Here is a 144,179-nt window from a genome sequence, read left to right as displayed (position 1 = left end):
AAAGAAAATGTGGCCTAGAAGTTGGCAAAGCAAATTTTTAATCGTAAGTTCTGCTACTGCCTGAAACTACATATTCCATTAAAAGATATCCGGTCAATACACAGAATTTAATACAACAGTAGCGAAATCAAACGGCAATAGTTAAAGTTATATATCAATTTTACCTAAATTACACATGGGTTAAATACGTGCTCTAAACTTCTAAGTTAGACAAAGTCTTTAAAAGTTCCTAATCAGTAAGTTATTCATAACGTTCGTTTTCTAGAACCTTTATCTAGTTGGAAACTAAGCAGATAATTACACAATAAGAGCTGAGCTTCGTTAATTATGACCACAGAACATACAAAGACTGAAGAAACGGGCCACACAGCCCAGTGGTGTCATGTTGGCAGAGAAGTTTTACAAACACCATGGGATTTAAGAATTCTATACAGCATTGACAAGGATAAATAGTAGGAGGATCTATCTTGACAAATGATACGTACAGCCATGGAAAACTTTATTCACTTGCACAGGCGACACTGGGATTACCATTAGAACTGAACTTCCCAAAAATGTTATCTCCGTATTCAACATTGTTTTCCACAATTTAGTCATTCTCCTGGTGTTATAAGGCAGTATTATTCAAAGCTTCCAGGCCAGCAGTTTCCCCACATAAAAGGTATAACAGTAGTACCACGTAGTTGTGATGAGGCAATCTGGGAGTATGTGTCATTATTTGTTAATTTCACTGGTTCTTAAATGTTATCACATTAAGACATTACTAACACATCAAACTACTGACATGTAGCCCTCATCTAACAGTAGAAAATGATCTCTGATGTTTCACTGTAATGTGTGGTAAAGCAAAGTTTGGATATTACAAGTTCTCTATTCAAGAACACTAGGATTTTATCAGTGCAGCATAATTTATAAAATATAACTGTTTGCTGTACCTTGCATTTCTTCAAGACTGTTCTGTTACTGAAACTTTTTCGGGTTATGAAAGGTCTTCAATGAAGATTTAGGGTAGATGTAGGTGTCCATTTTCTGGAAATTCTAAAATATCTCGTAAAACAATAATAAACCAAAACATTTGCCCTAGCATTTAGTACATAACGCTACAAACATAGAGTGAAAAATACATGAATAGAGTTTGGTGTAAAATGTTTTCATCATAAAATTAAAAAACTAGTAATAACTTCTAACGACATACCTAAGTGTCAATAACCAAGTGGAATTTCTACAAGTTCTGAAGAAATCCATTAGAATGTATTAGCACAAGCTGATCTTTAAGCCTAGTTTTTGACGACACCGTGTGACCAAAAGATTGATTCTCAAAGATATAAATACTTGTATTCCAAAACTGCACATTTGTACAATGTTAACAGATAATTAAAAGATGTATTACTCTCCATAGAACTGAATTAAGAAAATCAAATATAAATATTTCTACACAATTCCATCCTAAGTAAAAGCAAGAAGTGACAAAAAAAACACCACAATCTTCCACTAAAACTGGCCTTTAGTTTGATGCTATAGTGATCTCAGTGCACACCATTATATTAGTTTCAGGTGAAATGTTTTTAATACTCTAACCGATTCATTAATTAAAATCCTTATTGTTCTTTGTAGCAAGGAAAGGTAAGGGCTAGCCCAGTTGTTTTTAATGTATATATACAATATCAGGTCCACCTACATAATGTAGGTTTGTTACCTAATCTTTGGGAATAGCAAAAGTTTAAAGAAGTGTATAGAAAATTATCATAACACCTGGAAATGACAACATCAGAACACCCATTCTCCAATGGCATTATTTATTAGGCCTAACAACAGAATTATTTTAACTGATGTTTGTCCAATTCTCAGAAATTACCTTTAGCCTTATTACTAATTCAACAATTGCCACATTTCTACAGCACCCAAACTCCAAGTGTTAACATAAATATCTTTTAACCTTTCATATTTATGAATTTATAGTAGTTAGCACTATTGCAAAAAAAACACCTGCAGTTGGGAAGAAGTCCTACACCATGAACTTGGTGGTAATATGTGAATTAACTGTTTAAGGGTCATATCAAACAAATTAGAGATAACGGAGGTTTTCACTTAACTGTGCACACTTACTCAAAATTACAAGGAAGTTATCAACAACAAATAATGAAATTGTGATAGAAAAATGGACATTCTTTAAAAAAAGTATAAGCACAGTTGACAAAAGATATCATGAACCAATGAAATGAAAGATGTGTGGTTTCTCTTGCCTAGTCTTTCTTTGAATAACCTTCTGGCATCGTGAAATTTGCAGCGTGTAAACGTGAGTCGTTTTCTTCATCTGTTTATGAAGTTTCCATAGTTGTTTCAAGTTCAAAAGATTCCACAAGCAAAATTTTGTATCACATGGAGTACCTTATCATTAAAACCAGCAATGTGCAACACATCAGGCTCATCAGAAGGAAAATTATCTTTGCTTGAAAATGCACACATCACAAGCCTGTAAAAGAACCAAATCAGTCACACACGAAACTATCTTCTTGTAAACTTATGAAATTGTTAGTTATAGAAGTGCGTTTTATAGGAATGATACAGTGGTGTCTCCTTTTTAAATGAAATGTTTTAGGTGGAAACAAAGTTTTTAATTTCATGTAAATGACAATAAATACTAGGAAGTTTTCTTTGGATACAAAGATGAACAAACACTGAGATCCTTACACTAATTCAACAATTAACCCTTTAATGACAGCCATCATTAACTAATGTTGCTAACTACAACCATCCTGCTCTTTTAGGGTTAAACAAATACAATATTTCTCATTAACATAAACACCAAAATGACAATTCTTAAACAAGAAAACATGTTAGTAACACAGAGTGTAGTTGAGTGGGGATATTTTGATAACATTGCACAACAAAGTTTTTGCTTCTTGAACACTGTTGGGTGTTCCTTATAGATTTTTGGCTGCTAATCACAAAAATCACATCCATATTTGCCCATCATGTACTGTTTTATTGAAATCTTCAGTTTCACCAGGATATTGTTACAGTGGAAAAACGATATCAGGGCAACTGGAATCCGTCAATGCTTGCTGACTACCATTGGACACTGCAACGTGATGCATCGGACATTGAATACAAACGAAAATCAGAAGCAAAAGACTTTTAATTATATTGAACTTAATAGCGTATTAGAAACATAAACGCAATTAAATACGTTATTGCCGGTAAACTGTTAACTGTCTATTTCTCAGAGTTCCAACGTGATGAAGCAAAACCAAAACTATATTTGTACATACCCACCAGGTACCTGTCACGATCAGCAAAAACTTTTCAGGAAGCAAAACGTTTCAAAAACATTGTTGTGCAGTGTTATTATAAATAAGATATTAAAAAGTTATACCAGACAAATTGATGTAATTAGTTAATCCCCTTTCCTGCATGAGGTGAACCTTCACAGTAGATGAGGTTCTCACTTTAAAAAATGTTGTCATTCATCGTTTTGATTCATTTCTAGAATTTATAAAACTGTGTACAAGGGTTAAAATGTGGTCACGGAAAATAACCAGCAATTTGTTTCAGGCACCGACACGTTAGAATTTATTTCTGTTAGTGCTAATATTCAACTTCACTTCAAGAAACACCAAATAGTATTCACCTGGCTTGTGGCAAATCCATGGTTTTTCTATAATCTTTGAAAGCATCTACAGGATGAGTATCTGGTTGTGTCTGGTTATCAGTGCATATTAAAATCACATCAAATGATTTTTTCTTTTCTTTAGCCCACAGTAAAGGACTGGCCTGGTCGACTGTTCCCATTGGAATCTGTGAAACAGGTATGTAACAAAAGGCTTTTTCACCCTGCAATTTTCTTATATCATGATATTTTGTTTTTAAAGAATGTCACTGGTTACACCATTAGGTGAAAAGCGAATGCAAAATAATTTAGTAATCATTACAAACGTGCTATCAGTAACAAAAGTAAGATGGACTTTAGATCTAAAGGTTTGTCTTTTGAGAATTGCATTAAAAGATGAACGAAACTTTTAGCATATACATTAAAAATGGAGCTTGATAATTTTAACTTTAGGTTTAAGTTCTTATTGCAATTCCAATTAGTAATTTTTAATATACTTTTAAAAACAGTTCACTATTGACAAAAATCTGGTAAAGCCTCTAGGTTGCATAAATTAAAACAAATTTAAATATTAATGTGATGGTTTAATATATTGAACATTCCTATCTGTATATTATCATCCCAATTTAATATCTACCTCTCTCAACTTTTTAAGAACCTCTCCATGAGACATCTCCTTAGAAACTTCTATTTCCTCAAGTCCATCTTTAGAGAATGCAAGAGCTGTCAATTTTTCACTCTCAGCTTGAGCTAATGCCATTAAAACCAAACATGAAGCATCAGCTGAGGAAAGGTAGCGACATCCGGAGGTCTTCCTACCATGGAACATAGATCCACAGATATCAACAGCCATGAGGTACCGTTTATTTGTTGGACGAACCATCTGGAAGGAGATATGGATTTGTAAAACAATAATATAAACTCACGTTTGTTTTGTTCTTTCTTTAGCTGTCTTGTATAACACAATTTTTAATTTTAAAATAACTTAAAATTTAATTATATAACACTGTTGCATTTTAACATGGCTAAGTGCTTGAACAGTTTAGTTACACGACATTGATGCAGCTAAACTGAGGAAAAGCGAGACAATTTCATAAATACGTCATTTATTCACCACCATATATTCCCCTCAATTCTGCAACAATGGAGATTCACCAAGTATCAACAGTTTCAAGTATCAATTATACTAATGTGGCATTATAATATTCTTCCCTGAACAGAAGTTTTAGTGGTAACAGATATTACACAGCGAGTGAACAAATCTCTCCCTCGTGTGCGACACACTTTCACGACATACATGGTTCTAAGTAAAACCTTGATCATTAAGTATGAACACAGCATACACAACAATCAAACCAATAATCTCCGCCCCAGTTAAATGGAATCAAACATAGTTTCTTGTTCTAACATCAACTCCTAAGTTATCAGTATTCAAACGGATTTTATTTCATACCTTGAAAGAGGAACGTTGTAGCATCTGGAGGGTGTTATTCAGCTGAAAATATTTATGGATGTGAAAAACAGTTTTATCAGCTGGACCCTTCTGTAAGATTTCTAAGTGCCTAATGATGATAAATGTCTGCAGTGGATTAAGCTTATTTACAGTCAGTGTGATCTCGGTGTTTAACCTCTCCAGTAGTGGTTTAAGAACAGGGCTTTTTTTGCTTAAGAAAACCTAGCGATGGAGTCTGGGAAGTTGTGCCACAAGCACTTGGACTGGAAGTCTTGAAATTAGGCAGAGCCAAACCTACAATGGTCAAAAACATGTCAAATTATAAAATTCACTACAAATATTGACACATATACAAGTATCAAATAACAGTTTGACTAAGAGACACCAGTTATACAAGTATTTTCTTTCCTCTGCCATGAGTAAATGTATGGAACACACAATAAAACTTTTGCTTTAGCATGAAAAAAGTGTGATATTAACCAAGTTTGGTATTCCATACCACCATAAAGAAATGGTATTGCACTCTTCAGTTTTAGGAGTTTACTAGCTTGAAATTTCATATTGAAACATGTATTTAGATGAAACTAAGCTAATGGAAAAAATTTCAATTTTTAAATAGCTGCCATCTCTTTTAATACATTAAATGAAGCTATCAAAACTAAACAAGAATGAAAATCAGAAAGAGATACCATTTAAATATTAATACAACTTCATGAATATCTATCTGTAAATAATTAATTTCTACAATACCATGATTCTGCCATTAAATATACTACGGAAATTAAAATATATTTTAATTTTAAAAGAAAATAATTTTCATTATACAACAAACCAAAGACAAAATGAGAAATCTAAATTTTCAAAAGTAGAAATTGGCTTCGTTTTATATCAAGAACTCGTGTAGAATTCTAGCAACTATGTGCACTACTGTAATATCACAGTTCAATACAATACCATAATACGAGCATTTTGTTCACGTACGATGAATTAAAGAAAGAAAAGATAATCTTCAATAATTAGCTTTTAATTATAAAACTTAAATATTTTATAATTTTAGTTTAATATTTTTTAAATTTTGAATAACATGTTTAAGATGTTAAGAAGACAAAGTAACAATTATTGACCGTTAAAACTAAAATGTTTGATGAAAGTAAGTTTTACTTCAAAGTTTTCATTTATGTGAATTGGCAGATTCTTCTGCAACTGGTGATCAAATCCTTTAATTTAAAACTATCAGATTACAAGCTTAATTTTATGACACTTCATAAGAAAAACATTCTTTGTAAAACATTTAATATGCTACATTTTGGTAATAAAAGTCAAAGTAAGAAAAGAAATTACTCTGACCAGTATGATATTAATAAATATTTTAATTCAAAGGTAAGACTATTCGGTTAGTGTTTTCCTAAGATACAGGGTACACCACAATAAAACTTGCATTTTACTAACATTAGACTTTTTAGGGTTTCTTTTACAATTTAAAATTTGCACCATAGAATAATCTAAAATAAAAAAAAAAGTTAAATGTAGTGTTTTTCTTTTAATTTGAGCTAAAAGTAAAAGATTTCAACAATGATCTGAACTATAACTCATTCTGGGACTAATTTCAGACTGATTTGAAATGATTCATTTCACCATTCAAATCAAAGAGCACTTGGTTTTTATTTAAACATAAGTTTGACCAAAATATGAACTATTTTTTGTTATATAAATTGGAATGAATCTCTTATACTGATATGTTTCTTGTATATTATTAAAGCACATCACAACAATCATTAAACAGTCCATCAGGACCAGATATGATAAAAACAAATACAAGAGAGATTCCAAAATCCAACTGTAGGAAATAAGATGTATTCTAAACATTCCATTAGAATCTCTCAAACCCAAACATTGGTTAACTTTCTAAATTTCAAGTAGTTGGTTTCAGTTTGGAGACAAACCACTGCATATTGGGTGGGTTTCAGTTTGGAGACAAACCACTGCATATTATTGGGTGGGTGGTTGCAATTTTGTGGATTGCTTACAAATACAAATGGTTGGAAACAACTTGGACCGACTATACTAAAAGTGACTACAGAAAAGAGAGATCCATTACCAGTTTTAGAAACGTGAAATAACGTAAAAAGTAAAAAACAAAACAAAACACAACTTCACTTACCTCTTCAGACTTCAGCAGTTGTGTTGGTACGTGTTCAAAACTGAGATCATGCATCTCTATCAAATGAACAGCTTTCTGTTCATCAGTGGTGTGTTTCAGTTCATGAACTGCTTTCAGGTAAGCTAGGATTTCCTTAACATCAGACGAGACATCTTCAACACTAAATTCCTTCTCAGCAGCTTCGTAACCATGAGTGATGTATTTATAAATGGCAGACAAGGCTGAAAATACAAGACAAAGATTCAACAAGGAAGAGATTTACAAAGTTGAACAATGCTAAGCATGTGGGGTTTTTTATATCACAAATTAAGAACACTACCTTTCAATAAAACATTATATCTATAACCCACAAACTGTTTCTTTTACTTACAAGTGTTATTTCTGTAATACCCCTTGCTGGGTAAGTAATTAACCAAGAATGTTTAGACCCCACCTTTTTCATATTCAATAGGAGCTGCAGAGGTTGGTATGGAAGGCTGTAATAAATACATAGGGTGGGGACCAGTTGAGAATTTTCCAGAGGTGGGCTTACACTGAGAAAGTTTTGGAACTCCCCAGTATATTTTAAACATGTTCAATGGCATACAGTAGTCGTTCAGATTATTTCTATGATCAGCTGAACATTAATCTCCTTAGGTTAAAAAGTGTTCTCTTTTCTATTAAACTTTTCTCATAGTTGTTACAAAATTTAACAAACACCTTTTTGATGCTATAATTCATTTTTTTTATTTGCACTCATTATGTATTCAATAAAGTACACAATGGACATAATTCTACAAAAATGTCTGAATTCATGTAGCAACCACATAGAAACCAAAGGTGGCATTTACAGTAGCCTGTTTTGTTCAACACTGTCAGCTTGCAGATACATACACTAATGAAATACCTGAAATATCCTTACAAAACTAAAAGGAATGTTTGGAGATTTGAGAACTGGACAGTTGATATAACTGATCATATTCAGCTAATAAACTATTCCCACACAAGACCTGGAAACAAGACAGTAAGTGGAAAGATGCTACATCAGCCTATGAAACTAGAGTTTGTAGGTAACTTATTATATTAATTAATGAGTTATTATCCCAGCTCTAATATGCACAGGCATGTACTTCAGAGTAAACATATAGACGATACATTGCAAATATTACAATAAAAACAAATTAGGCTAAAAAAAACCCATCATTCCTCACTCATCAAATCCAACCAACCTAAATACAACTCTTTATACCCATATATAATGTATCTTTACCACAAAATTTTAAATAAATTTATATTATAAATATTTACAACTGAGGTGGCTACTCTTATGAATAGTGAACTCTCATGTAATGAAAAGCCTTTGTACAATAAAAATAAAACCAAGCTTAACCCTTTTACTGGGGCTTGGATGGATTTTCACTCCCTCACACTGCAACAAATGTTTTCCCATAGTAATTCAAAACTGCTACGTATGATGTAGGCAGTCAAATGACTTGGAAAGTACTTGCTGGTGTTCCACCTAATGTTGATATATGGTTTCCCTAAAGGTCTTACACTCAGTAACCAACAAGATGCCCAAGTGGAATGTATGACAATTGTGTTAACACTACTATAATGGCAAGAAGTAACCTTAAATATGCGTGATGCACTCGACTTGCATAGCTTAGTAAATAGTGAAAGCAAGTCAAATTGTGTTCAAATTCTTGATGATGAAGAGGCAACGAGACAAGAGGATGTTATCTAGTGATGGTAGACCTACATCCATGAGAGAAAGGTAGAAACAGCACTGACAACAGGAAATGTTTGCCCAAGCGACAGTAAATGGATGGAAAGAATTTTTTTTTTCATTTAGCAGTATTACTGAAATCGTAGGTCAAGATTTACCATAAATCCAAATTAACAGCACACGACAGCATCCGAAATCATAACTTTTATAGCTAAGTTTGGCCAAACAAAATGTTTGGATTCAGGTTTTCAAAAAGTACTCATTAAAACATATTAGTTTTCATATTTCTAACTTTACTCCATCAAATGAACAAATATGCATATTAAGCAAGACCTAAAGAGTTTTGAAAACATAAATGTCATTTCATGTGGGGCTTTAAAAAACAAAACAAAAAAAATCTCCAAGTCTTTCCAACTTCCCTTAATCCGAAGAAGTTGGCTCCGAAAACAGAAACTTCGGATACTTTTCATTCAATAGGCAGATGGAATACCCATGTTCTCAAAACTACTTCAAATTATATCTAGTTCTTCTAGGTTATAAACAAAACAAACCTTGGTCTTTCAAGTCACCTTTTATAACCTCTCAACACTCTCACTAGTACATCGTTATTTATATACAATACCAAACCAAAGCTGAAGCAATCTTATTTTCAAAGTTTCACAGGCAGGCCCAAGAATTTTTTAAAAGGCTTAAAGAAATACTGGCAACTTTAACAACGTCTCAATCGTTTTCCAGAGTTTAACAATACCTTCTACACAATCCTAGAACAAAAATATGTACTTACCGTTCGATATTTGTTAGCAATGAAACTAAAGCTACTTCTTAAACTGGTTTAAAAGGTACTTAAAGCTTGAAAAAAATTTATTACTACAAATTATAACCAAAACCTCATTCTCTGGTTCGAGTATCTTACTCTTACCAGATTTCGGTTCAGCTTTCAGTATTTAAAACTATAATGCTTAAAGTTTTTAATTTAATAATTTTCTTGAAACACAATAAACTCAGTTGTTCTAATACAGAACAAAATAAGAGATTTTTCTTTTAAAACTAAAATATTTACTTATATTAATTTGCACCTTATAATTTTTTTCTCAATTTCGATAACACTGTTTGGCAACAAATTTGAGCCTGTCTATTTAAGATTACACATTACTTAACATTGATATACCATGATGGAGAAGCAAAATTACGATATGACAGCTGTTCCGTTATAAAACTGTTAGTAAATACAGTTTACAATGTGCAGTGTTTTCCCCAACTTAATAAAGATGAACAAGAAACTGTGGAACAAAGTTCCCTTGAACTTTGACATATCAACGTTCGTCGTTACATTTCAAGCAACAGTTTATAATTAAACAAGTTTTTTAAATTTCTTTTAAACAGTTGAATTATTATTTCAAAAACAAGTTTCATATAAAATTAGTTATAGGAAGCAGGTCCTCAGCTCCCACCTTTATTTTCAGTTTTTAAATGAACCAATCGAAGTAAGTCCTTGTGAGTCCAGCCACGATGAGACACGACCCGTGTCACTAGTGATGCGAGCTTTTTTGGGTCTACCTTATACCAATTGGCCACGGCAGTTCGACGACTTCTTCCCCACCCTGTGGTGGGTTTGCTGACCTCTTCCCCAAAATGAACAAAACTAAATAATCCTTCACCAGTTAAACAAACTTCCTGTAGTGCTGAATAGGCCGAATCCTTTGTTTTCGGATCTTGGGAACGTGAACAAACAGCAAGAGCAAAAAACAGAGCATCCGGACAAACCGACAAGCCTTCTTTTGCAACTCTCACGATTTCTTTTACGGCTAATTCCTGATTGCTTGTATCAATACAGTGGACGTTTTCTACAGAAAACTTCTTGTTCCCAGGAGTATAACAGTTTGCTTCTGTTCCTATATGAAGAAATCTCAGTAACCTACTGTGTTCAGAAATACCAGCTCTGTCTCCCATGGTCCAGTCAACACTAACTATACCTGTTAGAAACAGTTTTTCCATACTAAATATTATAAAAATATAAGAAATTAACACAAAACATAACACAGAGTCACAAACACAGTTTATAAACACCCAAATTCTTAAAACTGACTTTCCACTAAACACAAGTGTTTAGGTCAGTCTGAAAAAAAAAATAAAAAAAATCGATTGGTCAATTGATTTATTTATATTTTTAATACTGAGCATGTATATTGAAATTTTGAATAATTTCCATTATCCCACATATCAGTAGATTTATCACACTTTTTTAGATTAACGTGAACCAACTATACAACTTCATTAAGTTATCAATACTTCAACATGACAGTTTTACTCCATTATAAAACTGTACCAACATGACAAATGCCACAAAAACCTCATGAAATGTTGCATTTTTTAAATCAAAATAAAGTTTTTACAAACATAATTTGTTCTTTATATTACAAGTTCCTTATTTAATTAAAAATCTGGTTTAATGATGACCAAAATTTAAAACCCTAAATGTTTTCATCTTTATACTTACAGTTCATAACTGGGTTTTACTATTTCTAAACATTTTTTTTGTTATATTAACTTTATCCAAAATTCTACTTTAAAATTTCATAAACTGAGTTTACATTCAAGAATTGTACTAGAGAACTTTGAGATGTATGACCTCATATCTAAGATGAACCCAAAGTATTTTACCATCAACTTGAAAAAAAAAATGCTTGTACCGTGATGGACGAATAACATTAAGTTAAAAAAACAGGACACAATAACCAAAATAGAACTACTTGGTACCATATATAGATTCATAGAAACATGTACCTATAATAGTTCAGCATACTGAATCTATACTTTGTAATTAATTATATTAGTAATAATATAATTAATCAAGTTTTTATAATTATACTTGGAATAACTGTAGACCAAGTTTGTAAGTGTTTCTTTTGAAAAATACAAATCAATCTTAAACTCAAAACATTCAACAATCATAATGGGATTTGGAAAACTTTTAACAAGAGGGTTTGACAAAATTTTTTAAACAGTTTTAAACAAAATAAAACTGTGAAACACCAATTTCTGTCTGTAAAGACTTAAAACTTTAAATCAATCTGCACCTCTTTTTATTATACATTTGTCATTATCCTAAAATAAAATTATTTTAATTACCTCTTACTGATGTATTTATTTTCTGTGCTTCTAAATTTTAATTTCAGAATACATTGAAACCAATCTTTAAAAAATTAGTTACATTATCAATAATGTACATTTTAAATTATTTATAAATACTTATAAAGAACATTTTTAAATTTAACTTCTACTGATAAAGGTCCTTAACATTCATGAAATGTATCTTGTAACTAATAGTGGCCATTATTAATATTAACACACAAGCTTACTAGTTTTCCAATTTTTGTCACACAGCCTGAATATTTTTCTGTTTTTTTTTAATTATTAGAGTTATAAAATTTGTACATTAATATTTTTAAACAAAATATTCTGCACCAGGTTGTTTTATACAATGTCCAAGTTAACGAAACGCACACCAAATACCAGGAATACTAAACTTACATTCAAATATTTTACTAGTACTACAAATGGTAGTATTACTGTTACTATCAAACGTTCAAGTGCCTTCTGCCAAGATACTTTTTTTTTTTTTTTCAAATTAAAAATCTGAAAGTACAGTCAATGGTGCTTCGATTTAATTTAGGTTAAATCTGTATCCGACTCGTCTTACTCATAAAGTTCAATAATTACTAAAAAAATAAATAAATACACTGAAAAGAGTTTCAACAAGAATCTGAGGAAGAACAGTGAACAAGTTTCAGATCATAAGTACTGATATTACTATAGCATTCTAATTTCTAAGTCCTACGCCTAAAAAGTAAAACAATCACATTGAACCCTGCTTGCTGAATAATAATTAATAGTAGTAAAATAGAATAATAACGTTTCGCTATGATGCTAGGAAGTATATGTTGTTATAAAATAAATAGTATAGTTCACAACAAACCCTTTATATCACCGAGTGTCGAAGACTTATGACTGAGCGGTTCGGTATGCACTGACGTCATATCATAGTATATGAAGTGAAAACAAACAAAAAATCTCAACTGGTTATACAAAAAAACTCTTAATATACCAACTGAAGGTTTGTGCTGTAAGTTACGGTTTGTGTTTCAGTGTAGTGCTTCTGAAGACGCTTTAAAGCAAAACATTACGTTTCGAATTGCATAAAAAGACTAAATATGGTGCTACAAAATCGTTTATTTCTACAATAAATAAGCCTTTTATATTGTAATACGCACTTTAGAAATTAAATAATGAGTCATCGATCACGATTTTAGTAAAAATTTATATTCACGCATTTTGTTTCAAGACAATTTTAATTTACAGTTAGTAAAAAGATAAAATGTTTAAGCAGGATCGTGTCATCACTTAGCTCGTAAAAATATTACTTATAATATTTATAATTAACCAGTATTTGTATACAGTAATGCGCAAATTTGTTAGAACGCTTTAACAAATGAGGTGTTTTATTTACAATATAGTTTCATAAATACCTTCCCACCACCCGGTAACTCAGCGGTAAGTCTGACAGCTTATAATCTTGAAAGGGGCAAAACATTGATGGTCCATTGTGTCGATTTATCCAAAACAGCAAACAAGATATGTGTTATGTTGTCAGTACTGTAAATTAATTTTACACAGCTACTAAACTTGTAATTTTACTAAATTAATCTTAAGCAATTACTCCACAAACAGTGTCTAATTTTTTTTTGTTTTTTTTTTAATGCTAATATATAGTGTAGCTACCTTTAGCATCAAGAACAACTTGACATCTTTGTGGCATTTTAATTATATGTTTTCAAGTAGAGAGTCCAGCAATTCCAAATACATTCTATAGAGTTAAGATATAGACGTGATGGCGGCCATTTTTATCCGTTGGAGGCCTTTTGAGCTTTTATCCTTTGGCATATTTCGAATAACGCAAAAAAAAAAAAATCCTATTGGGTGAAGTTATTTATGACTACATATTTATTTTCTCTTACGATTTTAAATTAATTAAAAATTAGCTTTACAAAGTCATGGATAATTTGATCATTTAAAGGCTTTTGTTTCAATATTTTAAAGTAGAACGTTTTTATTCTATAGACACAACAAATAAAAAACTAAATAAATGTTGTTGTTTTTTCTGAATTTCGTGCAGAGCTAAGACTAGAGGCAAGGCAGTTAGTCATTACCACCCACCGCCAACTTTCGGGCTACCAACGAATAGTGGCATTGACCGTCACATTATACGCTCCATGGCTGAAAAAAGCGAGCATATTTGGCGTGACGGGAATTCGAACCTGCGACCCTCAGATTACAAATCGAACGCCTTAACCCACCTAGCCATGCCACCACAGAAACAATGGATTGTTTTAATAAATCTCTATACGTGTATTTATAATTCAATCAAAACCAAAACTTTTTCATCGCATTTAAAATGTCTACATATTCCTATCTGATAGCCCGACGATGTGGCTTTGCTTATGGAAAGCAAACACTTGCATTTAACAATATTGTATTAATGTGGATAAAATATTTTTTTTTTTATACTGAGTAATGTAAAACGCCATAAGTTAAGAAAGACATAAAACATTAAGTCATTTTCATACTATCTATGAACCGCGCCCCCTAACTAAAAACATAAATGTTTCTTTGTTTAGAACTAAGCACAAAGGTACACAATGGGTTATCTATGCTCTACCCATCACAAGTATCGAAATGCGGGGGAGGGAGGCAAAATAATTGAGGATTGTTGTTTGTTTTTGAATTTCTCGCAAAGCTACACGAGAGCTATCTGCGCTAGCCGTCCGTAATTTAGCAGTGTAAGACTGGAGGAAAGACAGCTACAATTCTTGGGTTACTCTTATACCAACGAATAGTGGGATTGAACGTTCCATTAAAACGCCCCCACGGCTAAAATGGCGAGCATGTTTGGTGTGATGGGAATTCGAACCCACGACCCTCAGATTACGAGTCGAACGCCTTAAACCCACCTGTCCATGCCGGGCCTATAATTGAGGAAAAAACATAAAAAACAACAACACCGAAGCAGTATACTCACAAATTTAAAAAATATCCTCTTGTCAAAATTCATCCATTGGAAACAAACAAACATCTATGATGTAAAAACCTTATTTACTCAGGTCAACACCCTGTTCCTTATCTTCTACTACTAGATGTTGGAAGATCAATTCTGTGCAAACGTATTAAATTTGTTTCTACGCATTCGTAGGTTGATGACGTCAACACTGTTACATATAGCGTAATTTTTTTATCTTTACACTTTGAATTTGATTTCAGCAACAATAATTCAGTTAACAATAAACTAAAGATAAGCCAAAATCCGTCCGACTGTAACAGTAGTGACACCTGTCCATCTTCAAACCTAAATCATTTCAGTCGTTTTAAAAGACAATAATATCTGAACACTCAAATCCAAAAAAATTTCTAGTTTTATCAGAGAATGTCTCGATGACAATAAATTTCTCTAACAAATTCATGTTTAAACATCACCTTACCATAGAAAAGTTAAAAACAGACAAAACCGAATGATTTAAAGACAGACATGACACCAAGCTCGCAGAAAATGTGGTAATATAATAATATAGCATAAGGCTTTTTTTTATATAGCCGAGAAAGAATAATAACTTTATAAGGACGAATACTATATTAAACTTTAAACAGAAAAAATCAAAGCAATGTGTAGGAGATGATAAACAGTTGAAACATATTTATTGTACAAAATTTTAGAACACCTTATCTAAGATATACAAGTCTTAAACTTTTGGAAACCTACAGTTCCTACTTGTAACTGTCCAAAGAAATAAATATTTAAGATATTAGATGAAACCTAATTTTTTTTAACTTATTACTATTCATATAATTCATTGTACGATGCCATACGCATAGCGAGACATTAGAGGCGTACAGACGTGTAAATACCTCTGTCATCCGCTTTTTGTATTTCTTACCATGGGCCCGGCATGGCCAATCGTGTTAAGGCGTTCGACTCGTAATCCGAGGGTCGCGGGTTCGAATCACGGTTGCACCAAACATGCTCGCCCTCCCAGCCATGGGGGCGTTATAATGTAACGGTCAATCCCACTATTCGTTGGTAAAAGAGTAACCCAAGAGTTGGCGGTGGGTGGTGATGACTATCTGCCTTTCCTCTAGGCTTACACTGCCAAATTAGGGACGGCTAGCGCAGATAGCCCTCGTGTAGCTTTGCGCGTAATTCAAAAACAAACAATTTCTTACCAAATTTCATTTGTCAAAGATGGAGAAATATAGGCCCGCTGTTGAATGTTTTAAAAAAGTGGTTATTACGGGTTATTACCTCCTTTTTCATTTGCTGATTCAATGTACTATAATTAGAAACCTCTATGACGTAGCTATAGATAGTTCCTTGATAGCCCGTATAAGGGTTTACTGTTTTTTTAACTTTTCAGTTGTTTGGAACAGAGGTTAACTAAGCAAGTAGCAAGCTCTCCCCACCCGTATTGCTCATGATCATTCGTTCCCCTTGTGGAAAGTATTGTTCAAAGTATTGATTGGAAATGGATTTTAAATAAAGGTTAATGGCAGGCCATAGAAATTGTGATGGAAAGTCATGAAAGAGGACCAAAAAGGCTTGCACATCTTAAGAGATCTTTCCTGATGTCCTCTTAAATGGTATGATATATTCTTCAGTGATGCATCATTCCGCCAATGAGACCAAGGTAGCGACCAAAGTAAGTAGCTTATTAAGTGAAATATCACTGATACTTGACTGATTAGAGATATTAAAAAAATGAGTTGTCTAATATTACATTGTTTAACCATTGAGACAGTATCTGTGTTTCTAAATGCAAAAATGGGAGTGGAAAGTGATAAGCGGGAGACAAACAGGTCTAATGCCCAAGTAATTTTGATGTGTAATAAAGGTTTACAACGGACATTAAGTTTCTTATATTTTGCAATACCACATAATGAGGGTCTTAAAGCTTTTGAGGTCTATTTCAACCAGCGACAAGTGATACAGATACCAACAAACATTCTTGTAAGACTAGCTGAACTTTTTTAACGTTAAATTTCTCCTTTTAACAATGATTAATTTTACAAACAAAGAATGTAGCCATGGAAACCAAGATGCGGCCGTCATTCATTAGCCAATATGTTGGCCACACATAGTACAAGTTTGAAATTTATGATGGATCTGTGCCCGTTGTGTATTAAGGATACATGAGCGACATATTGTAAATTCAACTTCAAACATAGAACTCCATAATTTTAACACTGCTGTCAAGAATTACAATCCATGTCTTCAGTACACATGAAATGTTTCAAACAATTCAATAAACTCTACAACATAACTCGAGCCTTAATTATAGAAAGTGCTATTTCAACATCCATCTTTTATAAAGCTACCAATTATCTTTCTTTCCTGGGTTAAACTTCCAGTCATTTCAGTTTCTCTATAAAAAAAGAAAGCCATCCCAAAAATAGTTTCACTGCCTCCATTGTTGGTGTAGTTCTGAATCTCATTTGACCCAGAAGGCGAAATTTATTTGCATGGTAGTTTGGAACACCTTTTGTGTTCCTCTTTGCTGGTTGTAAGTGTTCTTTTCAGCACCGAGTCATGGTGTGTTACTAATGTGACTACCTCCTGATCGCACCTTTGTTGTCCAAAATCCTTTGTTGTATCTACAGTGTTATTAAATACAGCTGCAAGGGAAAATATACTTCATTCTATAAGGTACTAGTTAGGCCATATTTGGAGTATTGCGTTCAGTCTTTGGTGCCTTTTCTTAGAAAAGACATTGAAATGATGGAGAGAGTTTAAGGGAAAGTTACTAGAGCGATAAATGGGACGAAAAATTCGTCACATTAGTTGAGTCCAAACAGGGATTTGTAGCTTGAAAAATAATGTAGACACTATTTTAAGACTAATTTCTTTACTGTTTTCAAAGTATCTAGTTGTAGGCTTAAAAATATATTCTTTGCATTTTAATAGAGATTGTTTCTGTACTTTTTGTACTATTCATATTTCCTCCTTTTTAACTTAATATTTTTTTTACTAATCTTGTATTTAAATAACAACAATGTTAATCAAAAACAAGACAAAAGTTGTTGTAAGTCCGCAGACGTATCGCTGAGCCACAAGTAGTACCACTAATTGAAATTTACATTATTTTATAATTTAAATAATAACGAAGCTATGAATTTACTAAAGGTGGTTTGCATCAGAGTCTGATGGTTTGCTAAGACTAAGTTTTTTTCACTGGAAGGAAATCTAAGAGTTTCCAATTTTTATGCTATAATTTGGGCGAAAGGAACTTAACAATTAACGTTCATACTCACAGTTTAGGCCTGCAAACTACTAGACCACGGCCAGCCCATAAGGGAATAACAGATATCTCAAAGTGATGATGCAGAATAAATATCATTGATAATTATGATTAGATATATCGATATATGGACAGAAAGACGAGCAGGTGGAAAACTGAGATACTTATATTATATTTTAGTGCGTAATTTTAAGAATACAAAAAAAATCATGTAATATATTAATATATATCAATGAATTATTTTGGGTATCGGTAGATGGCGCTATCATAAATTTCAAACAACAACTACAGCGTGAGATAGTGTTAAAATGAAGGTTTTTTGGCCGTTGGTCACGTACATTTTGTAGTACGAAATGCGGTTAGAACGAACAGATGTGAGGTACTGGGAATACTGGAGTCGTGGGTGCACTACAAGAGTTGGTTAAATCTCACTATTTAATTAGACAATAACAGCTCTAGAGTTGGTGGTGTGTACTGATCAGCTAACATTCTTATAGCCTACGAGTTTGATCAAAAGCAAAGACGACCATGTGCAAAAAATCCTTATGTAGCGAAGCGCCGGATTTCTAAAACAAAACATTATTGGAAGTGAACAATGGGTGAAGCCTTTGCACAGTGTTTTCAATTTGAAGGCCTAGGATCACACATTCCTAAAGACAGTTCCTAACGCTTCTTCCACCGTTTGTTGAGATACTGTTTTCAACAAAACAGTATTTTAATTCAGCATAATTGGTTTAAAATAAACACAAATACATAAGTTATTTTACTGAAATTTCCAATTGCTGGTCTGTGTTCGTTTGTTTTTGTATTTTGAATTTCGCGCAAAGATACTCGAGGGCTATCTGCGCTAGCCATCCTTAATTTAGCAGTGTAAGACTAGAGGGAAGGCAGCTAGTCATTACCACCCACCCCAATTCTTGGGCCACTCTGTTACCAACGAATAGTGGATTGGCCGTAACATTATAATGCCCCCACGGCTGATAGGGCGAGCATGTTTAGTGCGACGGGTATTCGAAACCGCGACCCTCAGATTACGAGTCGAGTGGCTTATCCACCTGACCATGATGGGCCCCTATAGCTAACGAGTTTAGTTTCTAGAAAGAGAAAATGCTCATTTAACAAAACCATATCAATAACTCTTTAAAATTTGTACAAAAGCTATGTTAGTAAGTACACATTTAAAATTTGTGACTATGTAAAGTCTTGTTCTTTCACTTTTAACTAACGAAAGTTCATGGCTTCGCTAAGGTTTTTAGGTTGATACTGGTTGTGTGTTCAGTACTTTTTTGGACATGACAGAAAAGCCACTGTTGGAACGGATTGTTAGCAAAACACACTGGCTTTCCTACACATTAGAACTTGTTATATAAAAAAACTAATTCTTTTCTATGTGGTTTTTCGCTAAGTTGCCTCATTAGAAGGATACGCACGTGCCTGTACGTGAATAAGTAACAACACCCACATGCGAACCCTCAGGGTTCATTTAGTATTGTTGCAAAATTTCGGGTTCTAGATTCTTGAAGCTATGGGGGTTATATTTCTTTTTTGTTTTGTTTTTTTTGCTAGGTTGCCTTATATAAGAATGCTCATGCACACGGATAAGTAATAACACCCACTTGTATACCCTCAGGGTCCACTTAGTTTGTGTGAAAATTTTCATATTTCTAGATTCTTTCCTTTTACCGCTATGGTGGTCATGCACAGACTAACAGACACGCTTTTTTCTGACTACAGCTAAGCTTAAAAGCTTAGGATTCTACTTATATCCGTATTCTAAAATTATTTTGTATGCAAATATATATTTAAGTGTGCGGCGAAGAGGTACTATTTCTTAAACGTATATGTACATATATATAATATATAAAGGCAGTTCTTGGGAAGTAAAATTACTTATATCTCTTTACTTTTGTTATATACTTCACTTCCAAGCCAATGTTCTCCACGTTTTAGAATAAAACACTTGTACCGACGAGTTAATAAGTTAACTCGTGTAAATCATTGCACAATAAAGTGAATTCCCAAGCGGCAAGACATTGCAGTTAAACGCCAACTGTCGCAGCCTCAGATGGATGACATTACGAACTGAAATTGAGGTACATATCTGAAGTCACTTGTAAAACATCTCATAAAACTCCAAACTAAGTAATCTCTTTTCATTAACCAAGTGTTAATAGACTACCTAATAGCAGTGAGCACGTGTTGCATGTCATTTCTGATACTGAAACTGACATGCCACGTGAGAAAGTTTTATCTGTAATTAAGAATACAGAACTGAGTCTCACTGCGACTAGGAGAAGTTTATTATTATAATTGTTGAACTTCGATCGATGGCTGAGTGTGAACTGGAGCGAGAAATGACGAGAAGCAAACTCGGTTCAGTCTTGGAGAATTTCCTGTTGAAAAAAGAGGTCGCTGTTTATATGCAAAAACGGCTCGTTTGGGTTGAGAAAATATTTTACATAGAAGAGCGAACAACGTTTCGACCTTCTTCGGTCATCGTCAGGTTCACAAAGAAAAAGGTCGCTGTTTATTCTGTCTTGTTATAAAGCACAAAGCTACAAAATCTGTGATAATTTAAATGTAATAATTTCCGGGAGAGCGCGCGACATCCGAGAAGGATTTGTTTGTTTGTTTATTTTGAATTTCGCGCAAAGCTACACGAGGGCTATCTGTGCTAGCCGTCCCTAATTTAGCAGCGTAAGACTAGAGGGAAGGCAGCTAGTCATCACCATCCACCGCCAACTCTTGGGCTACTCTTTTACCAACGAATAGTGGGACTGACCGTAACATTATAACGCCTCCACGGCTAAAAGGGCGAGCATGTTTGGTGCAACCGGGATTCAAACCGAAACGTCAGTTAAAATAATAGTTACCTTATAATTATTTAAAAAGTAAAGGTTTTTCTTTTCTAACCTTTCCACCAAAATGTGGAAATCTTTCGAGTATGCTCTAGAAATTTTGAAATTCTGCAAGAAGGTTTTATACTGCCACATTCGTACGAATTCAGTGCCCATCCTCAGGGTGGTAAACTTGTTGACCGAATGGATAGACTCACTGGATATGAGTCACGTTTCCGAAAATGGCTCCAGACACTATAGGTATCCTGGAAACAGATCACTGAAAGGAATGGTGGAGAATGTCTTCGGATTTTATTAAGACAGGTTTTCCAAAAGCAAATGTCTTGCTATGTAGACATTGCTGTTCGTGGTGGCCATAGTTCATAATAAAGTAAAATGTCATTAACTGTAAAAGTGCAAAGCCAAAATGAACCGATTAGGTGGCGGATGGTGGCTGACATTTTATAGCAATGGTTTTTGCTCTGTTATATCAATCACATAAATTACAATTATTATTTAATTGTTTCTTCCACTGCATATACACCAGTCAATCGCTAGGTGGCGCGTACGTCTAGAGTATCTATGAAAATAAAGCAATAAATATTACACTTTATTTTTTTGTAGCAGGCAAAGTTTACACTATTGTTTAATAAATATATTCTAAATTCTTAGATTTGATCGTTAACATATAAGTTATTGATCTAAGCGTTGGTGTTATAAATAGACTGGCGCAAACGAGACCCCGGATATCAAAATAACTAATCTGAGTGTGCGTATGTGTTTTCTTATAGTAAAACCACATCAGGCTATCTGATGAGTCCACCGACGGGAATTAATCTCATATAAATACATATGTAGTATTCTATAAGATTATGCTATGTTTTTTGATTGAGAATGATATTTGTGTTAAGCCTAGTGATTGGGCTACAATTGCTCCAGAAACTTGCCGGCCCGACATGGCCAGGTGGGTCGCAGGTTCGAATCCCGGTCGCACCAAACATGCTCGCCCTTTCAGCCGTGGGGGCGTTATAATGTGACGGTCAATCCAACTATTCGTTGATAAAAGAGTCGCCCAAGAGTTGGCGGTGGGTGATGATGACTAGTTGTCTTCCCTCTAGCCTTACACTGCTAAATTAGGGACGGCTAGAGCAGACAGCCCTCGTGTAGCTTTGCGCGAAATTCAAAAACAAACAAACAAACAAACAATCATTTTTCTCGAGCTATAGAATATACCATTTTTTTTCTGTATTGCGTCAACAACTAGAATGTTTTTGAACGCAGGGGTCGTTTTGTTTTATCGTTCGCACTTTAATTTCTCGTATGTGCTTTGCGAACCTATTTTCCGCGTTTTGAGCCTATTCAAATCCTTTGTGTGTTTGTTCGAGTGCATTATTCCAAATCTGATATTAGGCTTAGAAGTGAAAGATAATTTATAGTTAAGCGCAAAGCTGCACTATAGACTATTGTACTGGACTCGCTGCGGGGATCGAAGTCCGAACTCTCAACAGCGGTAGAAAGACTGGAAATTTACAACAGTAAACTTAAAGTATTATAACCTACGCTGTGAAAGAAAATAAACTGTTTATGTTGTAAGATGAAGGACTTATGCGAGAAGATAAACATCCATAGTCGCTGTACCGAAGATCTTAAAACAGCTTATTCGGTCGGTGTGACCAATGGAATTAATCTTAATATAACGCATCTCATAAGTTATTTGCACGTCAATCACGCACAGAGTTGAACGAGCTACGCGCACATCACATCTAAAACGTACATATATATAGGTATGAATTACATCACGAAAAACGTAAAACGAGAAGTCCTGTTCAACTCCCTCGGCAAATATCGGAAAATATAATGGATTTTTAATTATGTTTTTTTTAAGAACACGCGCTTTCTCAAACCTAAGTAACTTGTACCGATATATCTACATGACACTTTATATATATATTCGTGCTATTATAACATTTCACGTCACCAAAAACTAAGAAAATCCATTAATTAACTCGTCCAAAGTTAAATCGGTGTTCAACACGCCATCAACAGTTTCGAATAATGTTTTTACTTGTCGTTTCTTTGTTTGTTTTGAATTTCGCGCAAAGCTACTCAAGGACTTTCTGCGCTAGCCGTCCCTAATTTAGCAGCGTAAGACTAGAGGGAAGGCAGCTAGTCACCACCACTCACCGCCAACTCTTGGGCTACTATTTTTTTTATCAACGAATAGTTGGATTGACCGTAACATTATAACGCCTCCACGGCTGAAAGGGGGGAATGTTTGTTGTGATGGGGATTCGAACCAACAACCCTCAGATTACGAGTTGAGCGCCTTTAAACATAGTATTTAAAATTATTATTTTATCTGGACGGTGTTGGTCATTTTGACCGACAGAACTCAGAGGATAAATTCCACAATTGTATGTGTAGTCCACATCAGCCCATCACCAGGGAGAGGCTGGTACTGCCCCCGTAGCAATAGTAATAATGTGTTCCACTTATTCACATCATGTTGTATCATGTTAAAGGAGTGCTTTGAGAGTAGAACTGGCACCCTAATTTATAAATTTAAAGCGCATCATTTTAAGTGTTTCGATATTCCATACGAACGTTTCATCCTTTTAAAATTTATTTCATTATCGTATAAAACAATATGCATTTAGGTTTCTTTTCACTTAGCTGACGTGCAGCTCCAGGCCTATTCATATAGATCTATCTGTAATAAAACATGTTCTCAAGGCGTGTCACCTTCGATTCCCTTGGCGTTAACATTAGCACAAGCGTAACGGCACGAGTTCATGTCAGTTTCAGTTGAATCCAAATATATATATATTAAAGTTAAGTTTATACATTTTCGGTAAGCGTCAAGTTTAATTAGATTCTGGACGCGTTACAAATTGCTATGCACAGATAAGCTCTTGTTAGTCACGTGACAAATGTGCTTCTTTTCACGACGTCGAACTTCGTGTTACCACCCGCCACACGCATCAACGACGTTTTTCAAAGATCTGAAAAGGTTTGTAAATAAACTTTAATATTACACATTTTACCCCCTCTTTATTTCTGTTTTTAACTCGCGAGTGTTTGGAAATAATCGCAAAGTTAATATGCGACAAATATAAGATATGGTTATCATATTTCCATAGCGGGCCCGGCATGGCCAGGTGGTTTATGGCGTTCGACTCGTAATCTCAAGGTCGCGGGTTCGAATCCCGGTCGCACCAAACATGCTCGCCCTTTCAGCCATGGGGGCGTTATAATGTGACGGTCAATCCCACTATTCTTTGGTAAAAGAGTAGCCCAAGAGTTGGCGGTGGGTGGTGGTGACGAGCTGTCTTCCCTCTGGTCTTACACTGCTAAATTAGGGACGACTAGCACAGAGAGCCCTCAAGTAGCTTTGTGCAAAAAACAAACAAACAATTTCCAAAGTGAAAAATTGGTACATTTATTTTTTCCCGCAAGGAGCGCCACTGTAACAACTCCAAAACAGTTTGAAATAAAACAATTCACTTTTTTTTTTACATTTACTCAATAGTCTGGTGTTTAATGCATCGCGTTTTAAAATCAGACAAATAAAATTTATGAATAATTTATATAATTAAAAATATATAATAGATAAGATAAAAACCAAAGTTGTTTTAAATTTACCAAAAAGAAAAGTCTTTAAATGTTAATATCTGTTGCGGCTAAGTAACGTGTACGAAGGGAATATTGTAGTATATCATTTTTGTAACAGCAAGTATCAAGTAATCGTAATGACGTTTCTAGATTTACCTATTTAGTCTAAAAGTTATTTTTATAAAATTATTTCAACTATTTCGTAAGTAAAAATATTTATTTTTAATTACCGGTGGTGCCAGTGCATTGGATCTGCACGTGACGTAGTCATGACGTCATATCTGCACCCTGAGAATGGAGAAAAATAAAGTTTTCCGTGACGGAAAACGGAGACGAAACGGGAAAAGTGTGATCTCTATTGCATATCTACATGTAAACATGATACAAATTTTGCGAAGTTGGGAGTTACACGTGGCGTAATAAAAATTTTTTTTCAGCAAGTTCCATTATATTATAATGCACGTATTGTTTGTTTGTTTTGAATTTCGCGCAAAGCTACTCGAGGGCTATCTGCGCTAGCCGTCCCTAATTTTGTAGTGTAAGACTAGAGGGAAGGCAGCTAGTCATCACCACCCACCGCCAACTCTTGGGCTTCTCTTTTACCAACGAATAGTGGGATTGATCGTCACATTATAACGAACCCACCGCTGAAAGGGCAGGCATGTTTGGCGCTACCGGGATTCGAACTCGCGACCCTCGGATTACGAGTCGAACGCCTTAACACGCTTGGCTATGCCGGGCCCAATCACGTTTGGAGGCGCTCGGTAGCGATCCATGATGCACGAATATAATACAGATATGAATATATCTATCCATCTATCTCTGAACCAAACGTTTTGGTCCTGATGGTTTGATATACGTATTATTAAACGGACGGACACAGTTAAACAAACAAATATATAATACAGATATTTTTTTAGTTGTTTACATGAAGCAACTCAATCCGTAAACGACCCATCTTGGTTTCGTGGCTGGCGAGAACACAACGTACCGGTTTCACTATTATATACAACATTCCGACTCCAATTTACAATATCAGCATCAGATGATGCGAGCTTTCCAGCAACAGGCATGGGGCTCGTATTACAGCTTTCCTGTGATTATAGTTGTAAATACAGTCCTGATTGAACTGAAATTTGACAGCAGAAAAGGAAGGCGTAAACAGTATGAAAAAAGAAACAAAAACTATTTTATCACGTTTGCTTAGATTTATTTCTCGTGGGTCTCTAGTTATCGATAGTTTTGGAACGACTTCCTTCACTTTATCTTTCTTAAACAGAACGAACAATTTTGATGAAGGTATTTAATAATAAAAACAAAAAATATTTAAAAAAGTAAATATGCCTGAAGATTTAAATCAGATACTTAAAAAAAGAAGTAAAAAACCCAACAAATGATTTTTACGTGTATTATCATGTATTCTATAGTTAGATCACAAACATTTCTTTGCATGGGAAGAAAAATATTGACCTCACCCTAGAGGCGCGGGTTTGCATCCCCGTCACACCTAAGATGCTCACCATTTCAGCCTTAGGGGAGATATAATGTGACGATTAATTCTACTATTCGTTGGTAAAAGAGTAGCCCAGGAGTTGACGGTGGGTGTTGACTAGCTGCCTTCCCTTTAGTCTTACACTGCTAAATTAGGGAGGGCTAACGCAGATAGCCCTTGTGTAGCTTTGCGCAAAATACAAAACAAACAAACAAAGAAATCAACCTAGCTGGTACGTACTGCTAAATAATCGAAAATCACCTTAGTTAGACCTGACATGGCCAGATGGTTAGGGTGCTCGACTCATCATCTGAGAGTCGCGAGTTCGAATCCTCGTCACACCAAACATGCTCGCCTTTTCAGCTGTTGGGGCGTTATAATGAAAGGGCAAGTCACACTAAAAAAGAGTAGCCCAAGAATTGGCGGTGGGTGGTGATGACTAGCTGCCTTCCCTCTAGTCTTACACCACTAAATTAAAGAAGGCTAGAGCAGAGAGCCCTCGTGCGGCTACGTGCGAAATTCAGAAACAAACAAACAAATCTTCTTTAGTGCTTAAGAACTATTTATTTTTTATTTCTTTCATCGTAAAGGTTTATTTATTTTTTTGTCGTTCAGTGCAAAACTGTACAATTGCTTATCTTTGTCGTACCACAGCAAGGATGGAATCTTCTATTTTAAATGCTATAAGTTTACTACTAAGCCACAAGAGGGCCATTATATTGTTTGTTTCTTTGTTTTTCGCACAAAGCTACTCGAGGGCTATCTGCGCTAGCCATCCTTAATTTAGCAGTGTAAGACTAGAGGGAAGGCAGCTAGTCATCACCACCCACCGCCAACTCTTGGGCTACTCTTTTACCAACGAATAGTGGGATTGACCGTCACATTATAACGCTCCCACAGCTGAAAGGGCGAGCATATTTGGCTCGATGGGGATGCAAACCCGCGACCCTCAGATTACGAGGCGCACGCTTGGCCATGCCGGGCCAACAGGGCCATTGTAAAGGAAACTTTTACACTTTAAAAACTCTGTAGAATAATAAAAACTGATTTCCATGACACTCTCTGGATAATTACTGAGTCTGATTGAAACGTCTGACAGCTAAAATAACTTACAGAAAGATCTATTATCACTATCATTGTACCCTTTTCAAATGAATCTAAACCAAATTTGTAATCTCCAGCGGTTTTTTTCTCGTCTTTGACGAATTAGTAGTTCAGTACGTAACAAGTTTTAATCTCTAATCAATAGCTGAAAAGATGAATTTTTCCTTTGAACTGTGATTACTGAAACCCCTGTTATGATGCTCAATAACTCGCAGATTAGATTTCAACAAATCAGGATAAAATAGACATACTCAGAAAGGCTTGTCTTCTTTCATATTATGTTGTCACACTTACAATCCAACTTCCCATTCGTGCGGATTTCGTTAACTTCTTTTCAATTTTTCAGTCTTTTTGTAAAATATTTTTATTTTATTTTTAATTCTTGTTTTTCGTACAACTAGTTTTCTCCATTTAAATTTTTGTGGTTACTTTGAGAATATTTTTTTTATGATTTCACTTCTTTTCCACCCGTGTTTTCCATCGACCACTCACACTGTTCCATCTCATTGTTTCAAGTTATGAGTTCATTATTTATCACTAAATCCATACATCCATCCATCTTTTCTATATAATCTACTTTCTTTCCTTCTGTTTGTTCTGGATCCGGCATGGCCAGATGGTTAAGGTATTTGGGATTTGAATCTTCGTCACACCAAACATGCTCGCCCTTTCAGCCGTGGGGACATTACAATGTGACGGTCAATCCCACTATTCGTTGGTAAAAAAGTAGCCCAAGAGTTGGCGGTGGTTGGTGATGACTAGCCGCCTTCCCTCTAGTCTTACACTACTAAATTAGGGACAGCTAACGCAGGTAACCCTCGTGTAGCCTCGACGAAATTCAAAACAAACCAAACAAAATCTGTCTATTCTGAAGGTTATTTAATGTCAAAGGGGATAATAACTGGTGAAAAAGAAACATCAAAATTAAACGTTTGAAAATAACAAAGAAATAAATATTTGCATAACAATGTGTCGGACTACGTATTGAAAAGTTCTAGGATCGAAACGCGATATATCACTAGACATGTTGCACAATCTTAATCTTGGGTTTAAAGGACCGGACAACTTTTTTTGTTTATGGCGGCGTGTGCTTCTGCCCGAGTATCCTCCCTCTGATTATTAGTTCGAAGTGTAGCTAGTTCCTGGTCATTGATTTAGTGTGTTCATGGTTCGCGTCCCTTTGGTGCTTAAATACGCTTCGAATGAAATTTAAATTTTTTTAGTCAGAAAGTAGTCCGAGCGTTGACAGGAGATGTCGCTGACCAGCTGTTTTCCTTCTAGTCTATCAGTGCAAAATTGAGGACGGCTAGGTGTAAATAGCCCCTATGTAGCTTTGCACAAAAATCTAAGCACATTGACAAGAGTCCTGTGATGTAATCGCTCAGCCCACACCTGAATAAAGCGCTGTTCAAATCAAAACTTACAGTAACAGTTTCTGATTTTGTAAAGAACATTTTTGATAGTGCGTGTTGTCTTTCAGTAGGAGAGTCGAAAAGAGTAAAGATAAAGAGATATAATTAGATGAAAAAGTAAAAAGCTTTGGATTCGAATCTCGGTCTTTTGTAGTTTTGGAGAGTAAATTTGACATTACAAAAAGAGAAGAAATATTCCGATCTGGCCATTTATAAAGTAGAGTGCGCGCAAGGTTGAAATCTACAATTCCAATTTATATTTTCTTTACAAGTGTCTGACATTATGTATGCCGTGTTTGACTGGTTGAACCGTAAAAAAATTTCAAAGTATTGTAACAACAAGAAACTGAGAGAAGCAATCGACTCACAGCAACCGAAGTTCTTTAAACAAACAAAACTAGTTCATAAAAAAACAATCTAGTTCATAAAAACAAACTAGTTCATAAAACAATCTACTTCATAAAAACAATCTAGTTCATAAAAACAAACTAGTTCATAAAAAACAAACTAGTTCATAAAAACAAACTAGTTCATAAAACAATCTAGTTCATAAAAACAATCTAATTCATAAAAACAAACTAGTTCATAAAAAACAAACTAGTTCATAAAAAACAAACTAGTTCATAAAAACAATCTAGTTCATAAAAACAAACTAGTTCATAAAAAACAAACTAGTTCATAAAAAACAATCTAGTTCATAAAAACAAACCAGTTCATAAAAACAAACTAGTTCATAAAAAACAATATAGTTCATAAAAACAATCTAGTTCATAAAAAACAATCTAGTTCATAAAAAACAATCTAGTTCATAAAAAACAATCTAGTTCATAAAAACAATCTAGTTCATAAAAACAAACTAGTTCATAAAAAACAAACTAGTTCATAAAAAACTAGTTCATAAAAAACAATCTAGTTCATAAAAAATCTAGTTCATAAAAAAACTAGTTCATAAAAACAATCTAGTTCATAAAAACAAACTAGTTCATAAAAACAATCTAGTTCATAAAAACAAACTAGTTCATAAAAACAATCTAGTTCATAAAACAATCTAGTTCATAAAAACAAACTAGTTCATAAAAAACAATCTAGTTCATAAAAACAAACTAGTTCATGAAAAAACAAACTAGTTCATAAAAAACAAACTAGTTCATAAAAACAATCTAGTTCATAAAAACAAACTAGTTCATAAAAAACAATCTAGTTCATAAAAAACAATATAGTTCATAAAAACAATCTAGTTCATAAAAACAATCTAGTTCATAAAAAACAATATAGTTCATAAAAACAATCTAGTTCATAAAAAACAACCTAGTTCATAAAAAACAAACCAGTTCATAAAAACAAACTAGTTCATAAAAAACAATATAGTTCATAAAAACAAACTAGTTCATAAAAACAAACTAGTTCATAAAAAACAAACTAGTTCATAAAAACAAACTAGTTCATAAAAAACAAACTAGTTCATAAAAACAATCTAGTTCTTAAAAAACTAGTTCATAAAAAATAATCTAGTTCATAAAAACAAACTAGTTCATAAAAACAAACTAGTTCATAAAAACAAACTAGTTCATAAAAACAATCTAGTTCATAAAAAAACAAACTAGTTCATAAAAAACAATCTAGTTCATAAAGAAAAACTAGTTCATAAAAACAATCTAGTTCATAAAAAACAATCTAGTTCATAAAAACAAACTAGTTCATAAAAACAATCTAGTTCATAAAAACAAACTAGTTCATAAAAACAATCTAGTTCATAAAACAATCTAGTTCATAAAAACAAACTAGTTCATAAAAAACAATCTAGTTCATAAAAACAAACTAGTTCATAAAAACAATCTAGTTCATAAAAAAAACTGGTTCATAAAAAACAATCTAGTTCATAAGAACAAACAATCTAGTTCATAAAAAACAATCTAGTTCACAAAAAACAATCTAGTTCATAAAAAACAAACTAGTTCATAAAGAAAAACTAGTTCATAAAAACAATCTAGTTCATAAAAACAAGCTAGTTCATAAAAAACAAACTAGTTCATAAAGAAAAACTAGTTCATAAAAACAATCTAGTATTAAAACAAACTAGTTCATAAAAAAAAACTAGTTCATAAAAACAATCTAGTTCATAAAAACAAGCTAGTTCATAAAAAACAAACTAGTTCATAAAGAAAAACTAGTTCATAAAAACAATCTAGTATTAAAACAAACTAGTTCATAAAAACAAACTAGTTCATAAAAACAATCTAGTATTAAAACAAACTAGTTCATAAAAACAAACTAGTTCATAAAAACAATCTAGTTCATAAAAACAAACTAGTTCATAAAAAACAAACTAGTTCATAAAACAAACTAGTTCATAAAAACAAACTAGTTCATAAAAACAAACTAGTTCATAAAAAACAAACTAGTTCATAAAAACAAACTAGTCCATAAAAAACAAACTAGTTCATAAAAACAATCTAGTTCATAAAAAACAATCTAGTTCATAAAAAACAAACTAGTTCATAAAAAACAAACTAGTTCATAAAACAAACTAGTTCATAAAAACAAACTAGTTCATAAAAACAAACTAGTTCATAAAAAACAAACTAGTTCATAAAAACAAACTAGTCCATAAAAAACAAACTAGTTCATAAAGAAAAACTAGTTCATAAAAACAATCTAGTTCATAAAAAACAAACTAGTTCATAAAAAACTAGTTCATAAAAAACAATCTAGTTCATAAAAAATCTAGTTCATAAAAAAACTAGTTCATAAAAACAATCTAGTTCATAAAAACAAACTAGTTCATAAAAACAATCTAGTTCATAAAGAAAAACTAGTTCATAAAAACAATCTAGTTCATAAAAAACAAACTAGTTCATAAAAAACTAGTTCATAAAAAACAATCTAGTTCATAAAAAATCTAGTTCATAAAAAACTAGTTCATAAAAAACAAACTAGTTCATAAAAACAATCTAGTTCATAAAAACAAACTAGTTCATAAAAAACAATATAGTTCATAAAAACAATCTAGTTCATAAAAAACAATATAGTTCATAAAAACAATCTAGTTCATAAAAAACAACCTAGTTCATAAAAAACAAACCAGTTCATAAAAACAAACTAGTTCATAAAAAACAATATAGTTCATAAAAACAAACTAGTTCATAAAAACAATCTAGTTCATAAAAACAAACTAGTTCATAAAAAACAAACTAGTTCATAAAAAACAAACTAGTTCATAAAAAACAAACTAGTTCATAAAAACAATCTAGTTCTTAAAAAACTAGTTCATAAAAAATAATCTAGTTCATAAAAACAAACTAGTTCATAAAAACAATCTAGTTCATAAAAAAACAAACTAGTTCATAAAAAACAATCTAGTTCATAAAGAAAAACTAGTTCATAAAAACAAACTAATTCATAAAAAACAATCTAGTTCATAAAAACTAACTAGTTCATAAAAAAAACAAACTAGTTCATAAAAAACTAGTTCATAAAAACAATCTAGTTCATAAAAACAAACTAGTTCATAAAAACAATCTAGTTCATAAAAACAAACTAGTTCATAAAAACAATCTAGTTCATAAAAACAAACTAGTTCATAAAAAACAATCTAGTTCATAAAAACAAACTAGTTCATAAAAAACAAACTAGTTCATAAAAACAATCTAGTTCATAAAAAAACTGGTTCATAAAAAACAATCTAGTTCATAAGAACAAACAATCTAGTTCATAAAAAACAATCTAGTTCACAAAAAACAATCTAGTTCATAAAAAACAAACTAGTTCATAAAGAAAAACTAGTTCATAAAAACAATCTAGTTCATAAAAACAAGCTAGTTCATAAAAAACAAGCTAGTTCATAAAAAACAAACTAGTTCATAAAGAAAAACTAGTTCATAAAAACAATCTAGTATTAAAACAAACTAGTTCATAAAGAAAAACTAGTTCATAAAAACAATCTAGTTCATAAAAACAAGCTAGTTCATAAAGAAAAACTAGTTCATAAAAACAATCTAGTATTAAAACAAACTAGTTCATAAAAACAATCTAGTATTAAAACAAACTAGTTCATAAAAACAAACTAGTTCATAAAAACAATCTAGTTCATAAAAACAAACTAGTTCATAAAAAACAAACTAGTTCATAAAACAAACTAGTTCATAAAAACAAACTAGTTCATAAAAACAAACTAGTTCATAAAAAACAAACTAGTTCATAAAAACAAACTAGTCCATAAAAAACAAACTAGTTCATAAAAACAATCTAGTTCATAAAAAACAATCTAGTTCATAAAAAACAATCTAGTTCATAAAAACAATCTAGTTCATAAAAAACAAACTAGTTCATAAAAACAAACTAGTCCATAAAAAACAAACTAGTTCATAAAAACAATCTAGTTCATAAAAACAAACTAGTTGATAAAAAACAATCTAGTTCATAAAAAACAAACTAGTTCATAAAAAACAATCTAGTTCATAAAAACAATCTAGTTCATAAAAACAAACTAGTTCATAAAAAACAAACTAGTTCATAAAAACAATCTAGTATTAAAACAAACTAGTTCATAAAAACAAACTAGTTCATAAAAACAATATAGTTCATAAAAACAAACTAGTTCATAAAAAACAAACCAGTTCATAAAACAAACTAGTTCATAAAAACAATCTAGTTCATAAAAACTAACTAGTTCATAAAAAAACAAACTAGTCCATAAAAAAACTAGTTCATAAAAAACAATCTAGTTCATAAAAACAAACTAGTTCATAAAAACAATCTAGTTCATAAAACAATCTAGTTCATAAAAACAAACTAGTTCATAAAAAACAAACTAGTTCATAAAAACAAACTAGTTCATAAAAAACAATATAGTTCATAAAAAACAAATTAGTTCATAAAAACAAACTAGTTCATAAAAACAAACTAGTTCATAAAAACAAACTAGTTCATAAAAACAAACTAGTTCATAAAAAAACAAACTAGTTCATAAAAACAAACTAGTTCATAAAAAACAAACTAGTTCATAAAAACAAACTAATTCATAAAAACAAACTAGTTCATAAAAACAAACTAGTTCATAAAAACAAACTAGTTCACAAAAAACAAACTAGTTCATAAAAAACAATCTAGTTCATAAAAACAATCTAGTTCATAAAAACAAACTAGTTCATAAAAAACAAACTAGTTCATAAAAAAGAAACTAGTTCATAAAAACAAACTAGTTCATAAAAACAATCTAGTTCATAAAACAATATAGTTCATAAAAACAAACTAGTTCATAAAAAACAATCTAGTTCATAAAAACAAACTAGTTCATAAAAAACAATATAATTCATAAAAAACAAACTAGGTCATAAAAAAACAAACTAGTTCATAAAACAAACTAGTTCATAAAAAACGAACTAGTTCATAAAAACAAACTAGTTCATAAAAAACAAACTAGTTCATAAAAAACAAACTAGTTCGTAAAAACAATCTAGTTCATAAAAAACAAACTAATTCATAAAAACAAACTAGTTCATAAAAACAAACTAGTTCATAAAAAACAAACTAGTTCATAAAAACATACTAGTTCATAAAAAACAAACTAGTTCATAAAAACAAACTAGTCCATAAAAAACAAACTAGTTCATAAAAACAAACTAGTTCATAAAAACAATCTAGTTCATAAAAAAACAAACTAGTTCATAAAAACAAACTAGTTCATAAAAAACAAACTAGTTCATAAAAACAAACTAATTCATAAAAACTAACTAGTTCATAAAAAACAAACTAGTCCATAAAAAACTAGTTCATAAAAAACAATCTAGTTCATAAAAACAAACTAGTTCATAAAAAACAAACTAGTTCATAAAACAAACTAGTTCCTAAAAACAATCTAGTTCATAAAAACTAACTAGTTCATAAAAACTAACTAGTTCATAAAAAACAAACTACTTCATAAAAACAATCTAGTTCATAAAAACAAACTAGTTCATAAAAACAAACTAGTTCATAAAAACAATCTAGTTCATAAAAACCAAACTAGTTCATAAAAACAAACTAGTTCATAAAAAACAAACTAGTTCATAAAAACAAACTAGTTCATAAAAAACAATATAGTTCATAAAAAACAAACTAGTTCATAAAAACAAACTAGTTCATAAAAACAAACTAGTTCATAAAAAACAAACTAGTTCATAAAAAACAATATAGTTCATAAAAACAATCTAGTTCATAAAAAACAACCTAGTTCATAAAAAACAAACCAGTTCATAAAAACAAACTAGTTCATAAAAAACAATATAATTCATAAAAACAAACTAGTTCATAAAAACAATCTAGTTCATAAAAACAAACTAGTTCATAAAAAACAAACTAGTTCATAAAAAACAAACTAGTTCATAAAAAACAAACTAGTTCATAAAAACAATCTAGTTCTTAAAAAACTAGTTCATAAAAAATAATCTAGTTCATAAAAACAAACTAGTTCATAAAAACAATCTAGTTCATAAAAAAACAAACTAGTTCATAAAAAACAATCTAGTTCATAAAGAAAAACTAGTTCATAAAAACAAACTAATTCATAAAAAACAATCTAGTTCATAAAAACTAACTAGTTCATAAAAAAACAAACTAGTTCATAAAAAACTAGTTCATAAAAACAATCTAGTTCATAAAAACAAACTAGTTCATAAAAACAATCTAGTTCATAAAAACAAACTAGTTCATAAAAACAATCTAGTTCATAAAACAATCTAGTTCATAAAAACAAACTAGTTCATAAAAAACAATCTAGTTCATAAAAACAAACTAGTTCATAAAAAACAAACTAGTTCATAAAAACAATCTAGTTCATAAAAAAAACTGGTTCATAAAAAACAATCTAGTTCATAAGAACAAACAATCTAGTTCATAAAAAACAATCTAGTTCACAAAAAACAATCTAGTTCATAAAAAACAAACTAGTTCATAAAGAAAAACTAGTTCATAAAAACAATCTAGTTCATAAAAACAAGCTAGTTCATAAAAAACAAGCTAGTTCATAAAAAACAAACTAGTTCATAAAGAAAAACTAGTTCATAAAAACAATCTAGTATTAAAACAAACTAGTTCATAAAAACAATCTAGTATTAAAACAAACTAGTTCATAAAAACAAACTAGTTCATAAAAACAAACTAGTTCATAAAAAACAAACTAGTTCATAAAACAAACTAGTTCATAAAAACAAACTAGTTCATAAAAAACAAACTAGTTCATAAAAACAAACTAGTTCATAAAAAACAATATAGTTCATAAAAAACAAACTAGTTCATAAAAACAAACTAGTTCATAAAAACAAACTAGTTCATAAAAAACAAACTAGTTCATAAAAACAATCTAGTTCATAAAAAACAAACTAGTTCATAAAAACAAACTAGTTCATAAAAAACAAACTAGTTCATAAAAACAAACTAGTTCATAAAAACAATCTAGTTCATAAAAACAAACTAGTTCATAAAAACAAACTAGTTCACAAAAAACAAACTAGTTCATAAAAAACAATCTAGTTCATAAAAACAAACTAGTTCATAAAAAACAAACTAGTTCATAAAAAACAAACTAGTTCATAAAAAAGAAACTAGTTCATAAAAACAAACTAGTTCATAAAAACAATCTAGTTCATAAAACAATCTAGTTCATAAAAACAAACTAGTTCATAAAAAAACAATCTAGTTCATAAAAACAAACTAGTTCATAAAAACAAACTAGTTCATAAAAAACAATATAGTTCATAAAAACAAACTAGTTCATAAAAAAACAAACTAGTTCATAAAAACAAACTAGTTCATAAAAAACAAACTAGTTCATAAAAACAAACTAGTTCATAAAAAACAATCTAGTTCATAAATAACAAACTAGTTCATAAAAACAATCTAGTTCATAAAAACAAACTAGTTCATAAAAAACAAACTAGTTCATAAAAACAAACTAGTTCATAAAAAACAATCTAGTTCATAAAAACAATCTAGTTCATAAAAACAAACTAGTTCATAAAAACAATCTAGTTCATAAAAAGAAACTAGTTCATAAAAAACAAACTAGTTCATAAAAACAAACTAGTTCATAAAAAACAAACTAGTTCATAAAAACAAACTAGTTCATAAAAAACAAACTAGTTCATAAAAAACAAACTAGTTCATAAAAACAATCTAGTTCATAAAAACAAACTAGTTCATAAAAAACAAACTAATTCATAAAAACAAACTAGTTCATAAAAACAAACTAGTTCATAAAAAACAAACTAGTTCATAAAAACAAACTAGTTCATAAAAAACAAACTAGTTCATAAAAACAAACTAGTCCATAAAAAACAAACTAGTTCATAAAAACAATCTAGTTCATAAAAACAAACTAGTTCATAAAAACAATCTAGTATTAAAATAAACTAGTTCATAAAAACAATATAGTTCATAAAAACAAACTAGTTCATAAAAAACAAACTTGTTCATAAAACAAACTAGTTCATAAAAAACAATCTAGTTCATAAAAACTAACTAGTTCATAAAAAACAAACTAGTCCATAAAAAACTAGTTCATAAAAACAATCTAGTTCATAAAAACTAACTAGTTCATAAAAAAACAAACTAGTCCATAAAAAACTAGTTCATAAAAAAAACTAGTTCATAAAAACAAACGAGTTCATAAAAACAAACTAGTTCATAAAAATAAACTAGTTCATAAAAAACAATATAGTTCATAAAAAACAAACTACTTCATAAAAACAATCTAGTTCATAAAAACAAACTAGTTCATAAAATACAATCTAGTTCATAAAAACAAACTAGTTCATAAAAAACAATCTAGTTCATAAAAAACAAACTAGTTGATAAAAACAAACTAGTTCATAAAAAACAATCTAGTTCATAAAAACAAACCAGTCCATAAAAAACCAAGTAGTTCATAAAAAACAAACTAGTTCATAAAAAACATACAAACTAGTTCATAAAAACAAACTAGTTCATAAAAAACAAACAAACTAGTCCATAAAAACAAACAAACTAGTTCATAAAAAACAAACTAGTCCATAAAAAACAAACTAGTCCATAAAAACAAACAAACTAGTTCATAAAAAACAAACTAGTCCATAAAAACAAACAAACTAGTTCATAAAATAAGAGCACAAATTCTTCAGAACTTGAAATGAAACATTTTCTCACGTGTCTTTTTTATGTTATCTTGTCCGAATATCTGGCACGTGCATCAGATCAATTTTTCTGCGTTAGCCAGTGAGGGGGAAATACATGATGTTTGCACAAAATTATAGTTATGTGACATTTCATTTTGCTTGCTTAAGATGTAAATAATATTATTGTATATAAAACACATGTCACCACAGTTCGTGGCTTATAAAGTCCAAATTTAGTTTTGGATATATCTTTTGTTTGTTTGTTTTTATAATTTCGCGCAAAGCCACTCGAGGGCTATCTGCGCTAGCCGTCCCTAATTTAGCAGTGTAAGACTAGAGGGAAGGCAGCTAGTCATCACCACCCACCGCCAACTCTTGGGCTACTCTTTTACCAACGAATAGTGGGATTGACGTGGACATTATAACGCCCCCACGGCTGGGAGGGCGAGCATGTTTGGCGCGACGGGGATGCGAACCCGCAACCCTCAGATTACGAGTCGCACGCCTGAACACGCTTGGCCATACCGGGCCTTGGATATATCTGGTTTAGTAAACTTGAAGAATTCATAACGTGTTATGGACAAAGTAACAGATGTATTTATACCATCTGTTCGCCGAAATAGATGATTATTACAGAATTAAGTTTTGTAATATTCTAAATCTCTAACCCACCTTTTTTTTTTAATAGAACAAATATTTTTAGTACTGTAATAAAACCATTTGACATATGAATTTCGCTATTACAGTTCCTTTAAAATGAAAGTATTAAAATCACGTGACAGAAGATTACTAGCGATTATCTCTCGTACTTCTCTGGTTATCAAATTCATTTCTGGTTTCAAAACCAGGAACAGACTGGTTCGTATGAGGTCACAGTGAGAATACCAATGTTTCACACTTTCTTTCGCGAAATTCATTAAGTAGAAACACTAATGTTGCGGCTTCGAATCCCCGTCGCACCAAACATGATCGTCCTTTCAGCCATGGGGACGTTATAATGTCCACGTCAATCCCACTATTCGTGGGTTAAAGGGTAGCCCAATAGTTGGCGGTGGGTTGGTGATGACTAGCTGCCTTCCCTCTCGTCTTACACTGCTAAATTAGGGACGGCTAGCGCAGATATCCTTCGTGTAGCTTTGCGAGAAATTATAAACACAAACAAACAAGCTAGCGCAGATAGCCCTCGAGTAGCTTTGCACGAAATTCTAAAGAACCCAAAATCAATTATTTTCCACAGAAAGGTGAGAATCGTCACAAACGTTTTGTTTGACAAGAAAATGAAATAAATGTAACGAGCAATATAACATTCTAATTATTATTAATTAATGTCTGTTTTAAAACATTATTTTACTGTTTTTAAAGAAGAAACTGGTGACGAATTTGTTTTTTGCAACGTGCCAAAAACTGAATCCATATTTATATATGTGAAAACGGTTCGTTTGGGTTGAGAAAATATTTTACGTAGAGGAGCGAACAACGTTTCGGCCTTCTTCAGGCATCGTCAGGTTCACAAAGAAAGAAAGAGGTAACTGACCGGAAGCTGACCACATGTTTGAAAGGGGTTGTGTAACTGAGCGTCGGAATGTAGATGGCGATATTAAATGTTTGAATATATAATTTTATATTATTTATTTTATTAGTTTTAATAACTTTTGTGTTTGCAATAAATGAAAATTTTCGAAAATCAACATATTAAGACCAAGTTTTGATCATTGAAATTCGTGCTCTTTGGTCAGTGTGTTTATAACTATATACAGGATCAAGTGAACAATAGTTACAAACAAGTATCTCTAGATGGCAGCAGCATATTATAGCTTTTGATACATAGGAGGGGCCGTTTTACAAAAGGGGACCGTCTTACCTCACTTTTAAGAATTAGTTTGAGATATTTAGTCCAAATCTCTTTCAATTTCAATAGACTTGTGCTTATTAGCGGTAAAACTACCCTAACATGAAGCTACTTGTGCCATATCACTAACTTTTAAATGTTATTTATTGATGAAAAGCATTGCTGAATGCATTTTACTTCCAACATGCATTAACCATTAAAAATAATGAAGAAAAATAAAATATACTTAATGGATTTAATAAGTAAACTTTAGATAAAATTAATTAATTACTCTGTAATAAATACAAAAAAAATGTGTTAAATAAATACAAAGAAAATAAAATCAGAGTTAATTCTCCTAAAAATTACTAATAATTATTTTTAGTTAAAAAATAAGGTCATCTAAGAACTTGGCACTACTTTAGGCGGATGTACATCTTGAGCCGCATGTAAAACCACGAAAGTCACAGTAAACTGTCACTTTACTGATGTCGTGTTAATTAGTACCTCTACCATACTGGGGGCAGGAAAACTAATTTCAAGATATAAGTTTTATCTTACTTACCCCCAAATGATAGTACATTATTTTTTATTTTATTTATTTATTTTTCATCTTGTTATGTTTATCTTTTTCTTATTCTCATTTTAACGTTGGAGAGCAGTCACCTTCCCACAACTGTCTGCAGACAGTGAAGGGTAATATAGATGTGGGACGTTGTGGGTTTGAACACCCACATCTCGCTCTCCTAATAGTTAACGAATTTAATAAAGAAATTCTAAATTTCTAATCTTCTTATGTGAGACTAGCGAACTGAAGGTTAATATTGATAGACGGTGTATCCCCACCGTAATGTGGGCCCTTCTTCTTCAGTCACCTCCAGAACCTAGGACACATTTTATAATTCCACGTTGTAGCTTGTAACCTAGGATCTTTCTTTTTAAAAAAATATATGCAGCGTATTTTGTTTAATTTTAATGTGTTTTGTTTATGGCTTAAAAATGTATGGTTATCATATAAATATATAAGGTTAAAAAATCCTGTGCCGCTGAAACAGTCCACTTACCCGGAAAAGCTAAATTAGGCTAACCGCAGCGCTCCAAGCGGAAGATTTGATAGAAATGGGTTACGTTGCTGCTCGAGCAAGATGTCATATGCTTGCTGTTTATATAAACAAAAGCTATCAAAGCTGATAAGTGTGCCTGTTCTATATACTTCAACAAGCACTACTCAGTCTAATATTGAAAAATACACAACAGGGTTTCTTCACTGGAAACCAGTTTAAGTACTTGGATGTAGGATCTCTTCCTATAGTACATTCAATTGCTATCAAAGTATAGGGACTCATATTACAACCCGCAAACTTCTTAAACCACTTACTATTAATGTAGCCACTTATACGAACTAACATACTAAAAAAGGAACAGTTCTATATTAGGTTATCCCACCCATTGATATGATATTCTATCTGAATGAATAAAAAAGAAAAACATTCTAATTGTAAACGATAAACATTCCATCACACTTCCGGCTAGTCTATTTGTTTCTGCTGTGCCACTGGGGAGAGTATGCGATTAAATAAGTGGCTTAGTAATTGCTATTAAATCGGCCACTAGATGGCGCGTTTCAAATTCCATTACCGCTCTGTAAAGTGCGTGTGTGTTTTTCTTATAGCAAAGCCACATCGGGCTATCTGCTGAGCCCACCCTGAGGAATCGAACCCTTGATTTTAGTGTTATAAATTTGTAGACTTACCGCTAGTGGGACACTCGGTAGACACAGCGAGTTCGCCGTTTTAGACATATTAAAGTTCTCAATGATGATGTACACTATACGAATGACATTTAGGAAAACAACAACGAACTTAGTGTTCCATTCTGTCTATTAGAAATACTCCCCCCTCTTCCGTTACGCGTGAAGTTTTGATCGATCAGTTAAATAAATGTACTATAAGAAGAAACTAATGCTCATTCAAGTTTTATGATTTTACTGTCTATCACAATATTCTGTATATCTTCTTCTATTCACTCTAAATATAATAACCGTAAAATATTTTATCATTTAACAGGAGGTAAACAAGTTAAACTATATAAATACGAGCACGTAACGTCCGATTCCCGTTAACTCCAAACAAGAGCTCACACTTTGAGGTCGTATGTGCGTTATAAGTGTGACGGCCAAATCTCGCTAGTTGGACTTACAAGAGTGCTCCAAATGTTGGAGGTGGATTCTGTTGGCTAGCTGACCCCACTCCTCTAATCTATCATTTTTTTTCCAAATTAGAGGCGGCTGGTTGAGACAACACTCAAGTAGCTTTACGCGAAATAACAACGCAAATAAATATTTCCAAACGCAAAAATATATTCATTAATCCCGATACAGTTCGAACGCCTGATTGGCTATAAATCACGAAGATGTGAGTGGTACTTTGTCCTAATATTGTAAAAACATACGTTACGTCTGCTTTTGTTACAGTTGATGGCTTATCGAATTAAAAGTTTCTAACTTCGTGTATCTTGTACGATTTATAACCAATTTAAACAGCATGCAATAGCCATTATTTCCAATTTAAACCTCTGTAATATATTTTGAAACGTATGTTAGTCCAGAAACAACCCATAACTTTAGATTACTACAGTAAAAATATTAGAATAAAAACAAAGTGAAATAGACATTCATACAGCGGAGAACAGCTGATACTAGGAACATACTCGCTCTTAAAATTTTACTGTTAAAAAGTAGGAAAACTGGCTAAATCCATGTAAAGTTGTTAACAACGTACCTGATACAGAGAATGTTTGATAGAAAAGATATTTATATGATAGATCTAGCCACATATCAATCTTTAAATTATTGATTTGTTTTTAGCTATTCTTTACCAGGGGGAATCCACATATTGCAACATATATAACCGTTCTGTACCATTAGGGTTCATATGTTACATCGTATTTAACCGTTCTGTACCACTAGGGTCCACGTGTTGCAGCATATTTAACTGTTCTGTACCAGAGGGGTCCATGTATTGCATCATATTTTTCGCGCCAAACATGCTCGCCCTTTCAGCCGTGGGGGCGTTATAATGTGACGATCAATCCCACTATTAATTGGTAAAAGAGTAGCCCAAGAGTTAGCGGTGGGTGGTGATGACTCGCTGCCTTCCCTCTAGTCTTACACTGCTAAATTAGGGACGGCTAGCACAGATAGCCCTCGAGTAGCTTTGTGCGAAATTCCAAAACCAAACAAACAAACAAGCATCATATTTAACCGTTCTGTACCAGTGCGGTCCATGTATTGCATCATACTTAACTGTTCTGTACTAGTGGGGTCCAGGTGTTGCATCATATTTAATCGTTAGGTACCAGTAGGGTCCATGTATTACATCATATTTAACCGTTCCGAACCTGTGGAGTCCATGTATTGCATCATATTTAACCGTCCTGTACCAGTAGGTCCATGTATTGCATCATATTTAACTGTTCTGTACCAGTAGGGTCCATGTATTGCATCATATTTAACCGTTCTGTACCAGTGCAGTCCATGTATTGCATCATATTTAACCGTCCTGTACCAGTAGGGTCCATGTATTGCATCATATTTAACTGTTCTGTACCAGTAGGGTCCATGTATTGCATCATATTTAACCGTTCTGTACCAGTGCAGTCCATGTATTGCATCATATTTAACCGTCCTGTACCAGTAGGGTCCATGTATTGCATCATATTTAACTGTTCTGTACCAGTAGGGTCCATGTATTGCATCATATTTAACCGTTCTGTACCAGTGCAGTCCATGTATTGCATCATATTTAACCGTCCTGTACCAGTAGGGTCCATGTATTGCATCATATTTAACTGTTCTGTACCAGTAGGGGTCATGTATTGCATCATATTTAACTGTTCTGTACCAGTAGGGTCCATGTATTACATCATATTTAACTGTTGTGTACCAGTAGGGTCCATGTATTGCATCATATTTAACTGTTCTGTACCAGTAGGGTCCATGTATTGCATCATATTTAACCGTTCCGTACCTGTGGAGTCCATGTATTGCATCATATTTAACCGTCCTGTACCAGTAGGGTCCATGTATTGCATCATATTTAACTGTTCTGTACCAGTAGGGTCCATGTATTGCATCATATTTAACCGTTCTGTACCAGTGCAGTCCATGTATTGCATCATATTTAACCGTCCTGTACCAGTAGGGTCCATGTATTGCATCATATTTAACTGTTCTGTACCAGTAGGGGTCATGTATTGCATCATATTTAACTGTTCTGTACCGGTAGGGTCTATGTATTGCATCATATTTAACTGTTGTGTACCAGTAGGGTCCATGTATTGCATCATATTTAACTGTTCTGTACCAGTAGGGTCCATGTATTGCATCATATTTAACCGTTCTGTACCAGTGCGGTCCAAGTATCGCATCATATTTAACCGTTCTGTACCAGTAGAGTCCATGTATTGCATCATATTTAACTGTTCTGTACCAGTAGGCTAGCGCAGATAGCCCTCGTGTAGCTTTACGCGAAATTCATAAACAAACTGACAACCCATTCATTATCCAGTGATGTAATATCTAGTGACAAACTACACGAAGGCATCTCTGCAGTGTATTAAATCACTGTCCATCTCTTAAAGACGAAGCTAGAAAATCATTTATATAACGTATGTTGTTGTTGTTTTTCAGTCTCTACCGTATTTTTCCTTTGCACATTTAAAAAAGTGACAAACGAAACAAAAAAATTCTCTTTATAAAACAAACATTTTAAAGCGTCAATGCTCGAGGATCACCGTTTCTCTTCGAAGAAACTCCACACACTATTAGACATTTCGAGGAAAGGCCTCGCTTTTAATATAGGTTGGGGAAGAAGAACGGTCAGTTTCTCACAAATAGATGGGGTTTTCCGTGTAGTAATATTAATGGGTCATGCCTCGAGCTGCTCCACCATACACCAGTTATCATTAGTAACGTACTGATGCAACAGAGTGGGGAAACTGTGTGTTGTTTTATGTAACAACGGAAATACTTCATATTATTAACACCAGACAGGCAAAAGGAAAAAGGAAAAAAAAAGTAGGCTAGATGGATAGACTGATAGAAAGAATAATGATGATTTTGTAAGAAAACTAAATCTTTGAAAGAGAAACAAAAATGACAATATAAATTCGTGACAACAACCATTCATCATTCTAAAAAAATATCCATTAATGAAATATACACAGTAGTTAGGGCATTATTTGTCATCGTAATGTGGTGTTATTTTCTGCGCATGGTGTAATAAATGGTTGTATGACCTACAGTAAGGGGAACCATGCCTCATCTTTAAATATCAGTGAGTTACTTTCAAGTGTAACTCTCTTCTTTTCTCTATAATAACCATGATAGACAACACCTTAAGGAAGAAAATAAAAAATCAGAGATGGGACCTACTTAGGTTCGGGTTTAAAGTCCTTCAAGTATAATGGATAGATGGATGAAATATTCTTAGAGCTAGCATTCATCTGCTGAATTAGTAACATTTGTTACATGTTGTTAGAAATTTCTCGAACTATTTTTGTTTTGTTTTTTGAATTTCGCACAAAGCTACTCGAGGACTGTCTGCGCTAGTCGTCCCTAATTTTGAAGAGTAAGACTAGAGGGAAGGCAACTAGTCATCACCACCCACCGCCAACTCTTGAGCTACTCTTTTACTAATGAATAGTGGAAGTGACCGTCACATTATAACGCCCCCACGGCTTAAAGGGCGAGCATGTTTAGCGCGACTGCGATGCGAAACTCCGACCCTCAGATTATGGGTTGCACGCCTTAACATGCTTGGCCATGCCGGGCCCTGTGCGATTGTGTAACAGGATACGGACATTTTTACTGAAGTCACTTTCGGTCGTTTGCCAAGAGAGTAACATTTGTTCACGTAAAACCTGATAAAATAATCGGTATTTACAAACAGGGAAATGTTTAAAAAATTCAAAATCCTCAGGAAATATTGTGTCTAAACTAACACATCTACTGGTAAAATACGATACATAAAATGTAAAGAAGGTCTAAACATGTTTAGATAAGTAACATTCCCCGTAACTAGTAGATTAAATTGGTTTAAACTCAATCAGTTCTCTGATTTGGTGTCACCAACATCCTTATTTTTAACCAACTCACTGATGCAGAATTTACAAATGATCAGTTCATCTTGGCTGAGTTTTGTCAAAGTAACTCAGACCATATACAGTTTGGAGCTTGGATACCCAAATACATAGACAAACCTTGAGAGTACATGTTCTGACGTGACAAACTGTATGTTTATCATAACCTTTATCAAAACTTTCTTGTAAGATATTCAAAGTTTAATTGAATCACACAGTGAGGAATACAGCTCAGCACACGTTTCTTAGTGAAGTTGTGAAACAAGTCCTGCGGTAAGTAACCACAAGAGTCCCACAGTCAAACACGTTTCTTAGCAACGTATCCAAGAACGTCCTACAGTCAAACACGTTTCTTAGAAACAAACCCAAGAAAGTCCTATAGTTAAACACGTTTCTTAGCAACGTATTCAAGAAAGTCCTACAGTCAAACACGTTTCTTAGCAACGTATTCAAGAAAGTCCTATAGTTAAACACGTTTCTTAGCAACGTATTCAAGAAAGTCCTATAGTTAAACACGTTTCTTAGCAACGTATTCAAGAAAGTCCCACAGACAAATACGTTTCTTAACGACGTATCCAAGAAAGTCCCACAGACAAATACGTTTCTTAGCAACGTATTCAAGAAAGTCCTATAGTCAAACACGTTTCTTAGCAACGTATTCAAGAAAGTCCTATAGTCAAACACGTTTCTTAGCAACGTATCCAAGAACATCCTATAGTCAAACACGTTTCTTAGCAACGTATCCAAGAACGTCCTACAGTCAAACACGTTTCTTAAAAACAAAGCCAAGAAAGTCCTATAGTCAAACACGTTTCTTAGCAACGTATCCAAGAACGTCCTACAGTCAAACACGTTTCTTAAAAACAAACCCAAGAAAGTCCTATAGTCAAACATGTTTCTTAACGACGTATCCAAGAAAGTCCTACAGTCAAACACGTTTCTTAGCAACGTATCCAAGAAAGTCCTATAGTCAAACACGTTTCTTAGCAACGTATCCAAGAAAGTCCTACAGTCAAACACGTTTCTTAAAAACAAACCCAAGAAAGTCCTATAGTCAAACATGTTTCTTAACGACGTATCCAAGAAAGTCCTACAGTCAAACACGTTTCTTAGCAACGTATCCAAGAAAGTCCTATAGTCAAACACGTTTCTTAGCAACGTATCCAAGAAAGTCCTACAGTCAAACACGTTTCTTAAAAACAAACCCAAGAAAGTCCTATAGTCAAACATGTTTCTTAACGACGTATCCAAGAAAGTCCTACAGTCAAACACGTTTCTTAGCAACGTATCCAAGAAAGTCCTACAGTCAAACACGTTTCTTAACGACGTATCCAAGAAAGTCCTACAGTCAAACACGTTTCTTAGCAACGTATCCAAGAAAGTCCTACAGTCAAACACGTTTCTTAAAAACAAACACAAGCTAAATTTATGTGCCTAAATTTATTCTAGAGTCATCAATAAAAAAAGGCAAAATATATATATGTTTAAATATATTGTCAAGGTACGTATGTTTCCTCGAGCAGGTGCAGTCAAACAACAGAATTTTCGAGATACTAAAATCAGGCATCACGCCAGCCCACAAACATTCATACGTTATAAAACCTGCGCGCGCAAATCTCTGTTTGACGTCATCCAAGGACCTCTATCCCAGGACTTAAATTAGCAGAACTAAGACACGGATACAGCATTTATTTGTGTGGCAACAGTCAGTGTTAAAGGAAACGTTAAGCCTAACGTAAGGTTTAGATGGACTTGAACACTCTCAATACCAAAGTCGCTCATCTACGTTACCTCGTAAGTCCTCCCTCCTCTAATTTTTTCATTGCTTGATAGCGGCTGTGGGGATACGGTCCCCTAAGCACGTGCATCCCTGCCTTTGAGAAGATATTGTCACGAACACCGACAGGTGAGGCTGTGTTTTCCTGTTGTAGATTTAAAATTATATTGAAGTTTTTCAGTGTGTGTGTATGTGCTATACCTAGTATTACAAATTACCAAAAAAAAATAGGATTGTGACCATATAAGCAACATTATTACACCTTAAATGCAAACATTATTGAACCAAAAACTATTTAAAAATTAAAATATTGTCTGAAAAAAAAAAAACTGAAGTAGGGTAGGAAGATGACAGATGTGTACGCTATTAGTAACACATGAAAATTCTAAGATCAAAAACGTAGAATGCAGTTTAAGCTGGATCAAAACTTAAGAAACTAGGCTCGACGTGAGGCAATCAATAGAATACCTTATATGCCGTGTCTTGCAAGATAACAGCTGCTCACCCATAATAATAGTCAAGTCGTTAGATCGAAATATTCAAACATTTTTAAGATGTAGTCCTCGCCTGATTGGTGGCTCATCCTTTGATCAGATATTGAAGAGTTTTTGTTTTGGTTTTTGGTTTGTTTTGAGTTTCGCGCAAAGCTACACGAGGGCTATCTGCGCTAGCCGTCCCTAATTTAGCAGTGTAAGACTAGAGGGAAGGCAGCTGGTCATCACCACCTATCGTCAACTCTTGAACTACTCTTTTATCAACGAATAGTGGGATTGATTGTCACATTATAACGAACCCACGGCTGAAAGAAGCGAGCGTGTTTGGTGCGAGGGACTCGAGTCGAGTGCCTTAACCCACCTGGCCATGCCGGGCCATATTTTGAAGAGAGAGAGAGAAAACGAATATGTATTGAGGGAATAGTATATCCCGGATCTGGATCCGATTTGGGAGGACCGTCTAGTGGGAACATTCTATCTCCTGTTAAAATTCAAGTAAATCAATTTGTTATTTTTAGAAATTTACATAAATATATAAGGACCAAAATCCGATACAAGAAATATTTTTTACAACAATGAAAGTACAGACTTCATTCTAGAAAGTACAAAGAATGTCGTTTTGCTGTCAATCATGTAATAAGAACAGCGTGGTGTTACGTTTTCCTTCGTTTCGCAAAGACAACAACAACAACAAAAACAAACTCTCTTCAAATATCCAATTTAGTGTTTCCTTTCTTGCATAACAAGAACAGTGTCTTGTCTCCAGCACAACGAGAGTAGGTCTTTTTTATATACAGTGCGAATGGATTTCAGTTATTTGTTTAGCGCAAAACTACACAATAAACTGTTCGCGTTCATTCTAATACGGGGATCGAACTGCGAACTCTAGCGTTGAAAGTCCGTAAGTTTACCGCTGACTCGCTGAGGGACTTTACATTTATACTATTGGGAACGAAAGCTATTAATAGTGTCTGTCTCCTCGGCAACCAGCGTAAGTTTTGTTTGAAAATAGAAAATACATGCAATTTGAAGTTCTCAGGACCGAACTAGCTATCTTATAGGGAAGATGTGGGAAAATGTGTTTGTTCTGAAGTTTGCGCAAAGCTACAAGAAGCTTATTTGTTATATTCTTAAGTTAATTGTGTATAACAAACATATCTGTCAAGAGAATGACACTTTATTATATAGACTAGTACGTCACGGATCCACATGTAGATGTTGGTGGGTTTCTGAATCCAGAATGTTCTATAGTCTTCCTTTTTTCTTCTTTTTTTGTTTTGTGAAGATTATTTTTGTTTTCTCTGTTAATATCTGAGTAGGGCCTTAGCTTAGTGGTTAGCGTTTCTGGACTGCTAGTCCAAGAATTAATGATTCGCGACTTTTTACGCAAAAATCACTCACCTTATTTTTGGACCTTTGCTTTGTTATGTTTGTTTTTGAATTTAGTGCTAAGCTACACGAGGGCTATCCTCGCTAGCCATCCCTAACTTAGCAGCATAAGACTAGAAGGAAGACAGCTAGTCATCACCACCCACCGCCAGTTCTTGAGATACTCTTTTACCAAAGAATAGCGGGAGTGACTGTAATAGTATAACATCCCCACGGCTGAAAGGGCGAGTATGTCTGGCGTGATATGGATTCGAACCAACCATCCTCGAATTACGAGTCGAGTGCTCTATGTGTCCCTCACGTCTGCGGACTTACAACGCTAAAAACCGGGTTTCGATACCCGTGGTGGGCAGAACACAGATAGCCCATTGTGTAGCTTCGTGCTTAATTCAAAACAACAACAACTCACACTATGTAACTGGTGTCGAAAATAATTATTGTTCGTTTTAGCGCAAAGCTGCGAGAAAAGGCTATCTTCGTTCTGAATACCACTGGAAATCGAACCCCGGATTTTAGCTTGGTAGGTCCGTATTCTTACCGTTGACCCACTGGGAGACTGAAACAGTTATTGAAAAGTGATATACAATAGAATTAAATAATGATGTTAATTGGGTACAAAACAAAAGAAACTCCTGTCGGTTGGCTGTCCCCATATAATTGTTGGTTCAGAGTTAAAGAAGGCGAGTCCATATTTGCAGGTGCGCTGATAAATGTACTGCAATTTTGGCCACTGTTGGACTACGCGTTGAAAAACGCCCTTCGATGTGATTCCACAAGTGGGCGGTGGATAACGGTGATAAACAGTAATAAACTCCTCTTGCGTGCAAAACGAATCGATGTTCGCACAACAACCGTTGTCTGGCCATCTTCAGGAGATCGTAAATAATGAATCTGGAAGCGATCATCGTTATTACAATATATATATATTGGAATAGGTTTTCATATTTCTGTATCTCGTTGGTCTGCGAACAATTTTTGACGTTACGACGATGACCAGTTGAGAAGTCAATGTCAGCATATCTAAGACCCGTCCAGGTGAAGGAGCTGAGAAGACTAAAATTGGAAAAGCAAAACTCGTGTCGGTGGTTAAGTTAGGGAAGTATAGCTCGTGTTAGGGTTAGGTTATAGGAGTGTAACACGTTTCTGTGGTTAGGTTAGGGAAGTATAACTCATTTCGGCTGTTAGGTTAGGGAAGTATAACACATTTCTGTGGTTATGTTAGGAAGTATAACACGCTTCTGTGGTTAGGTTAGGGAAGCATAACACGCTCTGTGGTTAGGTTAGGGAAGTATAACACGCTTCTGTAGTTAGGTTAGGGAAGCATAACACGCTCTGTGGTTAGGTTAGGAAGCTATAACCCGTTTCGGCTGTTAGGTTAGGGAAGCATAACCCATCTCGGCTGTTAAGATAGGGAAGTATAAGACGCTTCTGTGGTTAGGTTAGGGAAGCATGACACGCTCTGTGGTTAGGTTAGGGAAGCATAACACGCTCTGTGGTTAGGTTAGGGAAGTATAAGACGCTCTGTGGTTAGGTTAGGACGCACAACACGCTCTGTGGTTGGGTTAGGGAAGTAAACCCGTTTCTGTGGTTAGGTTAGGAAGCATAACACGCTCTGTGGTTGGGTTAGGGAAGTATAACACGCTTCTGTGGTTAGGTTAGGGAAGCATAACACGCTTTCTGTGGTTAGGTTAGGGAAGCATGACACGCTTCTGTGGTTAGGTTAGGGAAGTATAACACGCTCTGTGGTTAGGTTAGGGAAGTATAAGACGCTCTGTGGTTAGGTTAGGGACGCACAACACGCTTCTGTGGTTGGGTTAGGGAAGTAAACCCGTTCTGTGGTTAGGGTTAGGGAAGCATAACACGCTCTGTGGTTGGGTTAGGGAAGCTATAACACGCTCTGTGGTTAGGTTAGGGAAGCTTACAACACGCTCCTGTGGTTAGGTTAGGGAAGCATAAGACGCTTCTGTGGTTAGGTTAGGGAAGCTATAACACGTTTCTGTGGTTGGGTTAGGGAAGCAAACCCGTTCTGTGGTTAGGTTAGGGAAGCATAACACGTTTCTGTGGTTGGGTTAGGGAAGCATACAACACGCTCTGTGGTTAGGTTAGGGAAGCATACAACACGCCTGGCTGTTAGATTAGGGAAGCATAATACGTTTCTGTGGTTAGGTTAGGGAAGCATAAGACGCTTCTGTGGTAAGGTTAGGGAAGCATAACACGCCTGTGGTTGGGTTAGGGAAGCAAACCCGCTCTGTGGTTAGGTTAGGGAAGCATAACACGCTCTGTGGTTGGGTTAGGGAAGCATAACACGCTTCTGTGGTTAGGTTAGGGAAGCACAAGACGCTCTGTGGTTATGTTAGGGAAGCATAACACGCTCTGTGGTTGGGTTAGGGAAGCAAACCCGTTCTGTGGTTAGGTTAGGGAAGCATAACACGCTCTGTGGTTGGGTTAGGGAAGCATAACACGCTCTGTAGTTAGGTTAGGAAGCATAACCCATTTCAGCCGTTAGCTTAGGGAAGCATAACACGCTCTGTGGTTAGGTTAGGGAAGCATCACCTGCTCCGCTGTTAGGTTAGGGAAGCATAACACGCTCTGTGGTTAGGTTAGGAAGCTATAACACGCTCTGTGGTTAGGTTAGGGAAGCATAACACGCTCTGTGGTTAGGTTAGGGAAGCATAACCCGTTTTGGCTGTTAGGTTAGGGAAGCATAACCCATTCTCGGCTGTTAGGATAGGGAAGCATAACACGCTCCAGTGGTTAGGTTAGGGAAGCATAACACGCTGTGGTTAGGTTAGGGAAGCATAACACGCTCCTGTGGTTAGGTTAGGGAAGTATAACACACTCTGTGGTTAGGTTAGGAAGCTATAACACGCTTCTGTGGTTGGGTTAGGGAAGTACAACACGTTTCTGTAGTTAGGTTAGGGAAGTATAACTCATTTCAGCTGTTAGGTTAGGGAAGTATAACACATTTCAGCTGTTAGGTTAGGGAAGTATAACACATTTCAGGTGTTAGGTTAGGGAAGTATAAAACATTTCTGTGGTTAGGTTAGGAAAGCATAACACGCTCTGTGGTTAGTTTAGGAAGCATAACACACTCTGTGGTTAGGTTAGGAAGCAAACCCGTTCTGTGGTTAGGTTAGGGAAGCATAACCCATTCGGCTGTTAGGTTAGGAAGCATAACACATTTCAGCTGTTAGGTTAGGGAAGTATAACACATTTCTGTGGTTAGGTTTGGGAAGTATAACACGTTTCTGTGGTTAGGTTAGGGAAGTATAAGACGTTTCTGTGGTTAGGTTAGGGAAGCATGACACGCCTCTGTGGTTAGGTTAGGGAAGCTTACAACACGCTCTGTGGTTAGGTTAGGGAAGCATAAGACGCTCTGTGGTTAGGTTAGGGACGCACAACACGCTCTGTGGTTGGGTTAGGGAAGCAAACCCGTTCTGTGGTTAGGTTAGGGAAGCATAACACGCTCTGTGGTTGGGTTAGGGAAGCATAACACGCTCTGTGGTTAGGGTAGGGAAGCATAACACGCTTCCTGTGGTTAGGTTAGGGAAGTATAAGACGCTTCTGTGGTTAGGTTAGGAAGCATAACACGCTCTGTGGTTGGGTTAGGGAAGCAAACCCGCTCTGTGGTTAGGTTAGGAAGCATAACACGCTCTGTGGTCATTAGGGAAGCATAACACGCTCTGTGGTTGGGTTAGGGAAGCATAACACGCTCTGTAGTTAGGTTAGGGAAGCATAACCCATTTCAGCCGTTAGGTTAGGGAAGTATAACACACTCAGCCGTTAGGTTAGGGAAGCATAACACATTTCAGCTGTTAGGTTAGGGAAGCATAAAACATTCTGTGGTTAGGTTAGGAAAGCATAATACGCTCTGTGGTTAGGTTAGGGAAGCAAACCGTTTCTGTGGTTAGGTTAGGAAGCATAACCCATTCTCGGCTGTTAGGTTAGGAAAGCATAACACATTTCAGCCGTTAGGTTAGGGAAGCATAACACATTCTGTGGTTAGGTTTGGGAAGCATAACACGCTCTGTGGTTAGGTTAGGAAGCATAACACGCTCTGTAGTTAGGTTAGGGAAGCATAACACGCTTCTGTGGTTAGGTTAGGGAAGCATAACACGCTCTGTAGTTAGGTTAGGGAAGTATAACACGTTTCTGTGGTTAGGTTAGGGAAGTATAACACGTGTCTGTGGTTAGGTTAGGGAAGTATAACACGTTTCTGTGGTTAGGTTAGGGAAGTATAACACGTTTCTGTAGTTAGGTTATGGAAGTAAAATCAGTGTGAGTGGTTAAGTTAGAAAAGTGTAATGCGTTTCTGAGGTTATTTTAATGAAGTATAACTCATTTCTGTGGTTCGGTTAGGGAAGTATCACCCGTTTCTGATGTAAGGCGAGGGAAGTATAACCCGCGTTTATCCTAAGTGATTATGTTTTTCTTTGGACAATAATAAACAAGTCACATGATCACAAGTCTGCACGTGATTACGAAAAGTATCTATGGCATGCCTTTGCCGACTGCTACCATGTAAGATAGTTCCCAGTGTAGCGGTTAGGGTTGATACTTATGTAATTAAACCATAAAAAAAAAGAAATAAACAGACCCCCACACTTTTGCCAGATGAGCGTTTTCCGGATATTTATAACTGTTTTCTGTACCAGCTTCCCGGATTCTCTTCATTGTTGTTACAAGAAACAAAACAAAAACTCTCCACTCGAAACCAGAACATTATCCTTAGCGAATCGATTGATTTTGCTCTTACGTTCTTCTAAGGTCATAACAACTGCAAGTGCTTCCGTTATTAGTCCGTTGTGTGTGTGAAATCCAGGATCCAAAAACCCCAAGGAATTTTTAATGGAACCATCTCAAAGTGGTCAATCCTCCCATATTTATTCTATTGGTTTCCCTCCTGTACAGAGAGCAGAGGTTTGTTTAATTAAAGGTTTTTATTTATTTCTACCACATGTTGAAGAGCAGGATGTCCACGTTTATCACGTGGAATGTTTAGGGAAGTAGCGATATAAGTTTCTTAATATAAACAGACTTATATTTCTATATTAACTTTTATCATAAGATCCTAATGTTTGTTTAAATTTTCTATTAATAATCTCACTAAAAGGCTAGTTCTTGCATTCGCATATTTGCACGAAATATTTGGTGATACGTACCCATACATTTACTCTGGATTAGACTACAAGTTCTCAACTGCATTACACTTCATAAATGGACTAGATCGAATCTACTGGCTAGCATGCTCGAACTGTGTATCCTGCTAATAGCAATAGGTCCGATGTGGTCAGGTGATTAAGACGCTTGGCTCGTAATCCGAGTGTTGCGGGTTCGAATCCTCGTCCCATCAGCCGTGGGGGCGTCATAATGTTACGGTCAGTCCCACTATTCGTTGGTAAAAGTTGACAGTGGATGGCGATGACCAGCTGCTTTCCCTCTAGTCTTACACTGCTAAATTAGGGACGACTAGCGCAGATAACCCTCGTGCAGCTTTGCGCGAAATTCAAAAACAAACCAAAACGAGAGAAAGCTTGCAGCGGAACAGTTTGGTTTGATGTTTGGATTTCTTTATAAAAAAAAAAAACTCCACTAAAGATGCATTCAAATTTAGTATTTGATGTTTTTATTTCAGACTAAAATAAAATTAAAGTAATGGGACAAAGCTTAAAGTTATTTACAGGAAAACTAATTAAAGTAATAACGTTTAAAAGGATATAATTAATGCAGTTCTATTATAAACAACAGTTTAACGCATTCTTTATGAACTAAGAGACTAACGGTAAACAAACCTAGAATTCAGAAGTTTTCTGATAGACTAGGGCCCGGCATGGCCAAGCGTGTTAAGGCGTTCGACTCGTAATTCAAGGATCGCGGGTTCGAATCCCGGTCGCACCAAAAATGCTCGCCCTCCCAGCCGTGGGGGTGTTCTAATGTGACGGTCAATCTCACTATTAGTTCATAAAAGAGTAGCCCAAGAGTTGGCGGTGGGTGATGATAAATAGCTGCCTTCCCTCTAGCCTTACACTGCTAAATTAGAAACGGCTAGCGTAGATAGCCCTCAAGTAGCTTTGCGCGAAATTCAAAAAACAAAACAAACAAACTGATAGACTACTAATCAGACACTCTAACCATTAGGCACCACACGCTGAACAGCAATAAATGAAGTCAAAAGTTATAAACCTGATAATACTGACTTAAACTAGACTTCCCTGAGTCTAGAATTTCAGAAATTGCTTGATTGATGTCAAGCACATAGATACACAACTTGTCATCCGTGCTCTGCCCACCACGGGTATCGAAATTCGATTTCTAGCGTTGAAAGTCCGCAGACGTGTCACTGTGCCACTGGGGGCCACTCAGACTTTTAGTATGCTGTCTAACACTGATCATGTGTTCACGTGCAAGTTATGCAAAATATGCCATGGTTACGTATTCGGGTCCCTCCTATTTAGTTTAATAAAAAAAAATAAAACCAGGTTGTCAACTGTAAAAAAAATGTTTCTTTAACTTTTAAACCTATTAAGTGCAGATAACCGAAACCCAAACTAAGATAATACATGAAACTTACATGAACCAACACTCAACGTTCGTTACTTTTCTAGATTAATTTTCTAAATTTCAGTTTCATGTGTTAACAGTTTCTCTTAACACACTTGACGAACAAATGGCGTTATCTCTTTACCTAAAAGCGACATTTTAACCCTAAATATTTCCAGTTTGGATACGGATATGGATCACACCATGTGACAAATTTTTTACTTTTTCTTGTTCCTGGACGGAAAGTGTTATTTCCCAGTTGCTTATGCCTAAAGTAAATGGAAAAGACCTATTCAAACTTTGCTTTTATAACCAGGGAGCGTATAACGAAAACATGATGGGAGACGATATTTGGGGGCTGATACGTGGAAGTGATTTACATTACAGTCGCTAATTTCGAAAAACTACTCACTTCTAAACATGTTTGTATAACTTTAGTATAAATACATGTAAATCTTGATTCATATGTTGTTTTATTCAGACCTTATGTAAATGAAAATGTAGAAATTTGCCTGTTTTTACATAGAAAATAGGTTAATTTCTAAATTTCATTATCCAAGTGACAAAAGTCGTTGTTGTTATTGTTTTTGAATTAAGCACAAAGCTACACAATGGTCTATCTGTGCTCTGCCCACCACGAGTATCGAAACCCGGATTTTAGCGTTGTAAGTCCGCAGACATACCGCTGAGCCACTGGGTGAAGGTCGCAAAACCAAAGTTTGAAGGGAATAATGGCCATTTTCTGTAATTTTACAACATAAGCAATTAAGAAATAACGCATACTATCCAGGAACAAAATTTGTGTCACATGGTGTTTGTTATTGTTTTACAAAACTTGTTCCTTCAGTTATTTGGACAAATAATTCTAGGCTAAGTAAAGCATTGACGTCATCCACAAGGTAACTACAAATACATCTCCTTAGGTGAACAAAAATCTCATATTTTGAGAATTATGAGCAAATTAAATATTCGCATTTTAAACAATATAAACTCAGACATGGTTCAGAGAGACTAAACACGTTATTCGACAAAATAACTCTGGTTTTGAGTCTACTAAGTTATTAATAATTAGTTTCTTAATTTGTGTGTAAATGAACATATCTTTCGAAAGCCAATAGAATATTAAAAAGTTTCAAGGTGGGTAAAAACCTAAGATAAGAGGAACGACAATTATGAATACATTATTAACATAATGTCAACCAGCCTGATTTAATGGCTAACTCCTTAATGAAGGTTTCTATACTTTTCTGTTCGTGTTAAATTTTCAATAACCTTTTCTTTCTGTTGATGTCTGTCTACAAGGTTTCCCTTTCTCTGTTATACACACACACGCGTTCGCATTCTAATTTCAATGTTATTGGAAAGAGTTGAACAGACGGTTGCAAATTCTATATTGATCGTGGGTTTTGCTGAGTTGAATGCTACTTTTTCGTTTTAGCATTAGATACAGAAGTTTCGTATTTGATGTTAAAGCAGTACGTGATTCTAATCAGGTCGTTAAAAACGATGCCACGCCATCCAGTCATGTTCTACCTGACGACTAAGTATCTTGACAATAGTCCTGCAGCGTAGTTTCCGTTGTAAAAAGTTCTATTCTAAAGCTGTCATGCCCAAAGCACACTGTTCCTTCCTTTACAGATTCTCACATTTTATAATAAAAGCACTTGATTTACTACAGCTGAGGGATTGTTGCAGGTCTTTCTGTAAATTTCTGGTACCCCAGAATGATCCATATTCCTTTGTTTTCCAATGCCATTAAATACAAGAAATACCTCGTGTTCTCTCTCTGATCACATCTTTATGATTCTAATATAGGGATATTTTGCTTCGCAAATGACTATTACATGACTTTTCCAAAAGCAATCAATTTCCGGCAACATCACACAGTTTACAAACGTAAAATAATTTTAAAAAATCAAGTTCTGATAAATTCCATTGTATCACGACTTTGTACCAACTACGATTATCATGTAAGTTGATTTACTTTTCCAAAATCAGTTTAATATGACGTTTGTTTGTTTGTTTGTTTTGAATTTCGCGCAAAGCTACTCGAGGGCTATCTGCGCTAGTCGTCCCTAATTTAGCAGTGTAAGACTAGAGGGAAGGCAGCTAGTCATCACCACCCACCGCCAACTCTTGGGCTACTCTTTTACCAACGAATAGTGGGATTGACCGTCACATTATAACGCCCCCATGGCTGAAAGGGCGAGCACGTTCGGTGCAACCGGGATTCGAACTCTCGACCCTCGGATTACGAGTCGAACGCCTTAACCCACTTGGCCATGCCGGGCCTTAATATAACGTTCAATCTTCTACAGCCTGTTTTCCTTTAAGTTACTACGTCAGCAAGATTGCGTGTACCAATCATCGACCTTGAGAAGAAAGTACATTGCAATGTCAGTTGTGAAACATATCAGAAAATTAAATTTATACAGACAGCTAAACAACAAAGCACGTCCACGCAAGTAGCGTGCGAAAAGGAAAGAGCGGTTCTTGAGAGGACTTACGTCAATTTATTCAACCTGCTTCACACATTTTCTAGGTAATAGAACCGCGTGACATGATATTAAACTCACTACATTACAAATAGTTCCCTTCCCTTCTCGCTGCCTTCTCCATCCCCCATAGTGGCACAAAGGTTTATCTGCAAAATTATACCACTAGAAACTGAGTTTCGATACCTGTGGTGGGCAGACAAGACATAGTCTTTTGTATATCTTCATGCTTAGCTAGGCTGAAACAAATTATATAGTTGAATATATATATATATATGTACGTACGAAAAGAAACTACTGAAACACATAATAATTCAGTGAGGCGCTTTGCTGACGTCTATTTTCTGTCTTTAATAAATTCAAATGAATGGGACAAAAATGAACTAATCGAAGCCAGTGTACCCAAAGAAGTGAGGACTGTGTTAACGCAAAGTACATGTGAAGCCTGAAGTATAATTTGATTCGTCAGTTGTCATTGAGTTATATCGATTAGTTCTTTTTAACATTTTAAATGGCTTGTCTGATGAATAATTGACAAGAAAAAGTTAATAGTACGCTCTCTAAAAATACGGTATAAATACACATTCACTGTACTGGTGCCCCCCTCAGTGGCACAGCTGTACGTGTGCGAACTTACAGCGCTAGAAACCGAGTTTCGATACCTGTGGCGAGCAGAACACAGATTGTGCAACATTGTGAAGCTTTGTGCTTAACTTAAAACAAACAAACAAACCTGTGGTGGGTAAAAGAGAACTTCGAACACCATACATAGAAAAACTGTATGCTCAATCAGCACTGTTGTTGGCTTCGTGTGATTCCATTTTAGTTACGTCACACGCATGCGCATTAAAATCAAAAGATTAAAGTTTGCGGAAGAAAGGAGCTTACCAACATATCTTCACTCTGATACCTACAAACAGATGTAGGTGAAAACACCTAGACATATCTATATACGATCAAGTGCAAGTGAAAACATTACAGATATTTACATGACCAAATGTAAGTAAAATATATCCATTTATCACCAGAATTTGTCTTAGTAAAGAAAGTAGTAGTAGTTCATCCATAATTTGATGTATAAGTTATTTATACACAGGTATTGAAACAAACACACATTATTGTTTGTTTTTTTTTTCCAATTTCGCGCAAAGCTAAACGAGGGCTATCTGCGTTAGCCGTCCCTAATTTAGCAAAGACCAGAGGGAAGGCAGCTAGTCATCACCACCAACCACCAACTCTTGGGCTACTCTTTTACCAACGAATAGGGGGATTGACTGTAACGTTATAACGCCCCCATGGCTGGAAGGGCGATCATGTTTGGCGCGATGGGGATTCGAACCCGGGACCCTCAGGTCGAACGCCTTAACCCACCTGGTCATGACGGGCCCTGTTCATGGTACGAATGTTTATTTTACAAAACAAATTACACTATATCAACAACACGGCTATTAATTCAGAGCAGTGTAACAGATACGGTTGTGTATTCTCACTATATCAACAACACGGCTATTAATTCAGTGCAGTGTAAGAGATACGGTTGTGTATTCTCACTATATCAACAACACGGCTATTAATTCAGAGCAGTGTAACAGATACGGTTGTGTATTCTCACTATATCAACAACACGGCTATTAATTCAGAGCAGTGTAACAGATACGGTTGTGTATTCTCACTATATCAACAATACGACTATTAATTCAGAGCAGTGTAACAGATACGATTGTGTATTCTCACTATATCAACAATACGACTATTAATTCAGAGCAGTGTAACAGATACGATTGTGTATTCTCACTATATCAACAATACGACTATTAATTCAGAGCAGTGTAACAGATACGGTTGTGTATTCTCACTATATCAACAATACGACTATTAATTCAGAGCAGTGTAACAGATACGGTTGTGTATTCTCACTATATCAACAACACGGCTATTAATTCAGAGCAGTGTAACAGATACGGTTGTGTATTCTCACTATATCAACAACACGGCTATTAATTCAAAGCAGTGTAACAGATACGGTTGTGTATTCTCACTATATCAACAACACGGCTATTAATTCAGAGCAGTGTAACAGATACGGTTGTGTATTCCTACTATATCAACAATACGGGTATTAATTCAGAGCAGTGTAACAGATACGGTTGTGTATTCTCACTATATCAACAACACGGCTATTAATTTAGAGCAGTGTAACAGATACGGTTGTGTATTCTCACTATATCAACAACACGGCTATTAATTCAGAGCAGTGTAACAGATACGGTTGTGTATTCTCACTATATCAACAACACGGCTATTAATTCAGAGCAGTGTAACAGATACGGTTGTGTATTCTCACTATATCAACAACACGGCTATTAATTCAGAGCAGTGTAACAGATACGGTTGTGTATTCTCACTATATCAACAACACGGCTATTAATTCAGAGCAGTGTAACAGATACGGTTGTGTATTCTCACTATATCAACAACACGGCTATTAATTCAGAGCAGTGTAACAGATACGGTTGTGTATTCTCACTATATCAACAACACGGCTATTAATTCAGAGCAGTGTAACAGATACGGTTGTGTATTCTCACTATATCAACAACACGGCTATTAATTCAGAGCAGTGTAACAGATACGGTTGTGTATTCTCACTATATCAACAACACGGCTATTAATTCAGAGCAGTGTAACAGATACGGTTGTGTATTCTCACTATATCAACAATACGACTATTAATTCAGAGCAGTGTAACAGATACGGTTGTGTATTCTCACTATATCAACAACACGGCTATTAATTCAGAGCAGTGTAACAGATACGGTTGTGTATTCTCACTATATCAACAACACGGCTATTAATTCAGAGCAGTGTAACAGATACGGTTGTGTATTCTCACTATATCAACAACACGACTATTAATTCAGAGCAGTGTAACAGATACGGTTGTGTATTCTCACTATATCAACAATACGACTATTAGTTCAGAGCAATTTTTTTTTTAAAAAGCGGGTGCATATTCATTGTTTCCACAATGCAATTATCAGTTAAGGACAATTTGAAAGGTACGGGTGTACATCTAGACTATTTCCACAGAACGACATTTACTTTAGAGGAATGTAAAAGATGGTGTATATTCAGGAATTTCCACGACGCAACAATTACAAAAAATCGAATACAAAATTACGCTATTTTTCACGAGGTGGCTGTCACTTCAGAGTTCGTAAAAAAATGCTGGTTTACGTTCACACAGTTTTCAAAATTCCTTCAAATATATCTTCGCACTTTTCCCTCAAGATTGCCTTGAGATAAAACCTTTGTTATTTTCTTGGAAAGCAGATGTAAGTTCACATAATTACCACAACGGAACGGTAACTTCGCATATTATATATGTATAACGCACGGCATGGCCAGGTGGGTCAAGTCGTTCGACTCGCAATCCGTGGGTCGCGGATTAGAATCCCCCTCGCACCAAACATGCTCGCCCTTTCAGCCGTGGGAGCGTTATAATGTGACGGTCAATCCCATTATTCGTTGGTAAAATAGTAACCCAAGAGTTGGCGATGGGTGGTGATGATGACTAGCTGCCTTCCCTCTAGTCTTATACTGCTAAATTAGGGACGGCTAGCGCAGATAGCCCTCGTGTAGCTTTGCGCGAAATTCAAAAACAAACCAAAAACGTCAGGTGTAGTGATATACTAATAAACGAGTCTGACCTACGTAGGCGTGTTTTCAATACTTCTGTTATTTCAAATATGTGGTCCTCTTTTTATCTCAAAATCTCGTGAAGCAAGAGGTACTTTGTAAACTGGTCCACTACGAAAACATGGACACACCTAGATTCCACGTGATATTTTCCTCTACTGGTGTAATAATTACAGGACACGTTAAGTCAGATTAATTATGAACGAGTTATAAAATTCTGATATAAAGATGCTGGAAATCAAAATTTAATAACTGATGAGGGTGTGTCTGGTCTTGTCACCGTCTATAAACTTTCTAGTCCTGTTTACCCTAAAACTAATGGCCTATCATGTCATGCACGCTGAGTTTCATAATGGTGGTGTCGTTTTAAATTGTCTGGATTAACAGGGTGTTGTTTTTTCGTTTGTAATTAAGCACAAATTGGTTGTCTGTGCTCTGCATACCACGGGTATTGAAACCCGGTTTCTAGCGTTGTAAATCTGCAGAATAAAATTAAGGTCATTAAGGCGTCAATTTGTTTTTCTTTGAATCTTTCAAATCCCACTAAACTTGCGCGTAACTTCCAAACGTTATTAAACTTTCACTTTAATTTGTCCATTTTCAAGTTTCTCTTGATAACTAAGTTGTCTAAGCCTTTTCTCTTGATAATTAAGTTGCCTATGCCTTTTCTCTTGATAGCTAAGTTGTCTAAGCCTTTTCTCTTAATAATTAAGTTGTCTAAGCCTTTTCTCTTGATAATTAAGTTATCTATGCCTTTTCTCTTGATAGCTAAGTTGTCTAAGCCTTTTCTCTTGATAATTAAGTTGTCTAAGCCTTTTCTCTTGATAGCTAAGTTGTCTATGCCTTTTCTCCTGATAACTAAGTTGTCTAAGCCTTTTCTTACCCATTAATTTTCGCTTTTTTTTCTATTAGGTTTTTCTTGTTTCTCTAGTGTTACTAAATTAATGATAAAGCCGTATTAATGCACCGGTTTCATACGACCGTTTTAAAGTTGAGTTCAAGCTAAAAGTATATCTACATTTTGTTATGGTATTTATTTTTAGTGCAAAGCCACACGAGGACTATCTGCATGCCATTTGCTGAGGGGAATCGATTTGTTTGTTTGATTTTGGAATTTCGCGCAAAGCTACACGAGGGCTGTATATACTAATCGTTCTTAATTTAGCAGTATAAAACTAGAAGGAAGGTAGCTAGTCATCACTACCTATTGCCAACTCTTGGGCTACTCTTTTGAGAACGAATAGTGGGATTGATCGTACCTTATAGCGCCCCCACGACTGAAATGGCGAACATGTTTGATGTGACGGGAATTCCAACCCGCGACCCTCAGTTACCTGGCCATGTTGGGCCGAGGGTAACACTGCACAACAAAGTTTTTGTTTCTTGAACACTGTTAAGTGTTCCTTATAGATTTTTGGCTGCTGATCACGAAAATCACATCCAAATATGCCCATCACGTACCGTTTCATCGAAATCTTCAGTTTCACCAGGACATTACTGCAATGGAAAAACGATATCAGGACAACTGGAATCCGTCAGTGCTTGCTGACTACTGTTGGACACTGCAACGTGATGCACCGGACATTGAATACAAACGAAAATCAGGAGCAAAACACTTTTAATTATGTTGAACTTAATAGTGTATTAGAAACATAAACGCAATTAAATACGTTATTGCCGGTAAACAGTTAACTGTCTATTTCTCAAGAGTTCCTACGTAATGAAGCAAAACCAAAACTATATTTGTGCATACCCACCAGGTACCTGTCACAATCAGCAAAAACTTTTCAAAAATATTGTTCTATAGTGTATAATCAAAGTCACTGTTCTTCCACCAGGGACAGCAAACAAAACAAAAACGACCTATTAACACAGCATTGTGAAAACCGTGTTAAAGTTTTATATATTTCTTTTACTACCACGACAGTCGGGCCTGGCACGACCGGGTGCTTAAGGCACTCGACTCGTAATCTGAGGGTCGCGGATTTGCAACTTCGTCGCACCAAACATGCTAGACCTTTCAGCCGTGGGGGCGTTATAATGTGACGGTTAATCCCACTATTCGTTGGTAAAATAGTAACCCAAGAGTTGGCGATGGATGGTGGTGATGACTAGTTGCCTTCCCTCTAGTCTTACACTGCTAAATTAGGGACGGCTAGCGCAGATAGCCCTCGTGTAGCTTTGCGCGAAATTCAAATAAAACCAAACCAAACAAATATACAACTAAAACGTTTATCGAAGAACTAGTAGGTATTAGATGATCGGGCCCGGCATAGCCAGGTGGTTAAGCGCTTGATTTCGTAATCTGAGACTCGCGAATTCGAATCCGCGTCACACCAAACATGCACGCTTATTCGGCCGTGGGGGCATTATAATGTGACGGTCAATCCCACTATTCGTTGGTAAAAAGAGTAGCCCAAGAACTGGCTGTGGGTGGTGATGACTAGCTGCCTTCCCTCTAGTCTTACACTGCTAATTAGGGACGGCAGATAGCTCTCGTGTAGCTTTGCGCGAAATTCAAAAAACAAACAAAACTCTCTTCATTGGTGCAATCTTATCAGACATTATTTCACAAGGAAAACATCATTACTAAAAGTACAGAGATATATTTTCGTTGAATTAAGATTCGGTTTTGTGGAGTATCATCTATTCAAACGTGTTTTTTTTTTTAACAGTAACGTCCAAATTCTCAGATATTGGACTTTCAGAGTTCTTTATGTGATTATAATTATATAATTTATAATGAGAATTTCTTAGTCATGTGCTTAATTTGGTCAATAGGTCAAACCGTTAGTGTAATTTTAACCTCATATCGCATTTTTGGAACGAATTGTCAGAAGCAGATGATATTTAGGTGTGTAAACTAATGGTTCCTAACCCTAAATGTAGATCCAGTTAATGTAATGTAGCTATACAACAGGGTTGAATGCAATTCCAGTTTTGGATTGTTACGCACAATTCCAACCCTAAAATTATGTCTCGTACTTATAACACAGTTAATATAATGTGGCTATACCATAGGGTTTAACGCAAGACCGTTTTTGGATTGTTACACACAATTCTTAACCTAAAAATAGGTCTTACCCACAAGACAGTTAATATAACGTAGCTATACAATAGGGTAACACAGTTAATATAATGTGGCTATACCATAGGGTTTAACGCAAGACCGTTTTTGGATTGTTACACACAATTCTTAACCTAAAAATAGGTCTTACCCACAAGACAGTTAATATAACGTAGCTATACAATAGGGTAACACAGTTAATATAATGTAGCTATACAATAGGGTTTAACTTATTACTATTTTAAATCAAAATCGATCAAGATGTAAACAACAATTTTTTCCATTTTTATGAAATCGTAAAATTTTCAACGAAAACAATAACAAAAGTTATTAAACTTGGACAAGGTAGAATTATTCTTCTCAAAGTAATTGTTATACGAATAGACAAAAAAATCGCTGAAGATTATAGTTAGCTAGGTAGACAGCTATATTAGTAACAAGCTATCATTCTGACGATCTGGGTTTCATGACAGAAATGTTCTTAAAGTTAATACATGTTCAGAGAAGGAATGTTTACAATTTAAATCTGAGCCTCACCCTAGTGGCACTGTAGCTAGTGTGGGGATTTAGAACGCTAGAAACCAGATTTTGTGTTTATTTGTTTTGAATTTCGCGAAAAGCTACACGAGTGCTATCTGTTCTTGTCGTTCCTAATTTAGCAGTGTAAGACTAGAGGGAAGGCAGCTGGTCACTCACCGCCAACTCTTGGGTTACTCTTTTTATCAACGAATAGTGGGATTGATCGTAACATTATAACGCCCACACGGCTGAAAGGGCGATCATGTTTAGTGTTACGGGGATTCGAATCCGCGACCATCAGTCGAGAGCCTTAACCACCTGGCCATGCCTGGATTTCGTTACCCGTGATGGACACAGCACAGATAGCACATTGTGCAGCTTTGTGCTTAACGGGAAACAAACAAACAATCTGAGCTAACAAGCTTTAAAAACAATAAATGCAAACAACCACGTGAGTAAACCAAGCCTACATTAAAATAAAGTAATCGGTTTTTAGGGTTACTGTTCAAAATGATTTCTTAATAAACAATATGCAATTTTTAACTATCAAATAACCAATTTGTTTACGCTACATAATATGGAATTGTTAAAACAAAATATTGGGTGAAATAACCAATTTTTGTTGAAAAATACACAGTGGCTCCAACAGTAATTAGTTGTATTAATAGTAATATTGGCATTTGTTTGTATGCGTGTTTTTTGTGACTCATATATTATCATGGATCATATAATCAGTTCATACGTGGATCCATAAAACAAAAACACTATATACAAGCAGCATAAGACATTTTTAACCCGATAAAACTAGAGCTAAAACAGCTAACGCAGGAAAAAAATCAAACAATTAAAGTTTGCAAATAAACAGTTCCATGTTTATACTTTCATTAGTCCTAGCCCGCCTTAATAACCAGCTTTTTAACAGAATGATAATAAAATATATCAGAATTCAATAGAATGTTCTAGCACATAACAGACACACAGAAGTACAACATGTAACGTTACAATGATCATTTCGATCACGACAGTACTGGTGATTGATAAGAAATTGTATATTGTAGTGTTACACACTGTCTTGAGATTTAGGCTTAGAGCCTAAAAATGTGTTTGGTTTTTTGTTCTTTCAGCAAAAATGGTCGATCTCAAGGTTTAGGCGCAAACTAAATCCTCTCATAATTCTCAAGTGATCACAGAGATTCTATTGTTGATTATTTCTAGTGGTTCTTGTACGTCAGGTCACGTGATGGCTTTTCTGTTTTAAGCCAATATTTGGGTTTCGATTCACCCCTGACCGTCTATTCTTTGAGAAACTATTAGAGACTAGGGGTAAAGAGATGATGTCTACCTAAGCTTCAGAAGATTAACACGAGTGTTGCACGTGCTGGGGAGCACGTTCTTCCAGAAATTTTCCTGAATCTACAAAGGGTTGTTATCCACGCATGGCAGTCTCAGATTTTGAAGTTAAATTATAGGAAAGGCAGCTAGTCTGTAGCATCGTCTTTCAGTTCTTGGGTTTCTCTTGCAGAAGAGCTGGATTTGACTGCCATTTTTATTGCGCACTTACAAGCCGGTGAATGGTTGTTCCGTGTGTGCGCGATAAATGGACACGAACGGCAAATTCTCAGATTAACAGCATGGATTCGCCAACCATTATCTCACATTAAGGCCAACAAGAAGGACAATGGATTTAGATACGTTACAAAAAAAAAAAAAGGAAAAAAACCTAAGTATCCTTTAAAAAGCAATTCCTCCGTTTTTATTAACAGTTTTCAAATACATCCTTCAGAGGGCGCGTATCGAAATTTCATACTAAAAATTGTTATGTTAGCACTAATCTCCTACTTACACTAATTTGTAAGATTCATAAACTCAATGATAAAATGGAACTGACTAAGTTATTACGAAAACTGAAATGTTTATATTTGCTAATTTTTGGCAAAATAAATTGAGAAATCTTAAAAAAAACAGTGGTTTTATTTTTCTTCAGATATTTGAAACGAATTCTGTTCGAATCTCCACCCCTAATTCTCTATTCTCAAAAGCTCTGCACTGAAATAAGAATATTTCTTGATTGGTTTGTTCGGAATTTCGCGCAAAGTTACACGAGGGCTATCTGTGTTAGCCGTCCCTAATATAGTAGTGTAAGACTAGAGGGAAGACAGCTAGTCATCACCACCCACCGCCAACTCTTGGACTACTGTTTTACTAACGAATATGGGGTTGACGGCAGGGGCGTAAATCCTAGGGGATGGAGGTATACATCCCCCTTCATTTTAGGTGGAGGGTATGGTGCATACAATCATCCCCCTACAGTTTGGTCTGTTGAATTGTTTTATTGCATCACAGGCCTACAAATTGTGTGTTTGTTGTTGTGATTCTCGTGTTCTTACCAATCGAATTACATAATTAGGCCTAGATGTAGGCTTTCTCAGTAGCCGAAATGTACATCTTTAATATAGGCGTGCTTCTAAGCTTTTCAATCTAAGCGATAGTTCGTAAGTATCAGTCAGTAGGCCCAAGTATACATGCAAGTATCGTAGCAACAAGATTACTCTGTGACTGCATGTTTACAGCTTTCAGGTTCACGTAATCAGATTACCAATTTGAAAATTGAACAGTTCACATAGGTGGTTGTAAAAATCATCCCCCCATCGGGTGTAAAAAATCTACGCCCCTGGTTGACGGTAACATTATAAAACCATCACGGCTGAAAGTCTGTCTCTCTAGTTTTGCGCTGCTAAATTACGGACGGCTAGCGCAGATAATCCTTGTGTAGCTTTGCGCGAAATTCACAGTAAACAAACAAACAATTCATTTCTGTATAAAATGTCCCCATTAAATTAACACAGCTGGTGTGGCAGACACATCAGTATTGCTGACAATTAACAATCCTGCACTCTGTAAACAATATATTTGTTTGTTTGTTTTTGAATTTCACGTAAAGCTAATCGAGGGCTATCTGCGCTAGCCGTCCCTAATTTAGCAGTGTAAGACTAGAGGGTAGACAGCTAGTTATCATTACCCGCCACCAACTCTTGGGCTACTCTTTTACCAACGAATAATGGAATTGACCGTCACATTATAGCTCCCCCACGATTGAAATGGCGAGCATGTTTGGTGGGATTCGAACCCGCGACCCTGAGATTACGAGTCGAGTGCCTTAACTACCTGGTCATGCCGGACCAGAATATTTCTTGAAGCAGAAAAAAAATAAAAAACTTTGAAAAAGTAAACGTTACAAGTCGATTGGTGTATCAAAACCATACGAAACTATCCAGTCAGTTTTAAATAGAACATTTATTTAGCTTGTATGTATCATATACTTTCAATTACGTAACATTTCTTGATACTTTACTTTCCGTGCGTACTATTTCAAACTTTGTTGCATCTGTAGCAACTCAAACTATTACTATTATAATAAGCAACCTATGGAGGCGGATTATCCAATAAATCCTCTTTTTCTGTCTTCAAACCACCTAAAAATGTTCAGAACAATCTCCAGGAATTCATTTCAATACAAGTTTTAATTAGAACTGATTTAATTACACGAACTACATGAAACTTGTAGGGAAACAATTCAATGAGTTAACGCCTGGCATGACCAGGTGGGTTAAGGCACTCGACTCGTAATCCGAGGGTCGTGGGTTCGAATCCCCATCACACCAAACATGCTCGCCCTTTCAGCCGTAGGGGTGTTATTACGGTTACAGTCAATCCCACTATTCGTGGGTAAAAGAGTAGCCCAAGAGTTGATGGTGGGTGGTGATAAATAGCTGCCTTCTCTCTTGTCTTAAACTTCTAAATTAGTGACGGCTAGCGCAGATAGCTCTTGTGTAGCCTTGCGCGAAAATTCAAAAACAAACAATAAGTTAAAGACCCGTGTTACTCTACTTGTTATTTAGAGGAACATGCGCAGTTCGTACATTTATTAAGTCACATTTTTTCCATTTAGTTTCGTAAATTTGGAAATATAATAAACATTTTTCTTCAACCCATAAAACTGGAGAATTCACACAATCCTTTCAAATTACCATTCTTCTGATTTATGTTTCTTCATAGCTAAGCCTTAATTCAAAGCTAAGCCTCATCTGATGTGTCCAACACCGTGAATCAAGTCTCGTATTTTCACGTGGCAACTCTGTAGACTTGCAAATTTCCCTCTAGTTTGAATGAAAATTATAAAACTGACAGTCTTTTGAAAACAGCGTTTTAAATATTCTTTATTTTCAACAAAAAGTTTGAAAACTGAAACACTAGTGAAAGGTTCTAGCGGTAAAAAACTAAATGACGTCATGTCAGTTGAGACAGCGAAGTCACAGCTCGGATGAAAAGTGAAAGTTAAAATTTAGAAAATAAAATGTATATTATAGACAATTTTGCTCCTAGCTAACGACGCCACGTAGTGAGCAAAAAGTGTACTTACTTGGGTTGGAATTGGAATAAGTGTGAGCAAGTGTTGTTACGTATTTTTGGATATCGGTTGATTTGGTGATCGTAACAATGTAATCCACCATATATATCTAAGGTAACACTTGAAACAGTGCTTGCCCAAGTGCAACAAAGGTTACTAGTGATTACTAATGGGCTTTTTTGTTTGTTTGTTGTGTTTGTTTGTTTTTTTACCAACAATACAGACACTAGCGTCATCTTACTGATTACTCGATGGCTTTCTATAGTTAGATAACACAGGCGATGCTAACCTCCCAACCGTTAACCAATCAGGGAATTACGTCTCAAGAATGGTTTGTTTGAGATAATTATATAAAAGTAACCGATTTTTAATTCTATGTTTAAGATTATAGCGACATTTTTGTTGACTACTTGGCTTCGTTAGCGGGGAAAGAAAAAAACCCATCAAGAAAACTTCCATGGTAATACAATTGTTACCATATCGATTTCTAAACTGAAACTTGCAGTTAGTCATCTTTAACAATGCCTTCCAATTCCCAAATAACAGGTCTCCATTAAGGGTGTTAAATTAAAAAAAAATAACTCTTTCCATTTTACATTTTTGCCACCGAGAATGCGCGTGTTTGTGTTTTCTTATAGCAAAGCCACATCGGGCTATCTGCTGAGTCCGCCGAGAGGAATCGAACCCCTGATTTTAGCGTTGTAAGTCTACAGATTTACCGCTGTACCAGCGGGAGAACTTCGCGAAGAATACGAACCACAAAAAATTTATGAAAGAATAAAAATGTATACAAAAGTGGATAAAAACACACCCAACGTGTTACAAAAGTGGATAAAAACGCACCCAACGTGTTTGAAGTTGCGACTGTCAATCACTTGAAATATGTTTTCACATTTTACTCTAAGAGCCGTGGGTTCGAGTCGCCGTCCCACCAAACGTGCTCGTCCTTTCAGCCGTGAGAGTGTTATAACGTTTCGATCAATCCCACTATTCGTTGATAAAAGAGTAGCCCAAGAGTTGTCGATGGGTGGTGATGACTAGCTGCCTTCCCTCTGTCGTATAGATTTTAGCGTTGTAAGTCCGTAAAATTACCGTTGTCTCGTAAGTGAAGGCACGTTTATTCATGGTATATCGAATACGATTATTTTATCTCAACTATTAAAGTCCTATTTTATTTCGGGTGGGGAAGGGGTTGTGTGTGTATATATATATTTATATATATTTGTGTGTATGTGTGTGTGTGTATCCAAACTTACTTGATACTATGAGTTTAGGTTTATAAAACTAGTACTGTGGTCAAAAACTTTACTTACTTATTTTTGAATTTTTTGCAAATTCAGTAAATTAACTGGGTTTATCTCCCCCCCCCTCATATAAGAATCCTTTTTTTCCACACTTCACTCGGACTGTTTCTATACGTTTCTATGCGCAATTTTTGTTTAATATTCTTAAAAAGTTTTTCGAGTGTCGTCATATGACTTACCTTCCTTCGCATGTTTTATCCTGTTACTCGGAAAAAAAAATAAGAAAATAGCATCGTAGTTTATTGATTTGTTCTATCAATATATATGTGATATACACTCATTGTGTTCTCTCACTGTGCAATGTATTATTATTTTGCACTCGTTGCACTCTCTTACTGTGCATCACATTACTAATTTGCACTCGTTGCACTCTCACTGTGCAATACATTACCAATGTGCATGCACTCGTTACACTCTCACTCTGCAACACTTTACTAGTTTGCACTCTCTTACTGTGCAACACTTTACTAATTTGCACTCTCTCACTCTGCAACACTTTACTAGTTTGCACTCTCTCACTCTGCAACACTTTACTAATTTGCACTCTCTCACTCTGCAACACTTTACTAGTTTGCACTCTCTTACTGTGCAACACTTTACTAATTTGCACTCGTTGCACTCTCTCACTCTGCAACACTTTACTAGTTTGCACTCTCTCACTCTGCAACACTTTACTAATTTGCACTCTCTCACTCTGCAACACTTTACTAATTTGCACTCTCTCACTCTGCAACACTTTACTAGTTGGCACTCTTTTACTGTGCAACACATTACTAATGTGCATGCACTCGTTGCACTCCCTTACTGTGCGATACATTACTAATTTACACTCGTTGCACTCTCTTACTGTACAGTATATTACTAATTTACACTTGTTGCGCTCTCTTACTGTGCAGTATGTTTCCAATATACACTCGTTGCACTATCTTCCTGAGCAGTTTATTACAAATATACACTCGTTGCACTATCTTCCTGAGCAGTTTATTACAAATATATACTCGTTGCACTTTCTAATTGTGCAGTATGTTACTAATTTACACTCGTTGCACTCTCTTACCGTGCAGTACAATATTAATATACACTCACTACACTCTCTTACTGTGCAGCATATTATTCAACACGAGTACCTTGTTTATATAACCTCAAACCGAAGAAGTTACGAACAGCGTTTCCCGATTAATCTATTATACCTCGATATTGAGTTCTATAAAAGGATACTTCTGTCGGGTTGTACGTAATCCTAATGGGAATCAATTCAGAAGTCTTTCTTGATGACGAGAAACTTGCTTGAAATAAAAATGTATCTCAGAACGGCTGGTATGGATATTAACACTTTTACTGACAAGGAGAGAACAACGTTATGACCTTCCTAGGTCATCTTCAGGTTAAGAAAGAGAGAGTTTGAAAGTGACCGTTGAAGGACACATGTCTTAGGGACGAGAGTATAAACAGGTACGGGACTGTAGGGAGCGTTGCAGGTGTATGTTAAGTTATTAATTAGTATAGGTATAAAGGTATTACATTATATTGGTTTACTTTTGGTTTTATTTTCTGTATAAGGGCGTCTTTGATTTTGTATTTATTTATATTTGTTTCCCTACTTAATATCTGGGTGTTTTCTATGGTTATGTTGCGTTTATGCAATGTTCAAAAACATGTGGTGTTTTTTGTTTTGTTTTTTAACCTAGTTTCCATTTTTCTACTTGTTTCTCCAATATAGAGGTCGTGGCAGTTATCACATTGTATTTTATAAATAATGTTGGTGTGGTGTTTGTCAATGTAGTTTTTACATAGTATAGACCTCAGTTTTGTGCCTGGTTTTTGAATAAATTTGGTATTAACTGGAATGTCATATTTTGTTACTAATTTTTGCCAAATGCTGGCTATTCTTTCTCTGATATCAGGAACATATGGTATACAGCAGTATAAGGTTTTGTAGTTTGTTGTATCTTGGTATTTACTGTTGTTTGTTTGTTGTTGGTCTAGATGTGTGTGTATATTGTTTTTAAAAGTTTTTTGAGGACATTTGTTGATGTTGATGAAGTATTGTTTTATTTTGTTGATTTCATTGTTAATTTTATCAGGTGAACATAGTTTTGTGGTTGTGTTTATTTGGTTTATTAGTATGTTGAGTTTTTGTTTTGTTTCATGTGCTGAGTCCCAGTATAATCTAGTATGGGTGATTTTTCTGTAGATTTCTGTTTTGAATTGTGCATCAGTTCTAGTTATCTTGAGGTTAAGAAATGCTGTTTGGTTAGCTTTTCCTGTTCACAGGTGAACTTAATGTTGGGGTGTATCGAGTTAACGTAACTGAAAAACCTAATTGCGTGTTCTGTAAATTTGAATCCAGCAATTGTTTCATCAACATATCTGTACCAGTATAGTGATGGGTGTAAGGTTGAATTGATCGCTTGTGACTCAATCTGTGTCATGAAAATGTTGGCCAGAACTGGTGACACGGGATTCACCATACTTAGGTCATTTATTTGTAGGTAGTTTTGGTTACTGCTATTAGTACCTTCTCACTACCACCAAAATTAGCTTTATGTTCAATAACCAGCAACGCCCCCTACAATCCGGTTCCCATTTATACTCTCGTCTCTAAGACATGTGTCCGGCAAAGGTCACTTTCAAACTCTCTCCTTCTTAACCTGAAGATGATCTAGGAAGGTCGAAACATTGTTCTCTCTTTATCAGTAAAAGTGTTAATACCCATACCAGCCGTTCTGAGATACATCAGAAATCTCTATGAGTCAACTTTCTGTGAAGTCACCAGACAAGGACGCTTACAAGGTTACTTACTGGGTTCTGATGATGACAAAACTTTGTCCATACGTTATACATTTGTTACCACGTTAAGCATGTAGTACATTTCTCTTCATTACACATTAATCCTGTCTTCAAACTTTAAGTCACTAATTATACCAAATTGTGCACTTTCTAACGAACTGCGGCTCTATTAATCTCACGAATCGCTTCCAGATGACGTCAGAACCACCTGGACTTTTGCAGAAGGATCAAGTAATTTTTGTTAGAAAACTTTTAGAATATACTGAAATATTCATATAATTGTTTGAAAAGTGTAGGGTCGCAAGAAGACAGAATTGTGTCACTCTGTGACAGGTTCTTGTCTGTCACATTGTTTGAAAAGTGTAGGGTCGCAAGAAGACAGAATTGTGTCACTCTGTGATAGGTTCTTGTCTGTCACATTGTTTGAAAAGTGTAGGGTCGCAAGAAGACAGAATTGTGTCACTCTGTGACAGGTTCTTGTCTGTCACATTGTTTGAAAAGTGTAGGGTCGCAAGAAGACAGAATTGTGTCACTCTGTGACAGGTTCTTGCCTGTCACATGAGAATTATACCTGTAAAATAGCATGGCATTGGACAAAACTCATTTATATGAGTAAATATATTATTATCCATCTATTCGGACCCATATATTGCTTGTTACAACACTTGGAAAGACCAGATACCAAAAACTGAGCAAAATAATCATTTTCTATGTAAAATACGAAGCGAACTCCACCAGCAATTAGCAGTTCTATTTACAACAGTGACGGTATTTTTATTTAAATTTCTGTGAGTTATATGTTATTGTAACGGAGAAAACAATGCAACCACAGTGTTGGGTACAATTCCATAATATATTCTGCTTAGCTATTTAAAGACTACACAGACTAAACCTGAATATTAAACATCATAACTTAAGCGCCACCTTTATACAAATAGTAATCACATTTTGTTTTCACTTTGTTCAACGTCTGTATAATCACCCATAGTGGCCCGGCATGGCCAAGCCTGTTAAGGCGTGCGACTCGTAATCTGAGGGTCGCGGGTTCGCATCCCCGTCGCGCCAAACATGCTCGCCATTTCAGCCGTAGGAGCATTATAATGTGACGGTCAATCCCACTATTCGTTGGTAAAAGAGTAGCCCAAGAGTTGGCGGTGGGTGGTGATGACTAGCTGCCTTCCCTCTAGTCTTATACTGCTAAATTAGGGACAGCTAGCACAGATAGCCCTCCAGTAGCTTTGTGCGAAATTAAAAAAACAAACAAACATCACCCATAGTTTCAAAACCTAAAAGGCTGAAGTACTTAGATTACTGACCGTTGTAAAACATTTTTAAATTGTTTTGATATCTAATGCGTATGGATTCCTCCTTTAGGTAAGAAAAATTAACACTCGATCCGCATCATAATTTATATTTTTTATTTATATTTATATTTTTTCCCCTTTTGATGTTCCTCGCCACATGAAATTAATTTTTAAAAAAATAGGGGGAGATAGGTGTGTTCTTTCTTTAACAACGCCTACTACTTTCGTTGTTGATTACTTTGTTCTCGTGCCCTGTAGCAACGCTTAACGACTAGGGATGTTGCTCTTATGGCTGTCTAATATTTGTTTCTTAGTTAAACTATTTTTATATGTTTTATGTGATACATTCACATCATTAGTTTTGGTTTATTTTGCATTTAGTTCCTAATGTAGCAGTGAAAGACTAGATGGAAGGCAGCTAGTCATCACCACCCACCGCCAACTCTTGGGTTACTCTTTTACCAACGAATAGTGGAACTGACCATAACATTATAATGACTCCACGGCTAAAAGGGTAGCATGCTTGGTTCTAAAGTGACAAAATGGATCAGATAGGAAAAAGAGATGTCCTAAGAAACATGAGTTTATACACGTAGACAGATAGAAACGAAACATTTATTACATGAACAGCAGGGTAGAAATTATACAGTGTGAAAATAAAAGAATTTATCTTGGTTGTGGAGGTATCTGAAGCATTAGGACTTGGGGATACACCGTCTATCAAACCTAGTCACTCTTTGCTTAAATCTAACCTGACTGTATCCCCTGTTCTATACGTTTTTTTTTTAAATTATATATATATATATAAATATATATAAATCTGATTGGGTTGGTAATATAAAAAACTCATATTCTAAGTAGTTCGATGTAATAAGCCGGTAAGAAATTGGAAAGTTTGTTAATATGGATTAATCCAGAGATTTTCCCTTGACTGAGTAAGTCTTCTAGAAAGTTCGAAGATCAAATTAAGAAACCAGAGTCATTGTTATATATGTAATATAATAAACAAATTACAAATTAACTAACAGTTGGATATTTACGGAAAATATATCCTGAGTCGCTGTCCATAAGTTAAAACTCTTGATCAAAGGAAAGGCAACCAGTCAGCAACACTCTACAGCTTACACTAACTGATTAACTGTCACTCTTATAACGTATCTACAGCTAAGAGACCAGGGAATATTTTGTGATATCGCAAGGACTAGAGCATGGTTCATCAGCTCTAAAATTCAGTGTTCTTCCACAGGGTCAACCCGCACCCAAAACCGGATATAAAAGAATGATTTAAATACGTCCGAGTTTTACCGGCATAGTAAAGCCTATTTTATGTCACATTACTTAATAGTGTTTTACCTTACGCTTTATCAATGTTATTATTTGCAATTAGATTCATGTGGTGATACGTAATCTACACGTTACAAGCCACAACTATTGAAAATACTAGTTTCAATTTTATTATAAGCAAGAAAAAAAACACGTTTAACTTGCACACACGCGAAACAAAAATAAGTTTAAATTGGAATAATATAAAGGTTTCCCGTTTTGAATTTAATAACCTCGAAAGTTGGGGTGGGGGGTAAATAAAAATTTATAATTAAAAATCCCGGTTTCTTATTGACAGTTTAATACAAACATACAAATAAACGTGAAGTATTTCAAACACAGTTAATTGAAAGTGTGAATGTTTACGGATTGTTCGGACAACGCTTTGGTTCTACAGATTTTGTGTTCATAGTTTGGTTCTCTGCAGTGAGCAGAACACGTGTGATCTATTTTGTAGCTGTACGCTAAAAAATAAACAACAAATTCTGCCTGCCAACGATGTGTGTGTGTGCACATTGCTTTCGTATGTTTGGAAAACTGTTCGGAAACAAACTAGGCCTGAACAATTGTCGAACCATCTTATGGCAAGGCGCTGAGGGCAGTTTGACAACAAAACTTTGTTAAACTGTCTTTACTGTTAATTAACAGGAGCTATAGATGTCAGTTTGGAGTTTTCAAAATAAACAGTAAATTTCGCTGAGCAAGATGAACGGCTAGGCCATAGCTTCTATGATTCAGGAACAACAGTTACTGATATTGAACTGTCGTCTCAAAAGAAGGGAGCTAGCCTACAGGCTAGCATACAGGTGTCATACTTATAACGCACCAACAGATAAAAGCGCAGAATGTGTTCGATAGCATCGCGTCTCGAACTTGAAACTTCTGATATGCACCCTGACCCTCCATACATGTCAAATGTTGATGATACTATAGTAGGATAAGTGAGAAATCCAATAAGGCTAGAAACTTGTTTGTTTGTTTTTGAATTTCGCAAAGCTACTCGAGGGCTATCTGTGCTAGCCGTCCCTAATTTAGTAATGTAAGACTAGAGGGAAGGCAGCTAGTCATCACCACCCACCGCCAACTCTTGGGCTACTCTTTTACAAACGAATAGTGGGATTGACCATCATATTATAACGCCTCAACGGCTGAAACTTATCAACTTCGTTAGAACCAATAGACAGGATTGTGGTTTTAGGGAAATAAATAAATAAAACCTCTAAAGTTGATCGAAATATTCAACAAAATGGACATTATATCAAATATAATAGTGTTTATAGAAGCTTTATTTATTTTTATTTTATTATGGCCCGGCATGGCCAAGCGTGTTAAGGCGTGCGACTCGTAACCTGAGGGTCGCGGGTTTGCATCCCCGTCGCGCCAAACATACTCGCCCTTTCAGCCGTGGGGGGCGTTATAATGTGACGGTCAATTTTTATTATTATAAATAAAAACTGAAACGTAGTATGTGATCGATATGCCTAGGTTTTTCAGGGTGCTGGTCCTCTTTTGAGTCCCCCCTGTCATAAGTCCTTCTCGATTCTTCGTTTCAGGATTTCGTCAATTGTTGTTCTTTTCTATTAAGCCTAAAGCTACACAAAGGCCTATCCTTGGTTTATAAAAAAGTATCACAGTGTAGTTGTTACACGTCTTACTATAATGTGTCTACTTTATCGTGGTTGTTAAAGCTACTTGATGATTACCACAACATTTCCACTTTACTGTCATTATTAAAACTAGCAGCTGAATCACTAACACGTCGTATACTCTGTTTAAAGCAATAATTTACATAAAGTTCACTAGACGGCAACACAGTAGCAAATATGTCACAGCAGTAGGTTAAGTTGTTGATCAGCGCAATAAGCTATCTGTGCTGTGTCGTAAGCCAGCAGACTAATGGCTAATCCACTGCGAGTTATGTGTATGTGTTTAGAAGTGTAATGATAAATGCTAATAAGCTAAAGCTACAAAGGAAATCTATAATATTGATGCTCTCCAGTGGCAGTTTTTTTTTCTTATAGCAAAGCCACATCAGGCTATCTCCTCATCCCACCGAGGGGAATCGAACCCCTGAATTTAGCGTTGTAAATCCGGAGACTTACCATTGTACTAGCGGGGGGCATCCAACGTCAGACTTGAAACTATTTAGCTGTTAACAGTAAAATTATTCCAACAACACAGCTTTGCATTATTGACGCAAGAGTGATTTCAACTTACGCCCTCTGTTATCACACTTTATCATCATAATTTAATATAATTTTAAAATATTGAATTAAACGTACACGTATAGTTGAAACTACAGTTTGTAGATATTTGTTTAAATCTCTGAACGTGAGCTGATTTTATGGTGGAATAAATTTATTCTGGGTAATTCTTTACAGTGAGTGGTGTAACAGTCACAAACAATATGCAACCCTCAGCGGCAGTGACGTGTATAAAACTTATGGTCTCTGTACAGTTGCTTAAGTCACCCAAATATTTGAATAGAAAAGAGAGCAAAATGGATTTGGTTTTCTACTGATATTCCTTTAACTCAGTTATTATTAGATGAAATATTTAATCTTAAAACACATAATAATAAATATAAACTTACTCTAACATGCCCGTTACCAGGATTTGTTTAGGAAATCCGTTTTTATTATTCCTGGCGGATCTTTCTCATATTCACGTCAATAAACTGGACGTGGGCCGCGGGTTCGAATCTCTATCACACCGAACATGCTCGCTTCTTTCAGCCGTGGGCTCGTTATAATGTGACGATCAATCCCACTATGCATTGGTAAAAGAGCAGCCCAATTGTTGGTAGTGGGTGGTGATGACTAGCTGCCTTCCCTCTAGTCTTACACTGCTAAATTAGGGACGGCTAACGCAGATAGCCCTCGTGTAGCTTTGCTCGAAATTAAAAGAACCAAACAAACTAGACGCGTTAAGGCAAGAACTCGTACGTTGAAACGAATATTTATTCAACTTATAACAATAAACTGGATATTATGCACTCGTTACATCAATGTTCGTTATGAATTATATGTACGTAAATCACTTTTTTAACAACAATTTTGTATTCAGCTGGGGCCTGGCATGGCCAAGCGTGTTAAGGCGTGCGACTCGTAATCTGAGGGTCGTGGGTTCGCATCCCGGTCGCGCCAAACATGCTCGCCCTTTCATCCATGGGGGCGTTATAATGTGACGGTCAATCGCACCATTCGTTGGTAAAAGAGTAGCCCAAAAGTTAGCGGTGGGTGGTGATGACTAGCTGCTTTCCCTCTAGTCTTACACTGCTAAATTAGGGACGGCTAGCACAGATAGCCCTCGAGTAGCTTTATGCAAAATTCCAAAACAAACAAAGTATTTAGCTGGACATTTCAAGTAATAAAGTTTAATAGGTATTTACTTATACTAAAATAAATTAAAATTTGGAGGAAGTTTCCTGTGTTTTGGACCAGGGGGCGTTAGGTTCAGCGTACACCTCTTCTTCCCTATGAAGAATTATTTTGTTTGCACTTACTGAATCCTTGTTGTTTCACGTTGCGGTTTTCCACTGTTTTCTAGTTCACATAACATTTTTCATTTTGTCTACACTTTTCAAGGCTATAGCGTAATATTAATCAACAAGTTTCTATGTTTAATTTTCACCTAGTGTTAAATGCAGAAAGTGCACACCAGGTGTCTTCCTCTTTGATTTTCTTGAACGAATAACAACTTGTTTCTTAGTTAGAATCCTCAGTCATTCTTGTCAGCATGTTGGGCTGTAGTTACAGATGAACTCTTTCATAACCTTCACTGCCCTTTGGCCAACTGAGCTAAGGGCCACCTCTTTATTTTTACCTGTATCAGAAACCCTAGAGTCTGTTTATACTTAAAATAATGGTGGAGTTCTCTGAGAGCAGGTTTCACAATATCTTTAACAGAACTTAACATAGAATAACAATGTTAAATTCATGTGGATTATAACAGAATTTCCATGCTTCTAACTTTCATGTAAGAACCCTTAAAGGTCTCTCTTCCAATTATGACAACAGTAGTTTTACTTTCCGATAACTTCCCAAGTTCTCTTGTAATTTTTGCGCCTCCCAGGTAGAGCGGTAAATCTACAGATTGAAAACGCTAAAATCAGGCCTTCGATTCCCCTTGATAGACTTAAAAGATATCCCAAGGTGGCTTTTCTAAAAGAAAACACACACCTCTTTTGTAATTTTAGCTTTCACTTTCATTTGCGCAGGCGCCGTTTGGCTTTTCCCTGTAATTTTTTTTTTTTATATAGTTGTTTACGTTCTCCACGGAGCAAATTATGCAACGTGTTTAATAGGATATCGGGGCACAGGTTTGTGTTTAAAGTATAGTTTATTATTACTGTGAGAAACTTAAAATTCGGAGAGGTTGAAGTGGAATTTATATTATTGTATTATAACTTTTGTTTATTAAATCTGTGTTTCGTAATTCACTAAATTACAGTGGGATTTACAGTCACATTACAACGCCCCAACGGTTGAAAGAGCGAGCATGTTTGGTGTGACGGGGGTGCGAACCCACGACCATCAGATGACGAGTCGAGTGTTTTAACAACCTGGCCACGCTGGGCTTCACAAATAGAGAAACTCCTGTTTATAGAGGATCCGCGAACTTCCTGTTACTGCGCACATATATTTATCCACAGACAGTTATCTAAATATCCACATAACTGATGTTTATGGCAACACCATTTCATTTGTAAGGTTTCATTAATACAAAGCTATTTCCTAGTGACAGCCAGTTCCTCTATTTAATACTGTAGTTACTAAAAGCCGATAAACCAGTCAAAACGTAATGGAAATCTCAATTGTAACAGAATCATTAAAATCGTTACTGCCATCCAAGTTCTGCTGGCTTAGATTCTTGTTAAAGTACATGTGGATTATAATTTTCGTATTATTGAAAATAAAATGTATTTAGAAGTTTGATGTTAAACTTCATAAAAATCAAATACATCGTAAATGTTTTCGAAATTTGTTAATATTAAGAGTTTTATTTCTATTACGAAGTTTAGTTGTACTAGACACATTCAATAACGCAAAATTAAGTTCTTAAAATTTCAAATTTTACTGTAAGATAAAGCATACAAATCCTTTAAACGTCACTTTGAAGAAAAGCTGGATAAGAGTTTCATTGGGCCTAGTCTTTTAAACTTACAGAGGCCCTCTCGAGACAGAACCTCTACGTGCAATACATTTGTAATCATAGCTTGAGGACCCCTAATTAATGTGAGGCCCTGGGCTTCAGCCCGCTGAGTCCATGCTTTAATCTGGGGATGCTTTGAAGACATTTGTTTGATTATTAAATAAAATATTAGCCAATTTGATTAAGTTCATTCATATAATTAAATCTACATACAAAATGATGAACCTTTATTTAAGAACACATTAAAACAATTTAATAAACTAAGCCAGTTGAGAAAACAACGAACCTATAACAACTATCCTAATGCTTTAAATAAAATTATGTTGAAGTTTGTTTGTTTTGAATTTCGCGCAAAGCTACTCGAAGGTTATCTGCGTTAGCCGTCCCTAATTTTGCAGTGTAAGACTAGAGGGAAAGCAGCTAGTCATCACCACCCACCGCCAACTCTTGGGTTACTCTTTTACCAACGAATAGTGGGATTGATCGTAACAGTATAACGCCTACCACGGATGAGAGGGCAAGCATGTTTGGTGCGATCGGGATTCGAACCAGCGGCACTCGGATTACGAGTCGAACGCCTTAACGCGCTTGGCCATGAAAACGTACATTTCCGAGGTGAGGCTCGAACTCACAACCCCTGCATATCCCACAAGTACTGTCTTATAAGTACCGTGCGCTAACCAATTGCGCCACTGTCACGTGCAAGACAGAGGTAATTAGATAGTGTCACGTGGTTTGAAATTTGCTGAACTTTCATTTTAAAATTACTTGTTTTTCTTTTGAACATTCATTTAAACATGTTCCTTAGAAACAGATCTGGAATGATGATGTATCGGATAACAGTGTTAGAACTGGAATCATTAGATTAGTGGTACAGGTTTGTCGGCTTTAGGTGATTTTAATAAAACTAAATCAGGCGCTATTTATAATTAAAGCACAAATGGAGATAATGAGTTAATAAATTTGCACGTTGCAAGCACATATAGCAATAACCTGAACTTCACTTACAATGGTAAAAACTGGGTATATAAATCAAGCACATAAACCCCAAAGCAAAAACGCCCTCTTTAGGGTAACTTTGATAAAACAAATGGACAAAGTTAAATCACCTATCTCCTTCCTTTTGTTATTAATTCTAAAATGATCTCATCAGAAGCTATTTCATACCTTACTTTGTGGAAGGTAATAAGTGACTTATTTGACTGACTAATTGCTTATGTTATTAAAGTCGAAATGTGCCCCATTTAAGAAGTTGTTTATTATCATTCTCAGGCAAGCATCCCGAGGCAAAATCCAGCATAGCCAGGTGGTTAGGACGCTCATTTCGTAATCTGAGAGTCGCGGGTTTGGATCCCTATCACACCGAATAAGTTCGCCCTTTCAGTCGTGGGAGTGTTATAATGTTGTGGTCAATCCTGCTATTCGTTAGTAAAAAAGTAGCCCATGAGTTGGTGGTGGGTGGTGGTGACTAGTTGCCCTCCTTCTAGTCTTACACTGCTAAATTAGGAACGGCTAGCGCAGATAGTCCTCGTATAGCTTTGCGCGAAATTCTAAAACAAACAAACAAACAAATCCTGGGGCAAAATAACTCCAGTACACTTCCAGACAAATTTCGGTTATCACAACAACAATTTACGAAGATTGATCGTACCAACTGAATGAGGGATGATAAAACATACACACACACACTGTGGATCATCTTTATAATTACACGAGTTCAGACTTTATAATTACTTTAACAATTTCCAAACTGCAGCGAACTGCGACGACATTCCAAGGGGCTTTTGAACCTAGGCAGATGAAATATACGTATGTATCTATTTTGTCTTGATAAGTAAGTAGCTCGAATTTTGTAATATCAGAGACATTCCTTCTAGGCTGTACTAGTTCTTTAATTACATCAGGACTTCAATAATTCATAAAGTTCTCTTGTCAAAAGATGCCTGAGCGTTGGATGTTTTATGTTTTAACGTACCAAGGCTAAATACAAAGATCGGATATTTAAGAAACTCATAGACTTCTGTTGATATTTGAAAGCATCTGTACAAAAGAGAGACGGGTTGGTAGAAAAACAAAAGTAGAAGATATCTTGAAGGATTGTTGTAGAAAGATTCAATATTAAATATTTGTTGTCGTCCAAAGCAACATTATCGAGACGGTTAAAGGAACATGGCCGTTTACTGACGTTCTTTTTATGTAAAGTTACTCGAGGATCATCTGTGATAGTCGTTCTTAATTTGGAAGTGACATACGAGAGGGAAGGGAAGTAGTTAATAACACCTACCGCCAACTCGTGGGTTACTCTAATCACAGACTGGGATTTCACTGTCACTCTTATAACACACCCAATGTGTGTGGGGAGCGCGATATGATTTTATTATTTGGTAGTAACGAGACGTGAATCTCAAGTCAACTAATCCACAGTCAGCCATTTTAGCCACTGTGTGTATCAAGGACATAGCCCCCCGCTAACACAGCGGTAAGTCTACGGATTTACAACGCTAAAATGAGGGGTTCGATTCCCCTCGATGGGCTCAGCAGATAGCCTCATGTGACTTTGCTATAAGAAAACACAAACACACACATCACGGTCATTTATGACTTTGAAATGCTGAAAACCTGATAGCTGAACCTGTCAATCTATACGGGTGCCCTTAACTGAATATTAGCGTCGATTGTTAAAATTATATCGTCCTCAAAGTTGAGGGTTTTCCATGACATTTGTTAGAATCGAAATGAAATATCCTAAAGATCAAGGGTTAGTATAACAAAGTAGTTATGGTGCCTGACTCGCAAGACATCCACGCTCTTTAATCTGCCGGGGCGTTATAAGTAACAGTCAATCTTCATTATTTGTTCGTAAAAAGAGTAGTTCAAGAGTTGGTGGTGATGACTAACCGTCTTCGCTCTATTCTTTCACCGCTAAATTAGGAACGGTTAGCACAAATAAGCATCGTGTAGCTTTGCGGAAAAACAACAACAAAAAGATCGAGATAAAACGTGTTAAACAGGAAAGCATAAGACACAGGGGCAAAAACAACTTTTGGGATACAATACCAAGTGCGTTGGACTTAGAAATACTAAAACACAGTATCACAGTTCAGGAAATGAAAGACGTATGACGTCGATATCGCCCTGGTATGGCCAAGCGCGTAAGGCGTGCGACTCGTAATCCGAGGGTCGCGGGTTCGCGCCCGCGTCGCGCTAAACATGCTCGCCCTTTCATCCATGGGGGCGTTATAATGTTACGGTCAATCCCACTATTCGTTGGTAAAAGAGTAGCCCAAGAGTTGGCGGTGGGTGGTGATGACTAGCTGCCTTCCCTCTAGTCTCACACTGCTAAATTAGGGACGGCTAGCACAGATAGCCCTCGAGTAGCTTTGTGCGAAATTCTAAAAACAAACAAACAGACGTCGATATACGAGAATCAAAACGTTGAAGACGTACCCGTGAGACCTACATACGTTCATATAGTTTTCTCAGGGTATCAGAAAAAGTAAAGGTGTCTATTTATGATGGCATCATTAACTGACAGTGTGTTAAATTGAAATAGTTTGTTGGTGTTGTTTTTTTTGTAGTCGTTGTTATCAAAACACGTTTTTCTGAATTATGACGAAAGTGCTGCCATCTATCTAATAGTAAATATTCGCATGTTTGTCTTTTAAGTCGTTACTGACAGCTGTAGGTTCTAGCGTTTTGGTACAGCAATCGCAAGAAAAACCAATAATTTCGAAAATTCATTTGGTGAAGAAGATAAATTCTGTTGCCTTGGAAACTGGAAATATGACGTCAGAATAAGGCAGTAGTAACTTTGGCATAGCTTAAGCACATAGTTGACAAAACGAATGAATAAGATCTGTTGTTGGGTGAGGTCTTTTAAATTATTTGGTGAAAATACTGTGAAGTCTAGTCTATGTGTCGATAAATAATTAATGAGTAACATTTTTTTTAAAAGCAACATTCACATGTAGGCCTTACATCACAAACAACATCTGAACAGAAACTTCGAGACTAATGATAGGCGTTACTTCAAATACAACATTTCACTACAAGCTGCGAGACATACATCTAACTTAATTAGCTTTAGTAGGTAAATAAACCCATGACGCACCCAGTAACTGAATAGCACAACGGATGTGATAACACTCACTATAAACACCGGACTAAATTATTCCCTGAATAGTTTAATGAATTAGCAACACAGTAATTACTCGATTTATCAAACGCACTCTCGTTTCTCCAAACTCCATGAAGCTTTCAGATAAAAAATTTTCTTAGTATTCCAAGACTACTTTTATTATCTTAATTAGCAGCTCTGTCTAGAGAAAAACTAAATTACGACGTTGACAATATAGGTTTAAAAGTTGCTCCTCACAATTCCAGGATTTGGTGGGGGGTGACATATTTAATTTTTCCTTGTGCGTCTCAACCTGTTTTACAAGTAAGAGTCATCTGGATAATCACAATAGTACTAGAGGTTGCGCCTCCAGTATCAATCATATATCTTGCTTGTTAGGCTTAAGACATGAGGTCCACAAGATAATGTATATCGCTAGCCTGTGATAATAATCAGTTGGAGACCTACTTAAGTTCTCTAAGTGAGATGGTACTTTATCTCTTTGTGAGAACTTAACATCATAGTTCCTACATCTTGCCTCAAAGGCGACTGTTTCTGATGTTCTTGGATGTGTTATGTTCTTCGTATAGCTTCATATCTTGCAATGGTTTATTAAGACTCGATTCGAATTCTATGATTCAATGCATTCATAGTTCTAATAGTGGCACTTTGTCATTCCGATTCACGAGATTATTCTAACCTTTAATATATCAGGACATGTTGCAGCATCTGGTTATGCAATGTTTAGTTCTAAACTTTAACACATCAGGACATGTTGCAGCATCTGGTTCCACAATGTTTAGTTCTAAACTTTAACACATCAGGACATGTTGCAGCATCTGGTTCCGCAATGTTTAGTTCTAAACTTTAACACATCAGGACATGTTGCAGCATCTGGTTCCGCAATGTTTAGTCCTAAACTTTAACACATCAGGACATGTTGCAGCATCTGGTTACACAATGTTTAGTTCTAAATTTTAACACATCAGGACATGTTGCTGCATCTGGTTCTGCAATGTTTAGTCCTAACTTTAACACATCAGGACATGTTGCAGCATCTGGTGCTGCAATGTTTAGTTCTAAACTTTAACACATCAGGACACGTTGCAGCATCTGGTTCTGCAATGTTTAGTTCTAAACTTTACCACGTCAGAACATATTGCATCATCTGGTTCTGCGATGTTTAGACCAATGAATAAAACTAAATTATTCCTGACGCGAGTATTTAGCTTCTTGACTGTACAGTGACAGCCATCCTTGTTGTAATTACCATGTAGTGATTTCCCAAGCATAGAATGAAGCTAGTCTAACCTCACATTTGTGTTGCCGTATATGAGGCGAGTTCCCAATATGCCCCTTCGTCATTCACACGCCATGATGTTATGAGAAGATGTAACTTCCACTTGCTTCACATCAATCCACTTTCCTTCTTCCTTTCTGGAGGCAGTTCCCCGCCGTTCATTATCAAATTGGTGTATAGCGTTGAAAATATAGGTAATATGGTTTTATGTTTTTAAAAACTATGGCGATCTGATTAAAAGAAAACATAAAACGAGGCACGCCTTTCCAACAACTTAACTGTTTCCATGGGCTGGGCGTGGCTTAGTGGTTAATGTGCTCAGACTGGGAATCGGAAGGTTTGTGGTCCGCTTCAGCAAGACTGTATGTGTGGTGGGGCTATAATATTGATGGTCTAATCTCACTGTATTAGATTGAGGAAGGGTAGCCCAAACGTTGGTGATAGGATGTTTTGGCTGCCTTCTCTCTTGTCCAGGTGTTGGTAACCTACAGCTCTTTGACCTTTGTCGCTATCCAATTATTGAAATCGGGGCTGCAGCCGTTGCGGCTCTCATTATTTTGCGTATTTATCGAACTTGAAAAAAGATGGTTCTCTTTGTTATCTGGGTGGCTAACCCTGGAATCTAGTCTATCAGCTTCAAATCAGGGACGGTTATACCCAGATGGCTCTTTGTGTGGCTTTACGCTAAAACTCCCGAACAAACTGCTTTAATTTTATTAAATGTAAACTACAATTTTAAATTTGCGGCAGTAAAAGACAGTATAAGCAGCTATTTTATGTGGTAATAACGTAGGTAAATAATTATAAAATTAAGTAACACAGTAAAACCTTGTGATACGCCAGCAACTGATCAACCAGCTGTCTAGTTCGACTTGACCTGGCAAGGCCAAGTGGTTAGGGCATTTGACTTGTAATCTGAGGGTCACGGCTTTGAATCCCCGTCACACCATACATGCTCATCCTTTCAACTAAGGGGGCATTATAACGTTACGGCCAATCCCACTATTCGTTGGTAAAAGAGTAGCTTCAAGAGTTGGCGATAGGTGGTAATGACTAACTGCTTTCTCTCTAGTCTTGCACTGCTAAATTCGGAACAGCTAGCGCAGATAGTTCTCGTGTAGCTTTGCGCGAAATTCAAAACAAGCAAATAGTTCGACTTAATAATAGTCTTTTGCATGGAAGTTAACGTATTGTACTCGAACGGTGGCCATCTTTCTGGTGGGGTTCAAAACTAGGTAGCGTTGCGCTGAGAAAATCTAGGAACCCCTGCACTGGACTTTCTAGCAGCCTACGTGACCTTGAACTTTTTAACCTGGAAGTCATGTAACGAACCCAATGTTAAAGAAGATCATTGTAATACAGCATCTGACCTTTCACCTCTAGAAACCGGGTTTTGATAGCCACGATGGGAAAAGAACAAATAGCCCATTGTGTAGCTTTGTGCTTAGCCAAAACAATAACAACAACAATAAAAGCATAATACACTTCTTGATGTAACTAACGGACTAAGAATTTTTTTTACTGTTTGTTTGTTTGTTTTAGAATTTCGCGCAAAGCTACTCGAGGGTTATATGCGCTTGTCGTCCCTAATTTAGTAAGGTAAGACTGGAAAGAAAACAGCTAGTCATCACCACCCACCATCAACTCTTCGGCTACTCTTTTACCAACGAATAGTGGGACTGACCGTCACATTATAACGCCCCACGGCTGAGAGGGCAAGTATGTTTAATGTGACGGGGCTTCGAACCCTCGACTCTCAGATTATAAGTCGAGTGCCTTAACCACCTGGCCATGCCAGGGGTCGACTTTTACTGATATTTAACTGATCCGTCGTTAACCTGAACCTAAAGATGACCCAAAAAGGTCAAACGTTGTTCTGTACTTTATCTTAATTAAAGTTTTAATACCCATACCAGCCGTCTTGAGAATACATTTTTCATTAGGCCCGGCATGGCCAAGCGCGTTAAGGCGTGCGACTCGTAATCTGAGGATCGCGGGTTCGCATCCCCATCGCGCCAAACATGCTCGCCCTTTCAGCCGTGGAGCGTTATAATGTGACGATCAATCCCACTATTCGTTGGTAAAAGAGTAGCCCAAGAGTTGGCGGTGGGTGGTGATGACTAGCTGCCTTCCCTCTAGTCTTACACTGCTAAATTAGGGACGGCTAGCACAGATAGCCCTCGAGTAGCTTTGTGCGAAATTCCAAAACAAACAAAACAAACAAACATTTTTCATTGATACATGTTGGGTTATCAGACGATAAATAAACTCAGGAAATGTACTCGCCGTCACATGCTTGAATAATGTCGCAAGTAAACTGTTGCGTATTGTAATTTCTCCATCCGAAGACTTTAATTATAACTTCGGCTGAAATGTTGTGTTATTCGAAAAGAATCCCCACCCCCAGTAACATAGTATGTCTGCAGACTTATACGACCAGAAACCGTGTTTCGATATTCGTGCTGAGCAGATCACAGATAGCCCTTCGTGTAGCTTTAGGCTTAATAACAAACAACAACAAACATAAACAGTTTCCTTTTGATTAAAACCTGAAAAGAACCACTGACACGTGACGAGGAAATATTCTTTGTCATTAACTTATTACGCTTCGTGAAGTACATAATTTTCCTTCCCCTAGGCGCCCCCTAGCGGTATATCTTAAAACTTTATACGCTAACAACCAGCGTACAGCAGTAGCTTTGCGCCGTATCAACAACAACAGCAACAAAAATGTGTTTGCTTGTGGAGACCTCCGTAATTGAAAATAATCAGTCTATATTTGTCTCAGTTTGAATGTAGCCGTAATAAGATTTCAACTGTTTTCAGTGTACAAAATCGAAATAAAGAACACTTATTAAGTTTGTTTACTTGTTTTCTTAGTGTTTTATTTTACGTTGGCCCAAACTTTCATTTTATTAAACTGTAGTAGTTTCGCACAATATAGATTTAATGTATATAGTTTTGTAATGTATTTTATAATGGTGTACAGACCATCAGTAACAGTTAACCAACAACACATTTCCACTGACGCCACCTAGAGTATAACAAAAGCATTAATGTTCTTATGCTGATATCCACTGACGCCACCTAGAGTATAACAAAAGCATTAATGTTCTTATGCTGATTTCCACTGACGCCACCTAGGGTATAACAAAAGCATTAATGTTCTTATGCTGATATCCACTGACGCCACCTAGAGTATAACAAAAGCATTAATGTTCTTATGCTGATTTCCACTGACGCCACCTAGAGTATAACAAAAGCATTAATGTTCTTATGCTGATTTCCACTGACGCCACCTAGAGTATAACAAAAACATTAATGTTCTTATGCTGATTTCCACTGACGCCACCTAGAGTATAACAAAAGCATTAATGTTCTTATGCTGATTTCCACTGACGCCACCTAGAGTATAACAAAAGCATTAATGTTCTTATGCTGATCTGTTTGTGCAGTGCCACGCCTTTTCCAATCCCTCGGATAACGAAGAAAAACTGACTTCAGAAGAACACGGAGATCAAACCAGTGGCCCCCTGCGACGATAAAGGGTGACTTCATTATCGATCAGTTCAGGTCTTGTTCGTGGTCGGGTGTTTCCAGAAAGTCGGGTTGGTTCGCGGACACAGAAGTGTGTGATTTTACGCTCTGAAGTGACGCATCACTTGCGTGTTCCGTGAGTTATAACCAGTAAGGTTTGAGAGTGTAGAAGGAAATAAATACCTTGGATATATCGCAACTGGGGACATGACAGTTGAGTTACATCGGAAAACCGTATTCGTGCACCAAGCCTCACAGTATAATATTAATTACACGTGCCTATTCAACCACGATCCAACGGCGGCAATAGAATATTTGGTTATTGAAGGTGACGTGTCTTATTCTAACAAGGCCTTAAAACAGTCCGGTGTTATATGAGCCTCTAAGTTTCAATAGACGTTCACGAGACGCTGGAGAAATTTGAAGAGAAAGTGCTGGAAGCATGACGAGTGAAAAAAAAAATCGATAACCCTTCGATGCTGTCTTCAAATTAGTGTATATTAACGTCGTGTTTGTAGACGGTCACTGTTGTATTTGTTGTTTTGTTTTTAAATAATGTCTATTGACTCTGTTCTCAATTCGACAATGGTCAGCGCAACCTCCATACCTGAAGTTTTCCAACACGAACCGACCAGTTTAAATTTGCCTTTTCCTAAGCCCACAGGTGAGTCGTTTCCTTTCTCCGCTCAACACTAACATAAAACTTGGATATATTTAGTTTGTTTGTTTTTACAGACGAGCTTTATACTTTAAATAATACAACATGCATATAAATAAAGTCCTACTTACGGTGAATGTGTTTGATCTATAACTTTTCTTACAGACGAGTTACGTGGTTTATTTGCCATAGCGTAGCCAGGTTTAACCAGTTCTCTTTACATACAGTTGAGCTTTGTAGTTTATTTATCATAGCGTAGCCAGATTTAACCAGTTCTCTTTACATACAGTTGAGCTTTGTAGTTTATTTATCATAGCGTAGCCAGGTTTAACCAGTTCTCTTTACATACAGTTGAGCTTTGTAGTTTATTTATCATAGCGTAACCAGGTTTAACCAGTTATCTTTACCCTATAGATGAACTAACTTCTTAGGTTAATGTTAAGTGTAACCAGTTTTAACCAGTTATCTTTGCCCTAAAGATGAGCTTATTAGGTCATTGTTAATAGCGTAACCAGATTTAACCAGTTATCTTTGCCCTAAAGATGAGTCTCTCAGGTCATTGTTAATAGCGTAACCAGGTTTAACAGATCATCTTTGCCCTAAAGATGAGATTCTTATGTCATTGTTAATAACCTAACCAGATTTAACCAGTTATCTTTGCCCTAAAGATGAGTCTCTCAGGTCATTGTTAATAGCGTAACCAGGTTTAACAGATCATCTTTGCCCTAAAGATGAGATTCTTAGGTCATTGTTAATAGTGTAAATACATGGAGTTTATATCGTGATTCAAAGAAACTACACTTTATGAAATAATATTGTGAGCGACAAAGTCGTTACGTGAGAAACGAGAAACAACAACTCCGGGATTGAGAAGCTCGAACTCAGAATCTTTGTTCAACGCCCCCAAGTGGTACAGGGTCTGTGAACTCACACCGATAAAAAACAAAGAGTTTCGATATCCATGGTAATCAGAGCACAGACAGCCAGTTGTATAGCTTTGTGTTTATTTCCTAATTATCCTATCCAAATTTTATCCTACAGGTATAATACTATCTCTATCCAACTGGATTAGACAAGTCTCCCATCGCTCACAAGGAGTTTGAAATATGGGTGAAAAACTTTAAGCTACTTTGCTTTGTAACCATACAGTTAATGGCATGATTTAGCACCTGTCAACCAAATCATAGGAGCACTTGTGTTTCATAATATCAATTTATACAGTAATATATATATGCTAGACCTAATTATAGGTGACTAGATGATTCAATTGCTTTTTCTAAAGTTACTAGTAATGAGATAATTCCATTACCAGAATATAATTCAGTAGAACCAATACTCTTGTGCTTCTATTATTACTTCTGCAGGGTTTGGCAAACCATTTTGATGTGATGACGTTAAGTTTACTTTATGTTTTACTAATTCAACTGGTTACATTGGATGATTTGGTCTATCATTTTAATGTGACGGGGTTAAATCTACCTTTAAACTTTAATGTTTTTTTAATCTAACAAACAACTCTGAAAGATTTGGTTACCATTTTGATGTGACAAGATTAAATTTATCTTTCGGTTTTCTAACCCAACCAGCTATTCTGAATGACTTGACATATCATTTTCATGTGACGAGGTCAAATCTATCTTTCGGTTTTCTAATCCAACCAGCTATTCTGGAATCACTTTACATACCATTTTCATGTGACAAGGTTAAATCTATCTTTCGGTTTTCTAACCCAACCAGCTATTCTGAATGACTTGACATACCATTTTGATGTGACAAGATTAAATATATCTTTCGGTTTTCTAACCCAACCACCTACCTATTCTGAATGACTTGACATACCATTTTCATGTGACGAGGTCAAATCTATCTTTCGGTTTTCTAATCCAACCATCTATTCTGGAATTACTTTACATACCATTTTCATGTGACAAGGTTAAATCTATCTTTCGGTTTTCTAATCCAACCATCTATTCTGGAATCACTTGACATATCATTTTCATGTGACAAGGTTAAATCTATCTTTCGGTTTTCTAACCCAACCAGCTATTCTGGAATCACTTGACATATCATTTTCATGTGACAAGGTTAAATCTATCTTTCGGTTTTCTAACCCAACCAGCTATTCTGAATGACTTGACATACCATTTTGATGTGACAAGGTTAAATATATCTTTCGGTTTTCTAACCCAACCACCTACCTATTCTGAATGACTTGACATACCATTTTCATGTGACGAGGTCAAATCTATCTTTCGGTTTTCTAATCCAACCAGCTATTCTGGAATCACTTTACATACCATTTTCATGTGACGAGGTTAAATCTATCTTTCGGTTTTCTAATCCAACCAGCTATTCTGGAATCACTTGACATATCATTTTCATGTGACAAGGTTAAATCTATCTTTCGGTTTTCTAACCCAACCAGCTATTCTGGATGACTTGACATATCATTTTCATGTGACAAGGTTAAGACTACTTTTTCGTTTTTCTAATCCAATCTGGAGTTGTTTTTGTTTGTGTGTATTTTTTTGCAGTTTTATATAATTAGGTAAAGCAGTATAAATCCACACCAACCACTAAATAGGGTTTTTATAGCACACGTTAGGAAAGAATGAACCAGTAGCTGACGTTAACAAGAAAGAATCTGTTCTCAACTGCGTTTGTGACGTTTTGAACTACCAAAAACCAAATTAATCTCCAGCGCCATCTTGAGCGAGTTTAAATTGTTGAGTTACTAATGCGATGTACACTGTTCACATTGGAAATATAGTTAAAACGTATTTATAACGTATTTATGTACTACGTTGATTGTGTTATATGACTTTGTACAGGAAAAGGTCTGAAACAGCATACGAGTGACAAAAACATTAATCAACAATTCCACTTATACTGTAATTAAAACCGTTAATTAATTTTAAGATTTGCTGTGTATTCTAGATATAAAACAAGTGATTTCAATCGATGGTTTCGTATCTTCTCTACACCGAGTGTTGCAAAACGAAAATCAAAACGACTCAATGTGATGCATTATATGTAGCCCCCTAGCGGCACGATGGGACCTCTGCGTACGTTAGAAACTCCAGGTTTCGTTATTCGCAGTGGGCACAGCACAAATAGCCTATTATGTAGCTTTGAGGCTCGGCATGGCAAAGCGTGTTAAGGCGTTCTACTCGTAATCCGAGGGTCGTGGATTCGAATCCCGGTCGCACCAAAACATGCTCGCCTTCTCAGCCGTGGGGGCGTTATAATGTGACGGTCAATCCCACTATTCATTGGTAAAAGAGTAGCCCAAGAGTTGGCGGTGGGTGGTGATGACTAGCTGCCTTCCCTCTAGTCTTACACTGCTAAATTAGGGACGGCTAGCGCAGATAGCTCTCGAGTAGCTTTGCGCGAAATTCAAAACCAACAAACAAATGTAGCTTTGTACTCAACTAAAACCCCAAAACACACAAGTGTGTAAGTTGAAAGTTATTTGCTAAATGAGAAAGTTCTGTCGAGTTATTTATTTTTTATCCAATTATATTTTTCGAAATGTATTAAATATTTAGTTGCGCAATAAGCTCTAAGTGTAAGTAACAAACTCCTTCATAACAGATGTTGTTTTATTAAAACAACACAAACCAGTTGTAGATTAATGGTCTGTAAGATTTAATACAGGGAAATTGGGATCGTCACAAAAGTACAGATGATTAAAAATGTAAATATTACATTTTTATTGTTGTAAAAAATATTTCTTGTATCGGATTTTGGTCTTTATACATCTATGTATATTTCAAAAAATAACAAATTGATTTACTGGAATTTTTAAAAGGAGATAGAATCTTCCCACAAGATAGTCCTCCCCAAATCGGATCCAGATCCGGAATATATTACTCCCCCAATACATATTCGTTTTCTCTCTCTCTCTTCAATATATGGCCCGGAATGGCCAGGTGGGTTAAGGCACTCGACTCGTAATTCGAAGGTCGCGGGTTCGAATTCCCGTCACACCAAACATGTTCACTTCTTTCAGCCGTGGGGGCGTTATAATGTTACAGTCAATCCCACTATTCATTGGTAAACGAGTAGCCCAAGAGTTGGCGGTTGGTAATGATGAGTAGCTGCCTTTCCTCTAGCCTTACACTGCAAAATTAGAGATGGCTAGCGCAGATAGCCCTAGTGTAGCTAATAACGCCCCCACGGCTGGGAGGGCGAGCATGTTTGGTGCGACCGAGATTTGAACCCGCAACCCTCGGATTACGAGTAGAACGCCTTAACACGCTTGGCCATGCCGGGTCATTGTTTCAAGAACAAGTTTGTTTGTTTTTAAAGATAGTTTTTGCCTGTACAGTGGTACCTCGGTTCTCGAACGACTCCCTTCTCGAACAATTCGGTTTTCGAAGATTTTGTTTGGGAAAAAAAAATGTCTCGGTGACAACATAAACTCGGTTCCCGAACCAAGCTGTCGTGGCCCGAACCCCCGAAATAACTCGACTGATGATCCGAACGACCCTTCGACCATTTTCGGCCCACGTCAAGCTTGCCCAAAACATTTTACCCTCACCTGTCGCTCAGTCCACACCCCCGCTAAAATCTGATGTGAACGTTCTCGTTTTTCTTTTTGTTTTTTGTTGTTTTTCTAAATATTCTGATTAAATAAGCCACCATGGGGTCAAAGAAGGATAATGAAAGCAGCAAACCAAAAAGAAAAGTTGTTAGAGCCACAATAGAGGTGAAAAAAGATCTCATAGCGAAGTTTGAGAGTAGTGTTCGCGTGTCTGACCTTGCTACACAGTTTGGTATGGTGAAGTGTACAGTCTGCACCATACTGAAAAATAAAGAGGTCATCAAAGGAGCTGATGTTGCAAAAGGAGTGACAGTGCTTATGAAACAAAGATCACAAACAATGGAAGAGGTAGATAAACTGTTGTTGATTTGGGTAAACGAAAAACAGTTAGCTGGTGATAGCATTTCTGAGACCATCATTTGTGAGAAAGCAAAGCAGTTGCATGCTGATCTCCTGAAAAACACCCCTGGAATGAGTACTGATACAAGTGATGCCTTTAAAGCTAGTAAGGGGTGGTTTGAAAAATTTAGGAAGAGAAGTGGCATACATAGTGTGGTGAGACAAAGGGAGGGTGCCAGTTCTAACAAAGATGCTGCTGATATATTTGTTAGGGAATTTAAGGACTATGTAGAAGCTGAGGGTTTTATTCCCCAACAAGTGTTCGACTGTGATGAGACAGGCTTATTTTGGAAGAAAATGTCAAAGAGGACCTACATCACCAAGGAGGAGAAGTCACTGCTAGGACACAAGCCAATGAAGGACAGGCTAACTCTATTGTTATGTAGTAATGCAAGTGGGGACTTAAAACTTAAGCCTTTGCTTGTGTAACATTCTGAGAACTCGAGGGTTTAAAAAAAAATAATGTCCTGAAAAGTAAACTAAATATCATGTGGAGGGCTAATAGTAAAGCATGGGTAACCAAGCAATTTTTTTATGGAGTGGGTCCATGAAGTGTTTGACCCAAGTGTAAAGAATTACCTCACGGAAAAATAGTTGCCACTCAAGGCCCTCCTTGTGATAGACAATGCATCTGCTTACCCACCAGGCTTGGAGGACGGGTTGGTGGAGGAGTACAGTTTCATTACGGTGAAGCTCTTGCCCCCCTAACACGACTCCTCTCATTCAGCCCATGGACCAGCAGGTAATATCGAACTTTAAGAAACTCTACACCAAAGCACTGTTTCAAAGGTGCTTGAAGTGACCTCTGACACAGAGTTAACTCTCAGAGAGTTCTGGAAATATCACTTTAATATCCTCCATTGCTTGAGGATCATAGACAAAGCCTGGAGGGAAGTGTCTTTGAGGACAATGAACTCAGCCTGGAAGAAATTGTGGCCAGACTCAGTAGCAGATAGAGACTTTGAAGGCTTAAAGGCTGAGTCTGTTGTCGAGGATATTGTCTCACTAGACCAGGGTTGGATGTGAGTAATGATGATGTGGAGGAGTTGGTGGAAGACCACAACACTGAACTCACCAGGGAAGAACTCCAAGGCCTTTAGAAGGAGCAGCAACAGAAGGCAACTGAGGAAGTGTCTTCAGATGAGGAGGGAGGATGTTCCTAGTTCACTAATCAAGGAAATGTGTGGAAAATGGGGAGAGTTACAAAGTTTTGTGGAAAAATTTCACCCTGACAAAGCTGTGGCAAACCACAGCATAAACCTTTTCAATGTAAATGTCATGCTTTACTTCAGAAACATTTTAAAATACAGACAGAAACAAACCTCATTAGACAAGTTTATAGTGAGAAATAGGTCCAGTGAGTCTCAAGCAGGTTGTAGCGGTGCAAAGAGACAGGAAAGAGAAAGAACCCCAGAAGGAGAGTTACCTGACGTTTTTACGGTAGGTGACTCCCCTTCCAAACAATAATAACCCTCCTACTCTCCATGTTCCTCACCACCTTTCACTTACGCTATTAGCTCTCCTCAGCACAGGTAAAGTGCAGTTAAATTTTCATTTATTGTTTTTTATTGTGTTTATGGTTTTTGTGGTTTACTTTATGCATGTAAGTATTATTATACAGGTATAAATATGCAATATTTTTACTTAAAATGCTTCATAATGCGTAATTTTTGGAGGTCTGTAACCGATTAATTTAATTTACAGTATTTCTTATGGGAAATATTGATTCGGTTTTCGAACAGCCTTCTGGAACGGATTAAGTTCGAGAACCGAGGTACCACTGTACTTAGTTTTATGTGTAGAACAGTGAACGCCAGTACTAATGCTGAGTATTGTTTGTTTTGAATTTTGCGCAAAGCTACACGAGGGCTATCTGCGCCAACCTTCCCTAATTTAGCAGCGAAAGACGTCAAGCGAAAACAGAGGGTAGGTGATAACAAACAGTTGAACAGTGATACTAACAAGTCGTCGCCTCGTTCTGATTACAAGAAAGTTCAGGGCACTGTCATTTATAATAATATCTTTATTTATTTGTTTTGAAATCACGACCAATGAAAAGTGAAACAGACAGGATGTAAATATTTTGCACTATTGCTTTGTCTGTTTGTTTTTGAGTTTCGCGCAAAGCTACACGAGGGCTATCTGCGCTAGCCATCCATAATTTTGCAGTGTGAGACTAGAGGGAAGGCAGCTAGTCATCACCATCCACCTCCAACTCTTGGGCTACTCTTTTACCAACAAATAGTGGGATTGACCAGAACATTCAATGTTTATGTTCACACTTTACGGAAATCATCGAATGTGTGCAAAATTATGCACTGTACCACTGAACTAAATGAATAATTCTTCTAGCATTCGACTTATTTAACAACTTGTACTACCAGACATGAACAGCAGGCAGGCATGTTAACGTGTTAGGCTGTGTATTTAAGAGTTCAAGGTTCGAGATGTTAAGACTGACAGTCACTTTTATAGAGCTTAAAGAGACATTCAAAGTTGTTGTAGCGGCGAGAGCTACTAATTAATGGTTTAAAATTAGAGGCAACTATATCCAAGTCTTAGAGGTCTTAGGTTTAATTTGAATTTCGCGCAAAGCTACACGAGGGTTATCTGCGCTAGCCGTCTCTAATTTAGCAGTGTAAGACTAGAGGAAAGACAGCTAGTTATCACCACCCACCACCAACTCTTGGGCTACTCTTTTACCAACGAATAGTGGGATTAACCGTCACATTATAACGCCCCCACAGCTGAAAGGGCGAGCATGTTTGGTGTGACAGGGATTCGAACCCGGGACGCTCAGATTACGAGTCGAACGCCTTAGCCCATCTGGCCATGCCGGGGCCTTTCTATAGAAATCAGTAAATTTAGCGAACGATTGTCTAAATACGAATCTACGTAAATTATGGAAATAAAAGATAATTTTTAGATACATCTGTAATATTCTAACCTGGCATTACCAGGAAAGCATCAGTCACATAAAGCGCGCATAATTACCACTTTGAAAGAAAGAAAACATTTAATGGTATTCTTGTGTGCATCGATCTCCCATACTATCGAAAAACAAAATAGAATGTAATCTCAAGGTATCACATGATCGACAACTCGTGATACCCTAAGTGAATGGCCCGGAACAATAAAGCAACAGTAACTCTATTACCTTGACTTCTATATCGTGTTAAAACTATATACACTTTATTTTCGTAAATTGTGACTTAAAAAAAAATGTGTATGAAACACGTAGCATGCCTGCGTATCATAAGATTTCGTTCAATATCATGCGCTTTAAACATTTATTCGCGTTTGACGTTTCAAGATTTGTGCAAAGTGAGCAAACCGGACGTTATTATGTTTCGCTCAATCCCACTATTCGTTAGTAAAAGAGTAAGTAGCCCAAGAGTTGGAGGTGGATGGTGATAACTGGCTAACTTCCCTCGAGTCTTACACTACTAAATTATGGACGGCTAGCGCAGATAACCCTTGCGCGAAATTAAAAAAACCCAGAAACTAATAGAGCGATGAATGGTCTCATAGCAGAGCTGTGATTTCGGATATGACGTTCGAACCTTTGTGCTACTATAAGATATTTCCCGCATTTTAAGTGGTTGGTTTTTGCTGTGTGTAATAAAGCACAGAGCTATACAGTGCTCTTCCCACCAGGTATATCGAAACCCGGTTTCTAGAGTTTTATGTTCGAAGACTGTGGAACTTAAGCTGTGGAATCGTTATAAGAGTAACAGTCAAGTCCTATGTTTGGATAGCGAGCACCAGAATGCCTTCCTTGTGGCCAATAATTCAAAATTAGGGATGGCGTCAGTCGGTCTTATTGACCTTGCCGTAAATAAAAATACAAGTATGATAACTAAATTCACGAGCTGGATTCCAACTTTTATTCCCAAACTGAACATTACTAAATAGACCAAAGTCAGTTTGTCTGCGTATTCTCTCTTCCACGTTAAGAAGAACAATTCTGTATATCGACTGAAGAAGTCTGCATTGCTCAAGATATATAGATTCAACCGAAATCATAATTTTCTCGACAGCGCATGTGCTGTAAAATAGTTTTATTCACGAAAGAGCAGAAGGATTTGTTTTAAGAGTACAAGTACCTGTCAGTCGGTTAAGTGATTTTTTATGGAGCAGGAAATTACTAACACATACTTATTTCTTTAGTTTCTCTTGACGCCCGACCTGTAGTGATTCCTATTGTTTCTTGTGTGATCAGCTTTCCACTGCTTGCTTTTGCAATCATCTGTGCTCTGAGACACCGGGCACAGCGACATCGCCGGCGTGAGCACATGAGACGTCTAAAAGCAGGGTAAGTGGTGTTGAAAAAAAACAAAACAGAAACTTTGAAAATCGGTTGAGACTTGCACGTGTTTTTGTTCTTTTACGAGATTCTTTTCGCGCTATTTTGTCGCAAGGTTGATTTATATTGTAGTTCTATATTTTTGTAGTATCTTTGATGATTTATAAAAGTGTGTCGGCTAGTTTTGCTTGCGTCATCAGGGCCGAAGGAAGCGGTAAGGCCAGTCAGGCCACTGTTTGACCATTTTTTAATGTCATTTATAGTTACACTTTGTGTGTTAAACCTTACTTATTATAATCCAATATATCAAATTGATCATATACAGTAATTGTAGTTAAAACGTCTCAAGATTCAATCTCATAGTATCAAATTTTCAATGATTTTCTGAGAGGGACATGCCCCCAGACTCCCCTAGAAATGTCACGTTTTGTATGCTAGTAGTGTGCTTTGCAGATATCACATGTAAAATTGTTTGTGACGATTGCCTAACCGCTCAAAGATTGCTTCTTACCGCATTGTTCAGTGTAGAGAATCTAAAACAATAGCGTGCAGACAGGTGTAACATTTAATCCTTTTTGTAGTCAGAAGCTCGTCTAATGATAATACACTCCAACATAAGTAGGCACGGTTGTAAGGTAACATAAAATTAAAACTTTGAGGATTCTTGAACCCAAATGTGAAAAAGTTAGAACCCATAAAATTTATAGAGCTGGGGGGAGGGTTCTATGACGTTCTCCCTATAAGTCAATAATAAAAAAATCTAATACCCCTTCCCCCAATTAATCACCCATCTATCCATACCCACACTTGTACCATAATATTATACTTTTTTTTTTTTACTTTAGTCTCCCCCCTCTCCCAGTGGCGTAGCGGTATGGCTGAGGACTTGCAACGCTAGACTCCGGGTCTCAGTATCTCTGGTAGGCTTAACTTAAAAGACAAAACAATGCTTTTCATTCAATTTATTTATTTATCTACATAGCATTAGAAGTTGTTAGACAGAATATTCTTTGTCAGGGCCTACTTAGGCTTACAAACGCCATTAATTTAGCTAGAATCTTTCACTGTAACGATTAAGTTTTTAGACTTTTAAAACGTTGTACATCTCATTGCGAGTGTTTTTACATTGCAACGACTCTGTTATCCGTGAGTGATTTTCATTATTTCTTATGACGTTCTTACACATTTACAACTGAAATCTTATTAGATGGTCTAAATCTTTTATTAGTGTTGTTGTGTTTTATTTGAATGTCGCGCAAACCTACACCAGGGCTATCTGCGCTGTCTCTAACATAGCAGTGAAAGACTAGATGGAAGAAGCTAGACATGATCACCAACTTTTGGGTTACTCTCTTATCAGTAAAAAGTGGGATAGATCATCACTTTATAGCGCCCCTACGAGTGAAAGAATGTGCGTGTTTGGTAGGACATGGACTCGAACCCGCAATCATTAGGTTGCGTGCCAAGCTACTTAGCCATGCTAGGCCTTGATCTTTAGTATTTTTCATTTCGTTTCTAATAATTGTAATTTGATCCTCGTGCGTAATTTATTTATCAGCGTGTCGGAATATTCCATATCTGAACTGTGATTATGTGGTTTAGTATTTCTAAGTCTAACGCACTTGGTATTGTATCCCAAAAGTTGTTTTTGCCCCTGTGTCTTATGCTTTCCTGTTTAACACGTTTTATCTCGATCTTTTTGTTGTTGTTTTTCCGCAAAGCTACACGAGGCTTATTTGTGCTAACCGTTCCTAATTTAGCGGTGAAAGAATAGAGCGAAGACGGTTAGTCATCACCACTCACCACCAACTCTTGGACTACTCTTTTTACGAACAAATAATGAAGATTGACTGTTACTTATAACGCCCCGGCAGCTTAAAGATCGTGGATGTCTTGCGAGTCAGGCGCCATAACTACTTAGTTATACTAACCCTTGATCTTTAGGATATTTCATTTCGATTCTAACAAATGTCACAGAAAACCCTCAACTTTGAGGACGATATAATTTTAACAATCGACGCTAATACTCAGTTAAGAGCACCCGTATAGATTGACAGGTTCAGCTATCAGGTTTTCAGCATTTTAAAGTCATAAATGGCCGTGATGTGTGTGTTTGTGTTTTCTTATAGTAAAGCCACATGAGGCTATCTGCTGAGCCCATCGAGGGGAATCGAATAGCTTTGTAAATCCGTAGACTTACCGCTGTGTTAGCGGGGTACGCCATTATTTCTAATATTAGCTCGAATTACGAGCCGAACGCCTTAACACGCTTGGCCATGCCGGACCCCGAAGCACAAAAAGCCCATTGCGTAGCTTTGTGCTTAATTCTAAACAAACTGTACATTTAATTAAAAAAATTGTCATTTCTTCCAAATATACGTGGCCTGGCGTGGCCTAGCGCGTTAAGGCGTGCGCTTCGTAATCTGAGGGTCACGGGTTCGCGCCCGAGTCGCGCCAAACATGCTCGCCCTCCCAGCCGTGGGGCGTTATAATGTGACGGTCAATCTCACTTTTCGTTGGTAAAAGAGTAGCCCAAGAGTTGGCGGTGGGTGGTGATGACTAGCTGCCTTCCTTCTAGTCTTACACTGCTAAATTAGGGACGGCTAGCACAGATAGCCCTCGAGTAGCTTTGTGTGAAATTCCAAAACAAACAAACAAAATCTTCCAAATATTTCTGTTCGCATCCTAACAGCGGTAAGTCTTCAGATTTACGACGCGAAAATCAGGTGTTCGTTTCTCCTCAGTGGACACAGCAGATAGCGCGAGGTGGCTTTGCTATAAGAAAAAACAACAACACACACACACACATTCCTAAGAGTGAAGTGAAAATCAAAATCAAACTAACTATACAGAATTGTGAAATATGATAAGACCCAGAAGTGAATAACAAATCGGAAGTTTGTTTATTTAGAAGAAAATTGTCTCTACTGAAAACAAAATAAACCTGAATAACAGATTTTTCTTGTCTTAAAAGAGAAATAACTGTTTATGTTTTAAAGAATGGCACCCAAACGTTAAGACCCTACGTAGCCAGGTGGTTAAAGCACTCGATTCGTAATGCAAGAGTTCCAGGTTCAAATCCCCATCGCTCCAAACACGCTGCCCCCTTTTAGCCATGGAGGCGTTATAATGTGACGGTCAATCCCACGATTCGTTGGTAAAAGAGTAGCCAAGAATTGGCGGTGGGTAGTGATGACTACCTGCCTTCCCTCTCGTCTTACAAATTAGGGACGGCTAGTACGGATAGCCCTCGTGTAGCTTTGCACGAAATTCAAATCAAACAATAATAGTTTAAATATTTGTTGGTATAATTAAGGCTTAGTAGCAGATCTTACGTTTTGAGAAGATTTATATAAAATAACAAAAACAATTTTTACAGTATTTATCTCTCTGCAAGGACGTGTTTACAAGAAGAAATTGACATCAGAGAAAACAAGAGAAGCGAAATATCAAGAAATAGAACTGGCCATAAAAGAAAAGAATTTCCTCACAGAAACTGTTCATGGATCGACAGCCATTGTCAATTTGGACAATCGGCACCACCGTTTATGTCCATTTGACGATCACCGCAATGAATAAAAACCACAACACTGTCTCTCCGAGAGACATCGTAATAACTTGAGCATTAGAAAAACGACTTTCCTCATTCAACCACGTAATAATGGCTTGCGCTCCACGAACATACAAGTTCAGTAACTGCAGGGTGTCCGGAAATTATGTTAACAGAATTGTTTACTTGTCTGTCCTGATGCAGAGGAGATTTGAGTTTCTTCCATACGTTGCTATTAGAATGCCATTAAACAAATGGGAGTACAATGGAGCATGCGTAGAATATCAGGATAATACCATAAGGATTTGCAATATCCTTCGCTCCCTCGGTTTGTGTGTGTTTTCTCATAGAAAAGCCAAATCGGTCGATATGCTCGTCCAACGAGCGGAATCGAACCCCTGATTTTAGGATTGTAAGTCCGTAGACTTACCGCTGTACTACTGAGGGACCCATCGGTTTGTAGAAACCAAAGCAGGCTTTAAAGGTTCAGCAAAATATTGAACAGTATTAGTCTCGAACTTCCAATAAATCCAGATCTGAGTCATGATACGGGTTTTACTGCTCAGTATTGTTTGCTTTAGAATTCTGCGCAAAGCTAGTCGAGGGCTATCTGTGCTAGCCGTCCCTAATTTAGCAGTGTAGGACTAGAGGGAAGGCAGCTAGTCATCACCACCCACCGCCAACTCTTGGACTCCTCTTTTACCAACAAATAGTGGGATTGACCGTCACATTACAACACCCCCACGGATGAAAGGTCGAACAAGTTAGTGTGACAGGGATTTGAACCCTGGACCCTCGAATTAGGAGTCGAGTGCCTTAACTACCTCGCCATACCAGGCCCGATGACATGACAATATTTCAGTTTATGTGGTTCGCGTCCGAAGATAAGACCCAAATAATATTTGAGTTAATGGTTGTGGTCCATCTAAACCGCTAACACTAGCTTTAGAATGCCAGTCAACTTTACATGTTGTTATTGGTCAGGAAGAGGTTCCACTTCTAAATATCCTTAACGCGATATTGATCAACTCCATTATTACTACAGTGACGTCAAAGGCGTTTTCTACACTAATATGTAATAACTGATCTGTTGTCTCCCACTGAAGTAGGTCTTGTGAAATAGACGTCATGTTTTACATCTTGTGAGTCCTTTGTGTCTCTTTTTGTTGTTGTTTGCTTGTGTATGGGGTCCGTAAAATGTTCGTTTTTCCATGACCGAGATAATCGTGACACATATTTTTTTAGTCGTCCTGTTCTACATCAGTGAAAGTCTGTTTTGTGCTTTCTGTTATGTGGGAATCGAACCCCTGATTTTAGCGTTGTAAATCCTTAGACTTATCGCTGTAATAGCGGGGACCTCTTTCTGTTATGACAAACCACGTGTCCTTACGTGATAAATGAACGAATCTGTTTCTCATAACATGACATATTTCAAATAAATATATTTATAGCTCTGGAAGAAAACATAAGACGTGGAAATACAAAGAAAATTATTGAATCTACTGAAAGATTAATCAATAATTTATAATTACTTGTCACGACAAAATCTGGTTACGAAAGATGGAACTTGTCAGTGTCAGACAAACACGTCTTTTTAATTACACAGTTCTGAAGTTAGAAAATGAACATTACAGTCTGATATTAAACCACATTTACTGTATCAATCCAGTGTCTGTTTCCACTCAATAACAGAAGGACTTAACTTTGGATAATAACTGAATAGCTTCGCTCATAGACAGTCAGTTGTAATAGCACCTTTTTTTATACCCACGTGTCAGTTTTTACAAATATATTTTGTTGGTTTACTTCACTGTATCAGTTAATCCTCATATTTTCCATGAACGATAATTGAGTTCCGTAATTCAGATTTCCATACGATAGTTTATGACAAAGACTAATTGACCATCAATATAGGATCTTATAACATAAACAATCAATTGATCAGTTTTGATGAAGGTCCCTCAGATATTGATGGCTCACCATGGCCAGGTGGGTTAAGGCGTTCGACTTGTAATCTGAGGGTCGCAGGTTCGAATCCCCGTCGCACCAGACATGCTCGCCCTTTCTTCCGTGAGGGCGTATTAATGTGACGGTCAGTCCCACTATTCGTTGGTAAAAGAGTAGCCCAAGAGTTGGCGGTGGGTGGTGATTACTAGCTGCCTTCCCTCTAGTCTTACATTGCCAAATTAGGGACAGAAAGCTCCCGAGTAGCTGCTCAAAATGAAACCAAATACATTAAACAAGAAGCAAACGAACTCTTGGTGAATAAAATTTTTCATTAAGCATAATTTAATCAGCTGTTAATTAAAACACAGTCTCTGGTCGACACATAATCCAAGGGTCGCGGGTTCGAATCCCCATCACACCAAACGTACTCGCCTTTTTAGCCGTGGGGGCGTTATGATGTTAGGGTCAATCCCACTATTCGTTGGTAAAAGAGTAGCCCAAGAGTTGGCGGTGGGTGGTGATGACTAGCTGCCTTCCCTCTAGTCCTACACAGCAAAATTAGGGGCGGCTAGCGCAGATAGCCCTCGTGTAGCTTTGTGCGAAATTCCAAAAAACAAGAACAAACAAACAGATATTGATAGCTATTGTTCGCTTACCAGAAACTAATTTAATAATAATACACTTGATTTTTAAACTGAATCCAAAGGACAATGTTTTATTTTCTTTGTGAAGATCAAATGCCTTATTGCCAATTTTATATATTGCAGAGTGCGTGCGGTAACTCTGGAAATCCCGGGATTTTGTGAGAGGCCATCCTTTTTCTCCAGAGACTCTTCATCAGATATTAGTCCGAAAACCGGAGAAAATCCGGAGACCGAGGCTGATCCAGCCACTGGAAGGACCTACTCTAGACGAGCTTCTAAGGGCACTCACAACCAAGTGAAGTTTTTGACTACATCCGCCGTTCTTCACGCTTCTTGTCGACCAAGTCAGAACGGACGTCTCAGACAGGGATCGAAACCCGAGGTCACATTCCGAGAAGAACCATCGTTCATCGAGAACTCTGCTGAATTCCTTGAGGAAGTGGTGGAAACTGCCTACAGATAGCGCTGTATGAAGTCGTACGTTTTTTGTGTGTGTTTTTCTTATAGCAAAGCCACAAAGGGCCATCTGCTCAGCCCATCGAGGGGAATCGAACCCCTGATTTTAGCGTTGTCAATCCGGAGACATACCGCTCTACTAGCTGGGGGCGAAGTCGTACGTACTGAACAATTAATAATTGAAAGAAAGTGTGCCACAGAACTTTCAAGGATTTACTTAGCCCATTAAGACCTACACATCACAAACAAATGGGATCTTTATTACTTGAACAATTGTGGCTACAAAAATGGAAATTCGCTGAATGTTAAGTGCCTCAAGGATTGCTTGTTATTGTACCCCCTGTATCGTGAAATTTGTTTGATATGTTCGTAACCAAGATCGATCTCACTATCTATACAGACGATGTAAAATTCAATACAGAAATGCTTCTTTGGATAAATGGTGCAAAATAAAATTGTACATTTTTCTCACACGACGTGATGAACATCAATCGTTTCGACTATATTAAAAAAAAAAATTCCGAACACTTCGTCATGTTCACTAAAAAGAAAATTATAGATTTTAAGGTATAGAACATCTTGTACCTCCCTTCACACATACACACACAACAAATAAAATAATATGAACTTGTATAGGGTATATCATAAAATATATTTAGATGCATCGCTACTGTTAAACGTTTTATTTGCTTATTGTAAATCGCAAAACTACGCAAATGGGCTATATGTGTTTTGCCCAATGCAAAAATAAAGTTATTATTAAAGTGGGCGGGGATTAATTGTTTACTAAATATGTTTTGCCCAATGCAAAAATAAAGTTATTATTAAAGTGGGCGGGGATTAATTGTTTACTAAATATGTTTTGCCCAATGCAAAAATAAAGTTATTAAAGTGGGCGGGGATTAATTGTTTACTAAATATGTTTTGCCCAATGCAAAAATAAAGTTATTAAAGTGGGCGGGGATTAATTGTTTACCATATGTGTTTTGCCCAATGCAAAAATAAAGTAATTAAAGTGGGCGGGAATTAATTGTTTACTCTTTTCTGTATTTTTTTTTTATTATTTAAGTTCTGGCAGAAGCTCAAAATAGTACAGTATGTGTCTAGCAAACATTGCTTTTACTTGTCCTCTTGAACCAGAAAATTTTCGAATTTCCTCTCTGTTGAAAGAAACATTTAATTACAAGGCAGGCCCAGCATGGCCGGGTGGTTAGGGCACTCAATTCGTAATCTGAGAGTCGCGGGTTCGAATCCCTGTAATACCAAGCATGCTCACCCTTACAGCCGTAGGGAGCGTTTTAATGTCCCAGTCAATTCCACTATTCGTTTGTAAAAGAGTTGCCCAAGAGTTGGCGGTGGGTGGTGATGGCCAGCTTTCTTACCTCTAGTTTTATACTGTTAAATAGGGACGACTAGCGCAGATAGCCCTCATGTAGCTTTGTACGAAGTAAAAACGAAACAATCAAATAAGCAAAAAAAAAAAAGTGCACAGAAGATAGAGGTCTCTTCTTGACATTTTTTTCACTTTTGAAAACTTTTATTCTAATGAAAATATGCACTTTTTCACTTGACCAGTGACAAATGATATTAAAATCAAGTAACGTTGACCTTCGACATTCAGAAAGAAAACAGTACCTTGTCCGTCTCTTTCACTCAAATATTTATTTTATAATTACGTCTGACCCACTGCAGTCAAACTAATCTCCTTGACCTTTAAATATCAAATAGGTCGCTTTATCTCACTCGTTTTGGATATTCCCCCGATACTCGAGGTTCGATTCTCTCGGTGGACATACAACCCATTGTTCAGCTCTGCAGTAAAACGAAATCGTTCAAGAAACAAAAACAGTTCTTTTAATGGAACCATTAAAGTAAAAGTCAAATCAATCATGTATCTCCAGGGGGTAGCACTGAGCTGTTTGACCCTCCATTGAATAATCCTAGTGGATTGCACACACACAAGTCTAACTGTTTAACGTAGCAACACCGGCGGAGGAACATAAGTGATGAAAATAAGTGTGAAAAATTCCTTTTAAAATTACTGATGCCTCTTCTACACACGCGCTCGAACGCAAACTACATAAAAAAGCATTTATAAAAAAAAATTTAAAGTTGTTTTTTACCTTTGGGAGTTCTTACCCTGTCACCGTCGTGCAGACTTCTCGCTATACAACGCTATTTAAAACACTCCATTTATAGTTTCGCTCATGTCTTTATTTAGTAGATTCTCTTGTATAAATCTCATTAAACGCCACCTGTTTATAGCCCAACAGTGTGAGTTGGATGAACGTGGGAAAATGAAGTTCTAGAGAGCTAAATGTGAAATTAGTAAACAGTATACAGAAAGGAAAGTTGCATTCATTACGCAAACAAGTTTTTTAGGACATGAGCATAAATGTATTGTACGTTCTTTTCTTTTGAAATATATTACAATGTAAAGAGAAAGAAAGCTATTTTTCCTAAAACAACAGTGCGCATGCACGAAAAATAAAGCTATTGGATGCTTACAGGTTCACGTTTGTTTGTTTCTTTTGGAATTTCGCACAAAGCTACTCGAGGGCTATCTGTGCTAGCCGTCCCTAATTTAGTAGTGTAAGACTAGAGGGAAGACAGCTAGTCATCACCACCCACCGCCAACTCTTGGGCTACTGTTTTACCAACGAATAGCGGGATTGACCGTCACATTATACCCCCCCACGGCTGGGAGGGCGAGCATGTTTAGCGCGACGCGGGCGCGAACCCGCGACCCTCGGATTACGAGTCGCACGCCTTACGCGCTTGGCCATGCCAGGCCCCGGGTTTCACGTTACATGGTGAGAAAATCGAATGTTAGTGGCGGGTGGTGTTAGAATTTTCATCGTAAACGGAATCTTAAGTGACACGGAGTTTACCTTGGCCAGTTGATGAGAGGGAGGTCAGACAAACAGCATCACCCGCCTCCTCTCTAGCTACTCTTAAAGAAATAGCGGGATTGGCTGCCACAGTTATAACATTCCATAGCGAAAGGCGCGAGTCGCATGAATTTCGGCTGCCTACCACGGTTCGAATCTCTGACTTTCTGAATTGAAATACCAGTGCTTTCTATTGTTCGCGTCCCCGTCACACCGAACAGGCTAAAGTACAAATGTTTGTTTCCTTGGGCCAGGTGGTTAAGGCACTCGACTCTTAATGTGAGGGTGACGGGTTCGAATCCTTGTCACACCAAACATGCTCGCCCTTTCTGCCGTGGGGGCGTTACAATGGGACGGTCAATCCCACTATTCGTTGGTAAAAGAGTAGCCCAAGAGTTGGCGGTGGGTGGTGATGACTAGCTGCCTTCCTTCTAGTCTTACACTACTAAATTAGGGACGGCTGGCGCAGATAGCCCTCGTGCGGTTTTGCGCGAAATTCAAAACAAACCAAACCTCTCTTGTTCGTAAATAACCTTCGCTGTTGGCTCAATAAACACATCAGCCTAAGTAACACAAATAGAAGCATAAACAAAACGTCCTTTTACCTAACACAATGTGCTGTGTAAATGTAAAACCATGTAATGTGTTAATTGTGCTGTGCACCTCGATAACAGTATAAGCCCTCAAACTGAGCCGCAGGTGGCAAAAGTCATCATATTCGAATAACACGGATTTTCAATATTGTTTTAATTCGTGCAGTTCGTAGAGGGATATACAACCTGTAATGTCTGACAATTATACAGAAATTATTTCCACACCGAACATGCCCGCCCTTTCAGCCGTGGGGGCGTTATAAAGTTACAGTCAATCCCACTATTCGTTGGTAAACGTGTATCCCAAGAGTTGGCGGTGGGTGGTGATGACTAGCAGCCTTTCCTTTAGTCTTACACTACTAAATAGTTAGGTTAGCGTTAGGGCGCCCGACTCGTAACCTCAGAGTTACGAGTTCGAATCTTCGTCACACTAAACATGCTTGGTCTTTCACCCATAGGGGTGTTATAAGTTACGATCAATCTCACTATTCGTTGGTAAAAGAGTGGCCCAAGAGTTGGCGGAGAGTGGTGATGACTAACAGCCTTCCCTCTAGTCTTACACTGCTAAATTAGGGACGGCTAATGCAGATAGCCCTTGTGGAACTTTGCTCGAAATTCAAAACAAGCAAACATTCCACTGAACTCATCATAACAATTTAATTAAAACAGAAACAGTAATGTTTTGTTAAAGCCCTTTGGATTTCTGGAGTCTCGTTAAATAAATTTGTTGTGAATTTTATAATCTTGCTATACGTATGCAATTAGTGTTAGCGATTAGTTAACGACTGGGGACAATCTTTGGATAATTTGTTTCCTTTGTGTTGATTAAATGCTTTTCTGTGTGCGCAAAATGTTTATACAGACGAAACGCGTAGTTTAAGTGACGCAGTAATTCGAGATTCGATCGATCAAAATTAACATTAATTCTTATATCTACGTCTTTAAAAAGTACAAAAACAACCATATTACTTACCATAGAAATAGCAATGGATTCTTCTTTGAAAAGAGCAAGTATGGAACAGTATTGGAGTCCCAGCTTATTTTTTTAAATATTTTTAACAAGTTCGTTCACAGACGAATAAGTAAGCCTTGATGAATGACCACCACTATACTGTATCTTTATTTATTTTTTATTAGTACTCTATATCTAATAATTTAAAGGCAAATTGCAAAATAGAGACCAAACAGTTTTCTTAGTAGTGGTGCAGCTGAACACAGTTTAAATATATTTTTGGTGTTATTGGTTTTTGATGAGATTTCCATTTTGTTTGGAATGGTAAACGGTACCACGTTCTACGTTATCAACATTCTGTGAAAAGAGACCCGCTATTGATTATTATGTTTAATTTTCCATTTGTGATCTAATTAGCTCCTTATTATTATGTAAAGAAAGTTAATACGCCATTCCTTGAGGATTATACCAGCAAAAAAAAAATTAAAAAAAATTAGGGTTAACATACACAGTTGTATCAGACAAAAAACAACAAATAACTTTAGGGTTAAAATACGCAGGATTATATCAGCAAACATCTTTAGGGTTAACATAAGATTATATTAGAGAAACACTTTAGGGTTAACACAGGATTATATTAGCGAAAAACTATGGTTAACATACATTAGACTACATCAGCACGAAACTTTAGGGTTAACAAACATAGGATTGTATCAACGAAAGAACAAGCTTAGGGTTAGCAGAGTTAGTTTTTTTCACACGCAAGATGAACATTAAAATACTTAAGCAATTTTTTGTATTATAATACAGGATATATTTAAATGTATTCGTTGTTGTTGTTTGTCTTTATAAAATGTTGTTTTTATCATTTTTACAGAGTATTTTTAATTGTATGTTAATATATTCGTCTTTTGAATGAAGATAAGACAGAAACGGTTATCATCTCAGTACTAGTTCAGTCTTTGAAAGTATGACTTAACACAGTTCACTATAGGGATTTATGAAATACTTAAAGCCATCTCACATTAATTTGTTTCTTGTAGAATGTTCGCACAAAGCTACACATGAGATATCTGTGCATATACGTCTCTACTTGTAAAACCATGGATTAGAGGAAAGAAATCTAATTAACAGCAAGAAAACCTTTTGATCTACCGAATAACTGATAACCACTCTTATAACGCATGGAACTTATTTTTCCAACAACTCTCGGATTTAAAATCCATGCACGCTAACCATTGAACCACACCCGGTCCATTTCAGTGTAATTACATATTATTGAGGGAATAGCGTAATATGACTCGTTATAATATTGTTACAGTGACAGTAAGTAACGCGTACTCGTGTCTGATGAGGCCTAACTCGCTTTCTGCGCGATGAAGCACAGGTCTGAATCTTTAATCATTTTTCTTCGCTTTTGTTTTAACAGAACTTTTCCGTGTCTGTGGTCTATTAGCTCGTCTTGTGAAGTGCAACTTTACACAGTTCTGTGTTGTTGTTGTTTATTTCGGTGAGAATCAATTATTTAGAAAACATTCTCTTTTGCTTGTTTGTCGTCGTGTGAATTTTACTTCAGAAAACTTAAGCCTAACGTGTTCTAAGACTCTTGATAAAAGAACAAAAAAACCTTTTCTGTGACTGCACGCGAGCGATAGTGTTAATCCATCCTGTTAATTATGATAAATGATAAAAGGGGGTAAAGTTATTTGACTGATGGAAGTTAAAATTCCTAACCAACTTAAACACGTTGCTAATTTTAATTAAGTGCTTAAGTTGCTCGCGCTGTTTTGTGCCCGTAATTGTTTAGAGTAAGTGATAAACGGAAAGCTTTGGTAAAATAAGAAACATTAGAGATATATCGTAAAATTATGTAATTCTAAGAACTTAAGTAAAAACAAGCGTTATTAATATATCAATCGCACTATATCTACTCTTTTGAGAGCCGACGAGGCCTTTTGTCCCAAGACTCGTCAAACCAGCGAAGACTTGACAGATGTTATTTAAATATATAATCAGTTATGTGAATGGGAACTGTTTCGGTACGAACTAAAATTAAGGTTGCGAACTTGTTTGGTTTCTTTTGAATTGCGCGCAAAGCTACACGAGGGCTATCTGCGCTAGCAGTCCCTAATTTAGCAATGTAAAACTAGAAGGAAGGCAGCTAGTAATCACCACCCACAGCCAACTGTGGGACTACTCTTTTACCAACGAATAGCGGGATTGACCCTAACATTATAACGCCTCCACGGCTGAAAAAGCGAGCATGTTTGCCGTGATGAGGGATTCGAACCCGTGACCATAGAATTACGAGTCTTAATCACCTGGCCATGCAGGGTCTAGTTTGCGAACTGTAATTTAAGTGATTAAAATTTATAACACACGATAGAAGAGGTAGAACACGTGAGCCTGGACAATCAGGTCAGAGACCCAAAAATTTAGGTATAGCTATTCATTCGCGGCCTCATAATGACCTATGGGGGTTGAAAAAAAACAACGTTTTTATTTGTTTAATGCTTTAACTAAAATTTTTCTGCACCCATATCGGCCATCTTTACTACTATATATATAGATATTTATCACATGTGCTCCTTATCACCAGGAATAACCACCTTTAGTTTCTCTGTGTTGACCAGGGGAGGACATACTGTTAGCAGCACTCGAATGATTGGCTGTCACAAAACTTATGTGTGTGAGTTATTGTAGCAAAACTACATCGGGCTATCTGCTGAGCCCACCGCGGGGAATCGAACCCCTGAGTTGAGCGTGGTAAATCCCCAGACTTACCGCTGTACTAGTGGGAAGCCACAAAACTAATATGAATTTAAACAATGTAATCATAAGTATATAATCCTTTGGACTCCAAGAAGTAAACAGTATTTTAATATACTACCTGAAGCCAAGAGGTCTGAGGATGCTTCCTGACTCATAATTAAACTCCAATTAACGTTTAAAAGATGTAGCTCGTAACCAGATAGAAAGCTCAGTATTCTTTGTAAATTTGTAATACTCTTGTATATAAACCATTATTTGTTATAACTATTTGTAATAACTGTTATTATAAATTGTATTACTGTTTGCATATCGAAATAAATTTATGTTAAGAAAGAAAAATGTGTGTGTCAATCTTATTGGCGGATATAATAAATCTAATACATATAGACATTTAATTAACTTTCAGATTCGAATTTCCAGCTGTATGAAATTGTAATACGTAACAATCGGAAACTCGTCCGAAATAAATTATAATACACGATACTGTGTAAACATATCGAGTGCACCTTAGTTAATTCGAACCTGAATACGGTCATTCAAACGAACCTGGGGACTAAGTTCAAACCGTGTGAATGGACCCCACAAGACTACACATTTTACAGAATTTTCTACAGTGGGAATTATGTAAGGTGGTTCCACGACTTCATTGAGTTGTCAGCCGACTTTAATTCTTCGATATATTTTTTTAACGATCACACTTTCCCTCGTTAACAAAGGTCTCAGATCTGAGACACTTGAAACACAAATAATCCTTTATTTACCAGTGAGCTTGACCGTCCTCGTTATTAATGAATCCGACGTTCGAACCCCAGCAACAACACTTCAGTAAATACTTGATATATCTTTCTTCTTATAATGATACTTGAGGCTTTTGCAGTTTTGCGTTTACCTTTACATTCTACAGGTGGCTCTCTTTCTAACGTGTAGATACTTACATCGTACAGGTACTAAGAAAGGACTGGTCCATTCGTCATGCTAAAGTTTCTAATTCTGGCCATTGCGTGTGTATCTTACAGTAAAATTAATTTATGAGAAATCAGTTATCCACGTAAGAAATTATCTTCAACTACTTCCTTTGCTAAACAGCTTCGAAACAATCAACTAAATAACTGTTTTAAAAGCACTTTTCAATTATCTCGCCTTCTTTTCAAGTACAAAGTTACACAATGAGCTATCTTTGTTGTGTCCGCCACGGGTATTAAAACCCGGTTACTAGCGTTATAAGTTCACAGGCTAACCGTTGTGTCAATACGAGCCTGCCATATTTTGATGAAACCGTATTAGATGGTGACAGATTACACCTTAAGAACAGTTACAAGGTTTAAAGTTTACCAAACAGACTTCGAAATAGTGAAACGTTTTGCACATTTAAAGCCGTAATTACAGAAATATTTACTGTGACCATTACTGAAATGGTAACTCTCCTCCCAACATTATTCTATCAGTTATTTTATAAACAACAATTAATTAAAGTCATTTTGTGGAACAAATCTGACACAATAGACTCACCCGTTGCCATGGTAGGTAAGATAATTTCAACTTGTCTTGTTTATCAGTCTGACTTTGCAATTTAACCCTAATTTTTAATGGAAAAAAATAACTTAAAAATACCACGAATTTCATCTCATCATCAGCTTTTCTATTAAATGAAAGATGTAAATTTTTTACAAGTAAAATACAAAGCTAAACAATATTCTGTTTACCGAGAGGAAATCGAACCGTGGGTTTTAGCGTTGTAAGTTCATAAACTTACCACTGTCCCACTAGTGGCCAAATATTAACGAATAAAAGGTTCATAAACTAATTAAATCACCCACTGTATATACAAAACAATTCAGATAATGAAGGTATGTTAACATATCAACTGTAGCTACTTGTTTTGTCTCTGACAGAATTCTGTTTGTTTATGGTTAGGCCAAACATTAGTTTCATTCTGGACAGAATTAAGGCTTAAGTTAGGCCTTCAGTATTCGCTTACACAGTATTTTAATGAAGTTTCCTTCTGATTACTGGTCTGAAATTTCACAAGAACTTCTAAACGGCTACTCAGTCAGACGTTTCCACAGTGTGTACTTACTTCGTTACTTGTTCAGGTTACTTGTGTACCGCCAGCAATCAATTTAATCGTCCGTTGGAAGCTGAAACCGTCTGTGAGTTATCTCTAAAACAACAATAAACATATCAGCGGAAGTCGTGATCGTCAAAAGTCTGGTAACCTGGATGTAAAACACTTTCTTGTACAGTGTAGCACTTGTACTTTGTTATGTTTACACAAACTCTTTTAAGTTTAAAAACGAAACAGTAAATTCAGAACAAGCAGATTCCAAATTCATTATTAAAAATCACCCTCACTGTGCGATACTACCCTCCCCTTCTTTCTTGTAACATGAAACAAGTTCTGCCAGAGCTGACACGCGATACGGAAAAGTAAATTTCATTTTTATTGTTAAAATTATTCACGCTATAAAATCAAAAACGCACTCACACCAACATGTGAAACTTGACACCCCTCTTATGATACGTTCGACGAAAAGCTTCTCGAATATGGGTCGTTTTTATATATTTTTCCTTCATACAGACAGAGACAGGACCCGCGAAATGGCTGACGTATTAAAATAGTTCGCACTGAGGGACCCGTATAACGGTTCTGTTTCCAACTCGAGCACGTGTTAAACAGATAACATGTTGCGTTCAGCAGGTTATTACGAAACGCGAGATCCGGGCGAATCTCAGAGACAGTTTTCTTGTTCGCTGTACGAATGACAACACTCACGGAACAATTGTTGGGATTACCACCAGGATTTGTATCCGGGTGTTTCCGTTGATGTAGTTGTTGTGGTGTTATCTTTGCATCTCCGAACTTTCGTCGCACGTTAACCTAATTTTACACTCGAGCGCATTACAATCTGTCTGTATTCTAACAATGTTAGCAACTACCGAATTACATTTCATTCGTTACCAGTTACATTCACTGGGAAACAAAAGACAAATTTATATTAAATTTCATCAACATCATTTTACATGAAGAACACTCTGAAGTAATCAACGCGTGCAGAAGAGGTGACGTCACAAGTCTCAGAGATCACGAGAGCCTGTTGGTACCAGAGGTATGGTAGGAACAAGCCATATACAACATTTACAAATCACCTAGACATTAGAAATTAAGTGGCGAACTAAGAGATATAAGCCGCTTGATATTATAAAATCATTAATGTTAATTTCTGACCAAAGTAAACTATGTACATTCGTCAGAACTAAATGTGTAATTTATCAATAGTAATTCTTAGATACGTTTAACAACACTCAGGTACGTTATAAGTTAAACTAGTAACAAGTTCTCGTCAAAGTAGATTATGTACTCAGAGCGAAAACTTAAGATTAAACTGTACAGCTAATTAAATGTACTGTTCTAACATTTCCGTTCATATAGATAGAACAGAACGCATTGTTTCGTCTGTTTAGCCTCCTCGCTGTTAACGACATTTTCGGCCGTAATCCCGATAATATCACACACGGTTCGGGCAGATTAGGAGATTTAGTTTTCTAAATAAATATTTCAATCCATCAATTCAAAACAATCCTTAAAATAAAAAATATAATAGTACATGAGAAATCAAAAACAAAACGTGTTAGCATTGTACGACAACGTAATAATTCAGTGATTAAAATAGTTTGAAAGCGTTGTTTCGTAGAACCGTTGAACAGTAACCGGAATAAGAATCTAAGCATTCATATAGTTAGGATATGTTATTTTCCCGAAAAGGTGTCACTCGTTTTAGCCACTCGCAAAACTATACAGTAGTGTGTTGTCAGTCAGTCAGTAGACATTAAAATGGCGTCACATAAAAACGCTAAACATTGCAGTTTGTACTGTCGTGACGTCAGTATAATATGCACGTGCGACGAATCAGGAGAATAATTATGCATCTTGTTTGATACAACGCAACATGATATGTGAACTTCAAAAGCAATAAATAAAATTACTTCTTACACTTAGTTTGGTTTTATTTACTCTTGAAACAGAACACTTTCGAGAACCCTGTGGAACATAAATTAATCTTTTACTTCTATGTACTTGCATCAGTATAAAGCTAGGAAGACTTATTGGTAACGACAGGATAGCTTTCATCTACGGCCCTGCATGGCCAGGTGGGTTAAGGCATTCGACTCGTAATCTAAGGGTCGTGGGTTCGAATTCCAGTCGCTCCAAACATCCTCGCCCTTTCAGCCGTGGGAGCGTTACAATGTGACGGTCAATCCCACTATTCTTTGGTAAAGGAATAGACCAAGAGTTGGCGGTGGGTGGTGATGACTAGTTACCTTCCCTCTAGTCTTACACTACTAAATTTAGGACGGCTAGCGCAGATAGCCTTCGTGTAGCTTTGCGCGAAATTAAAAAAAACAAAACAAAAGCTTTCATCTAAAGATAACGGATGTGGCACTGTTGTTTTTTGTGTTTTGTTTTTTTTCGCTGTAGTTTATATATTTTCACACTCCGTCAGTTACCAACCGGTTGTGTGTCATGATATATATCTGGCTGATGAACCAGTTTTATCAGGGCAAATTAATAAGACCTGTTCACTCACCTTGTCAACCATCATCCAAGTTCCACTTCAACTACGCTGCTGACGAAGATTTGCCACTACTACCTTTTTTTTACGTTCTTCCTGGGAAACAAGTCTCAGCGTTGACATGGCGTGATTATAAGCTGCGAGCGTTCATATACTATTTCCCCATCTAGTGGAGAAACTTCTAACAATTAAGTAAATTCAGTTATCAAAATAATAATAGTGGACCATATATTTTTGTTACATAAAAACAAATATATCTTCCTTTACAAGTTTAAATATGCAACTTGGGAGTTAAGAATGTGAACTTACGAATAAAAATGAGCGCTTGAAGTGCTGAGTTAAACAGAAATAAACACTTCACGAAATTTGTTGTTTGTTATTCAGAACCAAGTTAAGCCAAATCTGAGAAACGTTTAGTTATGTTTAACAGGGTAAAGGCTATCTTAAATCCAACATTGTAAACTGACCTCAATAAAAACGTGTTGAATAGGTTATTCTGCACTCTAACTTGGCAAGACAACGTTTATTGTTTGTTAATAACGCACGTTCTGCAATGAACTGTTACAAGACTTGTTTTGTTTGTTTGTTTGTTTTTTTACTTTCGCACAAAGCTACTCGAGGACTATCTGTTCTAGCCGTCCCTAATTTAGCAGTGTAAGACTAGAGGGAAGGCAGCTAGTCATCACCACCCACCGCCAACTCTAGGGCTACTCTTTTACCAACGAATAGTGGGGTTGACCGTGACTTTATAACGCCCCCACGGTTGAAAGGGCGAGCATGTTTGGTGCGACAGGGATGCGAACCCGCGACCCTCAGATTACGAGTCGCACGCCTTAACAGGCTTGGCCATGCCGGGCCACAGTTACAAGATTCAAGTGTGCAAGAGATAAAACAATAAAAACTCGATGAATAGTTTTAGATTCTTCTAGTGGAGGACTCGAACATCTAATTTACATTACATTGTTATTAAGCACAAAGGTACACGATGATTTATCTGTGCTGTGACCCAGTTTTGATATCGTAATTTCTTAGTTAACTTTGTATTATATCACACGTGGAAGCTGTGAAACAAAAGTTTCACCAGTACTTGATCGTGTCTGGACAAACAAGATTATTGGAATTGAAGTCGAGAGGCTATTAATCTCGCCATCGGAGGCCTAACTTTAGTAATCGTCAAGTCGACGTCATATTAAATAACCATTTAAAACATCAGTCTCTCCCGTTAATCAATAATTCACCCAGTATCTTGTTAAATTGGTTTACAGTCACGAACATGCACAGAATAGATGCATTCTGGGATAGCAGCGAGGCACGTGTGACTAAATCATTTGTGAGTTATTACACTTCCTTGAATTCTTCTTTTATTTTGAGATAAAATTCGAAACACAATTCTACATTTTGTAGGTGTGGCTAGATTCATCTATAAAATTAGCATAAACACTACCTGAGACATTAGTATTAATAAATCGATATGAATGCCACAAAATTGTTTGGTTTGTTTTGAATTTCGTGCAAAGCTACTCGAGGGCTATCTGCGCTAGCTGTACCTAATTTACCAGTGTAAGGCTAGCAGCTAGTCATCACCACTCACCGCCAACTCTTGGGCTACTCTTTAACCAACGAATAGTGGGATTGACCGTCACATTACAACGCACATTAAAACAAACAAAAAAAATGTCTGTATAAAAACGTGGAAGAAGTCACACTTCTCAAATACGTGTTAGTGTTTGTCGAGTTTCAATACCGTCCATCTGGAAACTATCCAATTAACGACTAGATTTATTCGCTTTTGGTGTTTATTTTTTGAAGGAGAAGTTAACTACTTGGCCAGGTGGTTGAGGCACTTGACCCGTAATCCGAGGGTCGCAGGTTCGACTCCCCGTCACACCAAACATGTTCGCCACTTTTAGACGTGGGGCGTTATAATGTGACGGTCAATCCCATTATTCATTGGTAAAAAAGTAGTCAAAGAGTTGGTGGTGGTTGGTGATGAAACCTTACAAATAAAATGGTGTTGCCATAAACATCACTGTTATATGGATATTTAGATAACTGTCTGTGGAGAAATATATGTCCGCAGTAACAGGAGGTTCGCGGGTCCTCTATAAACGTGAGTTTCCCTGTGTGTTAGGCCTAGCATGGCCAGGTTGTTAAAGCACTCGACTTGTCATCTGATGGTCGTGGATTCGAATCCCCGTCACATCAAATATGCTCGAACTTTCAACTGTGGGTCAATATGTGACGATCAATCCCGCTATTCGTTGATAAAAGAGTAGCCCAAGAGTTGGCGGTAAGTGGTGATGACTAGCTGCCTTCCCTCTAGTCTTACACTACTAAATTGGGTACAGCTAGCTCAGATAGCCCTAGAGTATCTTTGCGTGAAATTCAAAACAAACAAGTTTAACTAGTTCCAATGAACGTTAATTAGGTTATAAACATAATTTATCTAAGGTGGATATGTTTGAAACATGAACGAGGTTTGTTTCTGTACGAATCGGTTGATTAAATACCGAGATTCTCAAGTGTTGAATCAGCAAAAAAACTACACGAATAAGAAAATTCAAAAGCAAAAAGACTTGATTTAAATTCTGCACAGTTGTCTTGTTAACGCCTAAATTGGAAACTTTTCTGTGTGTGCTTATTTATGAAATATTCATTAAAGCAAAGAAAAGAAAAAAAAACCCATTTAACTATGATTAATTGTTTTGTTTCAAAGTTCAATAAAGAAAACTAATTAATTTAAAATCTGTTAAAGGGCAAGTAGCTCAGAAAAAAAAATGAAAATGATGAACCTGGTTGGTGAAATGTACAATAATAAAATATTTGTTTTAGTCGGTGGTCAAGATTAAATATATATTTAGTGTTATAACGTTGCCCTTTACCTTATGTTAAACCTTGTAAGACGTACTGTTCTTCTTGAAAAATTCCCGTGCGTCTTACAAGACAAAAGTGATGGATTAAGACAAGAGGTTAGCTTAAGGTCTACTTAAAATGGTTTCTTATACAGATTGTAATCTCATTACTTACTAGTGTGTGTGTTTTTCTTATAGCAAAGCCACATCGGGCTATCTGCTCAGCCCACCGAGGTGAATCGAACCCCTGATTTTAGCGTTGTAAATCCAGAGACATACCGCTGTACTAGCGGGGGGTGTAACTTACTACTTACAAGTATTTTCAATAGCATAAAACATTAAATTTAACTAATATTGTCAATATAGTGTGAGGAATATGGTGTATTTGACTGTATTTACTCAGTAGGTTGAAAAAACATCATGGTGTTGGTTGACGAGTGAAAATATTTTTTTCTTAGAATTGTCTTTCCAAAACTAGGGGGCGTCTTCCATGATGTCGTGTTCTACAAGGTGTCAAATACCGTATATCAGTTTTGGTTCACGCCAAAAGACTGGAAGAGAGAATTAGAATAGAAAACCGATTGAGGGAGTTAAACACAGCACGAGAATAGCACGTTTTTAATAGTTGAAGCAGATACTAAGAGAGAGAGAGAGTAAAAAAGAGATGGTTTATACCAGGTAAGGTTATGTGCAAGATAAGGTCAGCTACAGTTTGTGTGTATGTATGATTAGTGGAGAAAGGGTGAACAATATTTGTTGTTTAGCGCAAAACTGCATAATCGGCTATCTATACCGAAACTCAATTTTTAGTGTTATAACTCCACACACACACTGGCACGTGGGGATCGAATATTAGAAGTAAATCGTTTGTATAATCTATACTGGTGACTTTTAATTTTTGTATTGATGAATAGGGGACATAGAAAAAAAAACACTTTTAATAATTTGTAATTTAATGTCTATCGCATATCTGAAAGTATTTTACTCACAATTTGTTTGATTTACGTTTTTACAACTAAGCCCTTAACATAACAAATATTAAACCAATAATCGCGCATGTTTCTCAAATTTTTTGTTGATACTTAAAACTTTCGCAGATTTTCCGCAAACCTGGGCTGCTCTCTAGTGGTTCCCCTTTGGCTCAGCAGTAAGTCAGTGGGATTATAACGAGCATGTTTGGCGCAACGGGTCTGCGAACCCGCGACCCTCAGATTACGAGTCGCACGCCTTAATCCGTTTGGCCATGCCGGGCCAAATCCAGCTTTCCAGTTCGGAAATCTCAAAGTGTAAAAAAAAAAAAAAAAGTTCCACTGGTTAGCGAGAATGGTAGAATTCTTACCTTAAATTATAAATAAAAATTCTCGAAGTTCTGATTGATCTCACGTTTCAATTTTTAGGATAAAACAAAAAGCCGCCACACATGCTTCCCATTTTTGACCGTGTGTATGTGACAAGAGTTACAGTCAGTCTCGCTAAGGCGCGGCATGGCCAGGTCGGTTAAGGCACTCGACTCGTCATCTGTGAGTCGTAGGTTCAAATCCCGGTCGCACCACACCTACTCGCCCTTTCAGCGATGGGGGGGCGTTATAATGTGATGGTCAATTCTATTATTCAGAAAACAAACAAAACGCAAAGGTTACCTTTTCCTCTAGAATTTTATTTTTTAATGGGCGAGTCTTAACAGACTACAATCCTCTGCTATTATTTACCTCCACCAATCCAACTTTCTCAAAAGAGTCGAAGAAGTATTTTTTTATATATATATATAATATGCTTATCCAGAGATATCGTGAAGTAACGAACTCTGTTTCACTCGGATTAACTCTTCTCCGGTACATTCCGGCTGGTGGTTTGTGCTAAGACTGCCATTCCTGTTGTCTTTGTAACCGTTTCTCAGATTCTGAAAAAAAAAAAAAAAGGTTCTAGGCGATGATACTGAGTCCAATACAGTATATCAAAGGAATATTTCTATGAAAAGACCGAATACTGTTGACAAAGTTGAAGAAGAAACAACATGCGAAAGGCGCTGTACGATTATGTGAAAAGCTAATTTGCGCAGACTGTTGAGTAGGAATTTATGTACCTAACCAAGCAATGACTTATATAGTCTGTCACCCTTGAAGTGTTTTTTTAATCAGGTACCGCTAAAAAAAAGATGCAAAACATGAACAAAGTCTATTTCAATTCTTATTCTTTCTCTATATTTATAATAACTAATACGCCCCCCCCAAAGTGGCTCAGCGATATGTCTGCGAAAGCTAAAAACCGGGTTTCGATACCCGTGGTGGGCAGACCACAAATAGCCCATTGTATAGCTTTGTGCCTAATTCAAAACAACACCAACAACAATAACTAATATAATACATCATAATTTTCCATAATAAGTCTATGTGAAATAACTGTTATTGTTTGTTTTGAATTTGGCGCAAAGCTACACGATGGCTATCTGCGCTAGTCGTCCCTACTTTAGCAGTGTAAGACTAGAGGAAAGGCAGCTAGTCATCACCACCCACTGCCAACTCTTGGGCTACTCTTTTACCAACGAATAGTGAAATTGAACGAAACATTATAACGCCCTCACGGCTGGGAGGGCGAGCATGTTTGGTGCGACATGGATTCGAACCCGTGACCCTCGGATTACGAATCGAGTGCCTTTGCGCGAAATTCAAACCAAACTTTTTTGTCCTACACTACTAAATTAGGGACGGCTAGCGCAGATAGCCCTCACGTATCTTTGCGCGAAATTCAAAATAAAATTAAAATTGTCCCATTTTTGACACCAGCGCCAGACTTCTGAGGCCCCCTTGTGGAAGTTGGAACCACAACCATTCACCTCCGCTCTGAACTCTCAAAACGTATGATGAAATATAATGCTGTCAGTGGAACTCTGGACGAACTCGTGGTTTTGTTATATCTTCTCTATTATTCAAAAGGCTGAATCAAAATGGCGGAACACTCTTCGTTCCCGAGAGCTCTAAAGGTGACGTCATTGACTGGAGATAGCAGTGTACAGTGGACAACAGTACCAACTGCCAGACTTTGTTGATTCACAGTAAAAGTGGACTTCTTTACTTATTCGTGGCTTTACGCGATTGCTCAAGTTCTAGCCGCGAAAACAAATCCCGGATTGTTACTAACATATTGCTACCGTCAGCTACGACTTAACGTTTTTACATACATTATCCATTTGGGCTCTTCATGTAGACCAGCGACTGTCAAGAGAAACGTCCGCTAACCGAAACTGCATTCAGGAGAAAACAATAAAAAAACTTGAATTTGAACGTCACCTGAGATATGTTAGACGCCCTTTGTTGCTCAGCCACGAAGAATGTTTGTGTTGACTTAAATCCAAATGTCAGAATTGTATTCTTAGTTTGAAACTGAAATGGCTTGGCGTGACATACTCGAACGGTTTAAGTGTGAATCGATCGTCTCACGTTTCAGCACCGTGTTTGTCTACGTCAGCCCCTCCTGAGTTACAAGAAATAAAGTTCGCTTGGTTCCATGGGGGATTTTGTTTAGACGTACTTGTCTAATAATTCTGAAAAATAATTTTTCGTTGTTTGTTTGTTTTTTATTTCAGGCAAAGCTACACGAGGGCTATCTGCGCTAGCCGTCTCTAATTGAGTAGCGTGAGACTAGAGGGAAGGCAGCTAGTCATCACCACCTACCGCCAACTCTTGGGCTACTCTTTTACCATCGAGTAGTGGGATTGACCGTCACATTATAACGTCCCCACGGCTGAAAGGGCGAGTCCGTTTGGTGTGACAGGGATTCGAACCCACGACCCTCTGATTATGAGTCAAGTGCCTTAACCACCTAGCCATGCCAGGCAATTCTCGTTGTTAAGATAGCTTGTTGGTTTTCACATTTCATGGGTGTGGCGAGATTCGGTGGTTAGGTTGCTCTATTCACAGTATGCGGGTCGTAGTTTCGAAGCTCTCATCGCATCGAACACACTCACCCTTTCAGGTGTAAAGGTGTTAGCATGTGACGGTCAAACCCGTTATTCCTAAAAGAGAAGCTAAGGAGCTAACAGTGGGTGGTGATGACCAGCTGCCTTCCCTTTCGTCTTGGCCCGGCATGGCCAAGCGTGTTAAGGCCTGCGACTCGTAATCTGAGGGTCGCGGGTTTGCATCCCCGTCGCGCCAAACATGCTCGCTCTCCCAGCCGTGGGGGCATTATAATGTTACGGTCAATCCCACTATTCGTTGGTAAAAGAGTAGCCCAAGAGTTGGCGGTGGGTAGTGATGACTAGCTGCCTTCCCTCTAGTCTTACACTGCTAAATTAGGGACGGCTAGTGCAGATAGCCCTCGTTTGGCTTTGCACGAAATTCAAAATAAACTAACACCTTTCATAACTCGAAAAGGTCGTACTAAATATTTTATAGCGAAAACAACTAGACCAAAAATTATGGAATATTTCTGAGATGAAAACTATTTGGATAATGAATACACACACATAGATATATTGTTCTATGACTTGACAGTCACATTTCTTCTAGGTTATTCTATCTGCTTGTGTTGTTTTGATTTTACCCTAATTTCTACAATGATATGGACGGTCTAGTGTAACGTTTTCCCTTCTGCATTTTAGCGGTATCGTTAATTATATCGATGTGAATTAGATTTGTTTGTTTATCTTAGACTTTGTATGAAAAGCCATACGAGGGTTATCTGCGTGTAGCCGTTTCCTATATAGAACTGACCACAGGGATGGTTACTAGCAACAATACCCACTGTCCAGTCCTGCCTACTTTTGTGCTATTCAATTGTGGCGTTTGACCTTCATCACGTCCACCACCTATTGTCGGAAGCGAGACTCTGCAGCAACGGGACACAAACCTTGAAACCCAACTCCCTAACCAATGGGGCTACATCCGGACCTCTGATATAGAAATCTAAGTTGTTGGGGTTTTTCATTCCTAAAACGCGTAGGTTATCACTTTTAATATTCTGGTTAAAAGTTATAATAAAAGTCTCAGTTGTTTACGATAATGTGAAGTACGTTATGTGACAATTGTTTTATGTATATTTAGGCTTCACGAATAAAAATCAAACATTTAAAATATGAAGTTTCTTTTATTTGTAGAAACCACAGTATGACAATTTAAAAAAACACAAACGAATGTACTATTTCTCTCCTTCCCCGTCTTTAAAGTGCCTTTATCGAAACTAAATGTCATATCCTCTATATCAAGTTGATAGTTTTTCGTTGTTTTTGTCATTTAAGAAATAAAAGTTCAGGTGTCGCCCTGAAAAACGCAGCCGACATCGCTTTTCAGCTGTGTAGATGTACAAAACTTTTTTTTTCTGAATAATAAAGCTATACTCTTTTAAAATAAGTAACGTGTGGTATATGTAGAAGAAATATTATTTATCAAACAGTTTTTGATTTTAATTAAGGCAAAAAACAAAAGAAAGTTCCACGCGCTGCGAAAAACAATATTTCTGTGTTAATTAACCTCTTCTGATCACTTGGTGGATCTGTCGTAAAAGTTAAAACAGAGGAAACTCATGCACGAAGATAAATCTGCCGATTATACTTTCGTGTTATACAAAGAGGCTTATAAAATACTGAACCGAAAAATGTAATTAATATTATTGTCTTCCATTCTGATGACAAATATCTGTACTTTAAATTAATACCGTTAATCCTCGAGGTTTACGATATGTAATAAAGTGTAGAACAATAGAGGGGGCTTCTTTGTTTCATGATGACGAGAATGGTTTGTTTTTTTTTAATTTCGCGCAAGGCTACACGAAGGCTATCAGCGCTAGTCGTCCCTGATTTAGCAGTGTAAGACTAGAGGAAAGGCAGCTAGTCATCACCACCCACCGCCAACTCTTGGGCTACTCTTTTACTAACGAATAGTGGGATTGACTGTCACATTATAACGCCCCAACGGCTCAAAGGGCGAGCATCTTTGGTGCAACAAGGATTCGAAATCACGAGTCGAGTGCCTTAGCCACCTGGCTTTGCCGGACTAATGACGAGAAACCCACTTGAAGTAAAGATGTAAAGACAGCTGGTATACAAATTCACTTTGTTAACCTGAAGATGACGTAAGAATGCCAAACGTTGTTCTGTATTTTATTTTAATTAAAGTTTTAACACCCACACCAGTCGTCTTCTCAATATATGTTTGTTTTTTCGTTCGTTCGTTTTGTTTCGCACAAATCTACACAAAGAGCTACCTTTGTTCTACCCATCACGGGTATCGAAATCCCTGTTTTTACCAACAAATAGTGAGATTGACCGTGACCTTATAACCTTCTCACGGCTGAAAAGGCGAGCATGTTTGGTGTGACCTGCGCGAAATTCAAAACAAACTAAACCAAATACACCTATTTGTTTTCCCCTTTGTCGGACGATGACTATGTTGATTGACCACAGTAGATGTGTGATATGTTCTGTCCTTCACAATCAATGTTTCTTCTCCCATTACAAGAGTTTCAAGTCTTGTGGAGTTTCGGGACATAAAGCGTCACACTAAAACACGGATCAGCATTTATTTCTTCTTAAACCTTGAACTGAGAAAAAACAACAACAAATAAACCATCCGTTTTGTTTTGATTTTAAATTAATTCGTGTTCTCAGTTTCTGGAACGAAAATTTTTATCAAGTTATCGGACTCACGTGGGGAGAACTGAAACCAAATGTCTTACGACTTAAAGGTATTGTATAGAATGAGAGATAACAACGGAGAGTTAGTAGCAAAACAGTTGTTACCACTTTTCGATTCCACCTGTACGTATCTAACCACATCCATCTATTTATTCCAACAAGTATGTTTCTTTATCTCGTTCAGAACTGACTCTACCTTCACCTGTCCACATCCATCTATTTATTCCAACAAGTATGTTTCTTTATCTCGTTCAGAACTGACTCTACCTTCACCTGTCCTCATCCATCTATTTATTCCAACAAGTATGTTTCTTTATCTCGTTCAGAACTGACTCTACCTTCACCTGTCCTCATCCATCTATTTATTCTAACAAGTATGTTTCCTTATCTCGATCAGAACTGACTCTACCTTCACCTGTCCACATCCATCTATTTATTCCAACAAGTATGTTTCTTTATCTCGTTCAGAACTGACTCTACTTTCACCTGTCCTCATCCATCTATTCATTCTAACAAGTATGTTTCTTTATCTCGATCAGAACTGACTCTACCTTTCACCTGTCCACATCCATCTATTTATTCCAACAAGTATGTTTTTTATCTCGTTCAGAACTGACTCTACCTTCACCTGTCCACATCCATCTATTTATTCCAACAAGTATGTTTCTTTATCTCGTTCAGAACTGACTCTACCTTCACCTGTCCACATCCATCTATTTATTCCAACAAGTATGTTTTTTATCTCTTGTTCAGAACTGATTCTACCTTCACCTGTCACATCCATCTATTTATTCCAACAACTATGTTTCCTTATCTCGATCAGAACTGACTCTACCTTCACCTGTCCACATCCATCTATTTATTCCAACAAGTATGTTTTTTATCTCGTTCAGAACTGACTCTACCTTCACCTGTCCACATCCATCTATTTATTCCAACAAGTATGTTTTTTATCTCGTTCAGAACTGACTCTACCTTCACCTGTCTCATCCATCTATTTATTCCAACAAGTATGTTTCTTTATCTCGTTCAGAACTGACTCTACCTTCACCTGTCCTCATCCATCTATTTATTCTAACAAGTATGTTTCCTTATCTCGATCAGAACTGACTCTACCTTCACCTGTCCACATCCATCTATTTATTCCAACAAGTATGTTTCTTTATCTCGTTCAGAACTGACTCTACTTTCACCTGTCTCATCCATCTATTTATTCTAACAAGTATGTTTCTTATCTCGATCAGAACTGACTCTACCTTCACCTGTCCACATCCATCTATTTATTCCAACAAGTATGTTTCTTTATCTCGTTCAGAACTGACTCTACCTTCACCTGTCCACATCCATCTATTTATTCCAACAAGTATGTTTCTTTATCTCGTTCAGAACTGACTCTACCTTCACCTGTCCACATCCATCTATTTATTCCAACAAGTATGTTTCTTTATCTCGTTCAGAACTGATTCTACCTTCACCTGTCCACATCCATCTATTTATTCCAACAACTATGTTTCCTTATCTCGATCAGAACTGACTCTACCTTCACCTGTCCACATCCATCTATTTATTCCAACAAGTATGTTTCTTTATCTCGTTCAGAACTGACTCTACCTTCACCTGTCTACATCTATCTATTTATTCCAACAAGTATGTTTCTTTATCTCGTTCAGAACTGATTCTACCTTCACCTGTCTACATCCATCTATTTATTCCAACAACTATGTTTCTTTATCTCGATCAGAACTGACTCTACCTTCACCTGTCTACATCCATCTATTTATTCCAACAAGTATGTTTCTTTATCTCGTTCAGAACTGACTCTACCTTCACCTGTCTCTCATCCATCTATTTATTCCAACAAGTATGTTTCTTTATCTCGTTCAGAACTGACTCTACCTTCACCTGTCCTCATCCATCTATTTATTCTAACAAGTATGTTTCCTTATCTCGATCAGAACTGACTCTACCTTCACCTGTCCACATCCATCTATTTATTCCAACAAGTATGTTTCTTTATCTCGATCAGAACTGACTCTACCTTCACCTGTCCACATCCATCTATTTATTCCAACATGTATGTTTCTTTTATCTCGTTCAGAACTGACTCTACCTTCACCTGTCCACATCCATCTATTTATTCCAACAAGTATATTTCTTTATCTCGTTCAGAACTGACTCTACCTTCACCTGTCCACATCGATCTATTTATTCTAACAACTATGTTTCTTTATCTCGTTCAGAACTGACTCTACCTTCACCTGTCCACATCTATCTATTTATTCTAACAAGTATGTTTCTTTATCTCGTTCAGAACTGACTCTACCTTCACCTGTCCACATCCATCTATTTATTCCAACAAGTATGTTTCTTTATCTCGTTCAGAACTGACTCTACCTTCACCTGTCCACATCTATCTATTTATTCTAACAAGTATGTTTCTTTATCTCGATCAGAACTGACTCTACCTTCACTTGTCTCATCCATCTATTTATTCCAACAAGTATGTTTCTTTATCTCGTTCAGAACTGACTCTACCTTCACTTGTCCTCATCCATCTATTTATTCCAACAAGTATATTTCCTTATCTCGATCAGAACTGACTCTACCTTCACCTGTCCACATCTATCTATTTATTCCAACAAGTATGTTTCTTTATCTCGATCAAAACTGACTCTACCTTCACCTGTCTCATCCATCTATTTATTCCAACAAGTATGTTTTTTATCTCGTTCAGAACTGACTCTACCTTCACCTGTCTACATCGATCTATTTATTCCAACAACTATGTTTCTTTATCTCGTTCAGAACTGACTCTACCTTCACCTGTCCACATCCATCTATTTATTCTAACAAGTATGTTTCTTTATCTCGTTCAGAACTGACTCTACCTTCACCTGTCCACATCTATATATTTATTCTAACAAGTATGTTTCTTTATCTCGTTCAGAACTGACTCTACCTTCACCTGTCCACATCCATCTATTTATTCCAACAAGTATGTTTCTTTATCTCGTTCAGAATTGACTCTACCTTCACCTGTCCTCATCCATCTATTTATTCCAACAAGTATGTTTCTTTATCTCGTTCAGAACTGACTCTACCTTCACCTGTCCACATCCATCTATTTATTCCAACAAGTATGTTTCTTTATCTCGTTCAGAACTGACTCTACCTTCACCTGTCCACATCCATCTATTTATTCTAACAACTATGTTTCCTTATCTCGTTCAGAACTGACTCTACCTTCACCTGTCCACATCCATCTATTTATTCCAACAACTATGTTTCCTTATCTCGATCAGAACTGACTCTACCTTCACCTGTCCTCATCGATCTATTTATTCCAACAAGTATGTTTCCTTATCTCGTTCAGAACTGACTCTACCTTCACTTGTTCTCATCCATCTATTTATTCCAACAAGTATGTTTCCTTATCTCGATCAGAACTGACTCTACCTTCACCTGTCCACATCCATCTATTTATTCCAACAAGTATGTTTCTTTATCTCGATCAGAACTGACTCTACCTTCACCTGTCTCATCCATCTATTTATTCCAACAAGTATGTTTCTTTATCTCGTTCAGAACTGACTCTACCTTCACCTGTCCACATCGATCTATTTATTCCAACAACTATGTTTCTTTATCTCGTTCAGAACTGACTCTACCTTCACCTGTCCACATCCATCTATTTATTCCAACAACTATGTTTCCTTATCTCGATCAGAACTGACTCTACCTTCACTTGTCTCATCCATCTATTTATTCCAACAAGTATGTTTCTTTATCTCGTTCAGAACTGACTCTACCTTCACCTGTCTACATCCATCTATTTATTCCAACAACTATGTTTCTTTATCTCGATCAGAACTGACTCTACCTTCACTTGTCTCATCCATCTATTTATTCCAAGAAGTATGTTTTTTTATCTCGTTCAGAACTGACTCTACCTTCACTTGTCTCATCCATCTATTTATTCCAACAAGTATGTTTCCTTATCTCGTTCAGAACTGACTCTACCTTCACCTGTCCACATCCATCTATTTATTCCAACAAGTATGTTTCTTTATCTCGATCAGAACTGACTCTACCTTCACCTGTCCTCATCCATCTATTTATTCCAACAAGTATGTTTTTTTCTCTCGTTCAGAACTGACTCTACCTTCACCTGTCTACATCGATCTATTTATTCCAACAACTATGTTTCTTTATCTCGTTCAGAACTGACTCTACCTTCACCTGTCACATCCATCTATTTATTCCAACAACTATGTTTCTTTATCTCGATCAGAACTGACTCTACCTTCACTTGTCCTCATCCATCTATTTATTCCAACAAGTATGTTTCTTTATCTCGTTCAGAACTGACTTCTACCTTCACCTGTCCACATCCATCTATTTATTCCAACAACTATGTTTCTTTATCTCGTTCAGAACTGACTCTACCTTCACTTGTCCTCATCCATCTATTTATTCCAACAACTATGTTTCTTTATCTCGATCAGAACTGACTCTACCTTCACCTGTCCACATTTATCTATTTATTCCAACAAGTATGTTTCCTTATCTCGATCAGAACTGACTCTACCTTCACCTGTCCACATCCATCTATTTATTCCAACAAGTATGTTTCCTTTTCTCGATCAGAACTGACTCTACCTTCACCTGTCCACATCCATCTATTTATTCCAACAAGTATGTTTCTTTATCTCGTTCAGAACTGACTCTACCTTCACCTGTCCACATCCATCTATTTATTCCAACAAGTATGTTTCCTTATCTCGATCAGAACTGACTCTACCTTCACCTGTCCACATCCATATATTTATTCCAACAAGTATGTTTCCTTATCTCGTTCAGAACTGACTCTACCTCCACCTGTCCACATCCATCTATTCATTCCAACAATTTTCCGGTTTATTACGCTACTTAACTCAAATATATTATAATTTACATAGAACAATACAATTTATAATAACGGTTATTACAACTAGTTATTCTAGATAATAATTTATATACAAAATATTCACAAACTTACAAACAATAATGAGTTTCTGTCTGGTCTGGGACTAAATATTTTGTCGACAGCTCACGATGAACGAATTAATTCTGTGTTGATGCACCGATACATTGCACGTGACAGAAAGGAAGTTCGCTGGCTTCTTCACACGTGATCTTTTTCCCGACGAAAATATCTAATGTGTTTTAGAAATACCAACGTTTGAAGTTACTGCACTGCAGTTAAACCGTTTGCAATGTTCGAAATCTGTAAACGTTCTTGGTCAAATGTCTGTAGTCTTCCGATTAATAAACATTTATCACAATTGTAGCTTCCGAGGTATGTAGTACACTGACTGCAGCTGACCAACAATATTCCATTGCTGTCTCTTGGCGCGTCGAGAATCTTCAACAAATGTAGAGCATAGGCGGGACTTTCGCAGTACGTGTTTAACAACATAAGTTACATGCATTTCTATACATATATTAAATTGAAATAAACAAAATAAATATATAATAGTGCAACTGGAATACCGTAATGCACCGTGTTACTACCATTGTTCATAAAGTGGAAATTATTAATCTAAAGTCAGTCATGATTCGTGTTTCTGTACGTGTTTGTTAATTGGCGAAGTCTTAGATGTCAATTTGAAGCTTAAAATTCGTTATAATTAATATTTATTCTCTTTCAACATTCGTAACTTATGCTGTAAGTTTGTCTCTGAGTTCGGAATTTTTCAGAGTTACGTCACCGAAATGTGGAACACAAGTCAAAATAATTCCGGTAAAGTTACAGTGATTAGATTTTCAAGTAATAAAACCATGGCCAAGTGAGTTGGGTGCTTGAATCGCAAACTGTGGATCGCGAGTTCAAATCCCCCGCGAACCAAACATGCTCACCCTTTCAGCTATACGGGCGTTATAATGTTACAGTCAGTCCCACTATTCGTTGGTAAAAAGTAGCCCAAGAGTTGGCAGTGGATGATGATGACTAGCTGCCTTCTCTATAATCTTACGCTGCTAAATGAGTCCATCGTCATTGGCTTGTAAAACTGTCCTGTACTTATATGCATATACATGCTGCGTTTTTCTTCCGTTTTACTTTTCACTACGATAATTTCCATAGAACAAGATATCAGTTTGGTCCGGAGAATTGACCACTAGAACGTTGCTCACTGATCTATGACTTAAAGAAATATAAAGCTATGTTTACTAACGACAAGCCCCCCAGTGGCTCAGCGTTACATCTGCGGACTTACAACACTAAAAACCGGGTTTCGATACCCGTGGTGGGCAGAGCACAGATAGCCCATTGTGTAGCTTTGCGCTTAATTCTAAACAACAACAACAACAACTAATGACAAGCTACGAATAATTTAGTGATCCTAAGTGAGCTATTTACAAGCATGGTAGCTCATGGTGGGCTCACCATTGATAGCCCATCACGTAGCTTCACTCTTAACATTTTTAGTTGCCTGTCGCCACACTGTTTCGTCAACCAGTAAAAGAATATTTCGTGAGACGAAGATTTAAAATACGAAATGCTTCCATTGTTTGCAAATACGTCTCTTGATGCGTCTGATCATCTTCACAAGTAACTTAATCGGTCTTTCTCCGAAACATTACGTTTCCTTATTATTTTTTCATTAGCAGGTACCAAGGGTTAAAAAGGTTATGAATTATTCATACGGCTTTATTGGTCTCGAAAATTCTACCCAAACAAAACAAAACGACAGAAACAACTAAGGGTGAAAACAGTGTTTTAAAGGTCACACGTGAGTGGAATGGAGCAGACCTAAAGAGTATTGCTATTCCAATAGTATTAAATAAAACTTTGAGACGATGCGTTTCGATTTCAATGATCGATCACAAGAAGTGAATCGTTTCGTAAAACCTTCAGACGAAAATCGGTGAGAGAAAATGATAATTTCGTCCAATCGTTTCGGAATAAAAAAAAACTACGCTAAAAGCTTCGTATGTAAGGCAGCTAGTCATCACCACCCACCACCAACTCTTGGGCTACTCTTTTACCAAAGAATAGTGGGATTGATCGTAACATTATAACGCCTCCACGGCTGAAAGGGCGAGCATGTTTGGTGCAACGGGGATGCGAACCCACGACCCTCAGATTACGAGTCGCACGCCTTAATCCACCTGGCCATGCCGGGTCGCGTAATTTAAGAAACAAGACATCAATTTTTCGAAAAATTAAAGTCACTAACTTTTAAAACTTAAATCATGTTAAACAGTAGAACGTACATTAGATTCACTTTAGATTTGAACATACGAGAAAAAAAAAAACTACCATCAAGTGGAAAAAACAAAATTCAAGACGTGTAAAAGAAAACGGAATTTGTTTTTTTTACCAGACGTTAGGACCGAGGGTCACGACGCTCTTCACTAGTCATTTAGTGGGTTGTCTGATTGAATCATAAAATGAAGAACATACGAAAGGAAGTAGAGAGTTAATTAACAAGCATATCATTGAAAGAACGTATTAGAACTTTCTGGAAGTCGTTCCGTTAATACAAAAGAAAGAGAACAGTGCATTAACAATTAAGGAATCTACTTTAAATAAAGCTATTGAATTATCTGCCTTTATTAACGGAATGAGTGGACACGAGGACCTCGAGCAAATTGATACTTTAGGCCTAACAGGCTTGTATCGGTTTGTTTTTATTCACAGGCGTTCGTTGTTGTTTTTCATCTTTTATTAATCACAATTTTGGTCTGCAGGTGAAAATCACAAAAACAATGAGATGTCACGGCTAAATAAAAGTTTAAAATTAAAGAAGGAGAAACTGATGTTACAGACAACTGAGTGAAATGAAACAAAGTGTAAAACAAAACAGAATAGCGCCATCTACATATTGAAAACCAAATGAATATATTTAACAGTAACGTAGTGTTTCTGTGTGGATCAGAATAAGTTATACATATTTCAACGCGGATATCTGAGAGGTATATCGATATCCTACAATCATTTCTAGTAAAGAAACGCAAAACAATAAAAGAGAGAGACCAGTAAACATAGAAGTACAATATAGGAGACGTAAATTAACACACTCTAAGAAGGAATGCAAAAATGAATTAAAATAACCTTAACCCTGGGGACACAACTAGGGCCAAGTGCAGTAGGACTTTGGGGAAAAAGGAACAACAATTTAACTAGATTTCGTGAAAAATATATGAAAAGAAGATGCTGCAGACTGAAGCATGTGGAAGAATATCATCAGGTCGAATGACCAAAAATGATTCCAAGACACAATTCAGTCATCAGTGCCCCCATAAGTATTGTAATAACCTCCTTGCACTCAACGACTATTTAGTGCATCCATCATCCTAGAACCAAACTCCTTGCACTAACTCGGAGCTAATTAAACCTGACACTCCTGTCAGTTTGGACGTCGACGTACAATAGTAAACAAATAAACCAGCGACCTCATCTGAACTCTAACATCTAGAAATAAATAGTTAACCCAGCGCCATCTTTTGTATTTTTTCGATATTTTTGCAAGATTTGATTTCATAAAGTAAAAGAGAATTTGTTTTGTTTTTGAATTTCGCACAAATCTACTCGAGGGCTATCTGTGCTAACCGTCCCTAATTTAGCAGTGTAAGACTAGAGGGAAGGCAGCTAGTCATCACCACCCGCCGCCAGCTCTTGGGCTACTCTTTTACCAACCTATAGTTGGATTGACCTTCACATTATAACGCTCCCACGGCTGAAAAGGCGAGGATGTTCAGTGTGAGGGGGATTCGAACCTGCGGCCCTCAGATTGCGAGTCAAGTGCCCTAATCACCTGGCTATGCCGGGCCACGTTCGTAAATAAACAAATAATTGAACCAAGCAACGAGACAAAATGAATGGGGCCCTCATTGCTAACCTCTAAATCAGGCCCGGCCTTATTCGTACCAAATAGAAAGTGAAATGAGATAAAACGTTTGTTTTTTTCACTAAAAAGAAAAAAACAAATTGTTGACAGTTTTCGAATCTCTTGTAACTTCAAAAAAAAATTATACGGAATCGTGTATTTGTATTTGTTTAAATATTCTATAAGAAACGTGTGCTTGTGTAAATACGGTTGTGAAAGCTGTGAACTGATGTGCTCTAACTACTTGCTGATGGAACCATTGTAAGAAATTTTTCATCCCGTTCCGTTTGTGCGTCTGTTTGGAACATTGCAGTAGAGAAAACAGCACACACATCAGCCTTACGTATTTCTTCGTCTGATAGTATTTCAAGGTTTCTTCCACAAAAGCACAAACCTTAAACAAATTTCTGACAAATCTGAGAGATACGTTTTCTGTTCAATAACATCAAAGCTTCTTCTGTGCACGAGGATGGATTTTTAAAAATCTTAAACCGTTATCCAAATGTCACGTGTTCATGGAAAATAGCAAGTTGTGGACGTATTATTATTATTATTTTGAAAATAAATAAATAAATATATATATATATTTATATATATAAGTTGAGGGGGAAGTGTAGTTTATATGATAACTGTTTTATTTTATTAATTATATTTTCTTGGAATTAAAATGCAGATAGCGCTTTTGTAGCTTTGCAGGAAATTATTGTTTGTTTGTTTGTTTTGGAATTTCGCACAAAGCTACTCGAGGGCTATCTGTGCTAGCCGTCCCTAATTTAACAGTGTAAGACTAGAGGGAAGGCAGCTAGTCATCACCACCCACCGCCAACTCTTGGGCTACTCTTTTACCAACGAATAGTGGGATTGACCGTCACATTATAACGCCCCCACGGCTGGGAGGACGAGCATGTTTGGCGCGACTCGGGCGCGAACCCGCGACCCTCAGATTACGAGGCGCACGCCTTAACGCGCTAGGCCATGCCAGGCCCGCAGGAAATTAGAAACAAAAAATTTGTATCCAAAGATACCTTGAATACAACGCTATATATTTTTGATCTTTATCCAGGCCTAATCTTATCAGGCACCACTTTATATTTCAAATGTTTTAATCAAGGGTGTTATAAAAGAATAAATGTAGATTCGGCATTTAATTAATATACATAAACCCGTTCTAATTATCGATAAAAAAAAACAACCACTGAAGATATACTGAGCGTTTGAATAGTCTTCGTTATCCTACTATAGAGTTGCAGACCTAAAACAATAATGATAACTGTTCAGTCTTAAGCATAAACCAAAGGACAGGTCGTAAATTCCATTTTAGTGTCCAGTTTCGCACGACATGAAAACATTAGACGCCGTTTTTAATCAATAAAGACGAATCGTTTGGTTTATACACAAACAGAGAAGTCGAGAGATTTCCGACTGCTAAGTAATCACTACGTTATAACTACGACATAAGTGTGTAATATATGAACACCAAACGACTCGTATTTGGTTACGGATTGCCCCCACCCCCCTCACACAGGGAAGTGAGATCACGGGTGGTAAGTAATACCTAATTCTCTGTACTCCAATTATTATGTTCCAAACCTCAGGCGTTGAGCAATTTTGTGTTTTTATGTGTGTGTTGCTGTATTGTTGAATAACACTGAAATACGTTGATCAAAGAGAGGTGATAAAACAGTTTGTTGATGACATCAAAACTCAAAACACTAAGTAGCTGGCAAACTACGTGGGAAATAATTTCAAACTGAACGCTTCTGATGTAAGTAAGGAACGTAAAACTTTTCAACTGAATTTAACATCCTTGACGTACTAGATAATACGATACGTTCTGAGTGAGAATATACGTTTGAAAAATAAACAAAGAATGAAAGAGAATTGTCATAGAAAGCGTAACCCGACTAGCACGAACGAATTGTGAATTATTAAACAGAAAAGAAAATGAATATTTATACAAAACATGAAAGATATACAGTATATATGATAACACTAACTTACTATAGTGTCATAATATTTATATATATTCTAATTAAACAGGACGTAATGTGTATATTTGCACTATGACTCTGAGCCTATTGAACCAATCACAACCAAATATGAACTATGGGGAACTTCCAAAGGATGGAGTTTGTTTGTTTGTTTGTTTTGAATTTCGCACAAAGCTACTCGAGGGCTATCTGTGCTAGCCGTCCCTAATTTAGCAGTGTAAGACTAGAGGGAAGGCAGCTAGTCATCACCACCCGCCGCCAGCTCTTGGGCTACTCTTTTGCCAACCTATAGTGGGATTGACCGTCACATTATAACGCTCCCACGGCTGAAAGGGCGAGCATGTTTGGCGCGACGGGGATGCGAACCCGCGACCCTCAGATTACGAGTCGCACGCCTTAACACGCTTGGCCATGCCGGGCCTGGGATGAAGTTAATTGTTGTTGTTGTTGTTTCGGGTAAGCACGTGAGCTATTAGCGTTGTAAGTCCGCAGACATACCGCTGAGCCAATGAGGGTCAATGAACTTGATATTGTTTCCATTTCGTAAAACCAGCCTATTGAGTTAATCTGAAACAACCTTGACGGATAGGTGCTTTGCACGATATTGAATATTTTAAAAGAGTTCCATGTCAAAGAAAGGAAGTTGTTCGATTATTTCTCAAACAACCATGTTTTCTCACGGTCAATGAGATGTAGGGTGTTCAAGGTTGGGACCACTCAAAATATTTATTCATTGGCAGATGGAAAACAAAGTTTAAATGTTATTTATGAAGAAGCATTGTTATGATTTAACATTCTGAGATAAAGTTTAATTTCAAGTTATTACGTTGAAATATATAATCACTGTTTATCTTACACTGCTTTAAGTTTAAACATTCCCCGTCAGGTGTCCGGTATTTCAGCTTGTTAACTGTAAAAACAATGAAGTCAATCATAAATGCAATACTTCGCTCACATAACAACATTCACGTAATATTTAATTCACCCATATATGTTTACATTTTTTACTATAGGTATATTTACTGTCAAAAGTACCAATCTATAATTCTCCAATCACTTACACTGAGCTAATAACTTAGATTGTGTAATGTCAAATTAACCATATCTACTAAATACGCGAAATTCATGTTATGATCTAAAAACTGTACTAACACCTGCAAATAAAATATGTCTTTCTTCAAATAATAAACCCGGTATATCACTAATATACAATAATAATAACCACAATGGTGTCAGAACATAGCGACTAATATATAATAAAAAAAAGAGTGATCTACGAATATAACTACTAATATAATAAACAACAGTGGTCTAAAAATATAACTACCAACACAATAAATAACAGTGGTATCCCAATAGAAGATTCTTGTATTTTTATTTCACCAGAATATTTATCAGTTTTAAATATTAAGATTCTGTCTATTAAATAACTTTCCAACCAGTTATTCACACTACCTGTTATTGTCATATTGTATACCAGTTATTCACACTACCTGTTATTGTCATATTGCATACCAGTTATTCACACTACCTGTTATTGTCATATTGTATACCAGTTATTCACACTACCTGTTATTGTTACATTGTATACCAGTTATTCACACTACCTGTTATTGTCATATTGTATACCAGTTATTCACACTACCTGTTATTGTCACATTGTATACCAGTTATTCACACTACCTGTTATTGTCACATTGTATACCAGTTATTCACACTACCTGTTATTGTCACATTGTATACCAGTTATTCACACTACCTGTTATTGTCATATTGTATACCAGTTATTCACACTACCTGTTATTGTCATATTGTATACCAGTTATTCACACTACCTGTTATTGTCATATTGTATACCAGTTATTCACACTACCTGTTATTGTTACATTGTATACCAGTTATTCACACTACCTGTTATTGTCATATTGTATACCGGTTATTCACACTAACTGTTATTGTCATATTGTATACCAGTTATTCACACTAACTGTTATTGTCATATTGTATACCAGTTATTCACACTACCTGTTATTGTCATATTGTATACCAGTTATTCACACTACCTGTTATTGTCATATTGTATACCAGTTATTCACACTACCTGTTATTGTCATATTGTATACCAGTTATTCACACTACCTGTTATTGTTACATTGTATACCAGTTGTTCACACTACCTGTTATTGTCACATTGTATACCAGTTATTCACACTACCTGTTATTGTTACATTGTATACCAGTTATTCACACCACCTGTTATTGTCATATTGTATACCAGTTATTCACGCTACCTGTTATTGTTACATTGTATACCAGTTATTCACACTACCTGTTATTGTCATATTGTATACCAGTTATTCACACTACCTGTTTTGTTACATTGTATACCAGTTATTCACACTACCTGTTATTGTCATATTGTATACCAGTTATTCACACTACCTGTTATTGTTACATTGTATACCAGTTATTCACACTACCTGTTATTGTCATATTGTATATCAGTTATTCACACTACCTGTTATTGTTACATTGTATACCAGTTATTCACACTACCTGTTATTGTCATATTGTATACCAGTTATTCACACTACCTGTTATTGTCATATTGTATACCAGTTATTCACACTAACTGTTATTGTTACATTGTATACCAGTTATTCACACTACCTGTTATTGTTACATTGTATACCAGTTATTCACACTACCTGTTATTGTCATATTGTATACCAGTTATTCACACTACCTGTTATTGTCATATTGTATACCAGTTATTCACACTACCTGTTATTGTTATATTGTATACCAGTTATTCACACTACCTGTTATTGTCATATTGTATACCAGTTATTCACACTACCTGTTATTGTTACATTGTATACCAGTTATTCACACTAACTGTTATTGTCATATTGTATACCAGTTATTCACACTAACTGTTATTGTCATATTGTACACCAGTTATTCACACTACCTGTTATTGTCATATTGTATACCAGTTATTCACACTACCAGTTATTGTTACATTGTATACCAGTTATTCACACTACCTGTTATTGTCATATTGTATACCAGTTATTCACACTTACTGTTATTGTTATATTGTATACCAGTTATTCACACTACCTGTTATTGTCATATTGTATACCAGTTATTCACACTACCTGTTATTGTCATATTGTATACCAGTTATTCACACTACCTGTTATTGTTATATTGTATACCAGTTATTCACACTACCTGTTATTGTCATATTGTATACCAGTTATTCACACTACCTGTTATTGTTACATTGTATACCAGTTATTCACACTAACTGTTATTGTCATATTGTATACCAGTTATTCACACTACCTGTTATTGTCATATTGTACACCAGTTATTCACACTACCTGTTATTGTTACATTGTATACCAGTTATTGTTACATTGTATACCAGTTATTCACACTACCTGTTATTGTCATATTGTATACCAGTTATTCACACTTACTGTTATTGTTATATTGTATACCAGTTATTCACACTACCTGTTATTGTCATATTGTATACCAGTTATTCACACTACCTGTTATTGTTATATTGTATACCAGTTATTCACACTACCTGTTATTGTTACATTGTATACCAGTTATTCACACTACCTGTTATTGTTACATTGTATACCAGTTAATCACACTAACTGTTATTGTCATATTGTATACCAGTTATTCACACTAACTGTTATTGTCATATTGTATACCAGTTATTCACACTACCTGTTATTGTCATATTGTATACCAGTTATTCACACTACCAGTTATTGTTACATTGTATACCAGTTATTCACACTACCTGTTATTGTCATATTGTATACCAGTTATTCACACTACCTGTTATTGTTATATTGTATACCAGTTATTCACACTACCTGTTATTGTGATATTGTATACCAGTTATTCACACTACCTGTTATTGTTACATTGTATACCAGTTATTCACACTACCTGTTATTGTCATATTGTATACCAGTTATTCACACTACCTGTTATTGTCATATTGTATACCAGATATTCACACTACCTGTTATTGTCATATTGTATACCAGATATTCACACTACCTGTTATTGTCATATTGTATACCAGTTATTCACACTACCTGTTATTGTCATATTGTATACCAGTTATTCACACTACCTGTTATTGTCATATTGTATACCAGTTATTCACACTACCAGTTATTGTTACATTGTATACCAGTTATTCACACTACCTGTTATTGTCATATTGTATACCAGTTATTCACACTACCTGTTATTGTCATATTGTATACCAGTTATTCACACTACCTGTTATTGTCATATTGTATACCAGTTATTCACACTACCTGTTATTGTTACATTGTATACCAGTTATTCACACTACCTGTTATTGTCATATTGTATACCAGTTATTCACACTACCTGTTATTGTTACATTGTATACCAGTTATTCACACTACCTGTTATTGTTACATTGTATACCAGTTATTC

At 36.3% G+C, this 144,179-nt stretch overlaps 3 protein-coding genes across 4 annotated transcripts in view; 1 reads left to right on the top strand and 2 right to left on the bottom strand.

The window, feature by feature from the left end:
- LOC143228813 (RNA-binding protein RO60-like) overlaps positions 1 to 5,257 on the bottom strand; it is a 5,496-nt gene extending 239 nt beyond the window's left edge. Inside the window, exons 1-4 of the mRNA XM_076460182.1 lie at positions 5,064 to 5,257; positions 4,248 to 4,493; positions 3,632 to 3,798; positions 1 to 2,473 (exon numbers count right to left, since the gene is read on the bottom strand). The exon at positions 1 to 2,473 is cut by the window's left edge and continues 239 nt beyond it. Coding sequence (XP_076316297.1) covers positions 2,347 to 2,473; positions 3,632 to 3,798; positions 4,248 to 4,493; positions 5,064 to 5,087 — 564 coding nt within the window. The 5' untranslated portion in view covers positions 5,088 to 5,257 and the 3' untranslated portion in view covers positions 1 to 2,346. The remainder of the gene's footprint in view (positions 2,474 to 3,631; positions 3,799 to 4,247; positions 4,494 to 5,063) is intronic.
- LOC143228811 (RNA-binding protein Ro60-like) lies at positions 5,115 to 13,039 on the bottom strand. 2 transcript variants are annotated; one of them, XM_076460179.1, is made up of 4 exons: positions 12,906 to 13,039; positions 10,381 to 10,902; positions 7,225 to 7,445; positions 5,115 to 5,357 (listed from the first exon to the last, which is right to left on the bottom strand). In XM_076460179.1, exons 1-4 carry the CDS (start codon positions 12,964 to 12,966, stop codon positions 5,286 to 5,288), a joined length of 876 nt encoding a protein of 291 aa, XP_076316294.1. In that variant the 5' UTR covers positions 12,967 to 13,039; the 3' UTR covers positions 5,115 to 5,285. The 2 variants fall into 2 exon arrangements, with proteins under 2 accessions (XP_076316294.1, XP_076316295.1); XM_076460180.1 differs by lacking the exon at positions 12,906 to 13,039 and adding an exon at positions 12,461 to 12,580.
- Positions 13,040 to 47,500: 34,461 nt separating this feature from the next.
- On the top strand, positions 47,501 to 110,130 carry LOC143228810 (uncharacterized). The gene is made up of 4 exons (XM_076460178.1): positions 47,501 to 47,730; positions 90,960 to 91,705; positions 100,815 to 100,959; positions 107,215 to 110,130. Exons 2-4 carry the CDS (start codon positions 91,597 to 91,599, stop codon positions 107,552 to 107,554), a joined length of 594 nt encoding a protein of 197 aa, XP_076316293.1. The 5' UTR covers positions 47,501 to 47,730; positions 90,960 to 91,596; the 3' UTR covers positions 107,555 to 110,130.
- Positions 110,131 to 144,179: the final 34,049 nt, after the last annotated feature.

Source organism: Tachypleus tridentatus, chromosome 10, assembly GCF_004210375.1.
Source record: "Tachypleus tridentatus isolate NWPU-2018 chromosome 10, ASM421037v1, whole genome shotgun sequence".
Classification (NCBI taxonomy): Eukaryota; Metazoa; Arthropoda; class Merostomata; order Xiphosura; family Limulidae; genus Tachypleus; species Tachypleus tridentatus.
The sequence above is the reverse complement of the archived record's forward strand: the minus strand, read 5'-3'. Positions and strand labels throughout refer to the sequence as shown.

Bases quoted from the DNA above. Each gene is read 5' to 3' on its own strand.
- LOC143228811 (XM_076460179.1), bottom strand. From the start codon at position 12,966: ATGACGTCAGTGCATACCGAACCGCTCAGTCATAAGTCTTCGACACTC. The intron at 10,903-12,905 runs GTTTGTTGTGAA...TGTTTCTAACAG, and splicing joins GACACTCGGTGATATAAAGG to GTATAGTTAGTGTTGACTGG. The intron at 5,358-7,224 runs GTAAGTGAAGTT...TGACCATTGTAG, and splicing joins AACTGCTGAAGTCTGAAGAG to GTTTGGCTCTGCCTAATTTC.
- LOC143228810 (XM_076460178.1), top strand. From the start codon at position 91,597: ATGTCTATTGACTCTGTTCTCAATTCGACAATGGTCAGCGCAACCTCC. The intron at 91,706-100,814 runs GTGAGTCGTTTC...TTATTTCTTTAG, and splicing joins GCCTTTTCCTAAGCCCACAG to TTTCTCTTGACGCCCGACCT. The intron at 100,960-107,214 runs GTAAGTGGTGTT...TATATATTGCAG, and splicing joins ATGAGACGTCTAAAAGCAGG to AGTGCGTGCGGTAACTCTGG.